The sequence below is a fragment of the Cervus canadensis genome, chromosome 11, assembly GCF_019320065.1.
Source record: "Cervus canadensis isolate Bull #8, Minnesota chromosome 11, ASM1932006v1, whole genome shotgun sequence".
NCBI classification, from domain to species: domain Eukaryota; kingdom Metazoa; phylum Chordata; class Mammalia; order Artiodactyla; family Cervidae; genus Cervus; species Cervus canadensis.
Genome location: NC_057396.1, coordinates 4510620 through 4625424, shown reverse-complemented (window position 1 = coordinate 4625424; position 114805 = coordinate 4510620). Strand labels below are relative to the sequence as shown.

The window sequence follows — 114805 nt, the reverse complement described above, 5'->3', positions numbered from 1 at the left end:
AAATTATAGAATCAAGTTCACTGCAAATAATTGCTCTTTTTTAGACTCTCGCTGAATTCAATTCCATGGCGTGATCACTCATGTCTGACTCTTTGCAATCCCATTGACTATAGCCCACCAGGTTTCTCTGTCCATGGGATTTTCCAGGCAAGAATACTGGAGTGGGTTGCAATTTCCTATGCCAGGGGATCTTTTCAACCCATGGATCGAACCCACATCCCTTACTTCTTCTGTATTGGCAGGCAGGTTCTTTACCACTAGTGCCACCTGGGAAGCCCTTGATTCCATAGGGGTTTTAGTAAATCCGCAGCATTTAGGTTGCTGAGATGGAGCCTGCTCTGCATATGATGAATAATTGTTGAATAAATTACTGCTTGCCCAGTTGACTTACTTAAGGGGTTCTGTTTTTAGATAGACCTAAAATTAAATATTGACTTGGTCATTTTCTAAATGTATTATTAGTCAGTGTTATTAAGTTTCAAGCTATGAAAATCTGTTTGGATGATTCAGTTTTTAAAGGATATCAGGCATCTGAGAGGACTGCCAGGAAGGCCGGCACATCAGGCTGGGAGAACCAGCAGAAATAAGGGCAGCAGAAACCAAAGCTGAGGAGCTCTCTGTGGCTGGGACCCTGGCACCTTACAGCCAGGCACAGGCCCGGCTGGGCAGTCAAGGCCGCCGCTGCGGGGCTCTGGTTTCCGATTGTCTTTTCCTCTCTCCCACCACTTTCAGAGTCTTTAATGAGAGGTTCTGCTGCTTAGGTTGGGTCAGTGTTCTTACCTTGACGTTCAGAGTCCACAAGCTTGTCTCCACACTAAGCGGCAGGACACCTTCCGCAGAGATCACTGATTATACATATGTATTATGTATATAATGGCCATATCCCCCAGAGAGAAAGCTGGTGCTGGGCAGTCAAAGAACAACTCATAACCAAACCCAGAAAATGTCTCTTACAATCTGTGAATCCTCCTAAACGATCTCCTGCATTATAAAATCGGGGAGCTGGGTAATATCTATTTCAGAGGGAGGTTGAGAGGATTAAAATGGCTTATGGAAGCTTAGCATTCAGTCCAATTCTGAAATAGGAGGTTTCAGAATTGCTTTTTCCCATGATTTGCAAAAATTCCCCCAGAAATACTGTGATTAATTAATAAAAAAATGAACATATGGCATTTTCTAACTTCTAAGATACCATTGGTTACTGAATTGACCACTGATTAAAACAACAGGTGTGGGAAAAAGCAAAGCATCGCATCACTAAATGTACATATTGACGCGCTATATGCTGTTTAAGTGTGTTTTGTCTGACACGCACTACAGTACTAGAATGTAGGATGTACACGCACTACTTACTAGAATGTAAGCACCATAAGGGTAAGGACTCTATATTTTCTCTGCAACAACATCTCTAGTACATAAAACAGTGTCTGGCACAAAATAGGTATTCAATAAATAGTTGAATAAATGATTTCATGAATGAATGAATGATTGATTGTGATTAAAGCTAAGAATAAGAAAAATGATTGACTTCAGAGGAATAAATTTTACTTAACCCATATGGTGAATCAAACAAACGTGTGCAACATTACCCTAAAGTATTATTAAACCCTTGTTAGACACCACACTTTGAGCCAAGCACCCTATGTACACTTCCCCCCAAAGTGTAGAACACTCCATTTTTCCAATGAAGACGCTTTAGCCTTAGGGAGGGTAAATAATTAGTTGAAGTATCTATAGATACTAACTGATGGCTCCATGATTTTAATCCATTTTGCCAGAGCTCAATATCTGTCTTCTTGACACTTACAAGAAGCACACACACATGTGTGCGTGGGCCACGCAGTGTCCTCGGGAACACTGGGTTCGAGTTGGCTGGGGGAGGACCACCTGGCTGACTCCAGCTGCCAGGCAGCTCCCTAGCACTCCCAGGTCTGGTTTCTACATTCTTGGTTTCTGCATCTCAATCTCTAGCGAATTCAGCTTTGATAAGTGATTGGATTTCTGGACTTGTGAGGGGTTCAGGCACAGTCTGGGAGAATGCCTTGCAAAGGAGACAGGCTCCTAGCAAATCAGCCACCAGCATTACATAGTCTTTCTTTTATACTTCTCAAATAAACATACTCCACTTTGAATGTCTGACTTGTGAAAATGGTGCAAACTGATATAATCCTAAAATCACTATGTATCAAGAACCATATAAGGGTTCATACTTTTTTGAACATTTTGTGTAATCCTCAGAATTCTCATTGAGAATATAATTTAAAAGAATAAAAGCCAAAGTGTTTATTTTATTCTTAGTGATAACAGCAAAAACTTGGAGACAACCTAAATGTCTAAAAATAAGGAAGTGGTTATGTAAGTGATGGTAACTCAAGATTGTATAATTTAGCCATTAGAAAGGAAACAGCAATGCATAAAATATTAAAGAACAATTTCAACCAAAAAAGGAAATCACAAAATTGGGCAAACTTGTTTCTGTCTGCTAAAAAAATATTTGTACATAAAGGCAAAAGAGAATACCTGGAGAAATGACAGCAGTAGGGTTAAGGCCGAAGGTCTTATACATAAATGTGTTTGTAAATCTTCCTCTAATTCAACCGTACGTTTAAAAAAAATAGTGAAAATTTCAGATAAACAGAGTAAGCTAATGGTCATCAGTGAGGAGAGAGAAGGGGGAGGGGCCATTTGGGGGCGGGGACTAAGACGTGCAAGCCATTAGGTATAAAATAAGCTACAAGGGGGGCTTCCCTGGTGGTTCAGTGGTTAAAGAAAAATGCCTATTATACAGAGTGAAGTAAGTCAGAAAGAAAAACACCAATACAGTATATTAATGCATATATATGGAATTTAGAAAGATGGTAATGATGACCCTACATAGCAGAAGAGACACAGATGTATAGAACAGACTTTTGGACTCTGTGGGAGAAGACGAGGGTGGGATGATTTGAGAGAATAGAATTGAAACATGTATATTACCATATGTGAAATAGATCACCAGTCCAGGTTTGATGCATGAAGCCAGGCACCCAAAGCTGGTACACTGGGATGACCCTGAGGAATGGGATGGGGAGGGAGGTGGGAGGGGGGTTCAGGATGGGGGACACAGGTACACCCTTGACTGATTCATGTTGATGTATGGCAAAACCCAGCACAGTATTGTAAAATAATCAGCCTCCAATTAAAATAAATAAATTAGTGGAAAGAAAAACGGCCTTGCAATGCAAGGAACACTGTTTGGTCCCTGGTCTGGGAAGATCCCACATGACCCAGAGCAACTAAGGCTGAACGCCACAACTACTGAATACCTAGAACACCGGCACACCTAGAGCCCCTGCTCCGCAACAATAAGGCTGCACACCGCAACTAAAGAAAGCCTGTGTGCAGCAAAAGACCCACAGCAGCCAAAAGGTAAAAACAGATAAATCTACAAAGAAAAAAATAAGCCATAAGGAAATAGTGTCCATCGCAGGGAATGTGGCCAACGTATTATAATAACTAAAAATTTACAAATTGTGAATCACTGTATGGTATGTCTATACTTATAATGTACATCAACTCTGCTTGAAACAAGTATGACATTTGTATACCACAGAAAAGAACCAGTGAACCACCTAAGACTATATCCATGTACTCCTTCCGTTTGTATTTGAGAAAACCCATATGATGAACTCAATGGCATATTTTACTTATACATTTATTTGCCCATTCTTCATTTGTTTCTCCAGTTGAAAGCTCTTGCATTTAATCTATGTGCTGGTACTAGGCTTAGGGCTGAGGTACAAAAGGTAAATAAAACCTGTTCCTACCCACCAGGGTCTCTGGGTCTCCAGGGAGAGGATTAGAGGTAAACACAAAGAGTCCTCCGGCATAATTAGTTGGATAATAGAGGTATCTCAGGGTCCGGATGAGGGCGGAAGAGGGCTCCTGAGAATGGAGGTGGGAAGGGGTGGGGGGTGGGGGGTCAGAGTGGGCTCCCTGCAGAGTGGAGCTTCAGCTGAGTCCACCCGCAAGGCGGGCGAGGCGAGGACTGGGTGAGGGAAGCGGGAAGGGGAAATTCTGAGGGGAAGGAATGGGGGGTGAGGAGCTATCAAAAGGCATCCGTTCCTTCAGGAAACTGGAGGCGTTTCTGTACACGAGTCTGTCTGGGGGCAGCATCAGGAGACGCGGCGGAAAAGGTAGCTGAGACCTGTCTGCTTGAGGACGCCTCTCACCCACAGTTCGGATGACTGCATCAGCCAGGCGGGCCAGGGGTCGTTTGCTGGGGGAGCTGCGGGCCACGATGCCAGGCAGGAAAGCGAGCTCTGCCCCACGCTGAGGTCCAAGGGCAGGAGTGATCTGTGCAGGGCACAGATCTGCCACATGTGGGCTAAACCCAGAAGGCAGAAGGTGAACAGAACGCCCAGCACCAGCCTGGGGCTGCCACAGCAGAGCTTGGAGAGCTCTGGAGAGCTTGGAGAGCTTGCTCGGTTTATTTAAAGGGCACAGAGAGGGGTGGACTGGGCAACGTCATGGAGCCCTGTGCGCCAGGCTGAGGCATCTAGACATTAGGGGTTTGTGATGGGAAGCCACGGGAGCGTTACTGCACCGGGGATGGCGTGACGGGGCTTGCATTTCCAGAAAAGACTGCTCTGAAGCACAGAGCACGAACCGGAGGGGACCGAGGATGGCAGGAAGGGGTCACTGAGGGGCGGGTTGTAGGAGGCCCAGGCGGAGCGCCAGCAGCTGCGTTTATCTTAGATCAAGTACCATGGAGACACACAAGTCAGTATGGTTAGCATTCTGTTTATTCTTCTAAAATCCCGGGCCTGTAATGCAAGGACCACTAATATGAGCTTCTGAGGTTGGATAGTAAGTGTGTTTACTGCGGCCTGTGTGAGGGATGGGATGTCAAAAGTTCCATGAGAACACATACCACGTGCCCAATCATTTTAGCAGTCAATTCTCTAAATTACAGATCTATTTCTCTGGAGGAGTCAGCAATTTCTGGAAGTTGATATCTGGCCCAGAAGTTTCTTTTGAAATCTCCATTTTTATTTTCCTTTAGAGTTTTATCGGCATGTAAAATGAATTCAATCACTTTGGGGGATCTACCACACGTATCTCCCACCATCCCCCTCTTCAAGAAAGAACGAAAGAAAGTGAAGTTGCTCAGTCATGTCAGACTCTTCGAGATCCCGTGGACTGTAGCCTACCAGGCTCCTCCGTCCATGGGATTCTCCAGGCCAGAGTACTGGAGTGGGTTGCCATTCCCTTGTCCAGGGGATCTTCCCGACCCAGGGATCAAACCTGGATCTCTCCCATTGCAGGTAGACGCTTTACCCCCTCAGCCACCAGGGAAGCCCCCCTCTTCAATATGTGTTCAAAAATGTTTTTGAGAATCCTCTACATGTGTCAGGTACTATTCTGGATGTAGGGAAGGCAGAAGTGAGAAGGAGGCATTTAAGCAGAGATTTAAATGTAAGGAGGGAGTGAGTCTCTTCTGTGTGGAGAGGGAGGAACATTCCAGGTAGAGGGAACGGTAAGCACAAAAGCCTTTAGCTGGGCTGTTTGGGGCAGAGCCAAGAAGAGTCAGAGGCCAGAGCAGAGGGGATGAGGGGTGTGTGGCGGAGGGGGTCAGGGTGGCTGCAGGATGAGCCAGGGTCGCCTTGGGTTCCCGCATCAGGCTCTCCACGGGATGGGGAGGCCTGGAGGGTGGGTTGAGCAGGTGCCCCACGCTGCAGCCAGCGTGTCTACAAGGGTGACTGGCCACTCTGGAAACGTGTGAGTCCAAGCTGGGAGACCAGCTGGGAGCCTGGTGTCCAGGCAAGAACTGGTGGTGGCTAGAAAAGGGTTCTCCAAGTTGGTCCCTGGACCAGCCGCATCAGCCTCACTGTGGGGTTTGTCACTTCCTGGGCCCCCTCGAGGCCTACTGAATCAGAAACTCAGGGCTGGGGGCCCAGCGAGTGGTGTTCTCACCAGCCTGCTAGGAGACTCTGGTATATGCTTCCTGTCTGGGCCATTGGTGGGAAGAACATGTCAGATCTGGGATATACCTACAGCGAGCTTCTGGGGCTTGCTGATGGCATGGATCTGGTATGTATCAGGCAAGAATCCGGAATGAATCTTGTTATGTCTGAGCAAATGGTGAGGGAATGTAGTGAGGCATGGCAATTTTGAACATTAATTTGAGACAGTCTGTCTGGGTTTCAATCCTAACTTGATCACTAAGTATCTGTGTGACTTTGGGGAATTAAGGTCTCCTGCAGAAGTAGACACTGAAAGAATGACTTAGGTGCAGTGATCTTCAGAAGTGCCAAGAGGGGCATCCTGTGTCATTTCCCAGGGTTGGGAAGAAAGTCAGTAAAGGGTATAATAGCGAGAAGGTTACCACTGTGTGCCCACAGAGGGTTCGGCCCTACTGAGGACCCCTGAGACTCTATGTCGAGTGTACTTCAGAACTCCCCAGGAAGTGGGAGGAAACTGGGCCGTTTATCTAGTAATTCCTGTCTTCACTGGTTGAAGTTACTCTTGGGACATTCCTTTTCAGGAGCATCCAGACTGTAAATGTCCCCAGAAAGAGATAGGAATTGGCTGTAGATAAGCTCTGGCATAGGATTCCCTGGTGGCTCAGATAGTAAAGAGTCTGCCTGCCAGTGCAGGAGACTTGGATTTGATCCCTGGGTCGGGAAGATCCCCTGGAGAAGGTAATGGCAACCTACTCCAGTGTTCTTGCCTGGAGAATCCCATGGACAGAAGAGCCTGGTGGGCTACAGTCCATGGGGTTGCAAAGGGTCAGACACAACAACACAACACACACAGCCTCTGATGTTAGCTAAGGGACTGTGAGAAGGTTACTGACAGGGTCTGCAGCTTGTGCTCAGACCCTCTGTGCCTCACCTTTCTCATCTGGAAAATAGAAATGGTGGTAATTATACATCCCTGCTAGAAATGCTCTGAGGATTAAATGTTAGGACATTTAATGCCATTGGAACTGTGTCAGACATCTTAGCACATGTTAGCACTCAGTGGACATCATTTTTTTTTTTTTTTTCCTTTTAATGAGATAAAGACTAGGGGAGGTGAATTTGGGAGCAAGGAATCTCAAGAGTTCTGGGTTGGATGTGATTTTTTTCTGCAGTCGACAACAGGCAAGGAGAGGCTGAGGAGCTGTTCTGGGCGGAAGGAACCTAGAGGCTCAAGATGACCAGATGCCTTTGGGATCCTCTACTGTAAAGGACGTGATCAGCATAAAGCAGACCTCGGATGAGGTCTCTGGGTGAGTGACCTTGCTACTCTTCTTGCGACTTTTCTGTAAGTTTAAAGCTTCTTCAAAATGGAAAAAGAATTAAATAAACATTTAAAAAATGATCACCTAAGTCATTCAGGCTTAGATGTAGAAGAGTGGGACTCAGGCCAACGTAGTAGGAACTCCTTCGAAGTGTTTTTCCGAGGAGCTAGTGAAAGAGTGTGAAAGCTAATTTAAATTGCTCTATCTGTCGACTGAAAACAACGCACAGCTTACTGGTTGAGAGTTACGTTTTATTTGGTGGACAAAACTAAGGACTTAAGCCTGGGAAACAGCATCTCAGATGACGCTGGGAGACTGCTACAAAGAGGCAATATGCAGGGGAATCCAGATATATAGAGGTTTTTACAACAAGAACTATGTAGTCAGAACATCAAAAGATTATTGTTTTTCTTTTAATTTTTGTTTATTTTTGGCTGGGCTGGATCTTCTCTGCAGGCCCCAGTCTTTGTTGCTATGCAGGGGCTCTCCCTGATTGGGGTGAGTGGGGACTCTCCCTGGTTGGGGTGAGCGGGGGCTCTCCCTGGTTGGGGTGAGCGGGGGCTCTCCCTGGCTGTGGTGAGTGGGGGCTCTCCCTGGCTGTGGTGAGTGGGGGCTCTCCCTGGCTGTGGTGAGCGGGGCTCTCCCTGATTGGGGTGAGTGGGGCTCTCCCTGATCGGGGTGAGTGGGGCTCTCCCTGGCTGTGGTGAGTGGGGACTCTCCCTGATTGGGGTGAGTGGGGGCTCTCCCTGGCTGTGGTGAGTGGGGACTCTCCCTGATTGGGGTGAGTGGGGGCTCTCCCTGGTTGGGGTGAGTGGGGGCTCTCCCTGGCTGTGGTGAGTGGGGGCTCTCCCTGGTTGGGGTGAGTGGGGGCTCTCCTTGGTTGGGGTGAGTGGGGGCTCTCCCTGGCTGTGGTGAGCGGGGCTCTCCCTGATTGTGGTGAGCGGGGTTCTCCCTGATTGGGGTGAGTGGGGACTCTCCCTGATTGGGGTGAGTGGGGGCTCTCCCTGGCTGTGATGAGTGGGGCTCTCCCTGGCTGTGGTGAGTGGGGCTCTTCCTGATTGGGGTGAGTGGGGACTCTCCCTGATTGGGGTGAGTGGGGACTCTCCCTGGCTGTGATGAGTGGGGCTCTCCCTGGTTGTGGTGAATGGGGGCTCTCCCTGATTGGGATGAGTGGGGGCTCTCTCTGGCTGTGGTGAGTGGGGGCTCTCCCTGGCTGTGGTGAGCAGGGCTCTCCCTGATTGGGGTGAGTGGGGGCTCTCTCTGGCTGTGGTGAGTGGGGGCTCTCCCTGGCTGTGGTGAGCAGGGCTCTCCCTGATTGGGGTGAGTGGGGGCTCTCTCTGGCTGTGGTGAGTGGGGCTGGCTGTGCTCTCCCTGGTGTGGTGAGTGGGGCTCTCCCTGGCTGTGGTGAGTGAGGGCTCTCCCTGATTGGGGTGAGTGGGGCTCTCCCTGGCTGTGATGAGTGGGGCTCTCCCTGATTGGGGTGAGTGGGGGCTCTCCCTGATTGAGGTGAGTGGGGCTCTCCCTGATTGGGGTGAGTGGGGGCTCTCCCTGACTGGGGTGAGTGGGGGCTCTCCCTGATTGGGGTGAGTGGGGGCTCTCCCTGATTGGAGTGAGTGGGGGCTCTCCCTGATTGGGGTGAGTGGGGGCTCTCCCTGGCTGTGGTGAGTGGGGCTCTCCCTGGCTGTGGTGAGCGGGGCTCTCCCTGGCTGTGGTGAGCAGGGCTCTCCCTGGTTGGGGTGAGTGGGGGCTCTCCCTGATTGGGGTGAGTGGGGCTCTCCCTGGCTGTGGTGAGTGGGGGCTCTCCCTGATTGGGGTGAGTGAGGGCTCTCCCTGGCTGTGGTGAGTGGGGGGGTCTCCCTGGTTGTGGTGTGTAGCTTCTCACTGCTGGCTTCTCTTGTTACAGATCATGGGCTCTTGAGCACTTAGGCTCAGTAGTTGTGGCACAGACGCAGGCTCTAGAGCATGCAGGCTTTTGTAGTTGTGGTACTTGGACTTAGTAGTTGTGGCTTGGTTGCCTCTCGGCAGGTGGGATCTTAGTTCCCAGACCAGAGATCAAACCCGTGTCCCCTGCATTGGGAGGCAGATTCTTAACCATTGGATCACCAGGGTTGTCTCAAGATTATCCCTAATTAAGGAAACCCAGATATCTCAAGTTAAGGAATTTAGTGCTTTTCTGTGTATACATAATCTGAGCTTATTGAAATAATCCCTTTGATATGCACCTTAGCCATCTAGGACCAGCATCTTGTGCTTCTCATCCTATGTCTCCTCAGGGTGCAACCCTGGGGGGTGTTTGGGGGGGTTGGTGACGGGTAGCTGCAGCAGCCAACTGCTAGATGGGGCATCCTGCCTACTACCCTGAGTTTCCTCGGGATGGTTATGATGTGATGCCTTGGTAGATGCAATATCCTTTGTTTACTAATATGGCAGGCAATATTTTTCATTCACATAGCCATGAAGAGAAGAGTAAATGCTAGCGATTTTGAGAACACTCAAGCCAGAAAAAAATTATCATAAACCATCTGTAAAACCATACCCATGCAAATTAACTCATTAGTTTTGCCCAAATATTTAAGGGAAAAATTGAAATAAAAGATAAGTCCAAATAAGTTAAAAGTTTATGATCCATTAAGTGCCTGTGATAAATCTCATTTTATATACAGAAGATATGATCTTTGTTTGGAGAAGGGAATGCACTCCAGTATTCTTGCCCAGGAAATTCCACGGACAGAAGAGCCTGGCAAGCTACAGGCCATGGAGTAGCAAAGAGTCGAACACGACTGAGTGACTAACACACACATGATCTTTGTTAATAGAAAAGATTTTTTCCCCTGATCTCTTTTAACTAAGCATTGAATAAATCTTCCAAGAGTATAGATTTGAAAGGTACCAAATTATCAGGCTGAATATTAGGGTTTAGCCTTGGTCTAGTCTTGATTAAGGAAGGAGAGTAATATGACCTCTTAAATTCCCAGAAAAAAATTACAATGGTCAGAAATGCAATAAAATTTAAGTATACATGGAACAAGTCATCCTAAATTCAGTTCAGTTCAGTCACTCAGTCATGTCCGACTCTTTGAGACCCCATGAATTGCAGCACGCCAGGCCTCCCTGTCCATCACCAACTCCCAGAGTTTACTCAAACTCTTATCCATCGAGTTGGTGATGCCATCCAGCCATCTCATCCTCTGTTGTCCCCTTCTCCTCCTGCCCCCAATCCCTCCCAGCATCAGGGTCTTTTCCAGTGAGTCAACTCTTCGCATGAGGTGGCCAAAGTACTGGAGTTTCAGCTTCAGCATCAGCTTCCAATGAATACCCAGGACTGATCTCTGTTAGGATGGACTGGTTGGATATCCTTGCAGTCCAAGGGACTCTCAAGAGTCTTCTCCAACACCATAGTTCAAAAGCATCAATTCTTTGGTGCTCAGCTTTCTTCACAGTCCAACTCTCAGATCCATACATGACCAATGGAAAAACCAATGCCTTGACTAGATGGACAAATAATAAATTTATAAATTTATTTGTTCTCTGAATTCATGAATATCTAAAAAATTTTATCAAGCTAGGTAATCAAAATAAAAAATTTATGAGTATTTGAATAGCAAGATCTAGCATTATCAAACTCAGTTCATGTACTCCCACCCTAACCTCACAGCCAGATTATACCATGTTGTACCCATGTCCTTGGGCTCCTCTCTCATCTCCTTAGTCTACTTGCTTTTCCTTCAAATGTGTTAATTGCTCAGTCTTGTCCAACTCCTTACGACTCCATGGACTGTAACCTGCCTGGCTCCTCTGTCCATGGGATTTTCCAGGCAAGAATATTGGTGTGGGCTGCCATTTCATTCTCTAGGGGATCTTCCCAACCCAGGAATCGAATCCTGGTCTCCTGCATTGCAGGCAGACTCTTTACCCTCTCAACCAGCAAGGAAACCCTCCTTTTCCTTATCTAGGCCTTTAAATAAATGGTCACTTGGATTGCTTTCATATTTTGGTATTGTAAATAGTGTTACTGTGAACATTTGGGCTCCTGGATCTTTTCAAATTAGTGTTTTAATTTATTCTGGATATATACTTAGAAGTGGAAATGCTGGGTCACATGGTAGTTCTATTTTTGGCTTTTTGAGGACTCTCCATATTATTTTCCATAGTGGCTGCACCAATGTACATTCCCATCAGCAACGCACAAAGATTTCCTTTTCTCTACATCCTCACTGGCATTTGTTATTTGTAGACATTTTGATGATAGTCATTCTGACAGGTGTGAGGTGGTATTTCATTATTGTTTTCATTTGCATTTCTCTAATAATTAGCATATTATTATTATTGGTTGCATATATGTTAACAAGCATATCTTCTTGTATTGATCCCATTATCATTACAAGGCCTGCTGTTTTGTTATATAGCCTTTCTTTTAAAATCTATTTTACTTGATATGAGTATAGCTACCCTTGCTTTCTTGCAATTTCCGTTTATATGAAATGCCTTTTTCAGTCCTTTCAGACACACTTTCAGTCTGTGTCCTTAGCTCTGAATTGAATCTCTTGTAGATAGCGTATAGGTGGCTCTTTTTTTTTTTTTCTTTTTAAAAATCCAATCAGCCACTCTATGTCCTCTTTGGGGAGCATTCATCACACTGTTATTTAGAGTAATTACTGGCAGATTTGCATTTGTTGTCATTTTATTACTTGTTCTCTGGTTGTTTTTGTAGTTCTTCTTTGTTCTTTATTGTTTGTTTCTTCTCTTATTGCTTGTGAATTTTCTTTAGTAGTATGCTTGTGTTTCTTTCTTTTTAGGGTTTTTGTTTTTGTTTTTTTTTTGTATCTCTTTTAGGTTTTTTTTTTATTTGTGGCTACCATGGGGTTCATTTATCTTGACCTACAACTGTATCTACTTGTTTTGAAGTTTTAGTCATTTAAGAGCAAACACATTCTAAATGATCTATATTTCTTGCCCCCTCCACATTTTGTGTTTTGATGTTGTAGTTTACATCTTCGTGCTTATCCCTTAACTGTTTATTGTAATTACATTTGCTTTTACTTTTTTTTTTTTGGTCTTTTAACCTATGTACTGGCTTATTTAAGAAGTTGATTTTCAGTCCTTAACTATATATTTGTCTTTCCTAGTAGAATTTTCCCATTCTAATAAGTAAAAGATTATTACTTCTTTTCCACTTAGAGAAGATCCTGAACATTTCTTTTAAAAGGCAGATTTAGTATTGAACTAGGTATAGTATCCTAAAATAAGGTAAGGTGTGTTAGTTGCTCAGTCATGTCTGACTCTTTGCGACCCCATGGACTATAGCCCATCAGGTTCCTCTGTCCATTTGATTTCCCAGGCAAGAATACTGGAGTGCATTGCCGTTTTCTCCTCCAGTAAATCTTCCTGACCCAGGGATTGAACTTGCATCTCCTGCATTGTAGACAGATTCATTATGGACTAAGCTACCTTACATTGCAGGTTTTTCCCTTTCAGCATTTTGAATATATCATGCCACTCCCTTCTGGCCTACGAGTTTTATATAAAGAAATCAGCTGATAGGGATTCCCTTGTATGTGACTCTTTGTTTTTCTCTTGCTGCCGTTAGAATTCTCTATTTTTAACTTTTGCCATCTTATTTATGATATGTCTTGGTTGGGTCTGTTTGGGTTCATCTTATTTGGAATCCCTCGTGCTTCCTGTACATGGATATGTTTTTTTCTTCAGACTTTGGATGCATTCAGCCATAATTCCATTAGATTCATTTTTGATGCCCTTTTCTCTCTCTTCTTCTTGGACCCTTATAATATTAATGTATATATGTTTAATGTTATTCCAGACATCTATTAAATTGTTTTTATTTAATAAAACTTGTATTTCTTTTTGCTGTTCTGATTGGGTGATTCCCATTATACTATATCCAGATTACCTATGCATTTTTCTGTATCACTTAGTCTGCTATTCAGTCCTTCTAGTGTGTTTTTATTTTCAGCTATTGAATTCTTCATTTCTTTTTTTAAAATTTATTTTTAATTGGAGGATATTTGTTCCCCTTTGCTTAGTGGCTGCTCCCACTCTAGTGAGAGTAGGGCCTGATTCCAAGTTGCTGGAGCACAAGCCAGAGCTGGCTCTGTTCTCTTTGTGTTTCCCTCTCCCTTGCCTCAGAGGGCTTGAACGCTGAATTGCCTGTCTCTTTCAACTCAGCTCGAAGGTCATCTATTTATCCGTTAAATGTTTCTCATGCTGTTGAGCAAGTTGTATGTCTCTCCTTTAATTGTGCTTTGAGCTCCTTAAGGAAAGAAACTTGACATCTAGTAAATATGGTTATTGAATATAAAATGTTAAAAAATTAACAAAACATATTTGTTGAACAAATTAAGATTTTACTGACTTAACAAAATTATTTGATAAAAATGGGATTAGAATGAATTTTGGATGTTCTAGAATAGTACTACATAGTATTTTCTTTAGACTTCAGGAAAAGTTTAAAAATAATGATTTGGAATTGACATATGTAACACATAAATTTTTGTGATACATATAACAAAGTAAAAATTTGCCCGTGGTCACAGATTGGGTTCTCCTGGTCGCACACTCTGCAGTGGACACAAGAGTGTAGGAAGTTATTGGGAAGTGCTCTTGGCACTGCCAGTTGTGGAACTGATGGGAAAGGAACTGAAAGAATGGGAGGGGAAGGAAAAGGAAGAGAAGGGGAGGGGGAGGAGGAGGGGAGGGGGTGGGGAGGGGAGGGGAAGGGGAGGGGAGGGAGGAAGTAGGATTAAGCAGATAGAGAATCTCAGCTGTGATATAGTTTCAGGATGGTGTCAGCATCCCGAATGGTGTCAGGAGCTGACAGGGTCCTTCAGAGCTGTCCTGAGTTGGACTGTGATTAATTTGCCTTATAACTCATACATGTAATAAGGGTGTGGTCTGCCTTGGAAGGGAGGAGGAAATGGCAACCCACTCCAGTATTCTTGCCTGGAATATCCCATGGACAGAGGAGCTTGGCGGCTACGGTCCATAGGGTTGCAAAGAGTTGGACACGAATGAATGACTGAGTGCTGCCTTGGAAGAGGCAAAATCCCTCCAGTTGAAGCAATACAGAAAAGGGCTAAGAAATGAGGGCTCTCTGCTGCAGTGCTCCCAAGAGCTGGGGGGATCCTCTTAGTTCAGAGAAGCATCTTGACAATGCCGCACAGCATCTGCTACATCCACAAACACGATGCTCTAGATGGTTTGGATTCCATTAACCCTGAGTGTAATTGTGTGTGGAGTGAGGTGGGGTTAGGGAGGTACATTTCTTCCAGGGCTTCAGAACCACCAGCCATGATTTCTGTGAGGGAAAACAGAATTCAATAAAACTTACATTGTGAATGGAATTTAAAATAAATTGGATAATAATGACTTAAAATCATTTGATTTTAGCCTTTTATTATGTTTAATGTTTCTAAGAAGAAAAACAGATTTTACATACTGAAATTTTGAAAATGTGTTCATTTCAAAATCTTCAGTGAGGATTCTAGAATAAGGAAGTCACTAAGCATAAACATTTGCATTTTTAGATAAAGAAAAATTGTGAATGTGGGTAGCAGTGATTTAAAGGAAGTGTATATAAATAGAGGCTAGTTGTCTTAAACCACGTAATCATGGTAATTCATGAGCACACAATAAAACAACCACAGTTTCCTGTTCAGTGTTCCCAGTAATTAAAACTATATATTGCATTTATCAAGCTTCTCAAGTAATTTTATTTTAATGTCTATGATGGCAGAAATACTGTTCCCTCCATGTTATAATCCTGAAGTATTTATGTCAATAAATGTTTTCTCAAGACCAGAATGATAGCTAAATAAAACCTTAATTTTGGCTTATAAATCTTTCTCTAATAATCTGGGGCAAATTCAAAGGACACAATTCACTAGTTATTAACCAGAATCTAAACAAGGACAACATTCCATTTTGGAAAGAAATTATTGGTCCACTTGAGACACAAGAGATGTTTTGGTAGCAATAGTCCTAAAACTTTGCTTTCCAAGTGGCTCAGTGGTAAAAAATCCACCTGTCAAGCAGAGACGCAGGTTCAATCCTTGGGTCAGGAAGATCCCCTGGAGAAGGAACTAGCAACTCACTTCAATATTCTTGCCTTTGAAATCCCATGGACAGAGGAGCCTGGAGGGCTACAGTCTATGGGATTGCAAAAGAGTCAGACACGACTTAGCCACTAAACAACAACAAACCATTTGGACAAGTCTGTTTATACACAATGATGCTAAATTGTAGTTAATTAAGTTACTGATATCTTTAATAACTTACATATATGCAAGATAAGTAGGCACTTATAGTTATATGATCTTCCTCAAGGTAGTTTACTTTCTAAGGTTTGAAGATGAAGTAAGTCTAAGGTTTGAAGATGATAAAGCTCAGTTGTGTCCAACTCTTTGCAACCCCATGAACTGCATGGCTCCTCTGTCCTGGGATTTTCCAGGTAAGAATACTAGAGTGGGTTGCCATTTCCTTCTCCAGGGGATCTTTCCGACCCAAGGATCGATCTTGGGTCTCCTGCATTGCAAGCAGACTCCTTACCGTCTGAGCCACCAGGGAAGTCCTTTCTAAGGTTTAGTTTCTTCAATTAAGGAATGAGGATATGAAAACTTACTTCACTGAGTTATGTGAATTAGATGTGACAGTGTGTATAAAGGCTTAGTATAATACCTGAAATGTAGAAAGTGATGGATAAATGTTTGCTATTATTATATATTATGTCATATATATAATCTAATTATAATTTAGCATAATTATTATAATCCTAAGATATAATTATCTGCAAAGCCTCTTAATATCACTCCCTTTTTACCTGAATCCCTTCAAGCATGCTTAGAACAGCTATGCAAGTGTGTGCAGCTTAATAAATGGTTATTAGAGTACCCTCTGGTTTTCTTCTCGCTCATACTTTTCTTCTTCCCAATCTTCTAAACATATCCTAAGCTTATCTACCCTACCCCTGCCCAACTACTTCACAATTAAAAAGTAAAAAGTTCCTCTTTGTCAAGGACCCAGGGCTCACTGTGCCTTTCCTCCCCACCTCCACCCCTTCCTTACCAGTCATCCCCACAAAGGCCCCTAGAACACTGCTTAGGAAGTTTTTGTCAACAAAGGTTGAAAGAAGAGCCGATTAAAGTTTACGACTATCCCAGTTACTCATTCACAAAACATATGGCCACAGCCCTGCCACTAGTGGTATTATAGTAAACATGACCCAGCTCTGTCCTCGGGGAGCTCACTAGTTGGTTTAAGATACAGTCATTTCAAAGAGCAATTATGAAACAGGGTCAAGGTTATAATTTTTATGGGGTTCTTGCAGAGGTCAGGGAAAGCTTCCTGAGTTTGGTGATATAGGCAACAGTGAACTAGGTGAGAAGAAAAAAAAAAGGTGTCCCTTTAGAAAGTGGGATGTCTGAGATGTCCTGGTTTGTGCAGAGTGGCAAGATTTAAGGTAGAAGAGGCTGGGGCCCAGTCACAGACTTGGAATTTACCGGTGCAAGTGAGGATTTTAACCCTGCCTGTACTTGCGGTTTTAACTTCCTGCTTTTCCTGAGGTTTCCTGTGTGTACCTTCTTTTATTGATCCTAGTGTCAAGAATGGAATTGTGGTTCTGGCTGAAAATGTGCATTCTTGAGAAGTTGGAGTCCCTGGGGAACAAAAAGAAGCTTCTGGCACATTCTTATCACCACCTGCCACTGGGCTGAGTCTACAGCATGCTCCTGGTTTCTCCCAAGGCAGGCACTGATTTCTTTTGGGTCATCAGGCTGTATTTTTTCTCTTTTTCTCCTAAACCATGCCATTTTTTTTTCCTGTTCAACTGAGAAATGTCTAGATTTTATTCTCACATCTCATTTCCCAGTTGCTGTTTCAAAAGAAAATTTCTGACTTTTAAGTCTGATTATTCTATTATTCTAATGAGAAAAACAGTTACTCAAAATAAATGTGCTTATTGTAAGGTAGGTCTTCTTTTTAACAGCCACTGCAAGACCAGTGATGGCTTGGACTTTAGCTGAAGTCATAAACATTCATCACTCATTCAAATGATTCTCTCCTTTCATTCTTCTTGAAGATCAAAGTCAAGGGAAATTTAACATTAGTTAACACTTCTGTTTTTCATTTTGTCATTGCAGTTGGCTCTGCTTTCCTCAAAATGTATCACTCATTGTCATATCTTTAGGTGTACAGGGTTTGTCTATAATTTATCATTTCATCTGTCTCTTTTTTTCCTGGAGCATTGAATCCTTAAAAATTCTAATACATGTCATTTGAAATTAAGTATGTCCCCTCCCCAACTCCCAATTTTTATTAAAGAGGAATAAGTAAAAAGTGAAGTGAAAAAGAAAGGAACAAATATTGTTGTTTCACACATTAACTATAATGCATGGTTTTTATCAGGAAAGCAAACTTAGCTGTGTTTTCACATTATTTCATTCCTGCTAAGTTGCTTCAGTCATGTCTGACTCTTTGAGACCATATGGACTGTAGTCCACCAGGCTCCCAGGCCTTCTGTCCATGGGATTCTCCAGGCATGAACTAAAGAGGGTTGTCATGCACTCCTCCAGGAGATCTACCTGACCCAGGGACTGAACCTGTGTCTCTTACACCTCTTGCATTGGCAGGTGAGTTCTTTACCACTAGCACCACCTGGGAAGCCCTTTCACACTATTAAGTAACATTAATTATTTTCTCAGAAAGTCTTTCAAATGTTAACCACTGATTTTAAATCAAGGGGTGTAATTTCTTCATCTGCAAACAATTATTTGGTTTTAGAGTCTTTTGGTGAGAGGAACAGAGGTTAAAATCATTAACAGGCAGGGGCAAGTAAGAGTGGTCATCCAGCACTCAAGGTCAAGCTGACAGTGGTGGGCATGACACCATGACTTAGCAGTAGGACTAAAATGACCTGAAGAATTTGCATTTATTGTTCCCCAAGACCATCATCATCAAGTCGAAGTCAGTCTGTACTTCTGTACACCAGCCTGAGAAAGTGGCAAACTGTCCTTTTTACATTTCTTTCCCTCTCCTTGATGTTCACCTTACCCTGATTCCATCCGCATGAAACGGCAGTGGTGGTGATGAGCTCTACCTCCCAAAGGCTGGCTCTTCCTGGGGTATTCTGTGTCTTCTAACTCTCTCTGATTTCTTGAACAGTGAGGCCACACTTTGGCTTCTATGCACAATCATCTGACCACCAGGCTGGCAGCCCTTGTGGGGTTTATGCTTTAACTTTGGGTTCAGAGACTCGTTGGCTTTATTTGGCATTATTGTCATTGTCATAGTTTCACTTTTTGTCTCTATCAGGCTTTGATATAGTGGCCATTGTTGTGTTTCGCTCAGGATAATGAGATATGCTAGCACGACAAAGAACAATGCTTAAGATTTGCAGCAGCTGCATTTTTGTGTCTTAATTAAGTTTTATTAGATAGCATTTTCATAGAACTCCATTTCTGTACTTATCTCCTTTTATTTACGCTATTTATTGTATTCTGATTCCCACATTATATAATATTAGGAGGTCTCTAAAAGCCGAAATCAGTATTTCATGCATGTTTGATTTCCTATCCCTGTAAGATCTAATATAAGTGGCGGAGAACAGCTTAGAAAATATACACTGTACAAAATAAACTATAGCAGCAACAAAAATATTGGCTTGGAACCAGAATAATGGTCCAAATTCAGAAGTATTTACCTTTTTTCCCCCTGAGAAACCAGGATCTTTTTTAAAATGCTAATTTGCAGTTTGAAACTGTTGAAATACAAGAAGCAGCAGCAAAAGAGACGAAGCAGGCACTTTTGGATATTATAATTACACCTAAGGATTGTTTTTATTATAGTTCTTCAGGTTTAATCATGCTCTTGATTCTGTGAAATGTCATGGAATCACAGGACGGAGGGCTCAAAAGGTCTTTAGTCTCTGTCTTTTAAAGAAACGCGAGTTTAAACTTCTGCAAACATTTACTTACCCTATAGTTTTCTTTTAAAATAACCAGGAAAAGAAAGACCAAAAGGCCCAAAGATTTGTTTGAATAAATAATATTTTACTCAAGCCTTTTTGGTTAATCTAATACATCTGTTACATCTAATACATCAGTTCTCAGGTCTTCCTTTTCTTGCCACTTCTGGGATTTTCCTTTCTCTGATCTCTTTCCCCTCTTCTCAAAGAGAATTTTAAATCCCTCACTTTCCTGCTGTACAGAGAAATTTAGCAAGCAATTTCTGTTTCTTGAGCATGCGTCTATGCCCTGTAGATGATGCTAACCTCTGTCTAGTAATGGTTAATTCAGAGAGTTACTACAAGATGAAGAGAGATCTCTATCGGAGATTTAGGTGACTGAGATTTTTCTTTATCTTGTTACATTTTCATGTACTCGTCTTCTAAATAAGTGACTCCATTCCATCATTCTTTCAACACAGTGATTCCTTTCCAGAAAGATAATACAACTTCATTTCCTCTCTTTTTGGTCCTCTGCTCCGGTCAACACCCATCATCTAGGTTTAGACCCAGAGCTGATTACAGTTTCTAAAAAAGGCCAGACCACTCCAGATTGTAGCATTCATGGGTGGTTGAAAGTGCTGATGACTCAGTTCCTGGGATTCACCAAATACCACCATTTCCAAGTCAAACTATACTTTAGCACTATTATTTTTAAATCTTCATTTGTTTTCCATCAGACTTCTGGGTTTTCTACTCTACTCATTTTGTTCTAGATTTAGTAAAGTTGTTACTTTTTTCCTACTCTTCAGGTCCAAAGGATTCTAAGGATTCAAATTGTGTATATGCTGCTTTTCTGACTATTTTTCTTTGATCCATTCAACACACATATATTGTACCATCTCTGATCATTTAGTTGTGGACTTCCTGGTCTGCTGTCTTGAGAAAGACTTCTGATAAATGTGATGATAGACATGCCACGTAGTGTGCTAAGGTAATAGCCTGGGAGGGAAACCACTGGCTGTCAGGGAAGGGTTTCCATGAGACAGAAACTCTATCTGGTGTCCTAAAGCCTGAGACGGAGAAGGCCAGACGAAGAGGATGGAATAGCAGGGGGAGAGAGTTCCAGGAAAATAAACAGCAGGTAAAAAGGCCTGAAGGTGAAGAAGAGCATGGCCATGTTTAGGCAAACACATGCAAGTTCAGCATGGCTTGAGCACTAGACACAAGGCTGGGTGGGTAAAGTGTGATGATAAAACATGGTAGAGACTTCTGTCATGCCAGGCCTTGTGAGTCATGTTAAGGAAGCTAAGAGTGATGGAGAACCACTTAAGGTTCTTAAGAAAGAAGATGATGTTAATAATTTCAGAGGGCTTACTCTGGCCTTGGTATGTAAAATTGGAGGCCATGAGATCCCAATAACTGGACATAGCAATTACCCAACAGAGAGAGGATGGAGGCTACAACTGAGGAGGGAAAAAATTAGATGAATTTGAAAAATATAAATATGGTAAAATTGGAAAATGAGATGAAATACTCTGCCACTCTTATCATGCTGCTGCTGCTGCAGCAGCTAAGTCGTTTCAGTCATATCTGACTCTGTGTGACCCCATAGATGGCAGCCCACCAGGCTCCCCTGTCCCTGGGATTCTCCAGGTAAGAACACTGGAGTGGGTTGCCATTTCCTTCTCCAATGCATGAAAGTGAAAAGTGAAGTCGCTCAGTCGCTCAGTCGTGTCTGACTCTTAGCGACCCCATGGACTGTAGCCTACCAGGCTCCTCCGTCCATGGGATTTTCCAGGCAAAAGTACTGCAGTGGGTTGCCATTGCCTTCTCCACTCCTATCATAGTTTCCATTAAAATTACACAAGATTTAACGGTAATCCATGGAATTAGGGGCTGTAGTAAACTCTTGAGACAGGGCACTGAGGAACAGGAGTTCCCCAGGTTTTTTTGATGACAGTTTGCTTCAATAGCACTGTCTAGAAGCAGAGTGGCCAGCCTTATAGGCATCAGATTGCTGTCATGCATGTATTTCAGGACTAGATGCCAGGGATGATGTGCTGGCTGAGATGGTTCACTGATCTCAGCCCTGATCAGAACACACCTGAACCACTGTATTGGTTTTAAAGTCTGCATTTGAAAATGGTCATGACTGGAATCTCTACAGAGAGGAATCAAAAGATAAGAGGCCCTCAAAACACATCATGTAAGGAATAGGTCAAGAAAGTAAACATACTAAAGACAGGAGGTACACAACAGCTCTCTTTGAATACCAATAGAGTTCTACAGCCTTCAGAATGGGAGAAAATAATGGCAAATGAAGCAACTGACTAAGAATTAATCTCAAAAATATATAAGCAGCTCATGCAGCTCAATTCCAGAAAAATAAATGACCCAATCAAAAACTGGGCCAAAGAACTAAACAGACATTTCTCCAAGGAAGACATACAGATGGCTAACAAACACATGAAAAGATGCTCAACATCACTTATTATCAGAGAAATGCAAATCAAAACCACAATGAGGTATCATCTCATGCCAGTCAGAATGGCTGCTATCAAAAATCTACAAACAATAAATTCTGGAAAGGGTGTGGAGGAAAGGGAACCCTCTTACACTGTTGGTGGTAATGCAAACTAGTACAGCTGCTATGGAGAACAGTGTGGAGATTCCTTAAAAAACTGGAAATAGAACTGCCATATGACCCAGCAATCCCACTGCTGGGCATACACACTGAGGAAGCCAGAATTGAAAGAGACACATGCACCCCAATGTTCATCACAGCACTGTTTATAATAGCTAGGACATGGAAGCAACCTAGATGCCCATCGGCAGACAAATGGATAAGAAAGCTGTGGTACATATACACAATGGAATATTACTCAGATATTAAAAAGAATACATTTGAATCAGTTCTGATGAGATGGATGAAACTGGAGCTGATTATACAGAGTGAAGTAAGTCAGAAAGAAAAACACCAATACAGTATACTAACACATATATATGAAATTTAGAAAGATGGTAATGATAACCCTATATGCGGGACAGCAAAAGAGACACAGATGTATAGAACAGTCTTTTGGACTCTGTGGGAGAGGGTGAAGGTGGGATGATCTGAGAGAATAGCACTGAAACATGTATATTACTGAGTAACAGGCAGGAAGGCCAGGGGTCTCCAAATGGAGGAAACAGGCTGCAAGTGCCAGACATTTTTTCTCTCTCTTAAGCGACAGGAGGAAACAAACTAGGGATATATATATATATATATATATATATATTTTCTCTTCCCTTCTCTATACAAGTTTTAAAAGGTTTCTCTTAAAATACTGTGTTGCCATAATGACACCTGGTTCCACCTGAAGTTAACTATTCTCAAACCTTGAGTTAACCAATGTATTTTTCTTATGGAAATGTTTGTCTTAAGCTATGTTAATGTACTATGCATTTACCCCAGACTCTGTCTTCAAGTCAGTTCTGCCAATGGCTCAGAACCTACTTGATAAACCAGTATGTTATACTCAGACATTGTTCCCCTAATCTATGTAAATGAAACTATTTGTATGGTAATCTGCCCTTCTAGAAGATTCAATCAATCGTTTTATGGCCCGTGATAACTCATCTGGTGCCAAAATTATCCCAAAATATATCTTATGGATGAGGGGCCTGGTGCCATTCTGAGTTTTAAGACAGTCCTTTGTTTCATTAACAAACTGCTAGTGACTATATAACATTCAGCTGAAGACTAGCAGGGGGGTACTCTTTCTGCCCCCTTCTGATGCCTATGTCAGAAGCTTTCTCTATTTCCTTTATACTTTAATAAAACTTTATTACACAAAAGCTCTGAGTGATCAAGCTTCGTCTCTGGCCCCGGGTTGAATTCTTCTCCTCCGGAGGCCAAGAATCCCAGTGTCTTTTAGTGGTTCAGCAACAACCTTTCATTACCATATGTGAAACAGATCGCCAGTCCAGGTTCCATGCATGAGACAGGGTGCTCGGGGCTTGTGCACTGGGATGACCCAGAGGGATGGGATGGGGAGGGAGGGGGGGGTTCAGGATGGGGAACACATGTACACTCATGGCTGATTCATGTCAATGTATGGAAAAACCACTACAATATTATAAAGTAATTAGCTCCAATTAAAATAAATAAATTAAAAAAAAAACAAAAACCTTGTTCTGTGTGACCTCAGAGGGGTGAGCTGGGATCTATAGAAGTTCCCAGGAGGTAGGGAATAGAATCTCACCCTGAGATCCAAATTTTGGAGTTGGCTGAAAAGTGGAGACAGTGTACTCCCTCCCAGTGTGAATATCCAACAGACCAGGCTGTGACCTCAAAAGTACCTTCCAGATCCAAGTCACTTCATTTTTAAAATACTTCTATTCTGCCTTCACTCATTCTCCTGCTGATAGGCCTTGCACAGAGCAAAGTAGGAGATACCTTGCCACTTACACTAAGTATAGCAAATGAGTAATAAGTACGTGATGAATGCTAATGACACTTCCTGTGTTAGTGCCTGAGTTGTCACCTCATCCTTTTTTTGGTGGATCTTTATAAGTCTATCTTAGAATGAGGATTCACTGAAAATCAGTCATGATTTTGTCTAGACTGAAGTCCTAAGTTTCCTATTTGTATCCTTCTTTGCCAGAAGTGTTAAATGTGACAATGGGTATAGGAGTGAGGCTAATCATGATGGAGAAAGCAGGGGAATGGTTGAGAGTGGGCTCATAAAAAATTTTTATGTTACAGTCCACTTATCTATGGCTTCCCTGGTGGTTCAGTGGTAAAGAATCCTCCTGTCAATGCAGGAGATGCGGGCTTGATTCCTGGGTTGGGAAGATCCATTGGAGAAGGAAATGGCAACCCACTCCAGTATTCCTGCTGGGGAATCCCATGGACAAAGGAGCCTGGTACAGTCCTTGGGGTCACAAAGTGTCAGACACGACTTAGTGACGAAACAGAAACAACAACCACTCATACAGGCCATCTCATTGGCAGTTGAGAGATGTAATATCTAAACATCTTGCCCACCTTTTAGCAAAAATTTTGATTTTTTAGTATGTACTTGTTCATGTTTCTTATCAAAACACTATCACAAAGGATAAATTCCTCATTTTTCCTCTTTCCCTTTCTATATTTTCCTTTTCAAACAATTCAATCCAGAAGCCACTGAGTGAAATTAAGGAAATAATGATGGTCCAGAACAGGATGTAAAGCCCAAATGGGATGAGAAGGTGTCTATCAGTGGGGGAGCCCAGCACAACATACCTGATCGTGAAGAGATGAAGAGGGTGTCCATGCAGGTGTGTGGGTGATGGCAACCCAGTGAGGGGTATTGGGGCCTGAGACGTGTTGAAAGGGCATATGCCTGAGGTCTAGGTTTGTCTGTTATATACGAGGAGGTTTGTTACATACAGGAGGATCTATTAATTCAGTAAATATTGAAAGGATAATGGGAACTATGTTTTCTACAGGAGGATCAATTAATTCAGTAAATATTGAAAGGATAATGGGAACTATGTTTTTCAAAGTCAGAAAATAGCATTATAAATAAGGGAAGAGAAAAAACTAGATGTTGGATTGAAAGGAGATATTAGTATGAACTCATGCTTTTCAATGTATATAGATAGAGAAATATGTTTAGTTGTGTATATACATACACATATGTATACATATAAGTTGGTGGATATATCTGTGCATTTGATTGTATATACATCTACATTCAGCTTTATCCAATGAAGGAGTCCTGGAGCTGTGGCACCCCCATAGTATTACACAAAACTAGCACCTAGATCTTGGTTTCTTTTCTTTCTTTCTTTTTAAAATTAATTTATTTATTTTAATTGGAGGTTAATTACTTTACAATATTGTGGCAATTTTTGTCATACATTGACATGAATCAGCCATGGGTGTACATGTGTTCCCCATCCTGAACCCCCTCCCACCTCCCTCCCCATTCCATCCCTCATGGTCATCCCAGTGCACCAGCCCTGAGCACCCTGTCTTATGCATTGAACCTGGACTGGTGACTCATTTCACATACGGTAATATACATGTTTCAATGCTATTCTCTCAGATCATCCCACCCTCACCTTCTCCCACAGAGTACAAGAGTCTGTTCTATACATCTGTGTCTCTTTTGCTGTCTTGCATATCGGGTCATCATTACCATCTTTCTAAATTCCATATATATGTGTTAATATACTGTATTGGTGTTTTTCTTTCTGACTTACTTCACTCTGTATAATCGGCTCCAGTTTCATCCATCTCATCAGAACTGATTCAAATGTATTCTTTTTAATATCTGAGTAATATTCCACTGTGTATATGTACCACAGCTTTCTTATCCATTTGTCTGCCGATGGGCATCTAAGTTGCTTTCATGTCCTAGCTATTGTAAACAGTGCTGAGATGGACATTGGGGTACACGTGTCTCTTTTGATTCTGCTTTCCTCGGTGTGTATGCCCAGGACTGGGATTTCTGGGTCATATGGCAGTTCTATTTCCAGTTTTTTAAAGAATCTCCACACTGTTCTTCATAGTGGCTGTACTAGTTTACATTACCACCAACAGTGTAAGAGGGTTCCCTTTTCTCCACACGCTCTCCAGAATTTATTGTTTGTAGATTTTTGATAGCAGCCATTCTGACCGGCATGAGATGATACCACATTGTGGTTTTGATTTGCATTTCTCTGATAATAAGTGATGTTGAGCATCTTTTCATGTGTTTGTTAGCCATCTGTATGTCTTCCTTGGAGAAATGTCTGTTTAGTTCTTTGGCCCAGTTTTTGATTGGGTCATTTATTTTTCTGGAATTGAGCTGCATGAGCTGCTTATATATTTTTGAGATTAATTCTTAGTTGCTTCATTTGCTATTATTTTCTCCCATTTTGAAGGCTGTCTTTTCACCTTGCTTATAGTTTCCTTCGTTGTGCAAAAGCTTTGAAGTTTAATTAGTTCCCATTTGTTTATTTTTGCTTTTATTTTCATTACTCTGGGAGGTGGGTCATAGAGGATCCTGCTGTGATACTGTCTTGATGACTGTAGCTTTGTAGAATAGTGTGAAGTCAGGCAGGTTGATTCCTCCAGTTCCATTCTTCTTTCTCAAGATTGCTTTGGCTATTCAAGGTTTTTTGTATTTCCATATAAATTGTGAAATTATTTGTTCTAGTTCTCTGAAAAATTCCATTGGCAGCTTGATAGGGATTGCACTGAATCTATAGATTGCTTGGGATAGTATACTCATTTTCACTCTATTGATTCTTCTGATGCATGAACATGGTGTATTTCTCCAGCTATTTGTCTCATCTTTGATTTCTTTCATCAGTCTTTTATAGTTTACTATATTTAGGGTCTTTTGTTTATTTAGGTAGATTTATTCCTAAATATTTATTCTTTTCATTGCAGTGGTGGGTGGAATTTTTTCCTTAATTTCTCTTTCTGTTTTCTCATTGTTAGCTATAGGAATGTGAGAGATTTCTGTGTGTTAATTTTATATCCTGCAACTTTACTATATTCATTGATTAGCTCTAGTAATTTTCTGGTGGTGTCTTTAGGGTTTTCTGTGTAGAGTAGATCTTGGTTTCTAAACATCATTCTCTCCTCTAAGGGACCAAGGCTTCTTAGAGAAATGACTGATTTCTGGGATGAGAAAGGAAAAGTACAAAATAAGCCTGAAATATCTTGTTTGGCTAAAAAGTAAGAAATTGTTTAAAGAATAACAGAGACTGACAAAAAGATGGAATAACTAGCTTGAAGGGGTCCTGTTGACCAAATCTGGAGCACTTTGTATATCAAAATAAATAATTATAGAAGTATAATATAATTGAATAAAATGGGACTCAATTAATTCATAAATATGTAAGTTAAAAATAGTTTAATGATGAGACATTTGCATGGTCTCAAAGTACTTTGTAAAGGAAATACTTATTAATTACAAAGAAAAAGGGGGAATTCAAGAGCTGAGAAAAACGGAAAGAAAAAAAAATTTCACAAGAATTTTGAGGGAGGGGCTGAGGTTCTCCCAAAATCCTGGGATTAAAAAATTTGTACATTGATATTAGTGGACTGTATATATGTGGGTATTCAGATTAAACATTCACAATCTCATTTAGGTTCACCTTCACAACAACTATAAAATAGAGACATTACTGTTTCCTATTTTACACATAGGCAAACAAATGAGAAATTAAACAACTTGCCACAGCCAATAAGAAGCTTCAGGATGTGAACTCAGGCCTGACTCTAAATCTGCTTCAATTTGAGAACCAATATGGAGTCCCTAGAGAGCCCCTGGTGGCTCGGATGGTAAAGAATCTGCCTGCAGTGTGGGAGACCTGGGTTCGATCTCTGTGTCAGGAAGATCCCCTGGAAAAGGAAATGGCAACTCACTCAAGTATTCTTACCTGGAGAATCCCATGGACAGAGGAGCCTAGCAGGCTACAGTCCTTGGGGTCGCAAGAGTTGGACACGACTGAGTGACCTCACTTTCTATGGAGTCCCTGTTTTATGCTTACCACAGGCAAGATCTGCTGCAGTTTCATTTCTCTAAATTAGTTCTGGTTGCAGACCTGCTCAATATAGCTCATAATTTATAATGAACACATTTCGTGTACAACTCCATTTGTTGTTGTTGTTCTTTTTCAGTTGCCAAGTTATGTCTGACTCTTTGCGTGTCCATGGACTGTAGTATGCCAGGCTCTTCTGTCCTTCACTATCTTCCGGAGTTTGCTCAGATTCATGCCTACTGAGCTGGTGATGGTATCTAACCTACTCATCCTCTGCCAACCTCTTCTCTTTTTGCCTTCAATCTTACTCAGCATCAGGATCTCATCCAATGAGTTGGCTCTTGGCATCAGGTGGCCAAAGTATTGGAGGTTCAGCTTAAGCAACAGTCATTCCAGTAAATATTCAGGGTTGATTTCCTTTAGGATGGACTGGTTTGATGTCCTTGTGGTCCAAGGGACTCTCAAGAGTCTTCTCCAACACCACAGTTCAAAAGCATTGATTCTTCAGCTCTCAGTCTTGTTTATGGTCCAACTCTAACATCTGTACATGGCTACTGGAAAAACCATAGCTTTGACTATATGGACCTTTGTTGACAAAGCGATGTCTCTGCTTTTTAACACATTCTCTAGGTTTGTCATAGCTTTTTTTCCAAGAAGCAAGCATCTTCTAATTTCATGGGTGCAGTTGCCATGTGCAGTGATTTTGAAGCCCAAGAAGAGAAAAATTTGTCACTGCTTCCACTTTTCCCCCATCTATTTGCCATTGGACTTCCCTCATAGCTCAGTTGGTAAAGAATCTGCCTGCAATGCAGGAGACCTGGGTTTGATTCCTGGGTTGGGAAGATCCCCTGGAGAAGGAAATGGCAACCCACTCCAACATTCTTGCCTGGAGAATCCCATGGACAGAGGAGCCTGGAAGGCTGCAGTCCCTGGGGCCACAAGAGCTGGGCATGACTTAGCAGCTAAAGAGAGAGAGATGGAACTGAATGCCATGATCCTAGTTTTTTTTAATGTTGAGTTTCAAGCCAGCTTCTTCTCTTTCCTCTTTCACCCTCATCAAGAGGTTCATTAATTCCTCTTTGCTTTCTGCCATTAGAGTGGTATCATCTGCATATCTGAGGTTGTTTATATTTCTACTGGCAATCTTGATTCCAGCTTGTGAGTCATTCAGCCTGGCATTTTGCATGATGTTCTGTATATAAGTTAAATAAGCAGGGTGACAAGATAGAACCTTGATGTTTCCGGATTTTCAACCAGTCCGTTGTTCCATGTCCAGTTCTAACTGTTGCTTCTTGACCTGCTTATAGGTTTTTATGACCTGCTAGAGGAGGCAGGTAAGGTGGTCTGCTATTCTCCTCTCTTTAAGAATTTTCTGTGTTCTGGTGGTCTGTGGTTCCTTTTTATTGTGGAGGTTTCTCCCAGTGGGTGGGGTTGGATGATTGGCTTGTCACGGTTTCCTGGTTAGGGAAGCTTGCGTCGGTGTTCTGATGCGTGGAACTGGATTTCTTCTCTCTGGAGTGCAATGGAATGTCCAGTAGTGAGTTTTGAGATGGGTCTATGTGTTTGGTGTGACTTTGGGCAGCCTGTATGTTGACGCTTAGGGCTATGTTCCTGCGTTGCTGGAGAACTTGCGTGGTATGTCTTGCTCTGGAACTTATTGGCTCTTGGGTGGTGGTTAAATCCATGGCTGATTCATGTCAATGTATGGCAAAAACCACTACAATATTGTAAAGTAATTAGCCTCCAACTAATAAAAATAAATGGAAAAAAAATTAAAAAAATTTTTTTTCCACAGTATTTTGTGATCCACACAAAGTTTCTAGCATAGTCAGTGAAGCAGAAATAGATGCTTTTCTGCAATTCCCTTGCTTTTTTCTATGATCCAATAGATGTTGACAGTTTGATTTCTGGTTCCTCTGCCTTTTCCAAATCCAGCTTGTACATCTGTAAGTTCTTGCTTCATGTACTGCTCAAGTCTAGCTTGAAGGATTTTGGGCATTACCTTGCTAGCGTGTGAAATGAGTGTAATTGTATGGTAATTTGGACATTGTTTGGCATTGCCTTTCTTTTCTATCGAAATGAAAACTGACCTTTTCCAGTCCTGTGGCCACTCCCAAGTTTTCCAGATTTGCTGGCATATTGAGTGCAGCATTTTAACAGCATCATCTTTTAGGATTTGAAATAGCTCAGCTGGAATTTCATCAACTCCATTAGCTTTGTTCACAGTGATGTTTCCTGAGGCCCAGTTGCACTCCAGGGTGTCTGGCTCTAGGTAAGTGACCACACCGTCATGGTTATCTGGGTCATTAAGACCTTTTTTGTACAGTTCTTCTGTGTATTCTGGCTACCTCTTCTTAATCTCTTCTGCTTTCGTTAGGTCCTTGCCATTTCTGTCCTTTATTTTGCCCATCTTTGCATGAAATGGTCCCTTAGTATCTCTAATTTTCTTGAAGAGATCTCTGACCTTTCCCATTCTATTGTTTTCCTCTATTTCTTTGCATTGTTCACTTAAGAAGGCTTTCTTATCTCTCCTTGCTTTTCTTTGAAACTCTGCATTCAGTTGGGTATATCTTTCCTTTTCTCCTTGGCTTTTTGCTTCTCTTCTTTTCTCAGCTATTTGTAAGGCCCCCTCAGACAACCATTTTGCCTTCTTGCATTTCTTTTTCTTTGGGATAGTTTTGGTCACTGCCTCCTGTACAATGTTGTGAACCTCCATTCATAGTTCTTCAGGAACTCTGTCTACCAAAAATAATCCCTTGAATCTATTTGTCAAAACAAGAGTCTGAAATGCAGTACTTGGGCACAATCTCAAAAATGACAGAATGATCTTGGTTTGTTTCCAAGTCAAACCATTCAACATCACATTAAATCAAGTCTATGCCCTAGTCACTAATGCCGAAGAAGCTGAAGTTGAATTGTTCTATGAAGACCTACAAGACCTTCTAGAACTAACACCAATAAAGATACCCTTTACATTATCATAAGGGATTGGAATGCAAAAATAGGAAGTCAAGCAATACCTGGAGGGAGGGAGGTTCAAGAGGCAGGGGACACAAGCTTACCTATGGTTGATTCATGTTGATGTTTGGAAGAAACCAAAACAATTCTGTAAAACATTTATCCTTCAATTAAAAAACAAACACATTTTTAAAAAATTTTAAAAAGAGAGATACCTGGATTAACAGGCAAGTTTGGCCTTGGGACTACAAAATGAAGCGGAGCAAAGGCTAACAGAGTTTTGCTAAGAGAACACACTGATCATAGCAAACACCCTCTTCCAACAACACAAGAGACAGCTCTACACACAGACATCACCAGATGGTCAATACTGAAATCAGATTGATTATATTCTTTGCAGCTGAAGATGGAGGAGCTCTATATAGTCAGCAAAAAGAAGACCAGGAGCTGACTGTGGTTCAGATCATGAAATTCTTACTGCAAAATTCAGACTTAAATTGAAGAAAGTAGGGAAAAACATGAGACCATCTAGGTATGACCTAAATCAAATCATCATAAATTGTTGAAACAACAGACAATAAATCATGTTCATCATCATAACAGCTAAATAATATTGAAGGATTGTTATGTTTTAGATCCTACTCTAGGCATTTAATAAATATTCATCTAATTTATTCCTCATAAAACCCTAAAAGTAGCACTATAACTGCTCTCATGTTAGTGGGAACTGATGTCCAATTTTGTCTTTGGATTGTGGTTGGCAAGATTCTCTGCTCTTTTTTGCTGTTACTCAGTAATTTGAGATTAAGTATTTGGACGAACTTGCAAAGTTTGGGATATTGTGGGTCTCACCCATGTGTACACCATACGAGTCTGATGTTTACAACTGACATTTTCTGTTCATGAAATCTTTTTCCATAACCTTAAAAGGAGCAGCTGCAGATCGGAGCCAGGATGCAAGCAGGAGCTTTTCCATAAGTGCTGGAGGTGGGCTTGAGGTCAGAGTTCTTTCCATGACCTAAGACTACAATGCCAGGCATGAGTGTTGGAATTCATTTTCCATCCTGTACTCATGGAAGACATAACTAATTTCTCAAAAACTCTTTCTGAGTCTGGATATGGCTTCTGGATTTTTTTTTTCCCCCACAAGGCAGCACTTCTTTCAGCAGATATTGAGAGGTGAAAGCTATTTGCCTTCTTTAGTCAATGAGGCCCTTAATAATTGCAGTCCTTAGTTCTAAATATTAGCATTCCAGTAAGGTTTGGCTTCCTCCTACTTTCAATAGCTGTATAGATTCCAAAGTGCTTTCATGTAAATTGTTTTATTTTATCAGCAATAACTACCATCTGAGTGCTCATTATTAAGTATTTATTACAGACAGTCTAAATTATACTAACTTGAATCCTTCTAGGTGGATATTGTGATTCTCACTTTATTGATGGGAAAACGGGCTCAGAGATGTGAAATCACTTGCAGGAGCACAACTGAAAGGCAGTTGTGCTCACTACTGTATCACCAATACCCACCACCTGGCTTCCCAGGTGGCTCAGTGGTAAAGAACCTGCCTGCCAAGGCAGGAGATGTAAGAGACCCAGGTTCAATCCCTGGGTTGGGAAGATCCCCTGGAGGAGGGCATGGCAACCCACTCCAGTATTCTTGCCTGGGAAATTTCATGGACAGAGGAGCCTGGCAGGCTATAGTCCATGGGGTTGCAAACAGTAGGACATGACTGAAGAGACAGTACACACACACCATACCACCACCAGAAGTAGAACTTGGACAAGTTCCTACAGGGCAAGTTCTCAGTTTCTTTCAAACACTGTAGCTACATCAAGTTTCCAAACACTGGAGCAAATCCAGTCTTTTTAGCCAGATGCCTGAAGGAAAGTTACTATTGTTCAATAGAAGTGTTGCCCCTCCATATACTTCTCCCTCTGTCTTCCCTGGTGTGCATATGTGTTTGCACATGTGTGTGTGCACATGTATGCACATATATGCAGCATTCACTTATTTTAGGCCCTTGACACCTTGTTAGGTCTCCTATTTGGCCAAACACGGAGATTAATAGTCTTGTAAACACAGTCATTTTTCTTAGGAGATCCAATTCTCTACCTCTTAGAAAGATGTGTATATATAACTGGAAAGTACATTCTCAACACTGCTCTGAACCTGTGCAATGATTCTGCTGACAGCACCTGAGTGAATATAACTAAAGGGTACATAGATGCCTAACCTTACATTAGCAAAGAATCAAGGTAAATAAATGTGTAGACAGCTTTTCTTCAATTTTCTGGCCTCTGTCTTTGCCATATTGGATCTAAAGCATTTAGATCCTTGCTGGAAAGGTATGTTTTAAAATGGAAACATGGTTATTATATCTAATTTTCTGTCTCTCTCACTACTAGATCTTCTAGTCAAAATTAGATTTGCAGTCACTATCTTCTATTGAAATTTTAATACCCAATTTCTTTTTTCTTTCTTTCTTATTATTTTATGTAAGTAGAATCTATCACAATATATTATAGTTGCTCGTTTTTTCCTTGAAAAAAGTTTTCTTTCTGACACCTGCACTTAAATATTAGTAGTTATCTTGAGGACAGAAGGAGTTTATGTATGACTATTGTCCTTTTTCCTTTGTGCATTTATGTGTCCTTTAATTAGGAAAATATTACATAATTTGTATTTTATTTCAGTCTGTGCCTTTCAGAAAGGTGATAAAATCTCTGTAGAAACATGCATGTGCCAGGTTATACCTGAATCCATACTATTTTTATGTTAAGCAAACACAAGCATACAATGAAATAGAAAGCAAAATTCAGATGATTTTTTAAAGTGAAAACAAGCATGCTTAAAGATATTAATATTTGTGAATCTGATTTGCACTACATCTGTAACTACTTCTTTGCCAAAAAGAATTATTTCCTTAGGGCACTTTGGAGGACAGACTAGAGAAGCCGTTAAGTGTAAGGGAAATGCTCAAGCAGTAACTGAGAGGCATGTTCTAAAGAGGATTTCTGTTCTCATAGGAGGGGTGATGAGCTCTGAGGTCCTTCCATTTAAGGTCTTCTCAGTTCAGTTCAGTTCAGTCGCTCAGTCGTGTCCAACTCTTTGTGACCACATGGACTGCAGTATGCCAGGCCTCCCTGTTCATCACCAACTCTTAAATGCCCTTAAACGTGGGGAGGGCCTAAAAAAATGTAAGAAGGAATCTTAGATTTCTAGTTTTGAGATCTACTGCAAGGAAGATCATTCGTGTTAACTCTAGTTTTGAGATCTACTGCAAGGAAGATCATTCGTGTTAATTTGCATTTTCTTACACAGCAACTTTCTTTTCTTCCATACAGGATCAGGTTACAAATTAAATGATACTTTTCAAGGGAAAAATATCCCTTCTGCAATTGCTACAGAAAGTTCATCATGTTTCCCCACATGTCCAAGACATAGATTGATTCTCTAGCTGATGATTATGGAGTTCACACCTTATATTTAAGTTTCAGATCCCATTTCTTATATCCCTAGAGTATGGTAAAGCAAAAGTGGTTGTATTGAAGGATTCCCCATGTTCATCCTTGTTGTTGTTCAGTGGCAACGTCATGTCTGACTTCTTGTGACCCCATGGACTGCAGCACACCACGTTTCCCTGTCCTTCACTGTTTCCTGGAGTTTGCTCAAACACATGTCCACTGAGTTGGTGATTCTATCCAACCATCACATCCTTTGTCACCCCCTTCTCCTCCTGACTTCAATCTTTCCCAGCATCAAGATCTTTTCCAAAGAATCAGCTCTTCCCATTAGGTGGCCAAAGTATTGGAGTTTCACCTTCAGTGCCATTCCTTCCAATGAATATTCAGGACTGATCTCCTTTAGGATTGACTGGTTTGATCTCCTTGCTGTCCAAGGGACTCTCAAGTGTCTTCTCCAACATTACAGTTCAAAAGCATCAATTCTTCAGTGCTCAGCCTTCTTTATGGTCCAACTCTCACATCCGTACATGACTACTGGAAAAACTATAGCTTTGGCTATACAAACCTGTGTTGGCAAAGGGATATCTCTGCTTTTTAATATGCTGTCTAGGTTTGTCATAGCTTTTCTTCCAAGGAGAAGGTGTCTTTTAATTTCATGACTGCAGTCACCACCTGCAGTGATTTTGGAGCCCAAGAAAATAAAATCTATGGCATAGTTTATAGGAGAATGGACAGGACTCAACATACAGTAGCATTCATGGCTATGATTTACTGTAGTGAAGGGGTACAGAGAAAAGTCAGCAAAGGCAAAAGCAGAAGGACCAAGTCTAGGGGAAGCCAGGTGCAAGTTTGCAAGCGTTCTTTCCCAATGGAATCACATAGGACATTCTTAAGTCTCCTAGCAATGAGTTATGATGAGATGTGTGAATTGTTGTCAACGAGGGAAGCTCACTAGAGACTCACTGACCAGGGCTTTTATTGGGTGCAGTTGATATGGCCCCTCTTCCTGCCTCTGCCAGGCATGAATCCAAATTCCAGACTTCCAGAAGGAAAGCAGGTGTTCTGCACAAACCACATTGATTGCACAAGCAGTTTAGGCACAGTAAGCCACTGAATTTGTTAATGGTGGGAACCCTTCCAAGATCATGTTTCTGAAAGCCATCCAAAGGCCAATCTCGCAAGCAGAGCTTTCTAAGGATAGCACCTCAGGCCTGCTAATTAATTCTAAGGCACAGTGGTCCTTTAACATTTTCTGAAAAAGAGTTCTAGTCTTGCTAGCAAAGGAAGGACCTCTGGCTTTTCTCTTGTAGCTTTTGGAGTAAGCATCACCACTCTAAATACTTTCCTTCTTTTCTAAGAACCAGAAAAAACAGGAAGAATTACAGCAGGAGAATCAGTAGGAGGATTTTTTTTTTTTTTAATCCTTCAAAAGGGACAAAATAAGTAGAGACTTGTCCACACGAGCATCACAGCTTGGTTCAAGTAAATAACCATAAATAAGATCCCTCACCACAACCCAGCATCTGCCTTAAGTATGTGTTAGAGCAGAAAAATATACACATGCAAGAGCCAGAGTAAGCACTTAGAGGCACTGCTGGCTCACTGACAGGGGCTACATGCTGATTTCAGGTTTAATACACACTCATCACATTAAACAGTGTTTACCTGCCAGGATCCTCTTGTGTCTGGCTGGTTCTGTGCCTCGAGTTTCCTTCTTTGCCCTCCTCACTGAAATGCCCCACCTAGCACATCATCTCTCAGCCTTTCAGCTCCCTGCTGGTGGCTCTGGGTCCCCTAAGGCACCGTCACTCTGGGGTCAGGAGAGTTGTCAGACTTTCCTTCCTCCTTTACTTACTACTGTCTCTGGGAAAACCTGGCCCTACTGCTTATCCAATAAGGGAATGCTGGTGGAAGAAAAAGAACTGATGGGGAATAATGTCTCGACAGTTTAATGGGTTGGATTAGATGAAAAATGGCAAGTAGGTGACCAGCTCCCTTCACCCCTGCCACCTGGGCCCTTGGCAGTTAGAGAGCATTATGGCATGTTTTTCTCTTTGTGTCCAACACAGCATTCCAGATGGCCATTGCCAGTTTCTCAAAACTGGCATATAAATTGAAGTTTACTTCTACCAAGAATAAATATCCTCAAGAGCTTTTTAATTTATAAGTGAAGTAATTCTTTTTTAATAAAATAAAATTTTAAAGTGCTTGATTTTCACCTATGTTGACAGACATTGTAGAACCAATAGTATTTGTGTGTTGAAGTGTATTATGAACATCCCCAGATTGTATTTGTTAAGCAAAGTGAAAAGCAACATGCAGTAAAGTAAAAATGGCACCAGAACTTCCTTTAGGTAAGGGGCTCCATGGATGCAAATAAATACTTAAATTTATGAGAAAATATCACCTGCAGTATTGAGTTGTGTATAGAAAGTGCACTGATCATGTGTAAAATCCAGGTTAATTTGTGTCTCATCTTGTGTGCAGGACCAAGATGAGACTTGAGAACATGTTCAAAATTTTCAGCATATAGGATTTTGTAATTGGCAAGTGGATGCTGAACTTTTCAGTTTCTCTGGTCTGAACACAAGTCATTTTCAATCTTTTGTTGCGAGAATAAAAAATTTTGAACTGCATCTTCATTGTATTTATATGCCCAAAATAAAGAGAAAACTTTGCCTCTGGAGAAACTTAGTCAAGGAAATTCCATTTCTATGAGAAGCACAGTTTCCCTTGAAAGGGTTGATTGGTTTGAAATCTAATAACAATTTCTACTGGATTATTGACAAGAGCATATCATTATGGTCCTGTATTATTATAATTTGATTCTGGTGTGAATACAAGTTATTATTATTTTGCAAAAGGAATAATTAAAGTATTGATTTATGGGGTACTTTACATTTCTCACAATATTACCCCATAAGTTGCTAATTTAATTTTTCCTATAGTATCTTTTTTTAAAAATATAAATTTATTTATTTTAGTCGGAGGCTAATTACTTTGCAATATTGTGGTGGTTTTTGCCATACGTTGACATGAATCAGCCATGGGTGCACCTGTGTCCCCCATCCTGACCCTCCCTCCCACCTCCCTCCCCATCCCATCCTTCTGGGTCATCCCAGTGCTCCGGCCCTGAGCGCCCTGCCTCATGCATCGAACCTGGACTGGAGATTCATTTCACATGATAATATATAGGTTTCGGTGCCATTCTCCCAAACCATCCCACCCTCGCCCTCTCCCACAGAGTCCAAAAGACTGTCCTATACATCTGTGTCTCTTTTGCTGTCTCGCATACAGGGTTATTGTTTCCATCTTTCTAAATTCCATATATATGCATTAGTATACTGTATTGGTGTTTTTCTTTCTGGCTTACTTCACTCTCTATAATAGGCTCTAGTTTCATCCACCTCATTAGAACTGATTCAAATGTATTCTTTTTAATTCTTAAAGAGCTGTAGCATGTGGTATTATCCATATGTAAGAGATAAGAGAAAGTGACTATTGAGTGAATTGCCAAACGTATCAAAGCTAATCAAGCAGTTGACTGAAGTCTAGAATTGAGGTCCTGTATTATTATTATTATGATTATTATTATTATTTGGTCCTGTATTATTTTAACTACACATTTCTGGCTCTCTCTCTTATTTTTATTCTTGTGTAAATTTTTTTTTTTTTTTGCTTTCTCACTCTCACTGTGGCAAAAACTTGCAGCATGAAATATGCCTTCTTAAACTTTTAAGTGTATAGTACAGTATTGTTAAATATATGCACATTGTAATACAGAAGATCAACTACTTAATTCTTGTAAAACTCAAATATTGTTCCAATTTTAGTATATGTACTGCCAAAGCAAATGATAAAACTCATGTAGATCAAAACAGGTTAAGCAGCATGGCCCAGTACTGTGTTGACCAAGGAATGTGAAATATTTTATATTTTTCACTGAAAGATGGATAAACATTGAAGAATTTAGTATTTATTTTAATGTGAACTAGGATAATTGGTGAACACATCAATCTCATTTGTGAAAGTGAAATGAAGATTACATTTACACTCTATTCATAGGAAAAAGAGCCAAATTAAAGAATACTTAGCAAACAATAGTACACATATGCCAAAAGTCTCATAAATGGTATGCAGCTGACTAAAATGATTTAGAAAGAGTTAGCAGAGAGGAAAGAGACAGTTTTGGGTTCAAATCCTTGTCCCAGCACTTCCTGACCACGTGAATTGACAAAAGACACTTAACCTCTATGGGCCGCAGCCCTCTTACCAGTTGAAGGAGGAAAACTTGCCTCCTTCTGGTGTTGTAAGAATTGGGTGTAATATAGGTCAAGTTTCTAGCACCATAGTTTATGTATGCATGCATGCTCAATCGCTCAACTCAAAGCTCTACTCTGCGGGCTTTCCTGGTGGCTCAGAGGTTAAAGCATCTGCTTGCAATGTGGGAGACCCAGGTTTGATCCCTGGGTCGGGAAGATCCCTTGGAAAAGGAAATGGCAACCCACTCCAGAATTCTTGCCTGGAGAATCCCATGGAGGGAGAAGCCTGGTGGGCTACAATCCACGGGGTTGCAAAGAGTCAATGACAACTGTGTGACTTCACTTTCACTGTGACCCTATGGACTGTAGCCTTCCAAAGTCCTCTGTCCACAGGATTTTCCAGGCAAGAATACTGGAGTGGGTTGCTGGGCCCTCCTCTAGGAGGTCTTCTGACCCAGGGATCAAACCCATGTCTCCTGTGGCTCCTGAACTAAAGGCAGTCTTTGCCACTGAGCCATCAGGGAAGCCCATAGTTTACATGTAGCAGGTGCTTAATAATAATTAAAATTAATTGCATGCTTACTACATATCAAGATGTTCCAGAGCTTCACATATGTTAAAGTGAAACTGAAAGTAACTCAGTAGTGTCCGACTCTTTGCAACCCCTGCATTGCAGGCAGATTCTTTACCAGCTGAGCCACAAGGGAAGCCCAAGAATACTGGAGTGGGTAGCCTATCCCTTCTCCACACATATATTAATCCAATCCTCAAAACAACAACAACAACAAAAACCCATAACCAAAAAAATATGGGAAACATATTAACATTAGCACCTTTTTGCCAATGAGGAAAGAGAGGCCCATAAAGGTAATGGAATACTTGTCCAAGTCACATAGTCAGTAAATTGTGAAAGGGAGATTTGAACCCAAGCAGTCTGTGTCGGGAGGATCCCCTGGAGGAGGGCATGGCAGCCCACTCCAGTATTCTTGCCTAGAGAATCCCATGGACAGAGGAGCCTGGTGGGCTATGGTCGACAGGGTCACAAAGAGTTGGATACGACTGAAGCTACTTAGCATGCATTCTGACTAGATTGCACCAGATGGTAGTAAGATCTACCATCATACACTCAATTATCATTTATCAATTATCAATAATTATCAATTATCATTCAGAGGACTCTCTCCGGGGCACTGATATGTGCTAGCATGGACACAGGGTGTTCAGCCTGCCTGGGAGCGGCTGGGACATGTGGGGAAGTCACCAAGGGATGTGCTATTCCTTTTGAATGATATAGGACAAGAGGCTGGAATTTATTTGGTAGGTAATGGGGAACAATCATGGGCATCAAAATGCTCCAGATACATTTTTAGGTGCTGGGCATAAAAAACAGCAAACAAATGAATAAACTATGGTCCAGCCTTTATGTTGTTCTAGTGAAAATCAGCAGATAAAAATTCACTGCAATAAAGAGGGATAGATGCTTTGAGAGAAATCTACATGAGACAAGTGGAGGCACATGGAACAGAGGTTCATTTCTATTCAGAAGGGCAGGGAGAGAAAAGGTTTCACAAACAAGATAAAACGAAAAGTGTCCATAGGGGGGTTTGAGCAGGTCACAGTCTGTGCTGTGCATTTTATCAAATAGCCTTTTGTGACAGCTCAGGGAAGGATGGAGAAGGGGGACGTCAAGGCAAGGTTGAGGCAGGATCATTAGAGGGTGACCATTACCTGTGGGGTCAAGGAGAACAATGACTGAAGTCCTGCAGCTGGGACGCCATCGTCAGGGACAGACTGTGGAAGGAGAGGATGAATTAACTTGAGTTTGAGGCATGTACCAAACAAAGGAATCTGGGATTTTGGCAACAGCTTTTTCTCTACAATGACTATTACATTAGAAGCCATGTTACTGATAAGGAAAGGAAAGCATCATGCCTAACTCTCCCCCAACTATCTCAGGTTAGTCTATTAGCCTTACCGTCATTACTGGAGACTCAAGATACACGTCGGAGATGAGATGTGATTTCCACTGGTGGGGGGTGGGGACCATTGCCACATCCAGCTCCGGGCTGTTTGGAGTGTCTCTCTTTCTCTGGCACCTGGATTTGCTTTCATAAGGAAAACAGCAAGTGTTGTTTCAGCTAGAGGAAGAGCAACGTTTGAGAACTTTGGTACTCTTATCGAGTGAATGTTTATTATGATGTAGTGGGCACAGTTATTGAGGCTGGGGATGGTCTGGGGAACAGGACACAGCCCCAGCTGTCCTGGGACTTACGGTAAGGGGGCTGCGAGCTTGTAAGTAAACACATAACGGAGCATGCTGTCCAAATGCAGCGGGGAGCGGGTCCAGGAGGGTGCGATGGCAAGTGGAAAGGCCTTGTGGCAGCAGGAGCAAACCCAGGCTGGCTGAGGGAGTGAGGGAGTCATGTGTGGCTCTTCTGGACAATCACCCCTTCCCTGGTTCAATTTCAGGAAAGGGCCCTGGATTTCTTAATTACTGAGTAAAACAAATTCTCTTTGCAAGGCCCCCTGTTACTTGGTGCAGCTCTAGGCCTGATTTGTAACATGAAAGTAAGCCTCGGGGAAGCTCTGGAGATTTTACATCCTTGGAGCTTAAATGCTCTGGGGAGCAATTGCCATCTAGTGGCAAAATGAGGAAACAAGCCTGGTAGATTGGGAACAGAGGAAGCTCAACCTTGGATCCTTGGCTATGAAATTATTACAAAAATTTGCATATTTTCCACTCTCACAAAATCCAAGAAAGTTGAATAAGCCCCAGGGTGTCCTCTGTCACAATCATTTTCTGACAGAAGCAGTCATTTTCCTTGGCATTTTAATGTTTTCGTATTTTATCCACACAGTAACTCTGCAAATTGGCCATTATTATTATTATCCTCATTTTGAAGAGGAAGATATCTAAAGGTTAAATCACATTTTCAATGTCTTATATATGTTAAATGACAGAGTTTGCTTTTACTCTGGTTTGTGTGAGGACAAACATGGCTTACCTGTAGGCAGCTCTGGGCACTTAGTAAAAGGAACTAATTCTTAACTGCATGCCAACAAGTCCAGTTAATGTACTCTGAAATCAGGTCCACACTTTTCATAGGAAGGAAATGCTCAGAACTAGAGCTAATAGGGAGAAACTGCCACAGATAAATATCAGCTCAGCATAAAGACATTTCTAGTAATCAGACTTGTCTGCAGTGAAACAGGATGCCACAGCAGGCAGACATGGATGGGTTGCTCCTGACTGCTAGCAGGTCATTGCTGTGTTTTTTTGGCCCAGGCTGAGTCTTATAAACATTTGCATTTGAGTGCTTTGTCTTGGAATTCTTTCCAGCTTGTCACAGTCTCAGCCATTTCCTAAATACAACGCATGGCCTAAGAGACATATCTACCTTACCTGCCTGGCCCATTAGGCATTTGGATTGTTGATCACTGAGTAGGTTAGAAATGTTTTAAGAGATGTGCTATCATATATTTTATGGGCTTAAAAGCAGTTTAAAATGTGAAATGAAAATATGTCCTGCCATATTAATAAGAAATGTCACAGCCATCAGCAATTTTTGTTCTCCAGATGTGAATGAGGGCTCCCCAAACCTTGATCCATCGGATGCTCGCCAGAGTGATTGCTGAGGAGCTGGCAAATGCAAGAAGCAAAGTAAACAAGGAAACAGAATTGGCCCCAGATAGGAGGAGGTACATAAGACAGGAGGAATTCTGTTAGCATAATGTCTTTCTGAATCTATCCACATTCTTGTGTGTTCAGTTCAGTTCAGTCGCTCAGTCGTGTCCGACTCTTTGCGACCCCATGAATCGCAGCACGCCAGGCCTCCCTGTCCATCACCAACTCCCAGAGCTTACTCAAACTCATGTCCATTGAGTCGGTGATGCCATCCAGCCATCTCATCCTCTGTCGTCCCCTTCTCCTCCTGCCCCCAATCCCTCCCATTATCAGGGTCTTTTCCAATGAGTCAGCTCTTCACATGAGGTGGCCAAAGTATTGGAATTTCAGCTTCAGCATCAGTCCTTCCAGTGAACCCAGGACTGATTTCCTTTATGATTAACTGGTTGGATCTCCTTGCAGTCCAAGGGACTCTCAAGAGCCTTCTCCAACACCACAGTTCAAAAGCATCAATTTTTCAGTGCTCAGCTTTCTTCACAGTCCAACTCTCACATCCATACATGACCACTTCTTTTTATTTTCACACTATAGTTATTGCAGGAAGGGGGACACCTTCCAGGGCCCGAAAGTAGGCTCTTGTCTAACACTTGGAAATGAATTGTTCAAGAAGACACAGGTGCTGGCAAAGCAGGAGATTTTATCGGAACGGGTGCCCGGGTGGAGAGCAGTAGGGTAACGGAACCCAGGAAAAGAGGTCTGGCAGTCTCGGGTTTTATGATGATGGGATTAGTTTCCAGATTATTTTTAGCCAATCATTCTGACTCAGAGTCCTTCCTGGTGGTGCATGCCTTGTTCAGCCAAGATGGATGCTAGAGGTGAGGATACTGGGAGGTGGTTGGGCACGTGGTGTCAATTTCTGAACTTTGCTGAACTATCTTGAACTCTTCCGGTTGGTGGTGGCTTATTAGTTCCATGTTCCTTACCAAGACCTCCTGTCGTAAAACAACTCATGCAAAAGGTACTATGGCACCTGGCCAGGGTGGGCGGTTTCAGTCAGTGAGCTTCCCCTAACATAGGTGTCCTACAGTTTGTTTAGCCATACACCTACTGAGGTACATTTTGTTTGTTTCTGTTTCTGCCTATTACAAATAAAGCTGCTATAGTACTCATGTAGAATTTAAAACAACAACAAAAAAAACTGAGCTCATAGATACAGTTGACTAACAGAGAACAGTTGGATAGTTACCAGACTCAAGGGAGTAGGGAGTGGATGAAATGAATGAAGAGGGTCAAAATGTACAAACTTCCGATTGTAAAATAAGTAAGTCCTAGGGGTATAATGCACAGATGGTTAACTATAGGTAATAATACTATAGTACATATTTTAAAGTTGCTAAGAGAGTAAATCTTAAAAGTTCTCATCAGAATAAGAAAATTGTAACCATCTATGGTGACAGGTTTTTATCAAACTTATTGTGGTGATCATTTTGCAATATATGAAAATACCAAATCATTATATTGTATGCCTGAAACTATGTCAATTATACTTCAATTAAAAAAAAACCTTAAAATTGCTATAACAATTATTTATTGGTTTCATGTGAATCTAGGTTTTCATTCTCTGATACAAATGCTTGAAAGTGAAATGATTGCATTGTATAAATGTACATTTTGTTATTTAAAAAACTGCCATACTGATATCCCAAGTGTACCATTTTACATTCCTTCTAGCAATATATAAGAGATCAGTTTCTCTATATTGCCAACATTTGGTATTGTCACTATTTTTCATTTTAGCTGTCCTAATAGATGCAGTGATCTATCATTGTGGTCTTGTTAGACAGGAAGGCAGCCAAGGGCAATGAGAGGCAGCCCCTTCAGCTAAACATCCAATGGTTGCCTAATCCCATCAAGCAATTTATCAGCCCCAGTCCAAATATGCCCCTCAGTACTCCAAAATAATCATGAGGCTAGAAAAATTCCCCACTGGCCACCTGGTGGGACTGTCCCTACTTTAGCACATGCACGCATCTCATGATATCAGGTACTCAAGTAACCTTTGGTGCCATTGGACTCATTCAGTTCAGTTCAGTCGCTCAGTTGTGTCAACTCTTTGAGCCCCTGTGGACTGCAGCCTCCCTGTCCATCACCAACTCCCGGAGCTTGCTCAAACTCATGTCCATTGAGTCAGTGATGCCATCAAACCATCTCATCCTCTGTTGTCCCCTTCTCCTCCCGCCTTCAATCTTTCCCAGCATCAGGGTCTTTTCCAGTGAGTCAGTTCTTAGCATCAGGTGGCCAAAGCATTGGTGTTTCAGCTTCAACATCAGTCCTTCCAATGAATATTCAGGACTGATTTCCTTTAGGAGGGACTGGTTTGATCTTGTAATCCAAGGGACTCTTCTCCAACACCACAGTTCAAAAGCATCAGTTCTTTGGCACTCAGCTTTCTAACTTTAAATCGGTCTAACTCTCACATCCATACATAACTACTGGAAAAACCACAGCTTTGATTAGACGGACCTTTGTCGGCAAACTAATGTCTCTGCTTTTTAATACTCCAGGCCAGAATACTGGAGTGGGTAGCCTTTCCCTTCTCCAGGGGATCTTCCCAACTCAGGATTAAACCCAGGTCTCCTGCAGTGCAGGCAGATTCATTACCAGCTGAGGCACAAGGGAAGCCCATTGGACTCATTAACTTTATAAATGTTCCATGAATACATGCATCTAATTATCACAGGCTGAATTATGGGAAAGATATGCATGGTAGAGAATCTTCTTATATAACCTGCAACTGTCAATCAAGATCGCCAGTAAACAACCCCTGGATTATGCAAATGACTTTGCCTTAAAAACTCTGTACGCCAGCCCTCCTGGGCCATTGCCTCACTTGGCCTGACCCACCTCTATCCTGAGGTGTTCTCTCTGTTCTTTCTTTCCTTATCATCAATAAATTTTCTTGCATCGAGTATAGATTCCCCTTTGTGTCCTACCAAGAACCGAGGCCCATGGAAAGTGGGGTCTCCAGATTTTTAATGTTTTTTGCCCATTTCTTAATTGGAGTTTTTCAAATAGGAGGAAGTATCTTAATGTCTTTTGCCCATTTTTAATTGGCATTTTCAAATGCCTTTGTCAGATACATCGTTTGCAAATATTTTTCCCAGTCTGTAGCTTGTTTATTTAGCAATTTTTAAAATTACTTTTTCTTACTTTTTTCAGTTATATTGAGATATAATTGACATATAGCACTGTGTAAGTTTAAGGTGTACAGCATAATGATTTGTCTTATTTGACTTACATATATCATTAAATGATTATCACACTAAGTTTAGTTTCCATAATCTTATATATATTAATAGTTGACCATCATCTTACATAGATACAAAACTTTAAAAACCAAAATAAAAGCATTAGCTTTCTTAGCTTTCATCTATAACATGCAGCAGTGTTAGTTATATTTATCATGTTATACATTATACCTCTAGCACTTATTTATCTTATAACTAGAAGTTTGTACTTTTTGACTTTCATCCCAATTCAGCTTTCATCCCAATTCCAACTCCCTCCAATATCCATCTGTGATAACAATAAATTTAATCTTGTTTTCTATGAGTTTGTTTTTGAAGTATAATTGACCTACATCACTATGTTAGTTCCTATTACACAACATAGTAATTCAATATTTTATACAATTCAAAATGATCACTAAGATCATTGTGGTTTTGATTTGCATTTTCCTGATGTTTAGTGATGCTGAGCATCTTTTAATTTGTTTGTGGGTCAGTTCTATATCATCTTTGGAAAAAAAAATGTCTCTTTAGATCTGCCCATTTTTATTTTGTTTATCTGCTTTTTTGATGTTGAATTGCATGAATTCTCTGCATATTATGGATAAGCGAAATAGGTGAATGTCACTCAGTCATGTCCTACTCTTTGCAACCCCATGGACTTCTCTAGGCCAGAATACTGGAGTGGGTAGCTGTTCCCTTCTCCAGGGGATCTTCCCAAACCAGGGGTTGAACCCAAGTCTCTTGCATTGCAGTTGGATTCTTTACCAGCTGGGCCACCAGGGAAGCCTGTATTATGGATATTAAATTCTTCTCAGATATATTGTTTGCAAATATCTTCTCCCACTCAGTAGGTGGCCTTTTTGTTTTCTGTTGATAGTTTCCTTCACTGTGGAAAAGCTTTTTAGTTTGATGTAGTCCCATTTATATATTTTTGCTTTTGTTTCCCTTGTCTGGGGAGACACATCCCAAGAACTATTGCTAAGACCAATACCAAAGAGCTTATAGCCTATGTTTTCTTCTGAAGTTTTATTGTACCAGGCCTTACATTTAAGTCTTTAATCCATTTTGAATTCATTTCTGTGCATGATGTGAGAGAGTGGTCCAGTTTGCTTGCTTTTGCTTGCAGCAGTTCATTTTCCCAAAATTGTTTGAAGAGGCTTTCTTTTATCCTATTGTATATTACTGCCTCCTTCATCATAGATTGTGTGGTTCATTTCTGGAATCTCTATTTTATTGATCTATGTGTCTATTTTTGTTGAGAATTTTTATCATATAAAGATGTTGAATTTTGTAAGAGCATTTTCTGCAGCTATTGAGATGATCATATGTTTATTTTTTCTTCAATTTGTTAATGTGGTGTATCATACTGATTGATTTGTGAATGCTGAACCATCCTTATATCCCTGGGATAAATCCCACTATATCATCATGTATGATCTTTTTAATATATTATTGAATTCTGTTTGCTAACGTTTTATTGAGGATTTTTGCATCTATGTTTATCAGTGATATTGACTTGTAATTTTCTCTTTTTTTGGTCATATCTTTGTCTGATTTTGGTATTAGGGTTATGCTTGCCTTGTAGAATGAGTTTAGAAGCATTTCTTCCACTTTAAGTTTTTGGAATAGTTTGAAAAGGTTAGGTTTACCTCTTCTGTAAATGTTTGGTAGAATTCACCTGTGAAGCCATCTGGTCCTGGACTTTTCTTTGTTGGAAATTATATTTGTTTGTTTTTTACTGGTTCAATTTCATTACTGGTAACTGGTCTGTTTATATTTTCCATTTCTTCCTGGTTCATTCTTGGGATATTGTACATTGCTAGAAATTTGTCCATTTCTTCTAGTTTGTCCATTTTATTGGCATATAGCTATTCTTAGTAATCTCTTGTGATTGTTCTTATTTCTGTGGTGTTGGTTGTAGTTTCTCTTTTTTCATTACTAATTTTATTGATTCCAAAAGGAGCTTGTCTTCATTTCTTGTGTCTGGATAAATGTTACCAATTTTTATCTTTCTTTTATTTGAAAACCAGGTCTTAGTTTCATTGGTCTTTTCTATTCTAGTTTAGTCACTATTTCATTGATTTCTTCCCTGGTCTTTGTGATTTCTTTCCTTCTGCTAACTTTGGGTTTTGTTTGTTCTTCTTTCTCTAGTTGCTATAGGCATATGATTAAATTGTTTATTTGAGATTTTTCTTGTTTCATGAGGTAGGCTTGTATTGCTATAAACTTTCCTCTTAGAACTTCTTTTTCTCAATCCCATAGAGTTTATAAAGTTGTGATTTTGTTTTCATTTGCCTCCAGGTATTTTTAAAATTTGTTCTTTGACTTCAGCAGTGAACCATAAGTTGTTTAGTAGTATCTTAGTCTCCAAGTGCTTCTGTATTTTGCAGTTTTGTTTTTTTTTCTTCCCAAGCAGCTGGTTTCTAGTCTCATAGCACTGTGATTGGAAAAGATCTTTAATATGACTTCAGGTTTTTAAAATTTATTCAGACTTGTTGAGTGACCTAGCATCTGATTATCCTAGAGAACATTCCATGCGTGCACTTGAAAAGGATATGTATTCTGCTGCTCTTGGATGGAATGTCCTTCATGTATTTGTTAAGTTCATTTGGTCTAGTGTGTCCCTTCAGGCCAGTGATACCTTATTGATTTTCTGCCTGGATGAACTGTCCAATGATATAAGTGGGGTATTAAAGTCTTCTACTATTATTGTGTTACTGTCAGTTTCTCCTTTTGTGTCTGTTAATATTTATGTATTTAGGCACTCCTTTGTTTGGTGCATATATATTTTAAATTGTTATATCTTCTTCTTAGAGTGATCCCTTGATCATTTCATAAATGTTTTTCTTTGTCTCTTACTGCAGTCTTTATTTTATTTTTGCAGTCTTTATTTTAAAGTCTATTTTGTCAGATATGTCTTGCTACCCTAGCTTTCTTTTTATTTCCATTTGCAAAGGATACCTTAACCCATCCTCTTTTAATGTGTGTGAATCTTTAGGTCTGAAGTGAGTCTACTGTAGGCATCACACGTATGAGTCTTTTTTAATATCCATCTAACCATCCTAGGTTTGTTATGGAGTGCTTTTTGATTTAAATTTAAAGTAATTATTAATATGTATGGTCTTATTTCCATTTTGTTAATTGGAGGTTGTTTTCTAGTTCTTTTTGGTCATTCTTTTTTTGTTTTCTTCCTTTGTTATTTGATGACTATCTTTAGTGTTGTGTTTAGATTCCTTTTTTTGTGTGTCTATGTGTACCTATTATAGATTTTTGGTTATGAATGATTATTTGAAGTTCCTGATCTTTAGTTTCAAATACATTTTGACATTTTTGCCCCCTTCACCCCAATTACTTTATTGACATCATATTTTACATTTTTTTTGTGTATATCCTTTAGCTACTTATTGTGAATATAGCTAATTTTACTACTTTTGTCTTTTAACATTCCTACCAACTTTGTACATGGCTGATTTACCATTTTTACTACATAGTTGCCTATATCAATGAGCTTTTTATCTTATAATTTTCATATTTCTAGTAGTGGCCTTTTCTTTTTCACTTAGAGAAGTTTGTTTAACATTTCTTGTAAAGCTAGTTAGGTGGAGTGGAACCCTTTAAGCTGTTGCTTGTCTGTAAATCTTTGATCTCTTCCATAAAATCTGAATGAAAGCCTTGTTGAATAGAATACTCCTGGTTGTAGGTTTTTTCTTTCATCACTTTAAATATATTGTGCCATTTTTTTCTGGCCTCAGGATTTCTTCAGAATAGTCAGTTCTTAGCCTTATGAAAGTATCCTTTTTCATAACTTATTGCTTTTCCCTTGCTGCTTTTAATAATCTCTCTTTATCTTTAATTTTTGGCATTTTTAAATATACTGTATCTTGGTGTGGTCCTCTTTGAATAGATTCTATTTGAGACTCTCTGTGCTTCCTTGACCTTGATGTCTCTTTCCTTTTCCAGGTCAGAGGAATTTTCAGTTACTATGTCTTCAAGTATTCTCTGCCTCTTTCTCACTCTTTCCTTCTGGGACCCCTATAATGCAAATGTTAGTATTTAAAATGTTACTCTTTGTTGTCTCAAAGGTCTTTTAAAAGGTCCTCATTTCTCTTAATTATTTTTTTCACTTTTCTGTTTAGTATCAGTGATTTCCATTACTCTGTCTTCTAGCTCAGTGATTCATTCTTCTGTATAATTTAATCTACTATTTATTCTGAAAATGGGCTCAATAAAGGACAGAAATGGTATGGACCTAACAGAAGCAGAAGATATTAAGAAGAGGTGGCAAGAATACACAGAAGAACTGTACAAAAAAGATCTTCATGACCCAGATAATCACAATGGTGTGATCACTCACCTAGAGCCAGACACCCTGGAATGTGAAGTCAAGTGGGCCTTAGGAAGCATCACTATGAACAAAGCTAGGGAGGTGATGGAATTCCAGTTGAGCTATTTCAAATCCTGAAAGATGATGCTGTGAAAGTGCTGCACTCAATATGCCAGCAAATTTGGAACACTCAGCAGTGGCCACAGGACTGGAAAAGGTCAGTTTTCATTCCAATCCCTAAGAAAGGAAATGCCAAAGAATGCTCAAACTACCACACAATTGTACTCATCTCACACGCTAGTAAAGTAGTGCTCAAAATTCTCCAAGCCAGGCTTCAGCAATACATGAACCGAGAACTTCCAGATGTTCAAGCTGGTTTTAGAAAAGGCAGAGGAACCAGAGATCAAATTGCCAATATCCACTGGATCATTGAAAAAGCAAGAGAGTTCCAGAAAAACATCTATTTCTGCTTTATTGACTATGCCAAAGCCTTCAACTGTGTGGATCACAATAAACTATGGAAAATTCTTCAAGAGATGGCAATACCAGACCACCTGACCTGCCTCTTGAGAAACCTGTATGCAGGTCAGGAAGCAACACTTAGACCTGGACATGGAACAACAGGCTGGTTCCAAATAGGAAAAGGAGTACACCAAGGCTGTATATTGTCACCCTGCTTATTTAACTGCTATGCAGAGTACCTCATGAGAAACGCTGGGCTGGAAGAAGCATAAGCTGGAATCAAGATTGCTGGGAGAAATATCAATAACCTCAGATATGCAGATGACACCACCCTTATGGCAAAAAGTGAAGAGGAAGTAAAAAGCCTCTTGATGAAAGTGAAAGAGGAGTGAAAAGGTTGGTTTAAAGCTTAACATTCAGAAAACTAAGATCATGGCATCTGGTCCCATTACCTCATGGGAAATAGATGGGGAAACAGTGGAAACAGTGTCAGACTTTATTTTTTTGGGCTCCAAGGTCACTGCGGATGGTGACTGCAGCCATGAAATTAAAAGACGCTTACTCCTTGGAAGGAAAGTTATGACCAACTTAGATAGCATATTAAAAAACAGAGACATTACTTTGCCAACAAAGGTCTGTCTAGTCAAGGATATGGTTTTTCCAGTGGTCATGTATGGATCTGAGAGTTGGAACTGTGAAGAAAGTTGAGCGCCAAAAAATTGATGCTTTTGAACTATGGTGTTGGAGAAGACCCTTGAGAGTTCCTTGGACTGCAAGGAGATCCAACCAGTCCATCCTAACGGAGATCAGTCCTGGGTGTTCATTGGAAGGACTGATGCTGAAGCTGAAACTCCAATACTTTGGCCACCTCATGCGAAGAGTTGACTCATTTGAAAAGACCCTGGTGCTGGGAGGGATTGGGGGCAGGAGGAGAAGGGGACGACAGAGGATGAGATGGCTGGATGGCATGACCAACTTGATGGGCATGAGTTTGAATAAACTCCGGGAGTTTGTGATGGACAGGGAGGCCTGCTGCGCTGCGATTCATGGGGTTGCAAAGAGTTGGACATGACTGAGCGACTGAACTGAATGTAATTTTTATTTCATTAATTGTATTCTGCATCTCTAGTTCTTCTAACTTCTCTGTTCTGTTCATCCATTTTTCTCTCAAGTTCTTTGATCATCTTTATAGTCATTACTTTGATCTCTTTATTGGGTAGATCACTTATCTCTACTTCATTTAGTTCTTCTCCTGGGATTTTATCTTGTTCCTTCATCTGGAACATGTTCCTCTGTTGCCTCATTTTGCCTGATTTGCTAATTTTACTTCTATGTATTTGGTAGGTTGGTTAGATTTCCCAACCTTGGAGAAGTGGCCTTTGGTATGAAACATCCTATGCATCCCAGAAATGCACTCCTCTCTGGTCACCAGAACTATTTTCTAAGGGTGCCCCCTATGTGAACTCTGAATCTTTCTGTTGTAGAGGGCTGACTATTGTAAGCCTGGTAGGCACCGCTGGCCCCTGGCCTGAGGAGGCTGCTGGCTGGTGGTGGGTAGGGCCACATCATGAGGCAGCTGACTGTAGAAACCTGGGGTCTCAGACTGGTGATGGCCCGCTGGTGGGTGGGGCTGGGTTCTGGGGTGGGTGGTTGCAGGGTCAGGTATCTCAGTTCTAGTGTTGACCTGCTGGTAGGTGGGGCTGGTTCCTGACACTGCTGGCTGTGAGGTCTAGGGTGTTCCAAAGCTGGTGTTGGCCCACTGGTGAGTACAGCTGATCCTGAGGTGGTTTGCTGAGGGGTACAAGTTGTCTGAGATCTGGTGCCACCCAGCTGGTGGGTCAAGCCATTTCTTGAGGCCTCTGGCTGCACGGCCCTGATTTTGTGCCTGATGGTTGATGGGGGCTAGTTCTTTATATGGCTGGCTGTGGCTGGGGTCCAGGGTATTCTGAATGTGGCTTGTTTCTTTGTCATCTTCAAAGGGCCTTTCATGGGGCAAAGGTTTTTAATTTTGATAAAGTTCTTAGATATCTTTTAATATTGATGACATGTTATATTAGTCTTTTTAGTGGTTGCATTGTATTCAGTTGTAATGATGTAGAGTAATTTATTTAATTGGTCCTTTATTCACATTGATTATTTCTAACAATTTACTAAAAGCAGAGCCACAGTGATTTTCTGGGGAAACTCAACCTTGTGTATATGTGCACATATACACATATGTATATGTGCAAATATATCCTAGGATAAATTCCTGGACATGGTCTTCACTGAATCATAAGCTGTATGTATTTTAATTACCCATCAACTACATTGCAACAGTTTACATCTCTACTAGCAGGATGTGGTAATGGTTTTTATCCTATACTCTCATTAACTCTCATCAACAATGTTTCACACTAAAAAGCAGACAAATAACCTCTAAGATCATCAAAGTTATTTGTATCTATATATACATATGTATATCTCAATGACTTTTCATATTATTTCTTCAACTATGAGTGATATTGAGCATAGATTCATATGTAAGCCTTCCTTCTATTGACCTTGAACTGTTCCTGTCATTTGACAATTTTTCTAATAGTCATTTTCTTAGTGAAGAAATTCGACATTAAAAAGGGAAACAATCCCTTTCCATATGCAATTATTTTTCCTGTTTTGCCCTGATTATAGTACTTTTTACCATGGGGAAATTTAGATTTTTGTCATTTTTCAGTTTTCTCCTATTGTGATTTTGGATTTGTAACTTATGTAGAAAGGAAAAAAATGTTTTTAAAAATTCTCCCATGTTTTCTTTCAGTATTTTGACATTTGTGATATCATCTATAATACCAGTTCAGACGGGATAGATTCAAGTGCTTTTCAAAGAATCTCAGGCTCTACTCAAGGCTATTTTACAACTCATTTTACCCTGCTCCCTCAGTAATTCAAATGCCCATTAACATCAGAGAAGCACTGGAGTAGATTGTATATGTTTGTATTTTCCCCTTTACTAAACAGTGGTCAGAACCTGCAGAATAGATGAAACAGCACATTTTTCAGCTCAAAAAGTTTTCACTAGGTGACACATGGAGACTTTTAAATAGTCAAGATTCAAAGAATTAAGCTCAGCAAATTGTAAAAACCAGACTTGACCTATTGGGTCCACTCAGCTATGAGAGTTGAAAGATGTTAAGACAGAGGTTAAGAGAGAGCTAATCCAGGTCTGTGCCTTGTTCTGTAATCTTGTTTCATTCTCTTCTAGTCAGTGGTTTGAATGTTGTCAATGGCTGAACCCCATATTTTCTAATAACTGCAGAAGTTTGTGGAACCTGATTGATTTCTATTAACCCCTAGAAATGGAATTCTGACTTTCCCTGATGGAATCACCGTACTTAGTAATGGCTCACTCCAAAGTCCAGCTAGCTGGGGCAGTTGGTTAGTGCAGCCTGGACTGCCCTGAAGGTGAAAGTAAAGTGAAAGTGAAAGTCTCTTAGTTGTGCCCAACTTTTTGTGACCCCATGGACCATACAGTTCACGGAATTCTCCAGGCCAGAATACTGGATTTGGTAGCCTTTCCCTTCTCCAGGGGATCTTCCTAACCCAGGGATCAAACCCAGGTCTCCTGCACTGCAGGCAGATATTTTACCAGTTAAGCCACAAAACCCTGGGCTGTCACGAACACTGGAGTTGTAATACTTCGCGCTCTCTTTTATGTCACAGCTGTCTTTACTCACTCACTACAGAGTTCCAAACACTTAGGGCCAGGGGAGTTGCCTATTTTCTTTGGGAATTGAGTGGCTGCTTATGAGGAAGCCGAAGTGAATGCGAGGCTGGCTCCCATTTGGTAAAACTGTGACAGATGAATGGGGACTGTGGAGAGAGTCAGACTGCCAGCTGCCTTGATCCAAATTCTGGAGTTGACTAAACAGAATGCAGTCAAGCACTTTATTTTCCTGGGCTCCAAAACTCACTGCAGACAGTGACTGCAGCTGTGAAATTAAAAGACGCTTACTCCTTGGAAGAAAAGCTATGACAAACCTAGGCAGTGTGTTAAAAAGCAGAGACGTTACCGACAAAGGTTTATATAGTCAAAGCTATGCTTTTTCCAGTAGTCATGTATGAATGTGAGAGTTGGACCATAAAGAAGCCTGAGCGCCAAAGAATTGATGCTTTCAAACTGTGGTTTTTGGAGAAGACTTCTGAGAATCGCTTGGGCACCAAGGAGATCAAACCAGTCCATCCTAAAGGAAACCAACCCTGATTATTCATTGGAAGGACTGATGCTGAAGCTGAAGCTCCAATGCTTTGGCCACCTGATTTAAAGAACTGACTCCTTGGAAAAGACCCTGATGCTGGGAAAGATTGAAGGCGGGAGGAAAAGGGGATGACAGAGGACGAGATGGTTGGATGACATCACCAACTCGATGGACATGAGTTTGAGCAAGTTCCGGGAGTTGGTGAAGGACAGGGAAGCCTGATGTGCTGCCTCCATGGAGTGGCAAAGAGTCAGACAGGACTGAGGGACTAAACAATAACAACATAAAGACCCAGATCCAAGCACAGTCGAGAGATGGGGTTTTCTACCTGTCTTCCTTGGTTGTTCTTTCTGTCCTCTCGGACTTTCACTATTGCAACCACAATGGAGTTAGGAGGACAAAAAAAGCAGGAGTGGTGCTGATGGGGGCAGGGCACACTGCAGTGATTTCAAAGTGGGATCTCCAGACCAACCATATCAACATCACCTACTGAATCCTTAAGTCTAAAGTGGGGCCTAACAATCTGTATGTTAGAAACCTTCCAGTTAATTTGAAAATTTGTTTATTGATTTTTGGCTGTGATAGGTCTTCATTGCTGCATGCAGGCATTCTCTAGTTGTGGTGAGTGGGGGATACGCTGTAGTTGCGGCGTGTGAGCATCTCATTTTGGCTGCTTCTCTCGTTGCAGAGCATGGACTCTAGGTTGGCGGGCTTTAGTAATTGTGTCACATGGGCATAAGATTTTGGTGAAGGTGATCAATGCAATCAATGCTTACTTTACAAAAGTAAGTAATAGTCACCAGGGGCTCATGTCACCATGAAAGCTTTTCGAGATAGGAGGAAATGAAAGGACTGGGATCATGAAATCAGTTCCTGAAAATATCTAAAGACTTGTTCCCCAGTTTCCCTGGAGCACAGAGTGCCTCACTCTCCACCCTGAACTTCCTTCAGGGCATGTTGAGGGTCAACAGCTGCAGCAGCACAGAATTCAGTCTCTGCATTGGCAGGTGGCAAATGCTCCCGGCAAATGCTAATCTGTAGTTGATAGTCATTTGGGAGCTTCTTAGAAATGTGCAATCTCAAGCCCCACTCTCTTGAGATTCTAATGTAATTGGTCTGGGAGAAAGGAGCCTAATTATTAGTAATTTAAAAAGCTCCTCAAATGATTCTAATTGTGCATTGGCATTGCTTTGGACCAAATGTTTGTATCCCCTCAAAATTCATATGTTGAAATCCTATTAATAATACCTAGTGTAATGGTATTTGGACGTGGGGCTTTGGGGAGATAAGCAGAATTAGATTAAGTCATAAGGGTGGGGCCCTGATGATGCAATCAGTGCCCTTATAAAAAGAGGAGGAGACAGGAGATTGCTCTTTCTCCCCCTGCTTATACACACCAAGAAAGATATAACATGCCATGTGAGGACACAACCAAGCAGAGTTCTCTGACAAAGAAGTCCACCATGCTGGCACTCTGATCTTCCAGCCGCTAGAACTGTGAGAAATCCATGTTGTTTAGGCCACCCAGTCTATGGTATTTTGTTATAGCAGTCAAACTGACTGAGGAATGCCTCTAGAATTAAGAATTACTGCTCTCAGGAAGAAATTGTTAAGTGTATTTTATGTTTTTTGGGGGGAGAAAAGGTAGTCCCTTCCACACGGATATTAAAAGATTTAAATGATTTTCCTTTGCAGATTTACTGGAGCTCAGTTAGAAGAGCTCAGTTATCACAGCTTTTTCTCAAAGTGGGTAGGTTTCAGAGTTTCAGCAGTAGATGATGACTCTAGTCCAGGTGTTATAAATAGCTCAACATCATTCACTGAAATTTTCAGGTTCCCGTAAGGGAATGAAGCAAAGAACTAAGATCTAGCTACTACCCATGGCCATGAAAAACCAAAATGAGGAATATGAAAACGAGGGTCTAGCTCCAACTCCAACCCAGCCCAGGATCATTGGCCCAGAGGCTGCAACCAAGGAGAAAGGTGGGCAGGTCCCACCATGAGAAGTGATGGGACTCAGTCTGGACTCTGCCTGAGGCCCGGCTGTGTTTAGCCAGCAGAGAGGCCAGTTCAGGGGAGAGGGGAGGGCTGTATTTGGAGAGGGTTAGGACTGCCCCTGCCAATTGGATGGCCATCAGGATTGACCTGCAGCCTCCCCAAGAAACATTGGCATCTTGTTCATTCAGGTTAACAAACTGTCTGTATATGTGACATCTTTAGAAAGCTGCAACTCTGTGGGTTGTGAACAGCTGTTTCCACTTAAGGCTGCTTGCACTGTTTTATAACCCTTAGGGTGACTGGCATTTATGTTTTGGGGTGTTAAATTTTAAATTTCCTGAATACTCATCTTCTTTGGCTGATGCAAGGCAGTGAGTTGGATTTTTAATATCTTCCAAACCACTACTGGGACTTCAGGCAGGCTTATTTCTCATGGAATAAATGCAGGGAACATGAAGACCCAAACAAAATCACAACAGTATGACTACAAGATCACTTATTCCAATCCAATACATATTCCTTGAGGCCTCTTAGGTATTAGAAATTATATTAAATATAAAACTTCCTAAGGCATGGTCCTTACATTTAGGAAAAGAGTCAGTAAATGTTAAAACAATATTAAGAACAACATAAAAGAAGTTGGAGAAGCAAAGAACATTATACAGAAAAGAGTTATAGTAAAAAGAACACAGAACCACAAGCCAGGGCATCTAATATGAATTCCATCTTTGTTATCATCTCAGTATGTATCTTAACTTTTTTTCTGCATTAAATAGACTTATTACCACCATTCTCTTTTTTGTCTCCCAAGGTCATCTTGAGAACCAAATAAGGTCATGGATGTGAAATAATTAGTGAAACACGGAATTTCAATCATCATATTGTCATACTTTGCTTAGGCAGTTCTGTACAAATCACTTGCAAGTCAATAATTTAGTTATTTTTTAATTACTATAAAATAAGGGAGTTCCTGGCCAAGAGGCTGAAGAGTTGAGACTTCTGGGTTTCCCAGAGCCTCTTTGATGACTGCATTCAGCAGGAGTGTTTTCACGGAAGGATGCAGGCACCATTGGGTCCAGTAACCATAAGCTGGGTTACTGCAGTTACAGCCTTTGGTTACTTGGTGTGTTGTAGGATTGCTTAACAGGGAAGATACTGTGTTCTTTCCTTTTCCTTCACACATATTGAGAAAATAAACCACAGCAACTGTGAAATCAGAACTCTGATGGAACATATTACAGAAGAACCAGGAAACATGCTGCAATGGAGCCTGCTGGGTGCTGCTGTAGTCTGGGGAGTGAACAGAAGAATCAGGTTCTCATAGGTAGATAACAAATGTGTGCAAGGGAATTATGTATTGCTTTGTTTTGAGTGGTGGTGAGTACTGGACATAATAGAGTGTTAAAACATTCACATTCCATGAGAACATTGAAAATGAGACTTTATGAGACAGAATTTGGATTTTGACATTTATCATATGAACTTGGGCAAGAAAAATAAAATAATCTCTTAAACCCCATTTCTTCATTTATAAAATGCAATAGGAGTTTTAGGATTTTTTAGGATTGTTACAAGGATAAATGAGATTCCATAAAATAACTAGCATTGTTAAATATTGTGTTTAATACATGGTCACTATTACTATAATTATTTAAAGAGTCCTTATAAGCTTGCAGATAACCTACTTTTAACAGTGAAGATAAGGGCTTAAAAATATAAAACTTACTTTCCATTTGAGTATCTGCTTCAAATAAGGTAGGTGCTCCATTCTGATATGTGTTGAGGAAGGTGCTTTCCTGATTTGAATGACTGAAGTGGAAAACAATCAAATGAATTTTTAAAGAAATGTTGCCTCTAACCTTAAATTCTTGCATTGATTCTTTTAGTGTTTTTTAAAAACAAGTTCCATTCTTATAGAAAAAGAAAAAAAAATTTCAGTGTTTTTCAGTTCAGTCGCTCAGTCGTGTCCGACTCTCTGCAACCCCATGAACCGCAACACGTCAGGCCTCCCTGTCCATCACCAACTCCTGGAGCCCACCCAAACCCACGTCCATCGAGTCGATGATGCCATCCAACCATCTCGTCCTCTGTCATCCCCTTCTCCTCCACCCTCAATCTTTCCCAGCATCAGGGTCTTTTCAAATGAGTCAGCTCTTCGCATCAGTCAGTGTTTATAATGCTTGCTAAAATAAAGTCATAAGAGCCCACTGGAAACTGAGCTTGCAGGCCACTTAGCAAGGAAAAGAAGCACAGTTCTCCTCCACCACAGATAATAGGTCTCTCCTCAGGATGGCATGGTGGAAGCTTTCTCATTTTATAGATTTTTCCACACTGATAAAAATGTATTACATGTATGTGTGTATGTGTGTGCTCGGTCATGTCCGACTCTTTGTGACCCCATGGACTGTAGCCTGCCAGCCTCCTCTGTCCGTGGGATTTCCCAGGTGAGAATACTGGAGTGGGTTGCCTTTTCCTTCTCCAGGAGATCTTCCTCACCCAGGGAACAAACCCATGTATCCTGTGTCTCCTGCACTGGCAAGTGGATTCTTTTACCACCGAGCCACCTGGGAAGCTCTTATTAGCTGTACATATAAAATATAATGATGACATATATTGTTGGCACGAACTTGATGCACACCCAGCAGGAAGCATGTGCCCAGGTACATAAGCAGAACTGCTGTGGGGATCAAATGCACAACACAGTTTATCTTTATCTTTAATCTGTCAGTGACTAGGGATCAGTTCTCCATGTCTTTTTTATCTGAGTCACTGCCTAGGTGACCCCGTCCAATCCTGTGTCTCTACACAGTATCCCCCAGATGGACCCCTCTCACCCATGCTCAGGCTCCCCTCCCAACTTCAGGTCTGTGTACCCGACTGCCAACTGGGCACACTGATTTTCTCCTCAGAGTCGTTCCTCTCCAAGACTCGGTCACCTTAATGAATACACACCCCAGTCTTCCAGTTGTGCAGAAACAAAGTTGGCTTACAGCTGACTCCTCTCTTCACACGGCACCGTGCATCCAGTCAGCTAGCAAGTCTGCGGTCCTACCTTCAAAGTACACCCTCAGGCTTCTGGCGGCTGCCACCACCCTCTGAGATGGTGCCACCACCGCCTGTTGCTGTTCTTTCGCTCCTACAGTTTATTGTCCTCAGAGTAGCCTGTGATTCTTTTACAACGCAAGTCAAGTGATGTTTCTCTTCTTAAACCTCTAGAATCTAAAGCCTGTACAAAGGCCCACAAGACGCTGCACCACCTGTCGTCCCTGCCGCCTCCCTCACTTCATCTCCGTCCCTCCCTGCACCCCTAGCCCAGTTTCCCCAGGTCACAGGAACTCACCGCCCTTGCCCCGCGGTTCCTCCCGGGCGCCCTGTTGCCCAGGTTGGGTTTGTTGCTCACTTCCTGCAGCTGTCCGGTCAGCTCTTCACCAAGGGCTCTGCGTGATTCTCCCCGAAACACCCACGTCCGCCACGCTCCCTATCCCCTTACTCAAAGAATTAAGTCAAATGTCAACTGGAAAACAGAAATCACTCAAGCATTTGAAACAGGAGGGATTTAACGCGGGAAATTCGTTCCCTGAGTGATGGCTGCGAAGCCGGAAGAGACAAAGAAGCGACCCAGGAGCTAGGAACACCGGAAGCCGCTAGTCCTCGTCTCCTCGCGAGGGTTGGGGAAGCCGCCCGCGTCACCGGCAGGGAGCAGGCAGCACAGAGGCTGTGGCAGAGCTGAGTCTGGGGAAACGGCCCCCACTGCCGGGGGAGGCGTCTTCTCCTTCGTCCAGGGCTCTCAGCCTCTCCTCAGACGAACTCTTTGAGGCCAGAGCTCGGCCTGCAGGCGGCGGCGCCCACCACCCCGTTCTGAGTGGGGAATCCAACCCCGAGGCAAGCAGGCCCAGCATCCAGAGTCTGCTCCCTGCTTTTCCTCAGAGCATTTATTATCCTTGACATAGTTACAATTTTGGGTTTATTTGTCATTTCTTTTATTTTGACTGGTCCATGAAGCCTGGCGCTTTGCAGTGTTGTTCACTGTTTTATCCCTGGCCCTAAAACAGTGCCTGGCACAGAGTAAGCACTTAATAAATAATTGTTGCATGAAAGGATAATCCTCAACAGACAGTGCATCTGATTTACAGCAGGCATTAGATATGTTGAATAATCGAGACTGATTAGCAATTATAATACCCAGGTAAGTGTTATGTGAAAAATAACAATGTGCCATCTTCAATGAAATCCATTTCAACAGATTTTTAACACAAGACTCCTGAGAAGATCAGATCAGGTTGGCTTGAAAACCTTATCATCTAAGACACGTTTTCACATATAGTTCCTTCAGATCCTTAGAATCATATTTCTTGAGGTTTTTAGACCGATTTTGTTTCCACTTCAACTTCATGAATTTGTCAGTTGGAATTTCCTATTTGAAGTACTTTGCTTCTCAGTTTTACAAATAGTTCAAGAAACTTGAAATTCTGAACTCAGTGTGATGAAAAATACAAGACCTTTGAAATAAATGCTTCTATCTGTTACTAATAAAACTGAGCACTATAATTCACAAAAATGGACAAAAATCATTAATTAATCAAAGCTCAAGATTAAAATAAAATCTGGCTTTATGGTCAATTAAGCAATAAATACTGCATAAAACTATACATAGTGGTCAGACAGAAGCACTTCTTTGTTCTGGGAACTTACAACTGTAAAGAGATTTTAAATTCATTGTTAACTATCTTATATTTTCTTGATGTTCCTAGAGATCAAATTCTAAGTGATTCAAAGTGGATTTTTATTTTCTTGTGGAAACTGCAGATAGATAGTGGTATTGGGGAGTGAATAAAGACCCAAAATGAATGATTTTGTGACCAGTTTCAGTATGTTGAAAATATTTTGTAGGTGTTGATCTTCCTTTTTAAGATTCTCTATACCTGAAGACAAACAAGGGACTGAATTTCAACCTAAGGAGATGTCGAATTCAAAATAACTTCAAGACCAAAACCAAAAACAACAAATCATCGCGTTTTCCTCTGGGACAGATGATTCATTTAGATGACACTCTTAAGGAGAGTCCGTCCATGATGAATAACAGAAAGATTATGACGAGCTTCTTTCTTTGTCCCAAGGCAAGAATAATTCAAAACATTCTCTGCGTGTGAATTTAATTCTGTTCCATCTCAGCTGCTCAAATCTCCAAAATGAATAAATATTTGTTAACATAGTCTTGTTCATGCTTGTTTTTAAAGCTGTTTCTTTCTTTGAAAACCTGAGCACAGGTCCTTGAGAAAACCAGAAAGGAAACAGCAAACTGGAACAAAGTTTGTTCTTCCAGTTAATTTATCCCCAGTAAGTGTATTATATAGCAGGCTTCTAGTTTTTCCAATTGTTTGTACTTTTGGATAAATTGTTTAACTTACTGTTGGATAAACAGTTTAATTTGCCTAATTCCAATAATGATGGCTCACAGTTATCAAGCAGTGTGTCTCAAGTGCTAATTCTACATGCTGTATGTAACTAGTTGTTCAGCATCTGGGTCCCTTCCTGTTCTCCTTTCACAAATGGAGAAGCCAAGGTCTAGAGAAGTCCGTAACTTGCCCAAGCTTCCACAACTGCTAAGCAGAGGAAGTGGGCTGCAAGTCTAAGCAACCTGGCTCCTGAGCGCATACTCTTCTCCTGCCTCCAAGCTGGTAAAGGGAAACCAAATCATCTTCTTTATGAAGCAAGCTGAAAGTGCATTTTGGTCCTCTTCTCTTGGAGAAAAAAAATAAGCTGCTTTTCCAAGTAAAGGGAGGCCCTGATGGCATGTTTAAGAGACAGCAAATGAAGTTACAGCTTAACTGCTTTATGTTTAAAGAGAAAAATAATTCAGTAAGGAGGAGCTGGGGTTCCTCACAGAGGGCAAAGCAGAGAGGGGGTCAGACAGAGGAGCAGGAGGGTGGAATCCAGGGGAGAAGTGACTGGTGAGATGACTGGAGGTGGGTTGGGTAAAGGACATTAAGAATATGAATTTTTTTCCCCAATAGCTTAGTGGTGGGCCTTAGAAAACTCCAGAGGCTTTTCAAAATGACGTTCATTAAAATTTCAGAGAATGAATAAAATCAGCTGATCTTTGAGTTATACTTATAAATCTTTAATAAAGCTCTAATAGTCAACATAGATTCCTTGGAAAACTGTTTTTAGATATTCCTATATTTAGATTTATGTGTTGAAAATTAAGGAGAAAGTAACTGCCTATAATCAATATATATTGCAATCAATATAAGCAATTTCAGATGCTCTCTAAATACCACAGGTGTTTATGCCACAGAACTGAGAACAGATGTAAGGAAACAAAGGAAGTTTGATGAATATTTGAAATGCGTGCTAAGTTGCTTCAGTCATGTCCGGCTCTTCGAAAAACCTATGGACTCCAGCCCACCAGGCTCGTCTGTCAGTGGAATTCTCCAGGCAAGAATATTGGAGTGGGTTGCCATGCCTTCCTCCAGGGATCTTACTGACCCAGGCATCGACCCCCATCTCACGTCTCCTGCATTGGCAGGCAGATTCTTTACCACTGGCGCCACCCTGAGAAGCCCAATGTTAAATACTAAACTGCACTACTTTTTCTAATAAGCAATGTTGAAATAGAATTAGCATATAATAAAGTTCACTAATTTTAGGTGTACGGTTTTAAAAAATATATTCAGTAGTGTCACCACCACCATAATCATGATATTGAACATTTCTGTCACATATATTCTTTTGTGGTCAATCATTTCTTCCACTTCTGACCACTGGCAACCAGCCATCTGTTTTCTATCATTATAGTCTGCCTTTTAAAATTTTTCATATAAATTGGATCATATGATATGAAGTCTTCTGTGTCTGTCTGCTTTCATTTACCATAATACTTTTGAGATGCATCCATATTGTTGCATGTATCATTCATATATTGTTTTTTATTGCTGAATAGTTTTCCACTGTCTAGATGTACCAGTTTGATAGACATTTGGGTGGTTTCCAGGTTTTACATATAAATAAAACTATCATGAACATTTCTGTATAACTAATTATGTTAGCAAGTTTTCATTTTTCCTAAGCATTTAAGAGTGAGGTCGTTGGGTCACATGATGTGTATGTGTTTAACTTATAACAGCCAGGCCATTTTCCAAAATGGCTGCATCATTTTTCACTCTCACCAACACTCTAAGAGTGTTCCAGTTACTCTGCATCTTGTCAACATTTGGTATTTTCAGTGTTAAATTTTAACCATTCTGGTGGATATGTAGTAGTATCCCACTGTGTTTTTAATTAGTATTTTCCTAATGATTGAGATGTTAAATATCTTTCCATGTGTTTATTTGCCGCTCATAGCAAATATTTTAGCCATTGAAAAAATTGAGCTGTTTGTCCTCTTATTTTTGAGTTGTAAGAATTATTTACATATTCAGGATATAAGTACTTTATCACATATTTTGAAAATATTTTCTCCCAATGTGTGGTGTTTCATTCTTTTTTTTTGAAAAGCAAAGTTTTTGAATGTTCATGAAGTTCAATTCACCAATTTTTCTTTTATGGTTCACACTTTTTATGTCCTATTGAAAAATCTAAAAATCTTTGCTTAATCCAAAGCTACAACATTTAAAAAATATTTTCTTCTAGAAGCTTTATATTTTTAATTCTTCTATTTAGAGGTCTATGGCCCATTTTTAGTAAATTTTTGCGAACAGTGTGAGTTAATCTAAGTTTTTTATGTGTTTGGATATTTGATTATTCCAGCACTATTTTTTTTTTTTTCCAAAGACTGACCTACTATCTCCTATATGCTAGGTATTAAACTGTACTTCTTAAAACTTACTATTTCAAACATGCAACTACTTTTTTTCTTTGGGATAAAAGAACACCCCATTCTTTTAGGAACCTGATAATACTTAACTCAAGGAAAAGTGTGTGAGTTGGAGGGCTAGCTGTAGGAATTCCTGAGATTTTCTGTTCTCACTTTCTATCAGTTGACACCTACTCAATTTATCACCTAATCAGATTCAATTTCAACTGACAACCACCCATCTTTTGGGTCACAAAACTTGTGTAGAGCTTTGCTAAGCATTTAGCTATGAGGATATAAAGACAAAACTTAACCACAAGAATTTAGAAGCCCAACATGTACATGGTATGACAGAGGACAGGAACTTTCTACCTATAGGTATAAGGACAGATGACCCATAAACTGGAGAAGGAAATGGCAACCTAACCCAGTATTCTTGCCTGGAAAATCCCGTGGACAGAGGAGCCTGGTGGGCTACAGTCCACTGGGTTGTGAAGAGTTAGACACGACTGAACACACACGACCCATATACACAGGAAACACAAGAAATTTCCACATTTCTTGTATATGATATGTGAGGACAGTGTGTACAAAACTTGCTTTTAAACTTTCTGAGGAATGGTTCAATGGTCTCTGCTTGGAGGGTGAGGGTTGGAGGGAACATTACTTGCCTACTCCTGCTAGTTTCTGAATTGTTGGGGGGTCATTTGTAGTGTAGCACTTCCTGCATCTCTCTAGGTTCTCACTCCTCTCTTCGGGAGGCAGAATAGCTTATTTGATTTGTGAATTTGGGAGCAGAAACTAGGTGCATGTACCTCCATCCTCACTTCTTTCTCTTTGGGCTCCACGCAGTCTGCAGGTAGCTGACTTTTCCTTGGGGAGGCAGGGTGCTTTCCAGTTCTTCCCATGACACGTGAGTAAGTATGTCTCACTCTAGAATTTGATATTAGGAAGATTGCTCGTCCACAGATACATTCTCTAGCATAAGCTTTTCAGTAATAAAGGTGGTATTATACTCTCCCAACTGTATATTTCTCAGCAGATTCAAAACATGGGTAGGGATGTGGGTTGCAGTTTATTGAGCCTCTCCAACTGGTCCAGACAAAATAGAATGCTAAAGATTGGTTTAATAAATGTTTTCCGTATTTTGTTATTACAAGACACAGAGCTTACTTCTTCAAGTCTACAAAACATAAAATATGCTTAAAGTCCAGTGAGAGTTTTGTTTATACATAACTTCCTATAAAAAGAATCAGGCAGCTCAAAATAGCTGTTTCACTCTTCATTCAATAGATATTTATAACTAGGCCTGGTGACTTGACGTTAAAGAACAGTTCTGTTCTAATTTGAAGCAGAGTTCAGATTAAAAGATCCCTTGAGGTTTATATTAGGTCTATGAATTTATTGGTAACTGTAGATTTTGTTCATCATGTGAACAATACTAAAAATAAGAAAATTTAAATTTTTATAATGAAACATCTCCACTCCTGAATGTACTTTTTCCTCACTGATAGTAAAATCAGATGATGAATTTAACAGTTCTTTACATTGAAGCCAACTATTGGTTTTCATTATTCGGGTAACAGTCTTTGCCTTAGGATCATATTCAAATTGTTTTGATCTACGGAAGAAATAGAAGAATCCTAGAGAGAGAGAATCATGATTAGTTATCTTATGCAACTGTATAATTGTTCCATACTTTTCAATTTTATGAATGTAGAATACAATAATTGAACATGATATGGAGAGAAAATAAATGCATAACTATATACATACATTTTACTTTACCCAATCACATAAAAAAATATTAGTTTTATTTCCCTGAGGAAAAAGCCAAGGTATGAAACATGAATTTCAAGGGGCTGTAGTTTATACCAGAGGTTCTCAAACTAGATTTTCAAACAATGTCTCAGTGAGGGGGAGAAAGAGGCCTCTGTGAGTATGGCCTTAGGCCCTATTTCATTTTCCTAGAGCTGCTGTGGTTTATCTGTTTTAAGTTCTGAGGTTCCGTGTTAGATTTCACTAGTAAAAGATGGTGATACTCAAAAATATCTTTAGACTTCTGCTTACTCCATGGTCTGCTTTGTTGTCTTTGAAGATATAGTAGCTGGACTGATTCATTAATTTGCCTGAGGTTCTTTTAAAACTGTAGATTCCTGGATCTTACCCACAATCCTACTGCCTCAGAAACTCTAAGGAACTTGTCGCTTCATGCTGCTGCTGCTAAGTCGCTTCAGTGGTGTCTGACTCTGTGCGACCCCATAGATGGCAGCCTACTAGGTTCCTCTGTCCCTGGGATTCTCCAGGCAAGAACACCGGAGTGGGTTGCCATTTCCTTCTCCAGTGCATGAAAGTGAAAAGTGAAAGTGAAGTCGCTCAGTCAGGCCCGACGCTTAGCGACCCCATGGACTGCAGCCTACCAGGCTCCTCCATCCATGGGATTTTCCAGGCAAGAGTACTGGAGTGGGATGCCATTGCCTTCTCTGTGTCGCTTCATACACAAACCCTAAACTGTGTATATGTTATATACATTGAGGCTTGAGAATCACTGTTCAGATGCTCAGTCATTGTTTCACACTTAAAACTCTTCAGGGGTATCTTTATCAGACATCTATGATCAATGATAATTTTGGTACCTTTTGCATAGTTTTGAAGTAGTATGTCAGAGAATATAACTCAGAACTTACTATTCAATTTTGATCAGTTCCCCAAAGTTTATTATTACATGTACTCAAAGCAGTAAAATGACATTAAAATGGAAACATTTAAGTTTTCGTGCTGAATTCTTTCACAGTCAGTAAAGTCTTCTAAGTATCCTAATAGTCAGCTGCTGATGCTTACCTTTATGTTGGAAAGCGGCATCCACTCGGAGACCAATTCCTGGGAAGTACTTTACCACTCTCCGTGGGTACCCTTTGTCCATGGTTTGGGTCACTTCATCATACCTGGAGACATGGATTTGAAAGGTTTTCAGGGGACCTTTGTTTCAGGGGGAGAGGATTAACTTTTTTACTGCACAACTTGGAGTCAAGAAAAGATGTTTAAAAAGAGTAGTCTTATTGGAAGAAAACTAGTTTGATCAATGGTTAAAAAATGGCAAAGAGTATGTTCAGTCAGATCACTGACAGTGTCTTGAAAACAAGGAATTATGAGGGAAAAAAGCCACATAATTTGTCAGATTGATACTATTCTGAGGAACTGTTAAATCAAAGGACTCTTTCCAGAGTTTCAATGATTTTGACTGAATATGTTTGTCACTGGCAGCTTGGTTGGCACCACCAGCCTTATTATTTTATCTTTATTTTTTTAAATTTTTTTTCATTTATTTTTATTAGTTGGAAGCTAATTACTTTACAATATTGTAGTGGGTTTTGTCATACACTGACATGAATCAGCCATGGATTTACGTGTATTCCCCATCCTGATCCCCCCTCCCGCCTCCCTCTCTACCCGATCCCTCTGAGTCTTCCCAGTGCACCAGGTCCGAGCACTTGTCTCATGCATCCAACCTGGGCTGGTGATCTGTTTCACCCTTGATAATATACATGTTTCGATGCTGTTCTCTCGAAACATCCCACCCTCTTTATTTTTATAAGCTGGAGAAAGATCTTTGACCTGACTGAAACATTCTTTTGTTTGGTGAATACACTTTTGAAAGACCGTGTTAAAGTGATGCTTTGTGGATATTTTTCTCCAGAATAAAACAAGGGGTCAATTGTCAGCAAACTTACCTCCAGCACCAAATGCCCACAAAGAAGTAGGTCTTTCTTGTGCTGCGGTCACACACAGCTGCATCAATTTTCTTTACACGTCTTGGAAAGCCAAGAGTATAGATGGATTTGGGATAATCCGGTAAGACAGCATATCCTCTGATCACCCAGAAGTTGTCATCTAGGAAGAGAGGGAGAGTCAGTATTTTCTGATTTATTTCCTAAAGGGAGAAATAGGCATCTTAAGAAGTTTGAAAATAGTTAGATTCCTAGTTCCTTTCAGGTTCAAATCTTAAAGATTTAATAATCTTGCGTCTTCGTTTATTCTTACCACATTCTTTAGCTGCTTAAATATCATTAATACTACACAAATAATATATGCCTAGGAAATGGCTACCCACTCCAGTATTCTTGCCTGGAGAATTCCATGGACAGTGAAGCCTGGCGGGCTACAGTCCATGGGGTCACAAAGAGTCAGACACGACTGAGTGACTTAACACTTTCACTCTCACTTTCATAGTTAATAGTATGCATACCCATGTCAATTGAGTTCATTATATTGATTCTTTTCTAATTCTGACAAAACTGTTGAGTATATTTGTTCTCCTAAATTTCCACACCCTAGTGTTCTCTCTCAAAGGCAAGTAATCTGATAAAATCCACCTGAAAAGTAGGGTTGCTAGATTGAATATAAGATACCAATTGAATCTGAATCTGAATTTCAAGTAAACAGTGACTAATTTTTGGTATAAGTGTATCCAAAATATTACAATGGACACAGTTAAACTAAAAAGTTATTTTTTATTTGTCTGAAATTCAAAGCATCTTGTATTTTTATTTGCCACATCTAGCAGCCCTAGTAAAAAGGGAATATAAGAAGAGAGATGGGTTACCTTTATTTGGCAGAAAAAAAGACTTTTTAGTTTTTGTTATACAGGTTTCTGTTCTCCTGTGGACTTGGGGTGGTGTTTATCTTTATAGCCAGAAAGAATCCTTGGATAGTTGTTCTTATAATAGGAACTTAAGGTCAGAGTGGAAGCCCTGTCCTTTTCGCTCATGCATGAAGATTATATTCCTTGAATTAAAGTATCTGCTAACTAGTTCAGGCATACATAAGGAGAAGAGGTATAGTGATAGGCAAAGTTACCTTTAAAAACCAGAATCTTGTCGATGGGGTTCTCATATGCAGCATGAATATCAGCAGGCAGAGATGGCCAGAATGAAGAGATTAATTCAAATTCAATGTCAGTGATGTCATAATAGATCCTCCATATGTGCCTGTGTTAGACAGGAAACCATACTTTATATACAGTCTGTGTGCATCTATTTCAATGAAACCACTACAAACTTAGACTTGACTTTATCTAATTGGTCGATATTTTCCTCAAACAATTTGTAGCATTAGCACAATTTTCCTCAGCAATTTTAGGTGGTTATGAGTTCAGTCCTTCCCTTTGGACTGCCAAAGTCAGGACATGCCTTTGTGCCCACTCTTTTGGGTGCTTAGAGTAGCAAACCACCCATGGAAGTCTCATTAACAGTTCTCAGTGTACTCAGCCACCTCATTTTTGCCAAAGCAGCAATTCCCAGTATTCTAAGCCACCAAGCATTCTAAGAAAACATTTCTGGTATTGATTGCTAGAATTAAAAAATGTTATTATTGTCATTGCTAAATATTTCCTCAGATTTCCTTTCTGGCTGCAAAGCTCTGAGCCTGTGAGCAAGACCTGAAAAGTCCTTATAGTTCATTTTTCTTCTCATGCTGGGAACCCATCCCTGACAAGTGGTCTTTCAGCCTCAGCTATTAGGAGCATGGTATGACAGCATGTCATTGCTGTTGTTGTTCAGTTGTTAAGGTGTGTCTGACTCTGTGACCCCATGAACTGTAGTGCCACGTAGTCATGGGTGGAAGGAGTCTGATTTCACATATTGTTTCCTTTTGCCCCCATATCCTTGTCAGATGGCATATGTCCTGACACTTTGCTCTGAAAGTGTGGCCACGGTATACATAACTGACACCCCATGTTGCAAGTTAAGTGCAGTAATTACAGAGTGAGAGGAGAGATTTCCTACCACAGCTAACACTTTGTTGATTCAACTGCGAGGAATGGTCCATTGATGCATATTTCACAACTGGCTCTCCAGGTAGGAAAAAGACCTAGTTTTTATCATTTGGTGATTTTCAGGGTGTAGGTACTCCAACCAAGGCCAATTTCAAGCTACTAAATCAATATGAGCTAGTTTACAAAATTCTTGAAAATTTAATAATTGGATCCTAAAATGGTATAAGCCAGGTCCAGGACATGGTTGGGATTGGGGTATTATTTTAGCTAAGAGGTTACTGAAAATAGACTCTGGTTCAATGGCAATTTAAAAATTTGCTTAAAAACATTTAAAAATTAATTTATCAATGTGAGATCCCTTTGGCTATTGCATGTATGAAAGATGGGAGCAGAAACAAGCAGGCCAGTAAACAGGCTTCTGGAGTAGGAGATGAGACATGATGGTAGCTTGGATGAGCGGGAGATGGTGGTGGAGACAGAGAGAAGGGAGTGGGGATAGGCCATAGATGTATGTGCGGTAGGACTTGACAAGAGCTACTGGATCACTGATGGGGGAAGGGATGGGGTGTAAATGAAAACAATGGTATCACAGAGGAAAGAGCGGCTCACCTCTACCTGGGAGGGTAGAGAGAAATGTCACGGAACACATTCTCTGAGAGGTGACATCAGCAGGGATGGAAAAACAGAACACAAGTATTGGTGAGGATGTGGAGAGACTGGAACATTGGTTGTTGCTGGTAGGAATGTAAAATGGTGCCGCCTCTATGGAAAGTGGAATGGCAGTTACTCAAAATATTAAGCAGATAATTACCATTTTAAAAAAATAATTTATCAAACAGGTAAGAGATATGTGCACAGAGTAAAACATTCAACCTATGTAGACAGTTATAAAACAAAAAGCAAAGACACATTCTCACTATCCCAACAACCCCCTTATCCCCAAATCTCTTGAAAAGAAAAACTTCACAGGAAGTTGAGGTGTTTAAGGGAATGGGTTTACCTGCCTTTAAAGAACATTACTTCTCTGCGGAAAGTGGTGATAGCATCAAAAGTTAAATTGGGGTCACAGGCATGAGGTACAGTGGGTCCCTTTGGCTTCACAGGTAACTTAGGTGGCTCTCCTTTGATGAGAAAAGAAATACCTCAGTGAGTTAAGAAGGCATGTGGAAATACCTACAGAAGGATCTTTCCCAAGAGAATATTTTCTTCAGAATAATATTTCAAGAAGTGATTTTTCTCAACTTCCTTCCTGAAAGCCTTCAGTTCTGTTTACATATATTCAGATTTGTTGCTCACCGTAGATGGATTGGATTCCTTTGATATCGTCCTGAGAAAGTGGGTATTTGCTAGGATCCAAGGAGACGTAGTTTGGGAACATCAAGGCTGTTTGATCACGGGAGTGAGAGAGCCCCAGTGAATGACCAAATTCATGAGCTGCCACGAGAAACAAGCTGAATCCTTAACAAAAACAGGGAAAACACGAGTACGTTAGTCAATCAGGAGGATGATTGCATCTGAGATTAGGAAGTAACTGAGAGAAATGAAAAAAAGGCTTGTCATAACATATGAACCATTTATTTGGGAAATTTTTCAACACTGATAATTAGCATTAGTCACATCATGGAGAAATGTAACCCAGAGCAAGCAGATGGCAGAAAACAGGTGTCTCGAAATGGATAGTAGTTGGGGGGGGGCGGGGGTGGAAAGCCACCAGTTTTGGGTTGTTGTTAGGCGTCTGTACGTGATCATATTTCCCCTACTTATATGCTTCAGAGATTCTCCATTGGCTGTAGGATCAAGTCCAAATACCTAAACATGGCCTTCTATGAACTAGTCCCTGCTTTTTTTCCCAGCCTCATATTTTATTTTCGTTTTCCCTGAGCTAGCCATGTGGAATCATTTGCATTTCTCACCTATGCCATGCTCTTTTTAATCTGTGTCTTTGTATCTCTATCACTTCTTGCCTGGAGTATAACCTTTCTCACCCTCTTTCACTCATATGTCCTACTTAGTCCTTAGGAATCCCCTTCAGAGTCATCTCCTTCACAAAACTTCTTTCCCCCAGCTCCTATCCAGGTTGACTTAATTGCACCTCTCTCCACTTCTATAGACTGAGCTTAATTCTGTCTTTGCAAATAACTACTGCATTCTTTCTTTCTTTCACTAAGTGTGCACCCTTTCAGTCCAGAGACCATGTCTTAATCATCTTCCTGGGGACTGATAAACAGCTTAGTAATGGGTGCTGGATATCCAGGCTTTTATTTGGATGAAAGGATGGTTAGATGTTCCTCCTGGACAAGACTGTAGTACCCTGTACTTACCCACACCAGAAGTTGTACCATGCATGGCTGGAACTGCCCTTTTATTTGTCTGTCTCTCCTACAGTCTGTAAGCTTCTAAGTATTTAAAAAAGACTGTCCTTGGACTTGCAGCTAAGCCTATGGATACTAAGGAAAATGCTGAGCCTTTTGTGATGGAGCCTTATCCAGTGATGTTTGCATAAAACAAACATGGAAAGGCAAAGAATTATTTCATGGACTCTCATGCTTTTTGCTCTGGCTTTTGCTGCCTCCCCTTGTCTGGCTGGCAATATCACTGTGTGTGCTTTTGGACAGGGCCACGTGGGACAAGTGACTCTTTAAAAAAGTCGTTGAAACTCAGATCATCTAAACGAAGAGCAAACTTTTATTGTGGCTCTCGAGACCCTCTGTATAGGATTCTAACCTACACCATTTTAGCCTTCTGCTCCACTACAATTCTAGTACTTGAGTTGGTCGGGTTATCCCATCTAGAACACTTTTTACTCCACTTTGCTTCAGAATTCCTGCAGAGCCTTCAAGTCTCAGTTGGCGTCACTTCCTCCCTGACCTCTGTATATGGGCTGGAATTTCTTTTAGGCGCTCCTATTACATTACCATAGTTCCTTTTATCCCAAGGTTGATCATACTAACTTTAAATGCCATTTGATAGAGTGTGCCATCTAGACTGTAAACCCCTGGAGAGCAGGGTCTGTGTCTTGTACACTATTGTATATTCCATTTCTATTACAGAGCGTGGATTAGAGTAGATTTTGAGTAAAGGATTGTTGAAAGGCTTCATTTACTATTGTTTGTAGAACATTTCTCATGTACTGACTATTATAGGATGTATGATACAGTAGAAAAAAGATTTCATTTCTGCCTTTTTGGAGATGCCACTAAATAGATAAGTTTGGGCATTATACATCAGTACCTTTGTGAATTTTTTTTTCTCCTAGAAATCACTTAATCATCACCATTATCATTAGTATTAATAATCACCAACATAATTACCATGTCAAACACTTTCTGAATGATTGCTAAGGACTGGTGCCTTGCAAGGTTTTTTTGCCCTTGTTGCAGATAAGTTGTGTCATCTTGCTGCATGTGAGCTCCCCCGTGCCACAGACCATCGCTCTGCTCCGTCCCAGCCCTGCACCTGCAGTGGTCTCTGAGGTCTGCTTCCGTTGCCTGGTGCCAGTGCATTCGTGAAGGTTTTACATTCACACACAGGTTTGAAACTAGCCTCACTTTGGGAGATTCCCAGGAAACCCTCTCCATGTGCTCAAGTCTCTCTGATATCACCGTGCAGTGACTTCCAACCCCTTAGGAAGCAGTGGGATTAGCAGATGACTGCTGTCTATTGCTTTTGACGGAGTTACACTAAGACTTTTGTGCCCTTTGCATAAAGACAGCCCACATATATATAAAAAGGTAATCATATATTATACATTCTTGCCAAATTTTCTATTTTAAAAAATCCATTTGATTAGAGGTTACAGATGCTTGAGATTTTACATTTTTATTAGAGAACAGGAAGGCATTTTCCCGTGTAGGTCAGAAAGCTGAGAGTTACAGGACTAGGGATCCCCCCAGGGCCAATAATTTCAACCCTGAGGGAATGTATTATAATAAAGCAGTTACAAAATGCCCCTTTTTAGTTTTGTTGCCTGGCTATCCACCCAGAACTTAATGGAGTGCTATGTTTATCCTCTGCTTTGCTCAGGCAAGTTTTGTCAACTTGGAGCCCAGGACCCTCTGGATTTTTTCATAATCCATTCCACACATCCCCTTTGGCAAGGGGCCAGTTGCAGTGTGGGGAATAGTACTTTTACCACTAAGTGTTGGAATTAATGGGCTTCCCAGGTGGGAAGCATCTGCCTGCCAGTGCAGGAGACATGGATTCAATCCCTGCATTGGGAAGATCCTCTGGACGAGGGCATGGCAACCCACTCCAGTACGCCTGCCTGGAGAATCTCATGGACAGAGGAGCCTGGTGGGCTACCGTCAACCGGGTGGCAAAAGAGTCGGATACAACTTAGCGACAAACAGCAACAAACTGGAACTAATAGGGATAAAATGATAATGAGAGGACTTCTCTGGTGGTCCAGTGGTTAAAACTCTGCTTTTCAGTGCAGGGGAAATGAGTTCAATTCCTGGTCAGGGAACTAAGATCCCATACGCCATGGAACAGCTGAGCCCACTTGCTGCAAGTAAGACCCAGTACAGCTAAATATAAATAAATAAATATTTTTAAGGAATGACAGTGAAACCTGAGACTAATCTCTGCTTCTAGATATGCAAGTAAAGCCTGGCTGAGTGAGGGGAGTCATTCTGACTTCGGTGAGCACTAGAGTATTTCCTCTACCTGCCTGATTGGATGTATCCACGTGACCTTTAGGCCAAATCCAGGAAAACACTGGAACACATCTCAGCAGGAGATGGACTTGGTCTCCAACTCCTCTGTCATTTGGATCCTGGGGTCACCCTACCTCTTTCACTTTCTTGGCTGTAATATTACCTCATGTGGAAGTGCAGCAGCCAACTCAAACTCCCCCTGAAGTCCAGCCAGCATGGAGTCTTTCCCCCTCTTTGTTTCCTAGCTCTTGGAAGAACACTTCCATCACGTGCTCAGACTTAGCAAGGAGAACCCTAGCATCATTTTGAGTCACTGGCTTTCAGTTTTGCAGAAACTATGACTGACTCACAGGCTCCATAGAGTTATGTGGTTAGGACTGAATTGTGGCCTTGCGTACCACCCACCAGAAAGCCACAGCATCCTCTTTGCTGGAACCCTGGAAACCAGAAACCAGAGACACGATGACTGTGGTCAATGATAGAAAAAAAAACACTAGGGAGAACCCGAGAGTCTACTGAACCGCTCCTTTGTTAGAGGTACATATTTTTACTTTAACAAATTTTGTTTTTTTATTTGAAACATAATAAAATATCTCTTGTCTTCATGCCAGGGAGGCCCACTAAGAGAAATAAAATCACTGCCCATGGTCTAAAGAAATAAATCAAATATAAAGACCAGGGTCTAATTCTTTGGCAGACAAGCAAGAGTTAGATGAAGAGGTTCATGTATATAAATGGACATCCTGTGGGCCATGTATCCACATAGCCTCCTTCAATCACTAACTTGGAATTACCATCTCCCAGAGTCCTCTTTCAATCCTCAAGCTAGAGATGACCTCTGCCATTGGTGTAATACACGGCACTTTTTGCCTTTTATGGTGGTGAGTGGGTCTAGGCCTTATACATCACCCAAGATCATGAAACTCTGAACTTCTCTGGAACAGCTTTGTGGTCTGCACTACACCTTGCATAGTTCCAGACACGTAGTGGCCCTTCAGGCATTGCAGATGTATGAATGAACAAATGAGTAAGGGAAGAATGTTCTGGTTGTAATAGGATTAGTGGCTTTATGAAAGTGCTGTGTGGATAAAGCTCTGAACCGTACAAGCACAGTTGTCTGAATAGACATTGAACACTTTCATCAATGTCATCTGGAATATGAAACATCATAGGGAAACTGGGAAGTAAAAAGCAACTAATTGCAAAGCTATTCCTTTCAGGGATTTGTATGAATAGTAACATTTTGTTCATAAAGAAAATTGGGCTCACCTACTCCATCCTTGGTCCAGTTCTCATCCTCATCAAAGTGAGTGTCTCCACCCAGTCCCAGACCAGGGGGAAAGGCGTGGCCGAGGACTCCCAAGGGACCGTCGAAGTAACGAGGACACCAACCATGGACTGGGAAACAGTCACAGAGGGGGAAGATCAGCCTTGTCAAAGCTCCCAAGATGAAAATAGCTATATTGCTTTCTCTGCTGAAAACCTTACCTCGGGTCCTAAAGGCAATCATGATGTCAGCGATCCCTTTGGAAATTTTGGTGAATATTAGCGGAGTGACTTTGCTCCACACTTCTAAACCTTTTTGGATAGCCTCATCCACATCAGCTCGAGCCATATCAGGAGTGTAGTTTACAATTCTTACAAATTAACAGATATATATCAATTGGCTATTATACATGCATGGAAACACACATACTAGGAAAAGAAAATAATTTCTATCTTATCCATCACATGGTGCAGTAACTTTTGGTATGGTGCTATCGCTACATTTGTACAATTCTTTACCATTTAAATTAGGCACTTTTACATATGCTATATGTTAATAATTCAGACTTTCATCTGTGCTATTCATCAGGTAGTATTATCACATGTTGACAAATGAGGCTCTAAGAGGTTAAATGACTTCCCTAAGGTCACATCTTAAGTGGAAGATCATTCATTTTATGCTTAGATTTGCTGTGTATATGACTGTATGGTACATATATTCTGAAAAGAACTGAGATTCATTTTCTCAAACAGCTTATAGAAATCAGTTTTATGCATGTGTCATATATTAAGTCTCACTTGAGAGCCACAAAGAGTTTGTTTCTCAGGAAAAGATCTTCCTTTTGTTTATATTCTCTGTTTTGCTAAACCCACTTTTACCTCAATCCCTAAAGCTCAAGAAGAAGGAAGGACTATTAGACTTTTTAAGGCCAGCCAGGAGAGCTCTAGAGCAGTGGTCAAGGCCGCTGCCTCTATCTCAGGTCACAGGTACCCTTCAACACCTTTCTGCCGATAAGCCAGCTCCTTTGTTTGCGATATCTGAGGTCCACCTGAGACTTGACTATCTAACTCATACATGTCTCCAACATGAGCTGGTTGTACTCCATTTTCTCATTTTCCCTTGAGCACACTTCAAGTGTACCTTTAAGCATCTGCAGTCAGACCATAGTGGTTCTGGTCCTGAGTTTCTATGGAGATGGCAGAGGCTAGAGATTAGAGCATATTTGCAGAGCCAGTCTGCTGAGACGAGCTGGGCAAACTGGACTATGCTAAACAAGCTTTTTCTTTTTCCTTCCAGTTTCTCCTGTGTTTAAAGTGGTAATAACAGGGGTGCCTATGTCACAAGTTTTTTGAGAGGGTGGGAAAAATAAGACCTATCCAGTACTATGCACACAGGAAGTGCTGGGTAAAATAAGCCATTATTATCTTTGCTTCTTAGAGATAATATTCACATTCATTTAGATTAAGAGTAGGAGCATTACCTGTAGGTGAGGTTGTACTTCTTCCACCCGGGGAGAGTATAGCCATACTGACCCACGTCAGGCACCCCACACCTGGGTGTCTTCATGATCTCCAGAGTGTTCGAGTCCAGCTTTCCAGTCACTGTCAATCCAAAGAATGCTTGCATTTCACGAATTTTGCCATCTATGAGACTTCTGTTACTGCTTTGAGCAAGATGACTCCCTTCTATTTCAAGAGAGTAGAACTGGTTGAGATATGCCTGACCGAAAAGACAAAAAAAGGTACACACTACAGGAGAGCAGACCTCCATCTCAGGATAACCAAACTTTCCAAGATCCTTTTTCGGCAGTAGGAGGGAAAAGAAATAAATAACACGGGAAAGGAAGGGGAGAGGAAGAAGACAAAGAGGAAAGAGAAGAGTCACCCTCTCTTTCAGTTTCCAAGAGCTCATTGAGCTGTGTGTGACCAGAACCGGCTAAACCCATAGAGCTATGGGATCCCAAACTTTAACAGACAAGAAGCAGCCTTCTGTGTGTTGAATGATCTTGTGTCATACACATTTTTACTGTTACTTTCATTTCATGTTTCCCTGAAATAAATTATGGAGAAAATATGATTATTCACATGTAATCACATTTAAGTAATTTCATCAAATATGGCAAAGTAACTGGATTGATTTTTAGACGGAATCTCCAAAGCAGTGTGGGGTTCGTACATGTAGGATAAGGAGCTCCAAACTACAGTTGGGTCCCCCTGGCTGCTCTTCAGATGCTTTTACGGAGATCTCCATTCTTGCAGAGCTGACCATTTCTCTGCTCACTCTCTCCTCACTTGTATCCAATGTGTAAATAGCAACTCCTGCCTTTCTCCCAGCCCACGCCACTCTCCACCCCCCACCATTCCTGATGTCTTTAGGGCCAAGGAAAGGAAAATCACCTCCTCACAAAAGAGTTCAGGACTCTTTGGTAAGAATGAGCTGTCTTTTTAGGTCCTCGGACAATCAGTAAAGTGAAATTTTTATGGATAGCCAAGAATGACATTTACTGAGACAGTACCTGAGTCAGTTGCAGGTTTTCATCGCCTTCCATCCTTTGGTCTACAGGAAATGCAGAGGACAGTGTTACAAAGACCAAAAGCAGAAGACGGTTCTTCATTCCTCTCTCTCCAGAGAGAACGAGTTGAAGCCTCGTTCTGTTTTCATAGAATTTAGAAAATAAAAGTGAGACGTGGCATGAATCGGCTTGTATTATCCTTTAATTAAAAACAGCAAAGGACATTTGCCATGGAGTGTGTCATGATATGCTTTTTTTTTCTTAGGTTGACTTGATTTCACAATCATGATCTATGATTTGTTTGGTAAATATAGTCACTGTTATTACTGAATTTAAAATAATACGAACTGAGGCTCCAAGCTACTTTTGTCCTTGCAAAGTTGGAGGCTTTCCTATACATAAATTCTTGTGAGTTGAATAATTTTCATTTGAACGAAAGCCCACAATATTTGTATAACAAGATAATTTTCTTTGCAAAAATTTTTATCTTTTGTTGTAATCACCTGTTATGCTTGCAAAATTGTAATTTTTTGCTTCTTTTGAGGAATATGATTTCACCTGTTGTCTTGCTCTTGATACAGATACTTCCTTACTTCCTGTCTTCTAATAAACAAGGCATGTCTGTTTTTCAAAAAAAGAAAAAGCATGGTATCGTGAAAAGACAATATATTTAGGAATCAGATTATCCTAATTAACTGGGTAAATATCAGATGTTTATTGAGCTCTCACGATTTGCCTGTCACTATTAACGCAAGAAAGAATAAGACACTGGTCCAAACTTGTTGGAAAATTCAGACACATACACAGACTAACATCAGGTAAAATGGAGAAAAGTGGCAAAATGCACAGTAAAGAGTCTGAAGACTGAAATGGCCCAAAAGGTGGAAAGATCACTGCAGACGAGTGTGGTCTACAGGCTTCAAGCAGGTTGAGCTTGCACTGTCTCTTGAAGAGTGTGTAGGATTGGTTCTCACAGAGGAAAGGAGAAGGCATATGAGTGGAGGGAGGCCACGGGAAGCAGGGACCATGGCAGAGATGAGCTGTAGGAGGTCTCACCGCACTGGAGCAAATGCATGTGTAGGCAGCCATGGCAATGGGGATGGGGGTCTCAGAAAGGGTGCAAGGAAGGTGCATGTTTTGAGTCTTTTCATGTCTAGAATACCCTTTATTCTGTCTTCACACTCTACAGAGAGTGTGTCTGGTTATGGAATATCAGGCTGAAATCAATCTGCCTTAGAATTTTGAAGTTTCTGTCCCATTTTCTTCTAGAATATAGAGATGTTGTTGAAAAGCCTTTTATTCTTGGTATGTTTCTTTTTATTTCTGAACAATTTTGGAAGTCTCTTTACCCAGGTATTCTGAAATGTTATAAAGATATCTCTTAATGTGAGTCTTTTTGCATTAACATTGCTTGGCAATAAGAGAGCTCTTTCATTATGAAAACTTCAAGGAAATTTTCCTCTATTATTTCTTTGATAATTTCTTTCCACCTAGTTTTCTCTTTTCCTTTCTGGAATACATAACTATTGGAATTCTTGGGTTGAATCTCTGTGTTTCCAATATATCCTTTATTACTTTCCATCACCTTTATTTCCAGCTCACCTATTGAGTTTATCTTAGTTATATTTTTAATGTCCAAGAGCTCTTTCTAGTTCTCTGAGTATCTTTTTATTTTTTAATTTTTTTGTATTTTGTTAATTTTTTTTTGGACATAAGCTATGTCTTACTTTTAAAGAATGTTAAGTTATTTTTTCATTTATTTTGACATTTTCTTTTGCTTCCAGGATTGTCTTTATTTCTTCAAAATTTCTGTTTTGGTGTCTGTTTTTGATATTAGAAGCTTTTTAAAAAATGTCTGGAGATGTGATCTGCAATCTGTTTAATACTGAGAGACAAGAAAGCTGGCTGGAAGCTATGTGTGCTTTGGCAGGGCTGCTGGTCAATGACCTATACTGCAGGGTGGTAGGGTGGGTTCCAGACACTTCATATGATCTATTAGTTGGACTATTTGGTTGAAATGTAATAGAAAAAAATCCAAGTACCAAATAATTAAGAAACATTTCTTTCTCCCTCACATGAGAGAAGTCCAGATTTGGTCATCCAAGGCTTGTGCGACAATACCACATCATCAGGGATGTAGGCAGCAGACACCTGGCAACACCATCTCTCAGGGCCAGTGCCTCGCGGTCCAGGTGGCTTCTCAAGCTTCTGCAGCTGCGTCTGCATTACAGGCAGCTGGAGAAGGAAATGGCAACCCACTCCAGTGTTCTTGCCTGGAGAATCCCACGACAGAGGAGCCTGGCAGGCTACAGTCCATGGGGTTGCACAGTGTTGAACACAACTGAAGTGACTTAGCACGTACGGGCGGCAGGAAAGAGGAAGGAAGAGAAAGTAAATGCCCAGTCTCTTTCTAGAAGCCCATACAGTATTCTGCTTACACTTTTTGGCAAGAAATTAAACACATGGCCATATCTAGTCATAAGCGAGGCTACAAAACAGTCTTTTAGCTCGATGCATTGCTACCTCAAAGGAAATTTACTGCAGCAAAGGAAGAGGGGATCATGTTAATAGAGGTACCTAGTAAGTCTTTGCCCTGCTGAGATTTCTATAGGTCGGGTATCTGTGAATCCTTTTTCTTGGGTGAGTAAGTTTCCCCAGAGAAGACTCATCCAATTCCCCACTTTGATCTCCCAGCAAAAAAGTTACAGGAGGTGCCTCTTGTGCCTGCGTGACTGTCTCTCAGCACACCTCCGAGCTTAGCTGCGCAGCCGTGGACAGGTCTGCAAAACTCACCTTACTGACACAGGCCACCCTTGACCACACACTGGGTGTCTTTGTGCTTTTTGCTCAGGGCATTGAGCTGCCATGGTGACTGACAGGTCAGTTCCTTAGAGCTACCTGGTGGTGGGGCGGGGACTGAAGGATGGATGTTCCAGCCTCCCACCCACGGGAGAACAAGTGAACAACTGAAAGGGGTTCTGTATGTTTCTCAGTAAGTCCTCCTGGAATTGAGCCCCAGCTCCTGTAGCAGAAACCTCAGCGACACATACTTGAATTAATGAACTTTCCCTCTTTCTGTTTCACTCTGCTTTCTCAACCTCACTCTTGCTTCCTGGGACCATGTCCCCAATAAAATGACTGCACCAAGGTCTTGCCTTAGCCTTTGCTTTGGAAGGAACTCAATCTAGGATAAAAGTAATATCATTCTTAAGTTTTAAGTTTAGATTCTCACATCTCTTGTACTCAAAACTTCAACATAGCATCCAGAAAATACCACATGTTGTCCAGAAGGAAACCTTAAAAAAGGCTAATGTTTAAAATTACTTACTATACTTCATATTGCTATTCACTTTCTTTGCCTATGAAATATGGTTAAAGAAATAACATGAATTCAGTTCTTGGGTTGAAAATGCACAGATGAGGCTTGGGCCAGGAATCTGTCATAAATAGCTGGTGCACCTAGCAGGTGTTCTGAGATGAATTTCCCATCTTTGTGCCTGTAAAAACTGATTTCATAAGAAGTTTTAGAAGATGCCATAGTCTGAAATTGACACTTAAAAATGAAATCTCAAATTCTTACAGGTCCTTTTGCCATTTGCCATTGGTACAATGAATTGCTTATCCATTTCCCTCACTTTCCTTAGCACAGTACCTGGAACAGGTAGGTGATTAATTGTAGAATAAGTGAATAAATGAAATTATAGTATTTACTAGTTTTTATTTTATCTTATAAAATGAGTTGAGAATAAAGTATTGACATACTCAAGAGACTCTTTGAAGACACTGAATACTGACAAAATATTTCATTAACCTATGAAGCAATATCTAAGAGTGTAAAATCAATAGTATAATATTTCTGATAAGGGAAAATACCCACAAATATATTGAAAATTCTCTTTTTATACTTTAGATTAACTATGTGGTAGAATATTAAGAAATCCAGTAGATCACAAGTCAGTCATTTAAAATATTTATTTTGAACTCACTTAATAGATAAATTTTGAACCAAAATTAAGTATCAAATTATACTAAATTAATCATCTGCAGGGCTTAAAAATTTTAACAGAAAAAGAACAAAGTATATGATAGTGTTAAACATATTTTATAGTTCACATATTTATTATGTTATTACATAACATGCAGCTTATTAGCTGCATTCTAACAACTGCCAATTTATTATAATGATTTTTTAATTGGAGGATAATTTCCTTACAGTGCTATGGTGGTCTCTGCTGTATGTCAACATGAATCAGCCATAATTATATACACGTCCCCTCCCTCTTGAGTCTCCCTCCCCCGCCCCATTCTACTCCTCCAGGTCATCACAGAGCACCAGCCTGAGCTCCCTGGATATTATAATGATTTTAATGTCTGGACTAACCGTTATGATCCCATGAATCTTAAAGTTCTTAATAGAAAATCAATCCATTAGCAAATTTATGCATCTCATCTCAGTTTAATTCAATTAAATAAGAGTTACTGAATTTTGTGCCCAGCACAGTTCTGTTTGTGTGGCAAACCCTAGTTTTCTGTAGAGGGTGTCCTTTTGAGGAGCTCAGGGAAAACAGAAATAAAGAACAACAGATCTAACTAGCCCATTTGCTCAGACTCTAGAAACCAAGGAGGAGGCAGGAGAGGAGGTGGTACCCCTCCTTTTTGCTGCTTCCCTGGGAAGATACCAATCATCTTTACTGGGGTTTCAATTCTGTCTTTCTGTACTGATTCATTTCTTTAAGTGCAGCTGTACTGTTTCAGCTTCCCAGAGCTGCTGTAACTAAGTATCACAAACTTGGTAGCTTAAAACAAGAGAAAATACTTTTTTTATCACAGTCTGGAAGCTACAAATCAAAATCAAGGAGTCAGGAGGGTCATGTCCTTCTCTCTGAAGGCTCTAGGATGGATCTTTCCTTGCCTCTTCCCAGCTTCCGGTGGTTGCCGTCAAGCCTTGGCACGTAGATGCATCATTCCCACTCTGCTCCATCTTCACAAAGCCTTCTCAACTGGGTATCTAGGGTCTGCTCTTCTTATAAAAACATCAGTTTTTAGACCTGCCCTAATCTAGAATAACCTCATATTAACTAATTACATCAACAGAGATGCTAGTTCTATAGGTACTTGGGGTGAGGGCTTCAATATACCATTTTTTGGGGGATACAATTCAATCCACAACAGGTATCAACAATATTTCCTTCCAAGAGTGGAAAATAGCATCACATTTTTGGTCAAGGCAATGTGTACTGCTTATGTTGTTCATAACACTTGTTTATTCACTCAAAGAGTTGTGTCCTACTCTTTGCGACCCCATGGACTATAGCTGGCCAGGCTCCTCTGTCCATGGGATTTTCCAGGCAAGGATATTGGAGTGGGTTACCATTTCCTTCTCTGTGGTCATAATCCTTACTTCTAACCAAAACACAGTGCTAAATTACATGTATCAGGTATACTTAAGACATATTTAAAAGACTTAAGAATAAATGGGCATTTTAAAAGTCAAAAAAACAAGTTAAGGAAATAATGAATATTGATTGAGGTGGCAAAGAGGACTTAATCTCCTTCTTGTGATGGATTCACTAAGATGAGATGGAATGTATGAGAACCAAATCAACCTCTGCAAACAGTGGATACTCCAAATGTAATTTCACTGAGGACAGGTCCAATGAATACAGTGATAGCAAACAACATTATTTGTTATTCAGAAAATATAAATAGGACACAGTGTAATAGATGTGCAAATTAAACTTCCCTTCCATATTCAGAAAATGGATACAATCACATTTAATTTTGCTTCAACTGTATCTACAGTCAAGCCATATATTGCTTCTGTTGATTCTAGTAACTCTACGAGCATGAAAATCAAATGCATGATATTTTGGTCCACTGAAGAAAAGGAAGAAGGCTATAAAAAAAAAAAAAGATACAATGTATTGAATTAGCTAGTAGAAGATCTTGGATATTTTCAATTAAAAAACCCCACTCCAGTCCTATTATAACTATCAAATGCAAATGAGATATTTTTTAAAAATTAAATAAATTTATTAAGTTCACTTTCTACTTACAATTCTCCTGGAAAACTGCATCAACTCTACTTTTTATTCCTCGAAAAAAGCTTTGTATGCTTTGGGGATAGCCTGGTTCCATAGATTGACTTTGGTCATCATATCTGATGAGAAAAAAATCATTCCATAGTTTAAGACCAATACAATATACAATGATAATGATTTTCTTTAAATTGTATATACTTTAAAAAGTGCCTTCACACATATTTTCTCATTAGTCCTTCACAATATCCTATTTACTGGAACTAATGATGGTTAATTTCTCTACCTAAGGGTACATACCTATTTATTTATAAAATATACCAGTATCACTAATACTAAGGCAGATTTCTGATTGCTGGTGCAGTGTTACTTTCAAAAAAGAGAGCTTATGTTTCTCTGGTTTTTACTTAATTGATTCATCATCTCTATCTGAATAAATATAAGTTCAGTATAACATTTGCTTGAGTGTAGTAGAATTTAACTTTCAGAATTTTATGAATAAATGAGACTTAGCCTAACTCTTCCTTTGTATCCCACTTTAGTGCTCTATTAAAGTTAGCTCTTTTTCAGGATATAGCGTGCTCAATACCATTGTGCAGGCGTCTCAACTTGATGAAAATTTCAAAAGCCATAGCAACATCAATCATCTTGTGAAAAAGAATGCTCATCAGAAACCATCTAGATATGTTAAACCTTCAGATACCTGATCATTGATGGTTTCTAGACAGGGTGAAAAACACAGATTTCAATCTCTAATGGAAACAAATCTTACCTCCAGAATTGGTCATTTACAAAGAAGTACGTTTTTCTCCTGTAGGAAACAGCTGCATCAATTGCCTGGACACTGCTCGGGAAGCCATAGTTTGATATATGCTTGGGATAACCTTGCTGAACGTCATAGCCACTCAGAGCCCAATACTGCGTGCCTGTCAATGATTCAGGTTGTATGTCAGATAGAGTTTTTCCATTCCTACAAAATGTGTATCATTTCTTAACCTTTGCGTAAATTCATCATAGGAATAAAAATGGAAAAAATAGTCTTGAAAAGAAAAAGGTGGTCAAGTTAAGATCATTGGGCTATGATAGCCCTCATGGTTCCCCAGCACCTGTAATAAAATATTCCCAACATCTTAGCTTGGCATTCAGGGCCCCACACTTGGATGTCTTATCTCATGTGATGGCTATCCAGAGATTTAACTAGAACCTTGGGGGAATCTTGGAGAATTATACCCGGGATGAGGGTGGAAGAATGCTAAAGCTGGTCTAATGAAGTGTTTTTATTTTGTAAATGAGGAAATTAATGCCTGAAGAGGGTACAACCTGCTGAAGTTCACACAGCAGTTAGTGGTGGACAGGGGACCCAACCCAGGTCTCTCAACAAAAATGCAGCCAGCGTCAACACTCTCTCCTTGACTCACCTCTTTGAACCTGGAAAAGAGCACAAAGGCCTCCTGCCGTTCCCTCCACCAGGAACTAAATGAAGAGGACAACCTTGGGCAGTTACCTTTGAATACGAAAATCAGGTCCCTGTCAAAATCCTCATAAGCAGCCTGTATGCCGTTTGGCAGGGAAGGCCAGTAGAGAGAAATGAAATTGAATTCGATCATTCGTAGCCGACGGTGCTTCCTCCAGACGTACCTAGTGGAACACAAGCAGAGACGCACGCGTGACAGGCCACGTAGGCGGCCTCCTGCTGACAGGATATGACGCACAGGAAGGCGAGGCTGGCAGCTCGGCGGCCAACATGTGACCCGTCTTTGTGGTGACCCCGTCCACCTGGTGAGCGCTCTGCAGGTGTCAGAGGAGCCGACAGGAGCGGCCTCACTCGGTCACATTTTAGGCTACCGCCATTCTGACACACTGACAAGCCTTCTGTTGTTAGGCCCTTTACCCCTGGGGCTACGATATGATGAGGATATTTAGAATACAAGCACACTCAGCCTGTGGGTCCACAGTCACAAAACAGCCAATGGAAGACTGAAAAATTCAGTCAGATGATTTCTCCCAGATCTTATTAAGGGACAGTGTCCATTCACCTGACTGAATCTGGGTAGAACTGAATACTATTTTGGTCTCGGAGAAACCCAGCCACAGAATTTCCAACAGCTAGAGCCCATGTTTGTTTACATCTTCAGAAACATCTGAATATTTACCAATGTTTAAACTATTTTTTCTTTTCTGGGATGTTTTGAGTTACCCAGAAAGTACTACCAGTTCCATTGAGATTCACATGCATAGAATTCAAAGGAAAAGCTGAGCAATGTGTACCGTGTGACTTAATTAGAATCTAGTTTTAAGTTAGCCAGTAAAGATGTCAAAAGAAGGAATATTTCATTCTCATACTTGTCTTTGAAGAAGAGTATTTCTCCACGGAGTGTGGTGACAGCGTCAAACGTCAGTCTGGGGTCGCAGGCTGTGGGGGTGGTTGGTCCAGTAGGTTGGACAGGGTTGCTTGAGGGTCCTGAAATTAAAAGAAGACTTACTATAAACATAAGCCCACGGGTGTATATTCGATACATCTCAGGTCATTGAAGGGTCTTGGTATGAAAAGAAATGCTACCTGACTATCCTACAAGCTGTTAAAAAGTAATCACATATTAGACTTTCTTTAAAGTCTTTTTTTTTTTATAATTAAAAAATCACACAGGGCTTCCCTGATGGCTCAGTTGGTAAAGAATCCGCCTGCCAAGGCAGGAGACATGGGTCTGATCCCTGGTCTGGGAGGGTATCTCATGCCACGGAGCAGCTAAGCCCGTCTGCCACACTGATGCGCCCAGGAACTGCCACTAGTGAGCCCGCAGGCCGTGACCACTCCAGCTTGAGCACCCTGGAGATTGTGCCCCGCAGCAGGAGAAGCCACTGCAGTGAGAAGTCTGTGTACCGCAGCGAAGAGTGGTCGCCTCTCGCCGCAACTAGAGAAAACCCGGGCAGCAATGGAGACCCAGCACGCCCGAAGGATTGGATAAAAAATAAAGAAAAGAGTAGTGGTGACTTTAGGGACAGTTCCAGGTTGTGAAGCAAAGAAATGTGAATTCCCTCCCTTCCCCTCTGCCAGTTTAAAATCAGAACCCCATGTTTCTTTCCCTTCTTGGCACCTCTTTCTGCATGTTTAGTCACTCGGTATCTACTTTCTCATTTCCCACAAAAGTCCACCTTCAGGAAGCTCTTATCTATCAGTGTTCTGCCAGACAGCATAAATCTAAGTCCAATTTTAGACATATTTTTCTTATAAATATTTAAACTGTAATGTATTTTCTCATTGCAGAACAAATAGTTGCAAGCAGTTAAAATATGGGTGAGCGAGGAAAGGAGGTGTTTTCAGAGGAAAAGGAATTGGGAAGTAGAGGTAGTCATAGACTAGGTCTCCTTGTTCCTGAAAATTCTACTGTCATGAAAAAAATTCATAGTTGTGGGACTCTAGCAAGCTTGGTTTTGACACTGCTGTCTTACCAGAAAGGGAGAATATTTTACCCAATGTGACTCTACAACACTACTATCCAATCCACACTTTATTTATTTATTTATTTATTTTAGAGAAAGAGCTGCAAACCTTTCTCTGGCTTCTTGTTCCTACAGCCATGAGGGGGCAGGAGGGCAAGAGGAAGGAGAGATGGACCAGTCCAGACCACACTTAGACAGGGCCAAAGGCCTCTATATCCCTCCCTGAAACCTGAAAAGTATGTCTCTGCTTCAAAAAATGTTTCTATCTCTCCATACTCCATCCCACTTCCTTCTTTCTGTCACAGACAACTATCTTGATATGTTCAACATATATGTATAAATATATGTTTGTTAGCACGTTTCTTGAAAATGCTTTGCTTTGTCTATATGCATTCTTAATTTGTGTGGATTCAACACACTGTATAATTTGTACACTGTGTGATATGTATCATTCTGTTTCTTATCCAGGAATCACAATGTTTTAAAGACTCATCTGTGTGTGTGTGTTAGTTACTCAGTCATGTCCAACTCTTTGCAATCCCATAGACTGTAGGCCACCAGGCCCCTCTGTCCATGAGATTCTCCAGGCAAGAACCCTGGAGTGGGTTGCCATTTCCTTCTCCAAAAGGAACTATAGAAAGAAACAAAGTGAAGTTGCTCAGTCGTGTCCGACTCTGTGCGACCCCAGGGACTGTAGCCTACCAGTCTCCTCCATCCATGGAACTCTCCAGGCAAGAGTACTGGAGTGGGCTGCATTTCCTTCTCCAAAAGACTCATCTGTGCCCACCTGATTCAGAGTTTCTCAGGGCTGCACATTACTGTATGGCCTGCATCCACCACATTTTCCCTGTGTGTTCTCCTCCTGATGGGTTCCCAGGTGCCCTCCAACATCTATCATCACAGCAGACTGCAGTGAGCATCCCTGACGTGCCCAGGCATCACCATGTGCTTAAGATGACCTTACCGTAGATGGCCTGGATGCCATTGATGTCATCTTGATGCAGTGAGTAGGTGCTGGGGTCATTGAAAGCGTAGTTGGGATACATCAGGGCCCCAGGATCAGAGGAGTGAGCCAGCCCTAAGGAATGGCCAAATTCATGGGCAGCAACAGGAAACAAGTTGTAATCTGAAATGCAAGCGTGTGCGGTGAATGGGTTGAAGTGGATTGAAGGGTGGTGGGAATAAGATCTCGAGGAATGCAGCTTCCAGGCCCAAACTACCTGACTTCTCCCTTTCCTCTTCATTATCTGATGAAATAGAGACTGGAAGGAAACAAGGTAGGAGTCATAGGTTGCGATTAGGAGTAATGAGCGCCTCATCAGGCCTTAGACTGCCTTTCTTCTAGTTCCTATAGTTCATGGACCTGAGGTTTAGGGAAATGATAATGAGGCCATCAAAGGTCTCAAGACTCTCAGAGACCCTCTCCCGCCATGTCCGCACACCTACTCCTCGCCAGCCTCCCAGACCCACAACACAACGAGCAGAGTCACAGTGAAGAGGCACAAAGAAAAGAAGCCGGTCATCCCACAAGACGGGCCTCCTGTGCGGGGTTGACTCCCTTTGGCTTCCAACCACCCAGAGCCTAGCGCCGGCTCTTCCTTGATTCTGAGCTCTCCAGGAAGCATCAGGAATTTACCACCAGAAAGAGACAAACCCCACCCCTTGTTGGTTCCTACTCATCTTTTGACTTCCATGAGTACCGTGCCTTTCATAACTAGGAACTGAAAAACTTTCAAGGCTTGCACTTCCTGTCAAATAAAGCCCAAGCTCCTTTGCCAAGTCCAAGACTACTGAATCTGGCTCCGGCAGACGTCTGAGGACTGGATTTCTGATGTGAACCCTTCCCTCCAACTGGTCTACATGTCGTCTCACAAACACGCAGTGCATTTTCTAACACTGCCTACTTTAAAAATATCATAGTTGCAGAGCACTTGCTTATATGCTAGTCACTGTAATAATATTTAATCTTACAACATTCTTAGAAATTATTTCTAATAATACTTCTACAAGAAAGGAACTGAAGCCCAGAGATTTTGGAACCTTGTTATTCGTCTTGCAACTAATAAGTGGTAGAGCTGGGGTTGAACCTGGTTATGATAGCAAGACCTGTGCCCTTACCACAGTGTTCAACACTTCCTGATGATAATTAGCCTTGAATATTCTACCCATGCTCCAAGACTCATGCTCTTGATCATCACATTCTTCCACCTTACATTCATGAATGCTTAAAAAAAAAACATCTTTGAGTGCCTGAAGTACTGGGCAAGGAGCTTGGGGGGATTTTTATTATCTGCATAGACTAGACAGGGAGACACATGCAAACAACTTGAATGCACAGAATAATGAGGAGGAAAGTCAGAGAAGACAAAACAAAGGCTACTAGGATTCTCAGAAGAAGACAAAATGGGGTGTTTCCATACTGGTTGACATAGTATGGAAAAAGGGAGACTTTGAAAGGTGGGGCTTTGGGCGTGGGCAAGGGCATTTCGGGAAGAGGAAGCAATGTGACCCCGTGCAGGATGGGTGGAGAGCAGACGCTGTCATCTGGGAACAGTGAATTGCAGTGTGGCTGCTCTGTGTGAAATGCGAAGACAAGCCATGAAAGATGATGTTGGATGATCCCCAAGAGCTTTCAGTGTCAAGTGGACATAACTGGCCTAGAAAATGTAAATACTGGGCTTTCCAAATGTAGACATGGGCTTTCTAAGAACAAAACTTCTTGCAGTGTTGGGGAGAATTAGAGGGACAGAGACTAGAAGTGAACAGTCCAGGTGGGACTCGGATCAGGTGAGCGGTAATGACCATCTGAACTGGTGGGGAGGGCAACAAGAATCTGAAGTCATGGGGAGAGTTTATTATCTTTGTGAACACACAGCTCCAAGCACAGGGATTTAGGTAGAATAAATACTTAGATCATTGATGTTAGAGGAAATGGTGGGAGGAACAGGTCCCAAGTGAAGATAAATGTTCCTTTCTTATTATTTTCAAAAAAGTGTTCCATGGCCTTTCGTTACCCTATAACCTTTTAAAGTACCATATGGTCTGAATATACCTCTTCTTATACTCAGTTCTTTCCTTCAGGTGATCTTATTCTTACCCTGAGTCTTCTCCTGAAAGGGGTAGTTTGCAATATGGGAACATATCTTTGAAAAAATAGTTCTATGAAGATGAAATAACTAGATAAACAAGAATATGTAGATGGCTGCTCTTTCCTAGGTAGGACAGTGTTCTAAATAAACCTAAATATTTCTGAATTTCCAAAAGTAGAAATCTTTTCAAACATCATAAAATTTCGCAATATTAAAATAAAGATTTGCCCTAAATAGTAAGTCAGTGGTAAGCAGACTTTTTCTATGAGAGCCCAGATAGTAAATATTTCAGATTTTGTGAGCCATGAGGTCTCTGTGACAACTGCTAAACTCTGAGATTGTGGCATGAAAGTGGTCGTAGATGATACATAAAAGGAAGAGTATGTGGCCCTGTTCCAATAAAACTCCATGTATACAAATAGGAACAGGAAGGACTTAGCCATGATTTGTGTTTTCTGATTCCTGCCTTAGGAAACAAGGTCAGGATTTAGCTTTTAAGATTTTTTCTAAACCGAAATTACCTTAGTATCTTGAGGTAATAAAGATAATGTGTGTGTGTGTGTGTGTGTGTGTGTGTGTGTGTGTAGGAGGGCAAATTCTAATGTGAAAAAGCTCAGTTAGAAGCTACATGTGGTCCCTTGGTTAACTTACTTTCACGGGTTTTGGTCCATGTTTCTTCTGCGTCAAAATGAACATCTCCTCCAATACCCGGGCCTGGCTGAAAGGCATGGGCAAGAATTCCATTGGGTCCATCAAATGGGGAATTGTCCCCATGATCTGAAATAAAACAATTTGTATTAGGTATTTGCCAAGTTTCAGGTTAGCCAGGGAAAGCACAATCGCGCCTGGCTTCCTTGAGCCCACCTTTTTGGGCAAAAGAAATCTGGATGTCCGCTTCTTTGTCCAAGGTCCTGTTGAAGGTCAGGGGTGACACGTCACTCCAGACTTTAAAGGCTTCCTCAATAAGTGCTTCTATATCCGTCCTTGTCAAGTTTGGGGTATAGTTCACAATCCTTCAAAATGAGAAGGCTCATTATTGTTCGGAACAGCAGCCCCTTGGTACATTAAATTGCTCTAGCTTGGAGTTTGTTGCATGTGTGACATGCTACCACCGAACAGTGTGTAAGAAGGGGTGAAGGACTTAGGGTTGAAGACAGACCTCGGTTCTGGACAGGTTACTACATGTCTTTAAACTCAGCTTCCTTATTCATAAAAGGAGGATGGTAAAATAGTACACCTCTCATAAGGTTTTTGTGAGAGCAAATATATATAAAGCATTTAGTTCACTTCTTGGCATATAGTAGTCTTCAATAAATATTGGGTATCATTATTAGTTAATATCATCAAAATGGATGAAAGGTGAGGCTAGATTCTCTCCAGCAATGATTAAGTCTTTTGGGGGGTCCCTGGTGGCTCAGTGGTAAAGAATTCACTTGCATGCAATGCAGGAGACTGCCTGTAAATGCTGGGGGCTCAGATTTGATCCCTGGATGGGGAAGATTCCCTGGAGAAGGAAATGGTACCCCACTCCAGTATTCTTGCCTGGGAAGTCCCGTGGACAGGGGAACCTGGCGGGCTACAGTCCACGGGGTCATAAAGAGTCAGACACAGCCTAGTGACTAAACCATGAACCACCGACATGAGTTCTTAGAGAGGCAGCCTAACTTTGCCACAGACCTCTTTAGACTGTTAGAGAAAGGAGACCAAAAGTGGCAGGATTGACAAGAACCCATGGGATCTTCACCACTTTATCCTCTCACTCATTCACTAGAATCTAAACTGTGTAAGAACAAGGACATTTGTTTGTCTCTAGTGGATTCCAAGTTCCGTATCAGTGCCTAACCCAGCAAGAGTTCAGTGAACACTGGCCCCGTGAATAAACTCTGAAACTCGAGAAATGTCACCTGTAGGTCAGCTGATTTTTTTCCCACTTGGGGTTTCCTGGGGTTCTCATAAAGCCCCCTGAGTCGGGCACTCCACAGCGAGGCTTTCTCATCATCTCCAAGGTTTCCTCATCTGGCTTCCCTGTCTCATTCAGCCCGAAGAATCGCTGCATTCTTTTAAGTGTCTCAACAATCACATTAGTTTTGCTCTTCCTTTCAGACTTATATTTGTACCTTGGCAATTGGTAGAACTTCTCTAGGTAATTCTGGAAAAAGACAGACATATAAGGGATTTGCTGTGAAATTACCTTCAGTTCTCTGGGGTTTTGCATTCCTTTTTAAGTTAGTGCAGAGGTCAAACCAGGGCTAATAACCTGATCGCCACAAAGATAAAAGCACAAATTTGTTGGTTGACTTTGACAGAAAAGTGCCTACTGGAAAGAATAGTTCATCCCTTCAGTGCTACAATTAATATTATTCATAAAAGTAGGTATTTCATTAGGGGTAAGATCGACATCTCAAGCAAAATGCTGGTATACAGTTAGGAGACTGCCTTCTTATTTTTATTAAAAAGCAAAACAAAACAAAACAGCATAAACATTTATTGACTTCTTGAAGTATTAGTTGCAGCATGCAGATTCTCTTTCTTAATCCTCTTTTCACTGTTGTAGAGGAGGGTTAATCATTCACACCGACATGAAGATGCAAAAAAATAAGGAACTTGTCAAGATGATAATCAGGTCCCAATTCACCATGTTGCTTCCCAGATGAGAACTGGGAAGAACTTGAGAAGAACACCAAACATGTTTTGGAGTAATAGTGGCATCACTCTCATTAGCCTCTTATGCGCCACAGTAACTCTTCAAGAGGGGCCAGAAACTCATTAACAAGTAACGGTTCTGAAAGTTGTTAATGAGCCAATTATGAGGCTTCTTTCTTTCACCTTAAGCATCCTGAAATGGCACTTTGCAAGTGACGCAGGACACAGCAATTTTGTGCTCACACAGGCTTGGAGATCAGATAGATAGCTTTGGGTTCAAAACTTAGCTCTGCCACGGATTAACTGTGTCCTGGACACATCACTTAGATGATTTAAAATTCACTTTTATCTCTAAAGTGGAATTAATAATTTGTCCTCACAGGGTTGCTGTAGGATGAAACGAGACAATATTTGAGAAATGCTGAGCGGGGCACCCTGTGCGGAATAAGTACTTAATCACTTCTGGCTATCATGCCATGGGTGACTGTATCATGGTAAGAAATATTTTTTTTAAAATCAAACAAAAAGAATCAACAAGAAAAAAATACTTTTCTGAAACTGTAATGCTAAGAAAATTGTGCATGACAAATTTCTGACAACATTCCTTTGTGTTTCTTTAAAGCCTTGGCCTGACTTTCATACTGCTAAACAATGGGAAAAAAGCTATCAGTCTTGCTTTTTACAATGCTTCCAAGAGTTTATAAACAGCCCCATAGTCTGATTTTAGGAAATATGACTGCATGATGAACTGATTTCTAGTTTCTCATAGTTTCCCATCCTCACACTCTCTTGTACACCTGAGATATTTGGCTGCAAAGACAAGTCCATATAGAAAGCACCAGTGATGTAGTAACTGCACTGCAGACATTCTAGAAAGGAAATCTTAGGTAAGTGAGAAAGAAAATCATTTTGTAATTAAAACCATTCCTTCTAAAAGGTTTTCCCAGCTGGAGCAGCTTGGCGGGCATGCTTTCCGAGTGTTTGAAGAGTCCAGCATGTTTGCACGCCCGGCTTTCAGAGAGCCCCGTTTGGAACTCTCCTAATCATTGAAACAAGATGTTCAGCCTCAAGCAAATCATTCACGTAATTCCTTCAGGCTGTTTCAACTAAAAAGAGACGATAACCCAAAGAATTTTCTCATCACCAGCAAGTCATCCACCCACCTAAATGATAGTTGAGGTACCTGAACAATGTTTCTATTTTTCTCTTCTGGGGATGCAGAAGACACTGGGAAGGCCCTGGAAAGCTGCACGTGGAGGAGGAGCAGAAGTGGGAGCATCTTCAGGCTGAACATGGCCTTGTCTTCAAAGACTGCCTCTCCCAGCCCGCCTTCTGCCCCTTCCCCTGACGGGTACCCCAAAGATCACAGCATCACATGTCACTCACCACTTCATTTGGTCCCTTATAAAGCCGTGTCTTAAACGATTGCCCCATCAGGAAAGTGAAGAAACGCAGACTAATTACACTCTTGACAGTTCTGCAATGTTATAATGTGATCGAGTACCCTCAAATGGGGGAGCCTTTCAGTGGAGAAAAGTACAATTTGCTACTCTCCTTCTGGGGCTTTTACATATTTACTTTTACAAAATTGTCAAGGAAAAGGAATAGGAGACTAATTCTGAAGTTAATAAACAGCATTTCTGGATACGTCAGAAAATGAGGCTGTGTTGACTTAAACAGTAGAATATTGTTTAACTAGTGGTAGGTGTCTCGGGACTAAGGAGTCTGAATGGAGAAACTCTGCACTTACCCTCCATTGTGGTAGGTCAGAAGCCTGTGTGCTTGTGGGTGCTGTGACCAAGTTGGATGCATCAGGGGGTCCTAGAGTAGTTTCTGGAAGATGTGGTTTTGACATCAATGCAATAGAAAACCCCAGTCCACCAGCTGGATTTTCTTTGGAAAGACACAGAAAACAATACTGATGGTAATGATAATAACGATCGTTTGCTAAATATTTTTTATGTTCCAGACTTACGTGCTATATGTATATGACCTTGGCCCGTGCTCACAAGGCCTTGGAGGGTGGATGCTACTATTATCTGCATTTTGCAGATAAAAATCAAATCCAGAGATGTGAGATGGCTAATATAACTCACGTGCTAACCTTGAGGAGGAGCCAGGATTCAATCGTAGGGAGAGGCTGAACTGGCAGCTACGACTGATTCATCAGGACTTATTTTTCAGTCTCCCACTCTAGCACCTGGCTGGCCCGTGATGGAGCTGTAGGTCCAGGCCTGCAGCAGCTGGGAGACCCGGGCTTGTATGGATGGAGAAGACAGCAAGAAGGGGCACAGGATGCCTCGTGTACGCCCAAAGGAAAAGACACAGAGAGGACTCCCAGACAATGTGGCTGTGTAGCAGCTGTGGTGGGCAGGGGCCCTTGGGCCTGCTTTTCAAACCATGGCCCTCGGTCCCACTTATTCTGACTGCATGTGCATGTCCACTGCTACCATACAGGGGCTCTGAATAGATTCATTCACACATGTTTATACACACAGTTGGGGCTTCTCTGGTAGCTCAGCTGGTAAAGAATCCACCTGCAATGTAGGAGACCCTGGTTTGATTCCTGGGTCAGGAAGATCCGCTGGCAAAGGGTTAGGCTACCCACTCCAGGATTCTTGGGCTTCCCTGGTGGCTCAGATGGTAAAGAATCTGCCTGCAATGCGGGAGGCCTGGGTTCGATCCCTTGATTGGGAAGATCCTCTGGAGGAGGGCATGGCAACCCACTCCAGTATTCTTACCTGGAGGATCCCGTGGACAGAGGAGCCTGGTGGGTTACAGTCCATGGGGTTGCAAAGAATCGGATATGACTGAGTAACTAAGCACATACATGTATACAGTTGACCCTTACCAAGGGGGTGGGTTGGGGTGCTGACCTTCTATACAACCGAAAATTTGCACGTAATTTATACTGAGCCCTCTGTATACTCAGTTCCTCTGTATCTTCATTTCCGTGTTGGCAGATTCAACCAATGCTCAAGCCTGTCATGCTCTAGTATTTATTATTGAGAAAATACAGTGGGATGAACTGGGAGACTAGGATCGACATACATACACTCCCATGTATCAAACAGATGCCTGGTGGGCGCCTGATGTCTGGCTCAGGAGCTCAGCTCAGTGCTCTGATGACCTAGAGGGGTGGGGATGGGCGTGTGGGGTGGGAGGGGGCTCCCAGAGGAGCGGATATGTGTGTACATACAGCTGATTCATTTCATTGTGCAGCAGAAACTAACACACCGTGGGAAAACAATTATATTCCAGTAAATAAAATGAGAGATAAAGAAGGAAACAATCCAAGTGTGAGTGGGCCTATAGTTTAAATCTATGTTGGTCAAGGGTCAACTGTATTCTGTAAAGGCAGGCTGTTCTTGCACATAAATGTATATGTCTACATGTATAGCACATGTTAATATGTCAATAATATCTCTATTTGAGGGGCTTTGGTAAGTGCTTCAGTTCCCTCCTGAAGTCTTTTAACAGCTTTTAAAACAAGCCGAAGAAACAAGGCTTGGGTTTGAACCTATCTAGAAAGCAGATGAATGTTTATGATGTAGATTCTTACATTCATTCAAGAAGTATTTCCTGACACCTCCTGTGTGCCAAATGCTGTGCTGAGACTAGGTTATTGGAGCTAAGTTAAAGTGGTTCAAGTGAAATACTGTGGGAGTCTGGCAGAAAGTGCAGGGTGGGTAGAATCAGGGAAAGCTTCCTGAGGGAGGTAGAATTTGAGCTTGTCCTCAGAGGAAAGCAGAATGTGGATGAGCAGAGATGTGAGATCCGATCCTTGTCCCCATGTTCTAACTTTTTCCAAGTGGTTCAAGCTGTTCTCCATGTTAACACTCCCTGGGCACACAGCTTAGTCATGATGTGGCTTTCTATGTGTTAGGTCTTTAGTGGAAAAACCTTTTCTGCCTAAATGAGAACACCCTATGTTGAGTTATTTTGATTTGTTTGTCTTGTTTACAAGGTTTGTCAATATACTTTCTCCTGAACATAATGGGAAATGATTAACACATGAATCCCAAACTTTGGTGAACTCGGTTCTCTAGTGTTTCTATAAATGTTGTGTTGTATACCTATGGCTGATTCATGTTGAGGTTTGACAGAAAACAACAAAATTCTGTAAAGCAATTATCCTTCAATAAAAAAAATGAAAAAATATATACATATAAGGGAAAAAAAAGAAACAGAACTTTGGACTTGGATCCCAGATGACAGGTCCAGCCCCAGTACAGTGGTGGAGAAGGTCACGCTTGTTGTCAGAGTCTCTGGCTTCTGCTTTCTGAATCCTTTCTCTACATTTGACTGACACACACCTCCATGGTGTCTGCGCCTCCCTTCTGCTGGTGCCTAGGACACAGAGTTCTCTCAGGCCCTCCCTTCTCTGAAAATCTGCTTCTGGGCAAAGACCAGTTATCAGTCATTTCCACTTGAGTGTGAACTTGGGAACCATTTGCCTTTTAAGGCAATTTATTACTAGAAAAAAAAAAAAAAGCTGACATTTTTTTAAATGAAGGTTTGTTAGAGCAAGTAAAGGAGATGGTGGGAATTTAGTTTTGGACAGAGACAGTGGAAGGCAGCAAGGGCCATCCTGTCTACATCCTGCCACCCCCTGGAGGCAGCAACTTCATCTCACCATCCAACATGCCACTCCACTGCAGAGGTATTAAGTTGACGTTTTATAGCTGTTCTGCTTTCTAGATCCAAGAAGAAACTGATTGCATAGATACAGCTTGTTTTCCCTTGAGCTTTAAAGAAAAGAAAAAAGGAGAAGAATATGTCTGGCTAGCTGGGTGACATAGGTGTCAGGGAAAGCTACCTGAACGTGCTCAGGGAGGCCTGAGTCTTCAAAGTTGAGTAGAACTTTGCCAACGCAAATGTGAGCTGGTAGAGGCAAGAGTACACGCTGAGTGCAGTTCACCCAGTGAAGTGGATGGGTCTTTGAATCATTTGTGAACAGGCAAACTTGTTCCCTGCATCACGCAGTTTTGAACTGTGATGATCAGCATGGATGTCTCCACCCTCTGACCAAATGATCAGATCGTTGTCGGGATCGTTTGCGGTGAAGGTAAAGAGCGTCAGACATGAAATCATACTAATACTAACTGGGTTCGATTTGCAGTTCTGCCACTTCTACTTATGTAACTTTTAGCAAATTGTCTTAAGTTCTTCGGGGCCTCAACTTCCACATCTAGGTAACTGGGACACCAACGTCTCCCTTGCACGGCTTCAGGAAGATTGGATGAGACAGTGCATGTGAAAGTCGCATGGAAACCCTCCTGTGCACTCTTCTCTGCATGTGAATGGGATGAAGTAATGCTTCTTCTTGTGCTCGTTCTGTTAACTGAGTCAACAGTGGTGAAAAGCTCCACGTTTCCAGAAAGAAAAGTACTTCAACATTAAGCCACTGAGTGATGAAGTAATTTCCATACAGCTTTCTTCAGCATCCAGAGCTCAGGGCAGTCAGGGTGTAACTTACAAATCCTTCACATAGGGTATAAGCAGTTAAGTTAAAGATCACAGATACCAGCTTTATTAAACACTGCATGAAGCTGGCAGCCTTTACTATTAAGTGAGTGGGATGTGTGTATTAAGTGTCTTCACTCTGTAGGACTCAGTCTTATATGTTTACTACATATTGCCTCCCTTAAGCTTCATAATAAACCAAGGAAGAAGGGGTTATTATCCTCCTTTTAAAGGTAACAAAACTGAGGTTCAGAAATCTGATTCAAACTTTCCTTTCCATTTATCTTTCCTGGTAATCTCCCCTTTGTTCTCCCGGTGAGGAAAAATTCAAAATAAGACAATAGTTCTCAGTCTCAGGTCTATATCAGAGTCTGTATTAAAAACACAAATAAGTGGAGGACTTCCCTAGTGCTCCAGCAGTTAGGACTCCATGCTTCCACTGCAGAGGGCATAGGTTTGATTCTTCCTGGTCACAACATTAAAAGACGTTTGTTCCTTGTAAGGAAAACTATAACAAACCCAGCGTAGTAAAAAGCAGCAGTCCGGCAAACATCACTTTGCCGACAAAGGTCCATATAGTTAAAGCTATGGCTTTCCCAGTAGTCATGTACTAATGTGAGACCATAAAGAAGGCTGAGCGACAAAGAAACAATGCTTTCAAACTGTGGTGTTGGAGAAGACTCTTGAGAGTTCCTTGGACTGCAAGGAGATCAAACCAGTCAATCCTAAAGGAAATCAACCCTGAATATTCATCAGAAGGACTGATGCTGAAGCTGAAGCTCTGAAACTTTGGCCACCTGATTCAAAGAGGTGACATTGGAAAACACCTAGATGCTAGGAAAGATTGAGGGCAGGAGGAGAAAGGAACAACAGAGGTTAGATGGCATCACTGACTCTATGGACATGAGTTTGAGCAAGCTCCAGGTGATGGTGAAGGATGGGGAAGCCTGGCGTGCTGCAGTCCGTGGGGTTGCAAAGAGTCGGACATGACTTAGTGTCTGAACAACCACCACCAATGGGCTCTGCTCCAGACCCTGAATCTGAATCTAGGGGGCGGAGCAGAGGCATATATAATTTTAGGGAGCATCCCAAGTGACTCTGAGAATGAGTTAAGAACCCCTTTGTCCAAGAGGATAGAGAACATGAACATTCACACGTTAAGGGCTCAAGAGAAAGAGCAATGAAACCCACTTGAAGAGACCAGCAGAGCCTTCACAGAGGGTGAAGTAAGTTTCAAACAATGGACTGCATTTTGGCCTCGACGTTGAGGTGAACGAGGGTGGGATTAGAAGAAACAAAGAGCAAAGGCAGAGACCAGAGAGTCTTTAGCATTCTGAGATGCAGTTTCAGTGTGTGTGTCTGTGTGTAGTGGGGGTGGAAAGTGAAAGTGAAGTTGCTCAGTCGTGTCTGACTCTTAGCGACCCCATGGACTGCAGCCTACCAGGTTCCTCCGTCCATGGGATTTTCCAGGCAAGAGTACTGGAGTGGGTTGCCGTTGCCTTCTCCAGCTCCAAATGATCAAATATTAAAAAGTATTTCTTATAAACCACAACATCACAGAAACCTTGGATTACAGCTGGAGACTAACAAGGTTGTGGGGTTGGAAGGATAGAATTTATAAGGAGAAGCAGGTTGACAAGGTAGGCTGGAACCGGATGGGGGAAGGACAGGAGCCGAATATCGAAAAGGTCAGCCACAAGCAGCCTTTGTTGGTGGCAGGGCCTAGAGATGATCTGGGCTGAGCGGGTCACAGTGCCCAGGACAGCCGGGGTGGGGAGGAGCGCGTGGAAAGGGCGGGAGGAGAGCTGTGGCCACAGGCCCTGACGCTGGGTGGCCACAGGCCCTCCTACACGCGGAGGAGAGATCGCTCTGTGTGAGGATGGGTGGTGGAGATACGAGGTTAAGGGAGCCTGGGCCATCACAGCCCTCATCTCCAGGACGACCGTTCACGTGGCAGATGTGCGCTGGGGGATCCGCAGGGGAGAATACCAGGTGTCTGCATGAAGGAAGAGCTGTTGTTTCGAGGATGGCAGGTGAGAGCCAGGTTAGAGCTTGAGCCTGCAGGAGGTGAGGGTGACTAAACAGAAGCTGGGGCAGTGAGCGCAGCAGGCAGCTGAGGCCACTAAAGCCCGGCTGAGAGCGGAGACGGCCCAGGCTCACGAGAGGGCGGTTACAGTGGGCAACTAGGGTCCAGTCTCTGTCTTGTGCTTTAATTGCAAACATTCCCATTTACCTCGCTGACTCTGCCACCACTACACATCCCCTCCCAACTTGAGTGCGTTGAGGATAAGACAAGATGGAGAAAAAAATGATCCGATGATACTCAATAACTGCACAAAACCATTTGACAGAGACCCATGTTGAACTTCCCCTGTGGCTCAGCTGGTTAAAGAATCTGCCTGCTATGTGGGAGACCTGGGTTCAGTCCCTGGATTGGGAAGATCCCCTGGAGAAGGGAAAGGCTACCCACTCCAGTATTCTGGCCTGGAGAATCCCAGGGATTGTATGTCCATGGGGTCGCAAAGAGTGGGACACGACTGAGCGACTTTCACTTTCCTGAGGACAGGCCTTGACGGGAGACAGGCATTTGCGTTCCAAGCGGCTCTTTCTGGAGGGAGGAAACTGCTGACTGAAGGTTCTGGTTTTCGGCCGCACCGTGTGGCATGTGGGGTCTCAGCTCCCGGACCAGGGATCCACTGTAACCGCCTGCCCTGGGAGCACAGTCTTCACCGCTCTGCCGCCAGAGGAATCCCTGCTGACTGCATTTGCCCAAATTCTCTTCCCCTCTCAAGGGGTTCCGCTCTGTGATCGGGTGTCTGGGTTTGTGTTTCTCCTGAGCTATGTGATTTCCACATCTTCTCCACTCTCTGCAGTCTGACCTCACATCCCATCTTGCTACATCAAGAGACATGACTTCTTACCACAGGGAAGTTACTTAAACTTCTGTGCAAAAAAAAAACCCCAAAGCAAGCTGATCTCACTCATCCCAGACTCCTGATAACCGCCCTTCGTCGTGTCCACGGATCTCTCTTGTTTCCACCCTAGAGTCTGTTCTCTTTCCACCTTCTCCCCCCTCTTCCTGTCCCTGCCTTGACACCTTCCCCTCTGTCTGCAGACGCTTCCTGATGGAAAGAGACAGGGCAAACCAGCTGCCTTCCCCCATCTCTTCCCCACGAAGACTCGGGCCCCTGGAGTCTAGGCCGCCCCTGAATGAACCTCTCTCTCTTTAGGGCTCCATTCGGTCCTGATCCCCCAGCCTTGGCCCGGGGATCTCCCCATTTAACGCCTCAGAAGGACGTGCACGCCCGCTGGGGACCCGCTCCTCGCCTCCAGCCACGTGTGAGCCTCCTGCAGCCGCTGGAACCGACCACCGCCAGCCCACAGCTTAAGATGAGAGTGCGTTCTCTGACGGTTGTGCCTGGAGTCTGGTTGTCTGGAGTCTGACACGGGTCTCCCGGGCTAAAATCCAGCTGTCAGCGCGGCTCTGTCTCCTGCCGGGGGCTCCCCGGGGCATCAGCTTCCTCGCTGCTTTCAGCTTCCCAGGGCAGCCTGGACGCCACTTCCTCCGTCTTCAAACCCTTCACGCCCTCTCTTACCCTTCTGTCCTTAACGTCTTTCCCTGGCGGCAGCTGGGAGAAGCTCGCTGCAGCAGCAAGGTCCCTGCGTGTGGACGCGCTCTGTTCCGAGAGTGCATTCCCAAGTCCATTTTGTTCCTAAGTCCACAAGAGTTAGCCGAGGTCCCCAACTCACCCAACCAGCTACATGGTACTGTACTAGGCTTGTAACACTTTTCACACAAATAGTACATAAAAAACAACAAACACATAAACGTTTTTGGACTCTTACAGTACCTTGAGGACAGTAGGACCAGCTGCACCACTGCTGCTGCGAGGCTCGCCTCCAGACATCCTAGGCTTGAAATAAAGACGACATAATCTGTATTCTCCTCACTATGGTGCAGTAAAGTGCACGAAATCACAGCCACGTGTAGCGGGTGTCTGCGTGTGAAAATGTGCACCACACACGTGAACTAACTTACGTGATTGAACACGTGAACCTATGTTTGTTTTCTTGAGAGCTCGCAACTTGAACGTATGTATGTAGGAGACTCACTGTAATTAGACTGGGCCCACACGGATAACCATTGATACTCTCCCCAGCTCGAAGCCTTTAACCTTTATCACACGTGTAAAATCTCGTTTGCTGTATAGATGCGCATATTCACAGGTGTCCAGGGATTCAGGTGTGGATGTCTCTGGGGCTGTCACCATGCTCACCACAGGCAGCAAATCTCAGCAGGAAGAGACGGGAGTGGCTGGTTAGTGTGGGGAGGGTGATTGCACAGAGGATGGTAGCTGAGAGCCTGTGGGTCTGCGTGTGATTTTAAAGTCCTTTAGGAGATCGTGCCTTATGACCCCAGGATGACCTGCACCCACCTTGGTCTCCGTTTTGACTTCCAGGGCCAAGAATATATCATGTGAGTACTTACTGAACACCCATTCTAAATCAGGGGCTATAGCAGCTCCTTTTGCAAGATCACTTTCATGTGAATCTATTTATTTGGGTTTTTAAAGGAATATAGAAATTGAAGATCATAGAGGTTAAGTGAATTACCCAAGGTCACATAGCTAGCAGGCTTGTAATGTAAGTGGATTTGGAAATTCTGTTTTGGTTTCATAACAGTTTGGTTTCAAACTGTTTCCAGTAAAGCTCAATAAAGTCATAGCCTAAGGCCACCTTTCATCTTAGCTTCTTTAATTTAAACGTACACTAAGGTCCCTATAGGAATATTTTGATCCTTCTTTCCTCTAAATTATGCCAGCGTGGTTGCCTAGCACGTGAGGACAGAACTTCAGAGGAAGCTTAAGTGAAGCCTCAGGGCCCCACAGGCAGCCAATTTATCTTGTGATTTGGAGGGGAAGTCTGAAGACCCAGGTTTGATCCCTTTCTTCCATTTGCTTGAACTTGACAGGTTGCTTCATCTCTGTGCTTCTGTTTCATGTCTCTGGACACTTATAGCTGTGAACCTTGAACAACTCATTTCACATCCCTAAGCCTTGATTTCCACATCCCTAAGCCTTGATTTCCTCCTATGTAAAATGGTGGCAATAACACCTACATGGTAGGAACACTGTGAAGATTAAACATAGATTTGCATGGCAAGTGCCTGCACATGGTGCACAATAAGAGTTCTCTGACAACTAAATAGGAAAGTACTTCGCAGGATAGCCATGGTTCTAAGGAGGTAACAGACCAAAAGCAGACTATAAACCATAAAGGGCTATTCCAAAGACTTATTTTAAAAGTCATTCACTTAAAAGTAATACAGGAATTTGTGCTCACTTGTTTAAACAAGCAAACAAACAACATAAAACACACTCAGAAGTATGAAATGCAAATGTGAATTGCCCAAGCCCCTCACTCGTTCAACTTCCCTCCTCAGGAGGTGACCACTGTTAACATTTTGATATGTCTCCATCCCAGATATTTTTTCTATGTTTTAATGCTAAAGATGAATTGTCATTATTAAATACAGAAGAAGTTTCCAGGACTATAGTGTGTCCCGAGGGTAAAGTATAGAATGCTTCAAGGCTATGTGGTGTAGTGTGTGTGTGTGAGTTGCTCAGTCCTGTCTGCCTCTTTGGGACCCCATGGGACTGTTGCTCGTCAGGTTCCTCTGTCCATGGACTTCTCCAGACAAGAACACTGGAGTGGGTAGCCGCTCTCTTACCCAGGTGATCTTACCAAACCCAGGGATTGAACCTGGGTGTCTCTCGTTGCAGGTGGATTCTTTACAGCCTGAGCCATCAAGGAAGCCCTGTAGAGTAGCAAACAAGGTCTAATAAAGTCAAGGAAGACAGACCTGTCCCCCTTAGCCAAGCCAGCGGTGGTCATGTGCGTATAAAACCACTAGAGGGCACGCAGAGTCCATCTGGGCACTGAGCTGCTTGATCATGTCAGTGAAAAGTGAAAGTGAAACCTGCTCAGTCATGTCCAACTCTTTGTGATCCCATGGACTAAACTGTCCATGCAATTCTCCAGGCCAGAATACCGGAGTGGGTAGCCTTTCCCTTCTCCAGGGGATCTTCCCAATCCAGGGATCGAACCCAGGTCCCCGCATTGCAGGTGGATTCTTTACCAGCCAAGCCACAAGGGAAGCCCAAGAATACTGGAGTGTGTGGCCTACCCCTTCTCCAGGGGATCTTCTGCCCCAGGGATTGAACCAGGGGTCTCCTACGTTGCGGGTGGATTCTTTACCGGCTGAGCTATCAGGTCAATAGTCTGAAACAAATGTGAACACAGGTGGCCGTTATCTCCTTTAGTGAAGGTTTGGACAAGGTGGGTTGATTGGCAGACTGAGCATGGAGACTCACCAAGGCTCAGTAAAGTGTAATTTCTGAAGGTGAGCATAGAGAATGGGAAACTCCACAGACTCCCTGAGCACAGAGTGTTGTCCTCCATTAACAGAGGAACATCTTAATGTGATGTTGTGGGGAGCAACTTTAGAAGGCCACCGACAGGGTCATCTATGGACACACTGGTTGTCACACATGTCACAATTTGCTTTGGACAGTTTGCACAATTTGCTAGTAAAAGGAAAATTTTTAAGTCTGCTAAGTAACAGTTGAATACTTGATGACTACTTACCATCAACAGGAACGAGGTTCAGGAGAACCTGCAAGAAAACTGAGATTCCTAAATCCATTCGAAGTTTGATTTTATACATGGTTTATACCAAAGAGGATAGGTTAAATTATTCTGTGATTGTAAGACTGGAATCCTTTAATGTCTCTTAAAGCAACAAAGGTTTATTTCTTGCTCATGCTATGCAACCATCATGGTTGGACAGAGGGACTCTGCTTGTGGCAATAATCCCGTTTCCCAGATTTCCAGAGGAGCCATAGTTTTGAGTTCCATCATTTCCTTTGTTGGATGGAAAAAGAGACCCGAAGGGTTTTGTGCAGGCAATTAAATGTTCCAGCCCAGAAGAGCCACATGTCACCACCACTCACAGTTCATTGTCTGAGCTAGTGATGTGGCTCCACCTACTGCAAGTAGCCTGCTGCTGCTGCTGCTAAGTCACTTCAGTCATATCCAACTATGCGACCCCATAGACGGCAGCCCACCAGGCTCCACCGCCCCTGGGATTCTCCAGGCAAGAACATTGGAGTGGGTTGCCATTTCCTTCTCCAATGCATGAAAGGGAAAAGTGAAAGTGAAGTCGCTCAGTCGTGTCTGACTCTTAGCGACCCCATGGACTGCAGCCTCCCAGGCTCCTCCGTCCATGGAATTTTCCAGGCAAGAGTACTGGAGTGGGGTGCCATTGCCTTCTCCGGCAAGTAGACTAGGAAATATCAATATCATCCTTCCTTGTGGCCAGCAGGTGGAGAGCTGGAAATATTAGTTGCCCAAAAAGTGTTTGGGTTTTTTGTAAATCTTACAAAAACCAGAAGGAACTTTTTGGCCAAGCCAATACATGGTAAAGAGCATTAATCCAGAACACTGAATGGGAGAGAGAATCCACCTTCATCTTCTCCATATAGTATACCAGTCTTCTCCAACCATTATTTACTACTCTTTGTTTTCCTTCTAAATTGTGATGCCTCCTCTATCACATCAAGGATATGTTTCTTGACTCATATTTGGCTCCATAAGCTCCTATCTCTGCTGCTATGTTAGTTTTATAATGGTTTTGTGAGCTGTCTTAATGGTACAACTCTATGCTTTGTTAAAATTCATAGCTCTTTGTTTGTATTTATTCCTTCACAAAAGCTTCAAAATCAGTTTTTGTTTTCCAAATAATACTGTTTGGATTTAACCGAAGTTTCGTTACATTTATAAGTTAATTTTGGAAAAGGATTATCTTTAGAGTATCAAGTCATTCATTCATGAATATGGTGTTTGGGCTAACAACTCTTAAAATTTTATTTAAAAGGTTAAGGTCTGTTTTTTCTAGATTATTTATGTAGATTGTAGATTTTACTGTAACCATTAGTATTTTACTTTCTATATTTTACCTACTTTTTTATTGTGAGTATATAGGAATATAAATAATTTTGATATGTTTATATTATATTTGAAAATGTTGAAATTTCTGTCTAAAGAGTTTTGGTTCTTTTGGGTTTTTCTATGCAAATGATCTAATTATCTGAAAATAATGGTAATTTGGACTCTTCCGTTTTAATCTTTATATCCATCACTGTTTTTCTTGTCTTAATTTTTGGACAGAGTTCTAGGACTATGTTGAATAAATATCAGTGATAGTAGGCATCCTTCTGTTACTCTCAGAATTAACAGGAAAGTGACCGTATTTTCCCCACGTGCTATATGGTGATAGTAGAATAAAGCTGCTTTGCTTTCTTGTCATTTGTGTGTTCATGGAGTAGCACTTTTATTTTCCTTCAAGAGCTTTTCTTTTGCATTCACGGCTTGGCTGTTTGGTACAAAAAGCCTACCTTTTGATCTAAGTCAGCTTTTGATGTGCTTTCCTCACTAAGCTGAATCATTTCTAGCTTTTTATTTGAAGTGAGGGCCATGCAAGTTGAACGCTTAGGATTGAACATTGTAGGATTATTAACTGGCCTAGTTTCAATATTGTTGTTCTCAGGAAATAGAGAGGCCTGAGTAGAGGGGGAGGTGGGAAACAGCTGGTTATTGGAGCAGTCAGAACACGCACAACATTTATCAATGAAGTTTGCCATCTTATACAGGTATGGTTCATGGTGCCCCCAAACAATTACAATAGTAACATCAAAGATCACAGATCACCATAACACATATAATAATACCTTGAAAGTCTGAAATATTTTGAGAGTTACCAAAATGTTACATAGCAGCACAAAGTAAGCAAATTCTGTTGGAAAATAGACTTGTTTGATTCAGGATTGTAACAAATGTTCTATTTGTAAAAAAAATAAAATAAAATAACCACAGGATCTGCAAAGTGCAGTAAAAGGAAGTGTGCCAGGAGTAGCAGTGGGTCATTCATTTTCATTTTTATATAATATTCTATTGTATGACTCAGACTTGGGCTATCATGAATAAAAATGCCATGGACCTACTTGAAAGAGCTTTTTGCATATTATGTGCTCATTGAGCTTGGGAAAATATGTGCAAAAGATCATAGGTTCAGTAAATTAACTTTGTGAGCAATTTCTATGTTGTATGAGAGTTGTAGATATTTTGGCTTTTCATCAACATTTGGTGTTGTCAGTCTTACTAATATTAGTTGTTTTAGTGGCTTTATCCTGGAGGAGGGCATGGCAACCCACTCCAGTATTCTTGCCTTGGAGAATCCCATGGACCAAGGAGCTACAGCCTAGAGAAGAGGTAACAGCTGGCTACCCACTCCAGTGTTCTTGGCCTCCTTGGTGGCTCAGACAGTAAAGAATCCGTCTGCAATGTGGCAGACCTGGGTTAGGAATATCCTCTGGAGAAGGGAATGGCTTCCCACTCCAATATTCTGGCCTGAAAAATCCCATGGACAGAGGAGCCTGGCGGGCTACAGTCCATGGGGTCACAAAGAGTCAGGCATGACTGAACGACTTTCACTTGTATAGCACCTTATGAGAATTTTTTTTTCATGATAACTGATGATAAGTACATTTTTCATGTGATTATTGATCATGTATATGTCTTTTATTTGCAAAAAAAATCTAAGTTAAGACCTCTGTATGTTTTTAAGTGGATTATTTGTCATTTTATTAACAGTTGGTAGGGCCCTTTTACATATTCTAGATGAAAGTCTTTTTTGTCATACATATGCATTCCAAGTACATATTTCTCCTGTGATTTCATGTTTCCATGAACTGTAGTTTCCCCGGCCTCTTCAGATGAGTTAGACCTGGGTCCCGGCTCATTCTCTTTGCCGCTTTAGGGACCGGGATGGAATTGAAGCAGCTTGGAATGTGGTGCTTGGTGATGAAGGCTGCCCCCAGCAGCTCTTGTTTCTCATTCTCATCAGTGGATCCTCCCATGAGGGACCACTCAGAAATTTTCTCTCAGCTTCTAAGCATTTCTGGGTTTGCTGCTGTGTCTGTAATTTTCTAGTATCTTGGCAGGAAGGACAGAGAAAGGAATCCTTTCATAGTTGGTCAAACTGACCTCAAACTTTGTTATTGACTTCCCAGGTTTGCTGGCATCCAGCATCAATTCTGCATACATTTAGTAAAATGTTTTATTGAGCACCTATTTGGTTCTTAGGCTTCCCGGTAGCTTAGCAGTAAAGAATCCTCCTGTAACATAGGAGATGCAGGAGATGTGGGTTCAATCCCTGTGTCAGAAAGATCCCTTGGAGGAGGGTACGGTAACCCACTCCAGTATTCTTGCCTGGAGAATCCCATGGAAGAGGAGCCTGGTGGGCTACAGTCCATGGGGTTGCAAGGAGCTGGACATGACTGAAGCGACCACAGAGATATAATATTTGAGAATGTAGTTACTATGAGAAATGTAATTACTGAACTATCATAGAATATTGATAAAGAGTTTTTCTCTATGAAAACCTAAAGATGAACTATGACCTTGACATGCTTAGCACTCAATTAAAACTAAGTTGTATAAGTTCACAAACCAGTACAATCTAGACAACGTGGAATATGTCCAGACTGAGGTAAAACAAGGTTGTGTTTATATGTCCGTGCCTTGTTATTACCTAGAGATTCAAATAAAATACTGAAATATCTGGTTTCTCAGAAAACACACCTTCCTTGGGTGACATAGAAATAGTTTTTCCATCTCCTTTGTGAGAATCAATCAATCAACTGAGATATCAATCAGTTATTTCTGCAGTTGAACCAGCTGTTAGTATTCAGGAAGACCAAAACTTGCTTAGTTTTAGGATCAGGTTTGTACTTCTCTTTTCCATGAAGGCAGTAGAAAAATCTTGGAAATAAAATGAAAGATAATGATCATATTAGACCAATAATGACTTTCCACATAAACTCTTAAAAAAATACAAGTTTTCATGAATGCAATTTACTTTCATATCTAAGTAATAGCACATATATTATTTCTACAGTAAAAAATGGAGAAAACAGTATGAACTTTTTTGCCAATCCCAGGGATATGAATTATCTTGAGTTATCTCTTTGGGATAATCTGTATCCATGAACTGGTAAAAAATAGATTAAAAATATCAGAATGTGTGATTAATATAATAACAAATAACACTTAGCCTTCACAAAGAACTTTCCAGGTGCCAATCACTGTTCTAAATGCTTTGAACACTTAATTCATTTCATCTTCTCAACAAATCTGAGAGGTAGGTGCTAACTTTATGTCCACTGTACTGAAATCCAATGACTGGTTAAAGCAACTGTGGGTGGGTTCATCATTGGTATAAAATAATAGGGAATTTTAACTGGAAAGTGTCCTGGTTTAACAGGATTATAGGAGACTGAGACAGCCTAGACCATACCTAAAGAGGCATTGGTTCTTAAAAAAATCTGATTCAAATTTTATCTCAGGCTCCAACCCTTTAAAAATTCTCTGGAACTTAATCCTGAAAGTCCCTTGCCTTCCAAGGACAGGTGTGGCATGATGACAACAGCCGGGGGACAAAATGACACTCAGCTTGGCTGCGTCCATTCACAGAAGAGGATACAGCTTCATCCCAATTTGAGAGTGATTTTAAAAGGCAACTTTCCCTCCACTAAGGAGGGATCTGATGTGCTAAGATCTCCAAGGGTCTGTCTTTACCTCCAATACTCATTGTCAACAAAGAAGTACATCTTTCCAATTTCCTTCTCTTGGACGGCAGCATTGATTTACCTCACCCTTCCAAGGAAGCCAAAGGAACTGTGGATGTCCTTGGGGTAACTGGGCAGCATCTGATCTCCCTTAAAGAGTAAGAATTTACAGTCTGTCAGTTTAAAAATTGGCTATGAAAGCAACTTGCCTGGGATTCTGGAAGACAGATTAGGCTCAGTCATAAAGAATCCGCCTGCAAATGCAAGAGATGTGGGTTCCATCCCTGGGTTGGGAAGATCCCCTGGGGTAGGAAATAACAACCCACTCCAGTATTCTTGCCTGGAAAATTACATGACAGAGGATCCTGGTGGGCTGTAGTCCATGGGGTCGCAAAGAGTCGGACACAACGGAGCATGCATGCTAGAAGACAGTAGCCAGGGTTTCCCCCAGATGTTCACTTCCTAAGAAATCGACGGAGGGCTTTATGCAAAGTGAGGTGCACGTGAGTGAAGCATTTATCGCTAGTGTGACCGGCTTACTTCTCCAGCTGCATGGGGAGTGTGGGTCGCAGACGTGGTCTTGCAGATGTGGGCAGGTAATGTACACACACTTTACATCTGATTGGAAGGCAGCTCAGCTCTTGACTCAGCTGGGTCTTGGCGAAACATTCAGTATTTGTTCATTTAGTTACCCCAGAATAGTAATTTATCTTAATTCTTGGAGACAGATTATCCCTGCACAAATACACATTACCACCTTACAAAAACTTCATCTATATAAATCCTGATTTTCAAGATAAATAATTTTTTTCCATTTATTTTTATTAGTTGGAGGCTAATTACTTTACAATATTGTAGTGGTTTTTGTCATACATTGACATGAATTAGCCATGGATTTACATGTATTCCCCATTCTGATCCCCCCTCCCACCTCCCGCCCCACCTCATCCCTCTGGGTCTTCCCAGTGCACCAGCCCTGAGCACTTGTCTCATGCATCCAACCTGGGCTGGTGATCTGTTTCACCCTTGATAGTATACGTGTTTTGATGCTGTTCTCTCAAAACATCCCACCCTCACCTTCTCCCACAGAGTCCAAAAGTCTGTTTTGTACATCTGTGTCTCTTTTTCTGTTTTGCATATAGGGTTATCGTTAGCATCTTTCTAAATTCCATATATATGCGTTAGTATACTGTATTGGTCTTTATCTTTCTGGCTTACTTCACTCTGTATAATGGGCTCCAGTTTCATCCATCTCATTAGAACTGATTCAAAAGAATTCTTTTTAATGGCTGAGTAATAGTCCATGGTGTATATGTACCATAGCTTCCTTATCCATTTGTCTGCTGATGGGCATCTAGGTTGCTTCCATGTCTTAATTTAAGCCAATATTTTCCAAAATTCTTTACTATTTAAATCATTCATGTTAAAGTGTCTTTATATTTTGTACATGTAAAAGCCAAACTCCCGAATGCTTTTAAAGAGCTTAACATTATTATAATGAACACAAAGTCAGAGGTGGTCATTAGAATGACTGGATACGGCAAAATCCAAGCATTTAGTCCATCATTTCACTGTAGCTCATCTATCATGTGGGCAGTGGATGGGGGAGTCCTTCTATAGTGACTCCCTTAAGATGTGATGCATATTTATGGACTCGCTCAGAGCACCAAAGAACAAGTATTTGTGTTCCATTTCTTATAAATGTGACCTCTATATCTATATAGAGAAATTTGCATACAGATCTATAGATATAGATATGTATACTGACCCAGGCCAAATTTCCACATATATGTGTATATGTATATACATCACTTCCCGTGTGGCCTGAGTTGGTATATTAATAGATATGGTAGTATATAGATATTCCTATAGATGTGGAAACTTGACATAGATAAATATAGAATTAGAGATATTGACACATATGTCTGTATATACTGACCCACTGACCTAGGCCAAGTGTTCATCTAGGTATGTGTTTTATTAATATTTCTTGTAAACATGTCCTGAATTGGTTTCACTCTCTCTCACTCTCTTTTCCTCTCTCATTCTCTCTATATTTTTATTGTTTGTTTTTTTACACAAATAGATAAAAATATCTAAATACATATACTTACTCAAGACAAGTCTCCATATTTATATATAAAGATATATATTGACTCAGGTCACATTTGCAAGAAATGGAATACATATAATAAATTATAAATACATGTATAAATTTTAAATGAGTCAGTATCTATATCTATGTCTGTATCTATGTCTATATACTGATATAGAGATCTTTATCTAGCTATACATATAGATATATAGATACTGACCCAGCCAAGTTTTCATTTTATATATTATTAACATAATCAATATTTATATCAATATATTCATATATACTGACCCAGACCAAGTTAACTTATATATATACTATATATAATTGAATATCCCCAATAACGTGAAATGTATTTAAAATACATTTTTAGTTTGCACTGAGAGCAAAGTATCCTCATTCTAGTATCACAATTAGTAGGTAAGGAAAGTTATGATTGCAGTCATTTAATACGTAACTAAAATTTTTGAGAAACAGTCTCCATGAATTTTAATCGCCATCCCAGAGTCACAGACTTGGTAGGTGAAACTGTTAGCTTTCAAGGGAAATCCATGGCTTAAAAGGTATCCTGTACCCCCTTAATTTTCAATTAAAAAACTAATGAAAAATCTAACTCATAAAAATATTGACAGAAAAAAAGTCAGAAGCTTCACCTTTAAAAAAATATATCTCTTTTAACAACTCTGTAAGCAATCTCAACTCCGTTTGATAGCACTGTCTAGAAGTCAGGAATGAAATTTAGATCAATTATTTTGTGGAAGACATCTGTGTGTGTGTTAAAAAAAGATAACAGATTCTATCTAACTGCCCTCAATCTGACTTACAGATGTTCTTATGTTTGGAACACAAGCCTAATGTTCACAAAAGTAACCACTACCAACATAAGTCCTTTACCTGCCTTACATCTCATTTCACAAAAGTCCTACATGGACGTGAATGAGAAGTTGAGGGGAGGTTTACCCCAGGAGGCTAGAGATGTCTAAAGCTAGTAAGAGATCACAGCTGCTCAGACTAAAGTCTTCTTTATTATGACCTTTCAGCTGGGAGTTTGGTTGTGTTCATTTCACAGTCGTGGAAACTGGAGTAACAGCACAGCAGAGACTTCCACGTGGGTTGAAACATGTGTCCCCAAAACTACAGAAATGGAACGGAAGCCCCATAGCCAGCCAGGCTTGGGAAATGAAAGAGGATCCTACAAAGGCTGACACATGGAAAGAACCCTCCTTGTCAGTCTCTGGAGCAGACCCTCGATTGGAAGCCCCATAGCCAGCCAGCCTTAGGAAATAACAGAGGATCCTACAAAGGCTGATGTGTGGAAAGCACCCTCCTTGTCAGTCTCTGGAGCAGACCCTCCTGATGCCCAATCCCGTACCCACCACCAGATGTGCAGCTCTGACAGATGGTCCCCATCATCCCCCACAGCCTCAAGCTCTCCCCCACCCAGGGGCAGCCTGGGCCACTGCAGTGCCCGCCAGGGCGCTGCTAATGACATCTTCATTTCAGTTCAGTCACTCAGTCGTGTCCAACTCTTTCCGACCCCATGAATTGCAGCACGCCAGGCCTCCCTGTCCATCACCAACTCCTGGAGTTTACCCAAACTTACATCCATTGAGTCGGTGATGCCATCCAACCACCTCATCCTCTGTCATCCCCTTCTCCTCCTGCCTTCAATCTTTCCCATCATCAGGGTCTTTTCAAATGAGTCAGCTCTTTGCATCAGTTGGCCAGAGTATTGGAGTTTCAGCTTCAACATCAGTCCTTCCAATGAACACCCAGGACTGATATCCTTTAGGATGGACTGGGTGGATCTTCTTGCAGTCCAAGGGACTCTCAAGAGTCTTCTCCAACACCACAGTTCTAAAGCATCAGTTCTTCGGCACTCAGCTTTCTTTATAGTCCAACTCTCACATCCATACATGACCACTGGAAAAACCATAGCCTTGACTGGACGGACCTTTGTTGGCAAAGTAATGTCTCTGCTTTTTAATATGCTGTCT

The 114805-nt window shown here is 41.4% G+C and overlaps 2 protein-coding genes and 1 long non-coding RNA gene across 8 annotated transcripts; all 3 read right to left on the bottom strand.

The window, feature by feature from the left end:
- Positions 1-13608: 13608 nt before the first annotated feature.
- LOC122450163 lies at positions 13609-59987 on the bottom strand. Of its 3 annotated transcripts, none has more exons than XR_006272075.1 (5): positions 59688-59987; positions 58074-58156; positions 40389-40551; positions 40142-40204; positions 13609-14579 (listed from the first exon to the last, which is right to left on the bottom strand). It is a non-coding gene; the product is annotated as an uncharacterized LOC122450163 (long non-coding RNA). The 3 variants fall into 3 exon arrangements; XR_006272073.1 differs by having other exon boundaries at positions 40389-40518; positions 59688-59982; XR_006272074.1 differs by lacking the exon at positions 58074-58156 and having other exon boundaries at positions 40389-40518; positions 59688-59978.
- Positions 59988-65464: 5477 nt separating this feature from the next.
- On the bottom strand, positions 65465-80434 carry MMP27 (matrix metallopeptidase 27). Of its 3 annotated transcripts, XM_043482360.1 has the most exons (12): positions 80392-80434; positions 78853-78970; positions 78353-78488; positions 77318-77556; positions 76059-76207; positions 75840-75968; positions 71212-71373; positions 70916-71036; positions 69000-69130; positions 67874-68033; positions 66984-67087; positions 65465-65785 (listed from the first exon to the last, which is right to left on the bottom strand). In XM_043482360.1, exons 3-12 carry the CDS (start codon positions 78449-78451, stop codon positions 65544-65546), a joined length of 1536 nt encoding a protein of 511 aa, XP_043338295.1. In that variant the 5' UTR covers positions 78452-78488; positions 78853-78970; positions 80392-80434; the 3' UTR covers positions 65465-65543. The 3 variants fall into 3 exon arrangements, with proteins under 3 accessions (XP_043338295.1, XP_043338296.1, XP_043338297.1); XM_043482361.1 differs by lacking the exons at positions 78853-78970; positions 80392-80434 and having other exon boundaries at positions 77318-77522; positions 78353-78438; XM_043482362.1 differs by lacking the exons at positions 78853-78970; positions 80392-80434 and having other exon boundaries at positions 77318-77438; positions 78353-78399.
- A 1872-nt stretch (positions 80435-82306) lies between these two features.
- Positions 82307-94938, bottom strand: MMP8 (matrix metallopeptidase 8). Of its 2 annotated transcripts, XM_043482364.1 has the most exons (10): positions 94744-94938; positions 92822-93066; positions 91782-91930; positions 91569-91694; positions 88793-88954; positions 86731-86848; positions 85892-86025; positions 85160-85313; positions 84406-84509; positions 82307-84245 (listed from the first exon to the last, which is right to left on the bottom strand). In XM_043482364.1, the coding sequence occupies exons 1-10, from the start codon at positions 94852-94854 to the stop codon at positions 84136-84138; spliced, it is 1413 nt and encodes a 470-aa protein (XP_043338299.1). In that variant the 5' UTR covers positions 94855-94938; the 3' UTR covers positions 82307-84135. The 2 variants fall into 2 exon arrangements, with proteins under 2 accessions (XP_043338299.1, XP_043338300.1); XM_043482365.1 differs by lacking the exon at positions 85160-85313 and having other exon boundaries at positions 84156-84245.
- Between the last annotated feature and the right edge of the window lie 19867 nt (positions 94939-114805).

What these genes read in the sequence shown, in the direction of transcription:
- MMP27 (XM_043482360.1), bottom strand. Translation starts at nt 78,451, where the DNA reads ATGAAGAACCGTCTTCTGCTTTTGGTCTTTGTAACACTGTCCTCTGCA. An exon ending in AAAACCTGCAACTGACTCAG is followed by an intron (nt 77,557 to 78,352) that starts GTACTGTCTCAG and finishes CTTTTCGGTCAG; the next exon opens with GCATATCTCAACCAGTTCTA. An exon ending in GATTGCCTTTAGGACCCGAG is followed by an intron (nt 75,969 to 76,058) that starts GTAAGGTTTTCA and finishes ACTGTTTCCCAG; the next exon opens with TCCATGGTTGGTGTCCTCGT.
- MMP8 (XM_043482364.1), bottom strand. Translation starts at nt 94,854, where the DNA reads ATGTTCAGCCTGAAGATGCTCCCACTTCTGCTCCTCCTCCACGTGCAG. An exon ending in AAAATAGAAACATTGTTCAG is followed by an intron (nt 93,067 to 94,743) that starts GTACCTCAACTA and finishes GTCTTTTTCCAG; the next exon opens with AATTACCTAGAGAAGTTCTA. An exon ending in GATTTCTTTTGCCCAAAAAG is followed by an intron (nt 91,695 to 91,781) that starts GTGGGCTCAAGG and finishes GTTTTATTTCAG; the next exon opens with ATCATGGGGACAATTCCCCA.